At 34.7% G+C, this 139,424-nt stretch overlaps 18 protein-coding genes across 29 annotated transcripts in view; 11 read left to right on the forward strand and 7 right to left on the reverse strand.

The window, feature by feature from the left end:
* Window positions 1–6,247: 6,247 nt before the first annotated feature.
* LOC122281993 (syntaxin-61-like) lies at window positions 6,248–10,337 on the reverse strand. Of its 4 annotated transcripts, none has more exons than XM_043093897.1 (8): window positions 10,135–10,336; window positions 9,348–9,426; window positions 8,664–8,777; window positions 8,226–8,339; window positions 7,762–7,955; window positions 7,121–7,211; window positions 6,875–6,940; window positions 6,248–6,658 (listed from the first exon to the last, which is right to left on the reverse strand). In XM_043093897.1, exons 2-8 carry the CDS (start codon window positions 9,399–9,401, stop codon window positions 6,548–6,550), a joined length of 744 nt encoding a protein of 247 aa, XP_042949831.1. In that variant the 5' UTR covers window positions 9,402–9,426; window positions 10,135–10,336; the 3' UTR covers window positions 6,248–6,547. The 4 variants fall into 4 exon arrangements, with proteins under 4 accessions (XP_042949831.1, XP_042949829.1, XP_042949828.1 ...); XM_043093895.1 differs by having other exon boundaries at window positions 8,226–8,343; XM_043093894.1 differs by lacking the exon at window positions 10,135–10,336 and adding an exon at window positions 9,566–10,096.
* A 1,305-nt stretch (window positions 10,338–11,642) lies between these two features.
* LOC122280523 (putative pentatricopeptide repeat-containing protein At1g53330) lies at window positions 11,643–13,788 on the reverse strand. Its single transcript, XM_043091465.1, has one exon. The coding sequence runs from the start codon at window positions 13,518–13,520 to the stop codon at window positions 12,138–12,140; it is 1,383 nt and encodes a 460-aa protein (XP_042947399.1). The 5' UTR covers window positions 13,521–13,788; the 3' UTR covers window positions 11,643–12,137.
* A 4,732-nt stretch (window positions 13,789–18,520) lies between these two features.
* On the forward strand, window positions 18,521–21,360 carry LOC122282798 (ras-related protein RABA1d-like). Its single transcript, XM_043094830.1, has 2 exons — window positions 18,521–18,931; window positions 20,603–21,360. Exons 1-2 carry the CDS (start codon window positions 18,711–18,713, stop codon window positions 21,036–21,038), a joined length of 657 nt encoding a protein of 218 aa, XP_042950764.1. The 5' UTR covers window positions 18,521–18,710; the 3' UTR covers window positions 21,039–21,360.
* A 1,160-nt stretch (window positions 21,361–22,520) lies between these two features.
* LOC122281434 (anaphase-promoting complex subunit 6) lies at window positions 22,521–29,324 on the forward strand. Its single transcript, XM_043092903.1, has 16 exons — window positions 22,521–22,909; window positions 23,007–23,141; window positions 23,382–23,455; window positions 23,661–23,700; window positions 23,985–24,030; window positions 24,305–24,384; window positions 24,521–24,702; window positions 24,833–24,958; window positions 25,353–25,427; window positions 26,059–26,184; window positions 26,861–26,930; window positions 27,535–27,617; window positions 27,999–28,112; window positions 28,189–28,288; window positions 28,637–28,672; window positions 29,061–29,324. Exons 1-16 carry the CDS (start codon window positions 22,664–22,666, stop codon window positions 29,163–29,165), a joined length of 1,638 nt encoding a protein of 545 aa, XP_042948837.1. The 5' UTR covers window positions 22,521–22,663; the 3' UTR covers window positions 29,166–29,324.
* A 136-nt stretch (window positions 29,325–29,460) lies between these two features.
* On the reverse strand, window positions 29,461–33,930 carry LOC122281435 (alpha-1,3/1,6-mannosyltransferase ALG2). The gene is made up of 8 exons (XM_043092904.1): window positions 33,774–33,930; window positions 32,647–32,763; window positions 31,527–31,720; window positions 31,339–31,444; window positions 31,076–31,223; window positions 30,793–30,932; window positions 30,054–30,220; window positions 29,461–29,938 (listed from the first exon to the last, which is right to left on the reverse strand). Exons 1-8 carry the CDS (start codon window positions 33,835–33,837, stop codon window positions 29,648–29,650), a joined length of 1,227 nt encoding a protein of 408 aa, XP_042948838.1. The 5' UTR covers window positions 33,838–33,930; the 3' UTR covers window positions 29,461–29,647.
* Window positions 33,931–34,061: 131 nt separating this feature from the next.
* On the forward strand, window positions 34,062–34,653 carry LOC122281436. Its single transcript, XM_043092905.1, has 2 exons — window positions 34,062–34,240; window positions 34,341–34,653. Exons 1-2 carry the CDS (start codon window positions 34,168–34,170, stop codon window positions 34,460–34,462), a joined length of 195 nt encoding a protein of 64 aa, XP_042948839.1. The 5' UTR covers window positions 34,062–34,167; the 3' UTR covers window positions 34,463–34,653.
* Window positions 34,654–38,492: 3,839 nt separating this feature from the next.
* Window positions 38,493–40,069, forward strand: LOC122280872 (protein DOG1-like 4). The gene is made up of 2 exons (XM_043091942.1): window positions 38,493–39,073; window positions 39,658–40,069. The coding sequence occupies exons 1-2, from the start codon at window positions 38,663–38,665 to the stop codon at window positions 39,931–39,933; spliced, it is 687 nt and encodes a 228-aa protein (XP_042947876.1). The 5' UTR covers window positions 38,493–38,662; the 3' UTR covers window positions 39,934–40,069.
* Window positions 40,070–48,144: 8,075 nt separating this feature from the next.
* Window positions 48,145–52,395, reverse strand: LOC122282490 (tetraspanin-18-like). The gene is made up of 4 exons (XM_043094439.1): window positions 52,361–52,395; window positions 48,736–48,835; window positions 48,435–48,513; window positions 48,145–48,323 (listed from the first exon to the last, which is right to left on the reverse strand). Exons 1-4 carry the CDS (start codon window positions 52,393–52,395, stop codon window positions 48,211–48,213), a joined length of 327 nt encoding a protein of 108 aa, XP_042950373.1. The 3' UTR covers window positions 48,145–48,210.
* Window positions 52,347–55,996, forward strand: LOC122281855 (tubby-like F-box protein 7). The gene is made up of 4 exons (XM_043093670.1): window positions 52,347–52,875; window positions 53,817–53,904; window positions 54,763–54,892; window positions 55,159–55,996. The coding sequence occupies exons 1-4, from the start codon at window positions 52,531–52,533 to the stop codon at window positions 55,733–55,735; spliced, it is 1,140 nt and encodes a 379-aa protein (XP_042949604.1). The 5' UTR covers window positions 52,347–52,530; the 3' UTR covers window positions 55,736–55,996.
* A 1,974-nt stretch (window positions 55,997–57,970) lies between these two features.
* LOC122282540 (polynucleotide 3'-phosphatase ZDP) lies at window positions 57,971–63,638 on the forward strand. 2 transcript variants are annotated; one of them, XM_043094473.1, is made up of 11 exons: window positions 57,971–58,459; window positions 58,574–58,639; window positions 59,191–59,259; window positions 59,746–59,817; window positions 60,075–60,131; window positions 60,600–60,676; window positions 60,874–60,955; window positions 61,275–61,391; window positions 62,382–62,509; window positions 62,660–62,729; window positions 63,242–63,638. In XM_043094473.1, the coding sequence occupies exons 1-11, from the start codon at window positions 58,070–58,072 to the stop codon at window positions 63,287–63,289; spliced, it is 1,176 nt and encodes a 391-aa protein (XP_042950407.1). In that variant the 5' UTR covers window positions 57,971–58,069; the 3' UTR covers window positions 63,290–63,638. The 2 variants fall into 2 exon arrangements, with proteins under 2 accessions (XP_042950407.1, XP_042950408.1); XM_043094474.1 differs by lacking the exon at window positions 59,746–59,817.
* Window positions 63,639–64,834: 1,196 nt separating this feature from the next.
* Window positions 64,835–66,892, reverse strand: LOC122281319. The gene has a single exon (XM_043092706.1). It carries the CDS (start codon window positions 66,845–66,847, stop codon window positions 65,009–65,011), a length of 1,839 nt encoding a protein of 612 aa, XP_042948640.1. The 5' UTR covers window positions 66,848–66,892; the 3' UTR covers window positions 64,835–65,008.
* A 69-nt stretch (window positions 66,893–66,961) lies between these two features.
* Window positions 66,962–71,246, forward strand: LOC122281320 (rab3 GTPase-activating protein non-catalytic subunit). Its single transcript, XM_043092708.1, has 8 exons — window positions 66,962–67,404; window positions 67,826–67,960; window positions 68,259–68,450; window positions 68,668–68,729; window positions 68,822–68,979; window positions 70,124–70,272; window positions 70,356–70,499; window positions 70,987–71,246. The coding sequence occupies exons 1-8, from the start codon at window positions 67,060–67,062 to the stop codon at window positions 71,182–71,184; spliced, it is 1,383 nt and encodes a 460-aa protein (XP_042948642.1). The 5' UTR covers window positions 66,962–67,059; the 3' UTR covers window positions 71,185–71,246.
* A 1,706-nt stretch (window positions 71,247–72,952) lies between these two features.
* Window positions 72,953–78,208, forward strand: LOC122281318 (peptide-N4-(N-acetyl-beta-glucosaminyl)asparagine amidase A). 6 transcript variants are annotated; one of them, XM_043092705.1, is made up of 3 exons: window positions 72,953–74,901; window positions 75,817–75,910; window positions 78,194–78,208. In XM_043092705.1, the coding sequence occupies exons 1-2, from the start codon at window positions 73,198–73,200 to the stop codon at window positions 75,871–75,873; spliced, it is 1,761 nt and encodes a 586-aa protein (XP_042948639.1). In that variant the 5' UTR covers window positions 72,953–73,197; the 3' UTR covers window positions 75,874–75,910; window positions 78,194–78,208. The 6 variants fall into 6 exon arrangements, with proteins under 6 accessions (XP_042948639.1, XP_042948636.1, XP_042948638.1 ...); XM_043092702.1 differs by lacking the exon at window positions 78,194–78,208 and adding an exon at window positions 76,249–77,290; XM_043092704.1 differs by lacking the exon at window positions 78,194–78,208 and adding an exon at window positions 76,437–77,290.
* Window positions 78,084–83,903, forward strand: LOC122281321 (uroporphyrinogen decarboxylase 1, chloroplastic). Of its 2 annotated transcripts, none has more exons than XM_043092710.1 (6): window positions 78,084–78,283; window positions 78,382–78,527; window positions 81,412–81,794; window positions 81,930–82,214; window positions 82,622–82,943; window positions 83,496–83,726. In XM_043092710.1, the coding sequence occupies exons 1-6, from the start codon at window positions 78,261–78,263 to the stop codon at window positions 83,501–83,503; spliced, it is 1,167 nt and encodes a 388-aa protein (XP_042948644.1). In that variant the 5' UTR covers window positions 78,084–78,260; the 3' UTR covers window positions 83,504–83,726. The 2 variants fall into 2 exon arrangements, with proteins under 2 accessions (XP_042948644.1, XP_042948643.1); XM_043092709.1 differs by having other exon boundaries at window positions 78,124–78,283; window positions 82,622–82,857; window positions 83,496–83,903.
* A 92-nt stretch (window positions 83,904–83,995) lies between these two features.
* On the reverse strand, window positions 83,996–87,396 carry LOC122281322 (GEM-like protein 2). The gene is made up of 5 exons (XM_043092711.1): window positions 87,271–87,396; window positions 86,945–87,192; window positions 86,680–86,781; window positions 84,438–84,709; window positions 83,996–84,341 (listed from the first exon to the last, which is right to left on the reverse strand). The coding sequence occupies exons 1-5, from the start codon at window positions 87,357–87,359 to the stop codon at window positions 84,168–84,170; spliced, it is 885 nt and encodes a 294-aa protein (XP_042948645.1). The 5' UTR covers window positions 87,360–87,396; the 3' UTR covers window positions 83,996–84,167.
* Window positions 87,397–101,155: 13,759 nt separating this feature from the next.
* On the reverse strand, window positions 101,156–103,688 carry LOC122280742 (protein LIGHT-DEPENDENT SHORT HYPOCOTYLS 10-like). Its single transcript, XM_043091751.1, has 2 exons — window positions 102,886–103,688; window positions 101,156–101,567 (listed from the first exon to the last, which is right to left on the reverse strand). Exon 1 carries the CDS (start codon window positions 103,475–103,477, stop codon window positions 102,923–102,925), a length of 555 nt encoding a protein of 184 aa, XP_042947685.1. The 5' UTR covers window positions 103,478–103,688; the 3' UTR covers window positions 101,156–101,567; window positions 102,886–102,922.
* Window positions 103,689–119,221: 15,533 nt separating this feature from the next.
* On the forward strand, window positions 119,222–126,604 carry LOC122281705 (phosphoenolpyruvate carboxylase, housekeeping isozyme). 2 transcript variants are annotated; one of them, XM_043093442.1, is made up of 11 exons: window positions 119,222–119,383; window positions 119,711–119,898; window positions 120,504–120,895; window positions 121,118–121,202; window positions 122,063–122,285; window positions 122,769–122,872; window positions 122,987–123,074; window positions 123,656–123,810; window positions 124,209–125,207; window positions 125,297–125,683; window positions 125,994–126,604. In XM_043093442.1, the coding sequence occupies exons 2-11, from the start codon at window positions 119,731–119,733 to the stop codon at window positions 126,288–126,290; spliced, it is 2,898 nt and encodes a 965-aa protein (XP_042949376.1). In that variant the 5' UTR covers window positions 119,222–119,383; window positions 119,711–119,730; the 3' UTR covers window positions 126,291–126,604. The 2 variants fall into 2 exon arrangements, with proteins under 2 accessions (XP_042949376.1, XP_042949377.1); XM_043093443.1 differs by lacking the exon at window positions 119,222–119,383 and adding an exon at window positions 119,425–119,575.
* A 6,599-nt stretch (window positions 126,605–133,203) lies between these two features.
* LOC122281706 (dol-P-Man:Man(6)GlcNAc(2)-PP-Dol alpha-1,2-mannosyltransferase) overlaps window positions 133,204–139,424 on the forward strand; it is a 7,094-nt gene continuing 873 nt past the window's right edge. Inside the window, exons 1-7 of the mRNA XM_043093444.1 lie at window positions 133,204–133,582; window positions 136,582–136,669; window positions 136,802–136,961; window positions 137,146–137,363; window positions 137,517–137,812; window positions 138,685–138,799; window positions 138,889–139,027. Coding sequence (XP_042949378.1) covers window positions 133,293–133,582; window positions 136,582–136,669; window positions 136,802–136,961; window positions 137,146–137,363; window positions 137,517–137,812; window positions 138,685–138,799; window positions 138,889–139,027 — 1,306 coding nt within the window. The 5' untranslated portion in view covers window positions 133,204–133,292. The remainder of the gene's footprint in view (window positions 133,583–136,581; window positions 136,670–136,801; window positions 136,962–137,145; window positions 137,364–137,516; window positions 137,813–138,684; window positions 138,800–138,888; window positions 139,028–139,424) is intronic.

A 139,424-nucleotide genomic window follows, 5' to 3' on the forward strand; every position in this document is an offset into this window, starting at 1 on the left:
AAGTGAATTTTGAATTTTTTATATTATAATTTATAAAATTTGATTTTTTTTTTTTTTATCAAAAAAGACATAATGATGACGCCCACGTGCTACCCTTTATTGCTTTCATAAATTTGACTTTGAAAAGCTATCAATTTAGCCTATGCTTTGTTATCATTTATGAGCTTAGACTAGCGATGATTTTTTTTTTTTTTTTAATGTTTTATAATAAACTTGAGGATTGAGATGTTGACAATCCAACCGAGCCGATGAAGGAATCACATGGAAACAATGGAAAGTATCATTTTCTTTGAAAATTGGAAGTCTCTGTTTACTGTTTTGTGTAGCATTTATCATGGTCTGCACAAATTGCTCTCTCTTTTTCCACTGTACACATTGTTTTTTTTTTTTAAATTGATGCACGTTGTTATCTTAGTAGTTACAAGTCAGTAATATTATATATAATTATTTTTACGTATTTTTTATGTAATTCATTGATATGATTATTTAAAATATTTATTTTATATTAAAAAAATGACACAACCAATCATATTGATAAAATATGTAAAGAATACATGAAAGTGATCATATAAAATTTTATGTCTAAATATATGATTCATTTCAAAATAGTTTGTTCTTATTTTTTTTTAGGAGAGCACGTGCATGAATACTTGGTAGAGGTTGATTGTTTTGATTGGTAGAGGTTGATTGGTAGAGGTTCATTTCAAAAGAGTATATATGCGAAAGTACATTATGGTTGATTGTTTTGATGTTTTCAAAAGAGTTAATTTCCACTGTTAATTATTGTTTATAATTCTTAATTTGAGAAAGGCAAGAATATAAATGAATGGGTAGGATAGTCGATAGATTAGACAAATATTTCGTTGTATTCAAACGGCGCACTTGATTATACCAATACGTGAGGCTCACGATGAAGATCAAGAATACATATAACGAGTTGAGATGATGAGAAAGGAAAGTGTCGGAAATATACATGTAGATCGAAAGTATATATATGTCTGCCCCCCATGATGTTGTGCTTAATTTCTCTAATAAATTGGGGCAGTGAAGGAGCTAGGGACATGTATGTGATCATTACAAATTTATGCACATTTTTGGTTCATGATATGGCAAATGCATACACACACACACACACATATATATATATATATATATATATCTATATATATGTATGTATGTATGTATGTATGTATTTATGGGCAGTTGCAGCATTAATAAATGGAATGGAGTGGTCCAAAATATGTGTTTGGAACGCATGGTTTTGGTTCCCAGTCATGAATTGGAGATGACTGATATTCTAGCTACTATAGCATGATGCGTGCAGCTACATATATATAATTAGGGAGTGGTGATAATTGCCGCCTTTTTTTTTTTTTTTTTACGTGTCTGACATCTTCCTTTAGTACTTTCTGTTTTCTTTTTTGCCTTTCCGTGTTCACTTTCCCCTCTTATTAGAGGTACCATCTTTTTACTTATCCATTCTTGTCTCCCATTCATCTCTCTTCCTTTATCCTTTAGTAGTGAGACCTCTCCCCTTGGACTTGGTTTAGTGGGCTTCCTTTAAGCCATGCATATTTTATCCCCTCCAAATCCGTATGCTGATCGTTGCACCATTTTTTTTTTCTTTTTAATCAAAGATGAAACTCTCTAGTAAACGTGCTATAAAATAAATTTGAAAAATGATTGTGAACGTTGATAGTGTGAGAGATCCACGATCTTAGCCAATTCCTAATTAAGAGGAAATTGGATTTTATTTGCCTTTGGGCGAGCAAAACAAACAAGTTGGCGCAGTTTGCATGCATGGGTGAGCAGTGAGCAATTTGTGCCCAGGCCGACGGGGTATATATGTATGTATATAGGGATCAAGAATTGCGCATGCACCACATATAGTGTCATGGAAAAGGAGCACACATCTGATAATATTCCAACTACTACTTTGGGAACTAGACAAGTCGTTCCTTAGTGCATGCATGGTTATGATGTTTTGTACAAGTTTGTTTGAGGCTGCAATGCTGATCTCTTGAATAAAGTCAGCCTTCCTTCCCCACTAAAAAGAAAGAGCAATATATGATGCCGAAAGGCAAAAAAGACGGATGTACAAGTAAGCATATTTATTGATTTTATATATAGAGATTGATATTTAGATACGATATATCATCTTCTAATTAAGATCACCTCTTTCAGTCAATTCTATATATTACTTTGATAAAAATATTGCATCTCATGATCCTCCTACTAAATTTAGGTACTACTTAGTACTGCATGTAAAATTACGAACTCATCATTCTTAAAAGCCGATTATTGAGCTGCTTCCATGTTCCAAATGTAGCTTTACATGAAAGCATATAGTTGGGCTCATATGAGTTGAATTTAAATTTAAGCGTAGCTCAACATCTAAATGCACAACTTTTAAATTACTAAATATCACTCAATTCAAGACTTTTTTACACGTGAGACTTACAATATTTTTTAACTAAACACTCATTTACACGTAGAACTCACAATTTTTTATAAATACATTTAAAATCATCTTAGAGCATTCACATCCGACGCCCCAAAGCACCAAATTTCCTATAATTTGAAGTTTATTATACAGTTTTGATCAAAATATCCCCTACATCCAGATCCCTATTTTAGGGAAAAGGTTTAAGGAATGAACAGTTATTTTTTATAAGAAAAATCTAGTTGCAAGCACAACTGCGTACTAATATATATACTAATATAATATGATTGGTCAAAAAGTAGATTTTATTGAAAACAATGCTTAATTAAATTTTGAATATGAAGGAATGAGTATTGGTACGTAGATTAGTACGCGACTTTGTTTGTACGTAGCAAAACTCTTTTCTATATTTGGGAAACTACTATTTATTCCCTAAACCATTTTTATCAATATTTTATTCTAATACATAAAATAAATTATTTTTTTAATCATCTACATTTTCTATCATACTTATATTTGTTATAGTTTTAAATAATAATTTTAAAAATTATTTTAATAATTACAAAAATATAAAAAATAATTTTAAAAATATTATCATATCCACAAAAAAAATAATTTAAATTTTTGTTTAAAATATTTACTAGATTAATAGTTCAAAACATTAAAAAAAGTAGTTAAGTTTGTAAATAAAAGCGAGAAAAAAGTAATAAAAAAATAATAGAAAAATATTATTTTAATAAAGATGTAAGAAGTTTTTAAAAGATGAGTAAAATTTAAGAAAAACTTCTAAATAATGTCATTTTTAGCTAAATTATAGGAAATTTTGTGAGGAACCCAATGTGAATGCTCTTAGATGGGTCCCACAAAATTCACTTTAATTATCATCTCAATGAATCTCAATTCAACTCAACATCCAAAAGCAATCTCTCTCTCTCTCAATATATATATATATATATATATATATATATATACGTACATGGCATGTCTTCTTGTACAGACGCACACATCTTTAATTCTTCGTCATATTCTTTTATAATAAATAAAAAGAAAAGGTTTAAGCAACATTATAGTTGACCTTTCCATCTCTGTTTTAAATTTATTTTACTCAATCTGAGATAATAAAAATCAAATGGGTGATATCAGATGTGTTCAACATGGTAATCGAACTGTCATGGTCATGATCGTGTTTTTAATTTGTGGAAGTTGATTTCCGTTTTTAATTTTGCATACCGTTTGAGTAAATGCATGGAGAGTTTCAAGCGGAAGTAAACATCATTTTTCTTTCTGAGCAAATAATATTTCTAAGAGCAGGGAAAGTTATACGTACATATGGCTAGCTATAGTATATATTATTCTTCAAGATAAGCGCCTACAGATGGAGAAGATCAAGCAAAAGTCTCTGATTAATTGCCAACTGTAGGACTCGGAACTGAACGCGTTAAGATACGATGATCCATCGCATGATCATGATGAGCAAATAGCTTTTCAATGATAGGCAGTGCATCATGATCAGCACCCTTTTCACCTGATGAAGAATGTGGGCCAAGTCCCTTGGGAAGAGCTCCTGAAACGATGCCATCATCCAAAGAAGGCACCTGATGATCCGGTATCGATACACGCAAAATGTTCCGACCATCCATGGATGGCAAATGGATAGCAAAAGCAAAGAGGCTGATGAAGAAAATAGAGCTCAAACGAGCCATGTTGAGAGCAAGTAAGTGGGAGGTAAGGTTGATGAAATAATGCAAAGAAGGTAGGGAAAGGTGTTGGATGGCAAATTGGTGGGATATGGCCTATTTATAAACGTGCAAACTTGAGAGAGAGAGAGAAAGAGAGAGGGTAAAGTTAGTCGGCCAATGCAAACATGTTTGAAACTGATATAAAGGAGTATTTTAGTAGAATTTTGCAGGAAACCTTTACTTTACAAATTATGACTAGTGGAAAGGTGTGTTAGGTACGTATGAACTAAGCTGCCGGCCTTCGTTTCATAGCATTTCCCCCACCTTACACCGTCATCACTCCATAACTCTGCCTACATGGAAGAAAGCTTACTCAACCAAGTCCTTTACATTCTTTCTGCATGTACGTACATTCCTAGACATTCAAGCACTCAACTAGGTGGAAGACCATGATTTTGGTCTTTAAAGGTAACGATGCATACACATGTTGTTTTCACTTATTGGAGGAAGGTTTACTGATTCAATGGATAGCAATGTAAGCAAACGAAAGCCTTGAAAATGACAATAAACAGTGCTACATTTTAGTGGTGCCATTTTGTTGGTTGCTTCTGAGGTTTTTCACAAGTCAAGAACCCTACTCATGTTAAGTGTGACAGAAAGCATCTCAATGTTGTTCTTTTGACAGCCCTCTAGGCATCTACCCTTGATGTGACTGCAAACATCTCAATGTCCTAAAATTGCATTGATTTATTAAAATTGCATGCTGTTTAGAGTTTACCAGAAAGATAACAAACTCTCCCCATCCAAACTTGTTGCATCATGTTTAGAATCTCTCGTATCAAATGTGCAGTTCAGAAAATAAAGTCAATGACCCTCCTAATTTACGTATGATCCATATGATCGAATAAATAAATCACTACCCAACAAAAGAAAATAAATTTTATAAATTTGTCTGTTCAACTTATAACTAGATATTTAGGTCCCGTTTAGTTACAAAGATGAGATGATATGAGATATTTTAAATAGTAATAAATAAAATATTGTTATAATATAATTTTTTTAATATTAACTTTGTATTGAAATTTGAAAATTTTAAATTATTTATTATATTTTGTAGGTAGATTTGAAAAGGTTGTAATGATGAGTTGAGATGAGATAAGATGAGATTTTGCCTGGATTGGTTACACAACCAAAAATCTCTAATGTGTAGAACTATGACATGAGCATCCTAGCTAGTTGGTGGAAAATCGTATTAATTGTAGAGTTACCAGATTTTTAAGAAATGATAGGTAGGGCAAACAAATTAGACAAACATGGGGGCATTCGAGATGAAGTACTCAAACCATTGATCTAAAGACTTACATGAATGTCTGAATTATATGTATATAGATTCAACGCACGAAGATCAGTGGCGCTTTTGAACTGGGACACCATTGATGCTTTTGTGCCACGTGAAAGAGTACCCACCCCATGGAAAGGAAAAAGCCACCAGAACCTTTCATGTGTTGGCTGCTTCTATAATTTTAGGACAATGTGTGATGTAACCCCAAGACCCACTACTGTATCTTTTTAATTCCCAGCTAGCTAGATATATTATAACAATTTTATCTATTGCAAAAGGCAATGATCGATCATGCTAATACAGAGACTTTCTTTCCTGCATGTGTAACAAAGGACGTTAGTGGCCGGGTTCATATATAAGATGAATAATGGTGAAAGCCTAAAACAGTCTTGAGTTTATAGATCAGAGGTTGGTAAGTGCATCAATGATTTCTGGGTATTTTTTATTATTATTTCTGGGCAGGTGCCTCCGATGATTCAATTGCACTTCGACCACAAGCCACATTTGGTATCGGGATCGCAATGGAGTTATGGGTTTGCAATGCATGTTCACTTCACTTGGATTTACAGATATCACATATGCAAGAAAATTTTGAGCACAGATCACCGGGAAGATTTGTTCTTTGTTGTAAAATAATGGCGGGTTCAAACTATGGAAAAACATCATCGGCCTCGAAAAACCAACAGGCTGTAAATTATGAGGAACAATATAGATCCATTTCATCAAACGCATGCTAAGAAATCATAAATGGGAACCATTTAGTATCATCTTGGCAAAGCCGCATGGAGAAATAAACATGACTCAAAATAATAGTATTTACATTGTATTGTAATTTCAAAGTGCTACTTCAACCACAAATTCTGAGCAACTTAAGATGTTGCACCTAACAAAAAGGCAGATTCTTCATTTCGTTCCAAGTTTTTTTTTTAACTCCAAAAACCAGATTACCAATCAAATCATTTCATTCCGATCAATTTTGTATAGTCCCCTCCTTCCTCTCTCTCTCTCTACTCCCAAGGATATTCCCATTCCTCGTCCCAAGTCTCCCATGTACAAATATTGCAAACTTGTTCATTCAATTGCCTAAGTGAAGAAGACCAGAACGAATAGGATGATAAACAGAACCACCAAGAACAATATCATCATAAACTGGCCCTTTGCTCCAGCTTTTTTCATGACCATAGCCACCTTTTTCTGCAAAGAGATGATAAAAATCACATTTTCACCTCTTATTATGTATTAGTATGTTGAAATAACCAATTCATTAAAATTTAGCAAATGGGATCATATTTAATCTTTGTTTTCAATTGACATAGTAGCTGAAGTCAAATATTTTAGATCACTGGTACGAATCAATCTTGCAAAAATTGAAAATAAACAATATAGTTCAGGCTTATTACAGAGGCTCACCTGAACAAAATCAAGGCGATTTGATGTACTGTCCATTTCCGTACCCAAATCATCTATAATTTTCTCCTGGGGCACCCAAAGATTTACCATTTAGTCCAACAAATCAACATAAAAACAAATGATCCATCAATGAGGGTGACAAAACAGTTAATTGACAAGTTACCGATAGTCTGAAAAATGTCACTGTTGGATAATGTTATCTTCGACATCATTTTCTGCCAGTAGAACTGTAAAAAAATCCCTTACCTGTGCAAGAAGCTCTTCATGTATGGTAAGCCCAACACCACCAATTCTCTGCACACTTGCACTAAGTTCATCTAATTCCTCATCCTGCTGCCTGCAATCAACAATGACAAGGATACAAAGTCAAGAACAGTCAAGATACAATGTACATAGCATGTTTCTCAGAATGGCACAGATCTACCCCAAGAGGTTTCTCAGTTAAAAATATCAATATCTTTTATATAATGTAAAAAAATTATAAAAGAAATAACTATTATGAAAATAGTAACAACTAGATAGACTTTTTTTCTCCAACAACTAGCTAGTTGCGGTAGCATCATTCTCGCTGATTTAAGGGTTATAATTGTCATCAAAACTAAATGTTACGTGCTAATTAGACTTTATAATATTTTGGCAACCTGCTTATCAAAAATTAATATCTCAAAAACCCTAAGAGGAGTCAGAAATTTCTTATCTAGGTTGTTAAAATTGTAACACGACATATATGTTCCTTTTAACCAACACACAAACAAGTCAACCGACATAAAGAATGAAGTTCTGTAAATAAAACCCCTCAAGTTTGAAAGACAACACATAGATATTGAGCTTAATATGTTAGCATGAGCCTGTGTGGGGAAGGAAAAAGAAATAAACAATAATGCTACTTTATCAGAAGCAGCTGTCTGTCAGATTCTGATGATATGATATCGTCATTATCTACAGCAGTGTAGTGGTTAGATCTATCCTTCTGGTCTGAATCTGGCATCCTCATTAGTTCTCGACGCATTGCACTCGCACTAGTAGTGCCAGTCCCATTCGATACCTTCCCAGCTTCTACCGCTCTCTTCATGGTGCCCACCTAATAAGTAGTCCAATCATTTAGCCACACACACATAAAGCCAAAAGCTTGTAATGCAATACAGTATATTATCTAAACTATTCCTTTGCATCTAATAAATCAACCTGGCAACTGTTTACCTTGTAATTTGTGTGGAAAAAGCATAGCCATTTTAGCTAAAGCCCAGTTTATTGGGTAATATTATAAAGAGTGGACTTGTCAATCTACAATAATTCTTATTACTAAACACACCATCTCCACTCCCCAAAAATATAGTTCAATGGTTGATACCTGCGTACGAGCAGTGCTGGTCCATCTTCTTCGTTTTTCAAGTTCCACTTCATCAATGCCATACCAGGATGGATCCCTAGCTGCCACAGCAATTGCTTTGTCCAATTCATCCACCTTCCTATCAAGAAAACAGGCTCTCAATAGTTGCATACTGAGGCTAGTTAGCCCAATTTGATGAACAAATGCCAAAACTCAACTAAAAAGATTAGCCGGAGTGGACTCAGTAACAGACCCTTGATTGCAAATGAAATAGCAAGGGTTTAATGCAAGTTAAGATCACATCAGAATAATAAGGAAATTTGGTAAATTTATACACCAAGCAATCTTCTCAATGACTCATTGCAGGGTAAATCACATAATGGAAACATCTTGTTGATCTTTCATAGAATAATCGAAGAGGTAAAATCAGTATGTTAAATGTGGTAGTTCTAAAATTACCTGCCACTCAATGCTCTCACAACCAGTAAGCAGTTCCTTTGTGAGATGTACTTGGTCTCCAGCATAAGAAGGAATACGCTCCCATTGGTGAAAAGTAGACTGCAACTTATCAATCTAACCAGGAAGGTAATCAAATAGTCAGACAACTAATATATCTTAAGAAGCTCCTAATGCCACCATCTAAAAAGTCCAAAAAAATAAAAACCAGATCTAAAAGTGATGATAAGCAACTATCTATCATTCTCACAGCACTGATCAGAGGAATGAACAGAAATGCTACGAAAAATGCAATTCAAACCAACCCATGTATAAACCATAACAGTAACAACAAAAATAGAGCACCCTATTTCAACTCATATCTTTGCTCCAGCGTCCCATTGTATTTACACACTTCTAGTAACGCTTCTAGTAATCCACAATATGTTGTAAATACATCAAAAGTGGAGTTGAATTGGAGGACAAGGAATATATCAGAACCACCAAAATGTGAAGTAATAGGCGGCAGATGATGTCAAATACTATATATCATGGAAATATCAAGAAGTAGTAGTAAAAACAAAAAATTCACCAAGGGCCTACATTTATATGATCACGTATACCAAATAAGACATGCTATTGACTGAAAATAAAAGTTTCTTTGCTAAATGCTCCTTCAAATCATAATCAATTCACCAACAAACTTACAGATTCTTGAATCTCCTCTTTCACTACATAGAATGGATCTTGAGCAGAAGGCATCTTGTAAGATATAACAGTAATTAACCTATATGTGTCCATAAACAACTTCCATTAGCAAGAATACACACAGACTTATGTATACATTGGAATTGACCATCCACAAAGATCTTACAACAAATAACTAGATATAGAATAACGGAAAATTTTGTGGAAGAGGAGTGTACTGATTCTTAATCGAAGAAGTGGTGGGTTTTTCCTAAAACCAAAAATTTGAGATCCCCAGCATTAAAATCCCCAGTAATTTCAAAGATAGACAAGGAACTAATGAAATCGTTAGCAAGCCTATCTCGCCAAATCAGCTAAGCACTGCAAGATACTGAGATTGACTGGCACAATTAGAAGCAGCCGGTCCACTTTTCAGTTATGGTTTTCAGGGCCGGATTCTTTGGAAATTCCCAAATACACACGAATAATTCCTAATCTATGGATACCTTTAAGCCATATTAGGCTAACATATGATTTTTTAGGCCGACAGAGAAGCAAAATTTTGAATCAGAGACCCCAATATTGAATCTTTCGAGATCAACTACTGAGAAAAAAAAAAATCGAGATCTATTATTCTAACAGTAATTAAGACAAACATTGAAAACTGATAAAATAAAATTCAGTAATAATAATTAGGATAAAATATCAGCGAAAATGACGACCAAAAGAACCGAGATCCTGTATTTTTATGACCAAAAAAAAAAAAAAAATTGTAAAAGGAAAATTAACAGTAAAATAGTAAAACGACCTGAGAGAAATGGGTTGTCCGGACTGGCCTGAAAAGTGGAGGGCTGAGGCCTCAGGCGTTCGGGAAGAAAAGGAAAGTTCTTCTCTCTTTTTAATTTCCCAACAAAATAATAAAAAACTTCGGAGATGGGAATAATACCGTCGGAGGGAGAGTGACTGACTGGTTTTCGTTAGGAAAAAGAAATATATTATTGATAAAAAGTAATGGAACGTAAAAGTTTTATAAAATATATATATATGAATATGAACGCTGCTACGGCCACAGCTGGGCTGCTGCTAGGTCAAAAAAAAATTTTTTTTTATTTTTTTTTCACATCATTTTTTAATATTTTTAAATATTTAAAAAAATATAAAAAATTCACAATAATATTAAATAAATTTTTCTTAATCACTAAAAAAAGAAAAAGAAAATAAAAAAATAAAAAGCTGGGAGCGGCAGCTCCCAACAGGGGATCTAGTATTATTATTCATGTGTATATATATATTTCGATTTTATAATTTGTAGTTGGTCAATTCCTTTTCCAATATCTTTTATATTCTAAAAGGCAATACCAATATGAATTTTGTTACATGTGTAATCGTATTATTTATTACAAGACTAGGTGGAAATATTAGGCTTACCATTTTTTTACCATTATTTTATAATTTATTTTTAACTAACTAATATAATCATATCATTTCATTAAAAATAAACCTCCTATTAAATTTATAAATATATTTTATAAAAATAATTTTATATATTGATATTGTTAAATGTATTAGTTTAAATTTATTTTATAATAAAAATAATTTTATAACTTGACACACCACAATAGATCACGTTAATTTGTAAATTTTATTTTGTGATATTTTGTTGTGAACTAAACTTTTCTCTAAAAATAAGTTTAATTTTACATAAATAACTTTTATTTTATTAAAAAAATGATTTAACTTACGCCTCTCTTATAATTTTTTCACAATTATCTATTAAATCAAAATTTTGATGAAGCGACATATTTATATTGGTTGATTATAAAATGAATTGTAAAAAAGTAATAGTAAATTCATTTCCATTTTTTTATCATTATTCCTAACGCATAACCCCTGGTCTAAAAAAAAAGGGTTTTGCTACATACAGTCGGCAAATGCAGTTGGCATGCAGTCGACTGTACGGAATGAATAAAAAAAAATTATAAAAATTTTTTTTTATATTCAGGAGGACTTACATGAATAAAAAAAAGTTATAAAAATAATTTTTTTTTTCATATAAGTCCCGTATTAATTCACTTTTTTACAACCGACTGCACACCGACTGCATCTGCCGACTGCAAAAAGTATTTCTAAAAAAAAAAAGGAGGAGACTGATTCCTTGCATTAGCACGCACAGGTGAGCCAAGAGGCATTAAAAAAAAAAAAAAGCATCCCAACATTGCAAGGCCTTTGGAACCCTGAAAACCAGATAAAAAAGAGTCATTGTGGGAGAAAACTATCTAAAAACGATATCACTGTTTATCAGAGAAAAGTCAGTAATGGGAGATAAGTTGGTATAACTTTCCAATTAATTCTACTTGGATAATGGTTCCACAGACAAACTAGCATAGCCTTGAAATTTCAAAAGACTGCTAAAACCGCCGTAACTATTAATACAATGGGTCAAACGGAGATTTCCACCGCTAAAAGCCTAAAACACTTCAAAAATGGAGATTTGGGGCTGCTTGCAATGAGAGTTGAAATGAAAATGGAAAAGGAATTCCCAACTCAGCCATCTAAAGCAAACTGAGTAATCCAAGCAATGCCATTTCTCCGCTGGCCAAACTTGGGATTTTGATGTCGAGATGTAGCCTTGGAAAGCTTTAATACAGCATTCGAGTACGCATGATGACAGAGTCACTTTGCTTCAGTGCAGCCAACTATTGAGTGGCACAAAGACATGGACTGCCAGTCACAACGAAACTAGTCTTTAGAGGATTGGGAAGCACACCTTCAATTGAACAAAATTCACTCTCAACTGTTCACAGTCTAAAATTACGTTATCACCAAAGTGTCAACAACCTTGGAGGAATTTGACAGCTTTTCTTTCTTACACGCCATCAAAACCATTATCCTCCAGGTATCAACATCAACAAGATTTCCTTTTCCTAGACTATCCAAAACAGTTAATGGCAATTCCAAATTACATTCCTGAAATAATCCATCTACGAGTTTAGTAATACTTGCACTGCGAGGTGCAAAGCCCTTGAAGATCATCTCCTCTAAAATAAACGCTGCTTCCTTAAACTGCTTCCAATGACATAGCCCATCAAAAAGTGTCCGGTATGACACCACATCAGGGGCACACCCACGTCTCGGCAAATCTTCGAGCAAATCTTTTGCTTCAATCCATTTACCCTCCTTGCATAACCCACCAATTATTACATTATAACTAATTACATCCGGCTTACACCCCTTCTCCACCATCTCATCCAAGATTCTAAATGCTGCTTCAAAATCCTTCTCCTTACAAAACCCATTAATCATAGTATTGTAAGTCACAGTATCAGGCTTACACCCAAGCTCTTTCATTTCGTCCAAGATCCCAAAAGCCTCTTCCTTCCTGCCAGCCTTAAAAAGCGCACTAATTAAACTAGAATAAACCACCGAATCCAATTTCAACTCATTTCTCACCATCTCCTCCTTCAGCCTAAATGCCGAACTCAATTCGTCAATCCCACAAAGCCCTCTAATCAATGATGTATACACATACGCATTAGGCTTAACACCATAAACGCCCAACATATCCTCTTTCAACTTAAAAGCTTCTTTCAACCTAAGATTCATACAGAGCTGATACATCAAAGTCCCAAACGTCACCGCATTTGGAAGAACACCCCTTCTTTTCATTTCATCAAACACATTCCACGCATCATCCAAACTGCCAATCCGACAACAAGCATGGATCAATATATTATATGTACAAGCGTCCGGGGTCCCGTCTTTATAAATACCTAGAAAAGTTTCTCTCACTTTCTCAAACTCTCCACACCTCAACAGTGCGTTCAACAGCGAATTCGCCGATTTCACGGTCCGCTTGCAACGGTAACCAGTAATTGATTCAAATGTCTGTATAGCACGGTCGGGGAGTTTGGCGCGGCCGTAGAAGGAGATGACATTGCAGAAGATGATTTCGCCGGGAGAGAAGCGGGTCTCCTGTTTAAGTTGGTGGAGTATTTGCTCCATTTCGTCGAACATCTTGGCGCGGCCGAGCTTGGAGATGATGAGGTCGTAGGAAAGGAGGGAGTAGCGCAAGGGCTTCTTGGGATTAAAGTTAGGGTTGGGGCTTCGGAAGAGTTGGAGAGCGAGGGTGGGGTCCTTTTGGAGACGGAGGAGGGAGGAGAGCCTAAAGGGAGAGATGGGTTTTGGAGGCTTCATCTTCTTTGGGGGTCCAGGGTTGGGGGAGAGTGTTATATCGATATCAGTATGCTTTCGCTATCGGGCGCTCACAGAGGCAAGCAGCAATCTTTACTCTCAATAGTTTCGGGTTTCGACGCTTTTCTCTTCAATTAGATTGTTCTATCCATGGCAAGCAATGCAACTTAATTTGAGATCAGCCTGCCGCGAGAGGAAGAGGAGGAAGAAGAGAGCGTTCCAAGTAGATTAGTGGTTACCACTTCAGACGTAGACCATACCCAGTGTGCATTGTAGTTTGGTCAAATACATTTGACTGAGTTGAACTGAGGCCAACTATTTTCATTTTTTAGTATTCGAACGCATTACAACAAAATAAATTCACAAAATCGAACAATTCCATTAAATTTATTTTATAATAAAAATAATTTTATAAATTAATATATTATATTAAATCATGTTATTTTTTAAAGTTATTTTTATATAATTTATTTATAGTTAAAGAATTTATTTTTTAATTTTTGTGTGTTCCTTCAATTTGGAGGATCTAAAATTGGTCATAGATGCGGTAGAGATTATTTGACGTGTAGTAATGCTATTTATAAATTTTAAATAAATAAATTATGAATAGACCATTTATAAAAAAGTAGATCTTATTAAAAAATATATATATTTCTTACATTTTTTCAAGAGAGTTTATTTTTTTACAAAAAGACTTATCTATTTAAAACATATACAAATAATATATCTGACGAGTGCTCTCTTTGAGTGCCTCGAAATCGGACTTGTACAACAATTTAAAGGAATAATTTTCCCTCATTTACCGTCCGTCGGCCAGCCATATCTGCCAAGCTCACCATCTCAACTCTCAAGATTGGGCATGGGGTTGAGTCCAGCAGTGCAAGAGGAAAACCACGTAGAGAGGCAGAGTAATGCTTCGTAAACCCCTTTTTAGTTACCTTAAAATTTGAAGGGGATGGAATTTGGAGGCATTGGATTTGCAAAAATTTTATGTGTATTTATTTTTACATATTGTTTGTATACTTTATGGATATGATTGATTGCATTATTTTTTCACCATAAAATAACTACTTTAGTCAATCACATCAGTGAAGTGGATAAAGAATATACAAAAGTGACTGTATGTGGCATAATTTATTAGACTAGTCGAGTTAATTAATCAAGTTCTGCTAGATACAATCATTGTTGTGTATTCTTTGTGCATTCTATTAATGTAATTAGCCTAATCGATTATTTTATATTAAAAAATAAAAATACTTTAGCTATAAAGAAATTACACAAAAATGAATCTATAAATTGATGTGACTTGATGTAGTATGTTAGATTTTAATGTTACTTTTAATGTGAAGTAAATCTAACAGATTATATAAAACTACGTCGGTTTATAGATTTACTTTTGTGTAATTTTTTTGTGTCTATAATAGTTTTCATTAAAAAATATGACATAGTCAATTACATTGATAGAGTGTATAAAGAATACACAAAAATGACTATACATGAAATTTTTGTAATTATAAAGAGTTTTGCTATATAAGTTGGTTTGTTAAGAAAATACTTATAATGAGACATTATAATTTAAAAAAAAAAAAAAAACTCCAATCAATATTTTTTTTAGGTATAATTAATAGGAAAAGCTTCCAAATTCTTTTGTAACTTTTTTTCAATGTAAAAAAATTAAAACTATGTTTAATAAGATAACACAATTATATCGTTTAAATTTAAATGAATTAGGTGAAAAATAGTTTGGGATTCGGTCTCTATTGGAAATCTCAACATCGGAGATTGCACATTCAGTGTTTGACTAGTGTCTCACTAAGTGTATAAATCAAGGTTATAACGATCGGAAGAAGAATTCATCTACAAAAAGAAAGGCGGTTTTGCCTTTGGATCTTAAATGACCCCTTTTGCGGTGAGGAGTCTGCAGTCTGGACACTGAAAAAGCGCCTACGACTCTCCGGCCTGGAATTGGCAGAAAGACCCAGTCTGGATTCCCTTTTTCTAGCATGCACGCCGACCATGTCTGCTGATGGGTCGTTTTACCATTCAAACATATCGAACGACTTTCGTGTATATATATATATATATATATATTCTGTAGGGAACATCATGCACATGAAACACTGGAAAAGAGAGGCGAATTAATATCGAGAAAAAGCAAGCTTAAAATAAAGAAGAACGACAGCATATACAGTACGTGGATCCGCATATATGTACGGATAGATATTGTTCTTCATCCACACGAGTCCTCTAAGTACTACGTGCTTCGCAAATCGTATAACCTCTGAAATTGGAGATCTAGTAAACGAACGAGCTGAACCAGAACATTTTATGCAACTTGTACCCCCTTCAATTCATTGCTTGGATGTTTTATCTTTTAGTCGTAAGTTCAGAAATATTAGAATTAAGGGAATAACACGAATCTATCAGATTCCTATAAAACAATCTGTCCAACTTTGAATTACCCAAAAGTTGGGGAGGGAATTTAATTCAAGTTTAGGTCAGACAAAAGAAGAGTGTGATCAGTTAGAACCGTTGTTTTCAGAGACCTGCAGTATCCAGATCTTATGACGCAAAATCAGATTCATAGCAGCAAAGTCAGACTGAAATTCGCTTTGCAGGCTAACATATATATTGCAGAGCATGTCTGGCAGACATGTCACTCTATCCATTCATGGCTACGGGATATTTAAAATCTCAAGACCAAGAACACAAGATTCAAATACGTATATTGATTATATTAAGCCACTAAAAAAACTACATGCATGCATGCACGTAGTTGCAGAAATGAGAGACCCAATATATCAGAGGTTCTATTTTGATTTGAAACGTACAATTGGGATTTGCTTTTTTTTGTTTTCTGCCTTTGTTTTGCTTTTTTTCCTTGGACAATTATATCAACTTGTAGATTGCTGGATCGACTGCGTATCTCTAGCTCTTTACGTACGGCCTACGCTATGTGGGGATTACATATATATATATATAGAGACAAAACATGGCTTTGTCGATGTAATCGTTGATTCTGAATTTGTGAGTGTGGCACCAAGATTGTATTCAAGAGCACCAAAAGACCTGAAAACGAAAGAAAAGCATCCCAACATACATTATCTTTAGAGTTTAGAGCACTTGATGAGTTCAAAATATATGCAAAGCGTTATCCCCATATGTAAGGAAAAAAAAATAAAGGAATAAAGAAAACGAGAGAGAGGGAGGGGGCCGGGGAGGGGGGGGAACGACAGTGTTAACCAAAATATGCAATATTCATTAGATAAGAACGAAGAAAAAAAAGGAGAAGATAATTAGCAACACACTCGTACAAAGGCTTTATTGCTGATCTATAGTGGAGAAAGTACTTACGAAATTGAAACAAAATATTCGTGTCCTCCACGCCTTCTTTGCATTCTTCAGTTTTGAGAATATCACATCTTTGGAACATATTTTAGCTGGTGCTTCGACCAAAAACACCCTACGCTCTATTGGAGGAGACCACAAACTACTCTTCTCATAATCGAAGTCATATTGCGATGCATCAAAGAATTTCCCTAGCAGCCTCTCGGATACTGATTTCGAAACCATTTGAACATTCGGACTTCTTGTGGAGGAAGTTTCCTTCAGAGACGAAGCTGGAGAAGAACCTTCAAAGATGGTCATTGATAGACCTCGAGGAACACGATGGAGATCAGGGTCAGAGAGAGAGAGAGAGAGAGAGAGTAGACACAAAAGTTCAGAAGTTTCCGATAAAGATAAGCATATATAAGAGGGGAGGAAACACGGAGTAATATGGTGGGGACGAGGGTCCATGCATCTCATATATATTATTATAGATGGGACCATAGTTCATTATACGTCTTTTTTCCCTCTGAAGCTAGCTGAATATGGTACCGTTATTAGGAAAATATACCTTTTGATGAACTGAAGGGATTTGAAGAACCACCTTTTAACTGTTGCTAGGAAAGCATATCCATTCGAATTTTGAATTGATTAAGGTATCATTTGGTGGACATGAAGTCATGCATGGAGCGGTCTTCATGCACGGAACCCCACATCCCCAGTCATACATACATACATGAACACAGACGCAAATGCCTGTTGGTTTAATTAGTCTATTTTTAGCAAAGGTAGTTTCCATTAAAACTTTACGCCACTTTATACGTACCGTAAAAGGACATATGCGATAGACAGACAGTGTCATAACGCATTTGGAAAATCTTTATACACTAATAGTAGCCAGCACACTCGACAGGGACCATGTCTCGTGAAACGGACAACATTAATTTGAATCTCTTCATTCCCTTCTGTTGGAGTTAAACAACCACTCGGGAGAGAAAAATAAAATAAAATAAAATAAAATAAATTGCATGACAAAGGAAAAAATCATGGGACTAACACTATCGTTTAATGAACTTTCGTAAGAATTCATTCTTGGAGGCAGTCCTAAGAAATTTGGCAACGACCAAAGAGCAGGACTAACATCTATATCTACATTGAATCAAGGTGTTTTGTTATGTATCTACTCCTTAATTTCAACGAAAGATAACGTATTTTTGTTTGTCATTGCTTCACACCTAAAAAGAAAATGAGTTTTATATTTTCTCAAGTTGCGAGAAATGGCAAGGTAGATGGGATCCATTTGCTTAGGATCTAGCTGCTCAAGAATCTATTTTTTACATGGAAGGGGGAAAGTTGTAGCAGGCCAGGGATTGTTATTTAACTTGTTTCTTAAATTATGCTTTACAAAGATACCAATTTTTTTTTTTTCAATTACATTGAACTTGAATGTGATTTTTAATTTTTTAATTTTTTCTTTCATTTTAAAGATTAGATTTATCTCATTCAAAATAATAAGAACATTTTTTAAGTTAAAAGTTTTCAGCAGCTTTGAATTTCAAATTTTTTGCATAGTATTATCAATTATGTCCGGATACCAGAAAAACTTCCAATCATGTGAAAGCAAATTCGAGATGTCAAACTTTTGGTTTGACCTCTTTCCCATCGAACATTGAAATTTGGATGTTTCCCACTTCGTGCAACCCTTTTTTACTCTCGCATGATAACCGTCGGTTCTTTTCGAAAACATTTTCTAGCTTCCCACTTCCCAGTACTGACTACATCCCACCGAAAGCCTCGCTTGACTGCAAATCTCTCTCTCGCGCCAGCCCATTTTTTCGAGGAATAAAGCTTTGGAGCTAGCCAACAATGGCGGGGTACAGAGCCGACGACGACTACGACTACCTCTTCAAGGTGGTCTTGATTGGGGACTCGGGCGTGGGCAAGTCGAATCTGCTGTCCAGGTTCACCAAGAACGAGTTCAACCTCGAATCTAAGTCCACCATTGGCGTCGAGTTTGCCACTCGCACCTTGAACGTCGATGGCAAGGTCATCAAGGCTCAGATTTGGGACACTGCTGGCCAGGAAAGGTACTTGTTTCTTCTCCAACCCTGTCTTTTCTCATTTGGGTTTCTCCTATTTTAGCTCCTTGATTGATGGGTATGTTGGATTTGTATAGCTATGGGTGGCTATGGGTGTCATATTTATGAAACAAAGCTTAGGATGCCATCTTAATTGCTTGCTCAGTTACTTGCTGGTTCTTTTGCTTGGCTGGGATGCAGATGACGTATGGTGTTTTTACTAAATTTTAGGCATAGATTTAAATCTTTAGTTCCTATCATGGATTTGTTTCAATGAAGGTATTCTTTCTCTTTAAAATCTAATTTTCCGTTTGTAAATAATTGACCTAGGAGTTGTTTACTTCTGAAGTTTTGGGCGTTTTCTTCGGATTGGGCATATTTATTTATCCTTTAATATGTTAAATGAAGATCATATATGGGTCTGAAACCGAGACGGGTTTTTAACGTACTGTATGATAGTGTTCAACTTCATCAACCGAGACGAGTTTTTAACGTACTGTATGATAGTCTTTTCTAAGAAGGTGCTTTTTAGTTCCGAGTTGCTTCCCAAGAGGTTAAAACCTCGATTCATGGAATCCCCTTTTCCCTGGTCTAGATCTGTAAAGAGGTGCTGTTAACTAACTTTGGTACATGTATTATAATTGGGCTGTTTCAAAGGAAATTTGTTCACTCACATTACCCCCGACTGGAAAGGGGAGTTGCACATTGTCCTCTTCAGGTGCACTGAGTTCAGATATGTTGTTTGAAATATTGCATCAGTGGTTGTGTTTGTTTTACAGCTTAAGGAGTTAAAAGCGTCTGACTAAACTACATGCATGAATTAACAATGTTAAGCTAGTGGGTGAAAGCCAATTTTTAGTATTTGAGTCATAAGCTTTTCTACTTTCCTTTGTTGCTTTAGAGCCCTCGGATTTGATTTATTTGTTTGTTTGGAAGATGGACTGATGGATTGATCGACAGGAGGATAACAAGTTGGTTGTCGGTTAATTTTGAAATTATGAAAGGGAAGCAAATTAGCAAGAGTCAACCTTTGCTACTTGTCAAGGCCAATTGGTCAGCTGTTGGAATCTCACTATATGAAACTCTTTTTGCAAGTATAAGCTTAACGATATTACTAGTTTACAAGTGGAAACAAAGTTTAAAGGATTACCCTAACTATTTTTGCAAGATGTGGATTGTAGCCCGAATTTGTAGTTGCCATGGAATTCCTGATTGTGTAGACTCTGGATTTAGATTGTGAAGGCATTAAGCAGTGGGTGTTCTGTAAAGATAGATTGATGGAAGAATATTGTGTTTTCTTGATGAGCTTGAGACAAAGGGAGTAAAGTACTGGCAGGGAAGGTGGGCTTGGGAAGTAGAGGTTGAATTTGCCTTAGGTGCATGAAGACGTACACTTTTCTGTATTTTTTTCATTCATATCTTCTGCAAGTGCAATTTTTAGTCTTGGTTTTTATATATTAACCCTATCTCGATAAGGATTTTATTCTGTTAACATTTAGTGAACCATCGTGCCTTGTTAAGACACTTCAAAGATCTTTTAATCAGATACAAGTAACTCCAGTTTATTTTGTTTAGTGTGCCATTTGCTGATTATTGTTGACACCACCTGAATCATAATCTTGATACCTTTACCCTCACAGACTAGATGTTATATTTCCATTTGCCTTCTTGACTTTATAGGTACCGTGCCATCACCAGTGCGTACTATCGTGGAGCAGTAGGTGCACTCCTTGTGTATGACATCACTCGTCATGCAACATTTGAGAATGTTGACAGATGGCTGAAGGAGTTGAGAGGCCACACAGATTCAAGCATCGTCGTGATGCTTGTTGGGAACAAATCTGATCTTCGCCACCTAGTAGCTGTTTCAACAGAGGAAGCGAAATCCTATGCTGAAAAGGAATCACTTTATTTCATGGAGACTTCAGCACTGGAGGCAGTAAATGTAGAAAATGCTTTCGCTGAAGTTCTGACTCAAATCTACCACACAGCAAGCAAGAAGCAAATGGAAGGAGGGGAAAATGGGGATTCTTCATCTGTTCCAGCCCAAGGAGAGAAAATAAATATCAAAGATGACAAATATGGTTTGAAAAAACTTGGCTGCTGTTCAAGTTAGAAATTATGGGTTGGATTGGGCTTCTTGTACTGTGTATTATTTTTAGAAAGATACAAACTAGTAACAACCAGGAAAAGGAAATTCTGTCGGGATATTAAACTTTGTTTGTTAAACCACGGTGCATTTGGATGTAGGTGCAGAATAGGCGCATCACATGGCTTGGCTTTCTTTAGATCTATTACAATGTTTTTGTTGTTTGAAGTTTCCTGAGCAGAATTTGTGAAAAGCTGTGCTGCTAGCATGCTATGTTTGCTCTGTTTACTACTGGACTCCGGTATGTATAAGCTAAATATGTTTCTGAAAAGATTTTACATTTCCTGCATTTTTTAGTTGGGGGTCGAAAATGATTCTTTTTGCCCCTTTTGTGGGAGAGAGAGAGAGAACAAACAACATAATATCAATAGAGGAGTGCTATCACTCAAAAAATAATAATAATAGAGGAGTGCTACGCTCAGAAAGGGATTGCACAAAAGAATCTTATAAATTGACTTTATGTGATTTGTTAGATATATTTTATAATAAAAATATTTTTACAATTTGATGAATTACATTAAGCAATATCAATTTGTAAGATTATTTTTATGTAGTCTATTGCTCTTTATTTCATACATACACATCCATGCTAGTTGTACTTCCTAGAACTCTCCACGCGGCATGTATACATAAATGCCATAATGCAACAAGTTTCAAATTTCCAACCGGTTGGAGAGAGTTGTTTGCCTATCAGGTTCAATTCTTGGCAAATATGCTATAAGAAAAAATCTAGTTGTAAGTAATTTTGCACACTAATACATGTACTCATTCAATATAACTAGTCAGAAAGTAGATTTTATTGAAAATAATATCAATTTAAATTTTAAATATGAAGCCATCAGTATTGATATGTAGATTGATACGCAAATTCGCTTATACGTAGTAAAACTCATGCAATAAATATGACAAAAGCCAAGAGGAGTGAACCAATCTAATTAAAGAGTTATGTTATTTATAAATCAATAAGTAAGCATATTAAATATTAAATTTTTTTGACAAAATTTTTAGTTGATATATTAAACTTTCGCAATACTAACATATTTAATTTATCAATAATTTTTTTGATTTTTAAATAAATATTTTTATATAATCCATCAAAATTGAGGATGAGTATTTAAAAGAAAATGATATATACATTTTAAATGAGAAATATTTTTATAAATACATTTATTATAAATATATGATTACATAAAGAATTATAAACAAAAATAATGCATGTATTAATACTTAAAAAATATAAAAAGATAAATAATATTTACAGTTATGCAGTGTGTAAACACTATAGAGTTATTTTTTTTTAAATGAATAAATAAAAAATTTATATAAAAAAAAGATAATAAACTTATTTTTTAAAACGAATATGCGGTAATTGTATATAATATTATTTTATTAAAAAAAATAAAAGAAAAGGTGGAAGACATTACCAAATCCGAACCTCCCGCTCATTTGAGTGTCCCCGCCCTCTAATAAACCCTTAAATCGATCTTCTTCCTCTTCTTCTGTACAGTCTCGCTGACTCACACTCGCACTCCCCTTCTCCGTATTCAATTTTCTCAGTCAGAGAGAACAAAAAGAAAAAATTATTTAAAAAAATGAGAGAGGAAGAGATAGAGAAGCTCAGGGGAGTGGTGCGGGACTGCGTGAGCAAGCACCTCTACTCCTCGGCCATTTTCTTCGCCGACAAAGTGGCGGCCTTCACCAAAGACCCCGCCGACATCTACATGCAGGCCCAGGCTCTCTTCCTTGGCCGCCACTTCCGCAGTGCCTTCCACCTCCTCAACGCCTCTCAGATCGTCCTCCGCGACCTCCGCTTCCGCTATCTTGCCGCCAAATGCCTCGTATCCTTCTTTCCCCCTATTTATCTCGCCGCCAAATACCTCGTACCTCTTGGTTATGCTTTGTTTCGTTTGGTTTATTCGTATATGTGGTCATTAGGAGGAACTGAAGGAGTGGGACCAATGCCTCTTGATGCTCGGCGATGCCAAAGTGGATGAACATGGAAACGTGTTTGACACAAAGGACTCTAATGTCATGTACCTCGACAAAGATGGGGAGGACCGTGAGATAAATGTAAACACTTCTTCCGTTCCTTTATTTATTTTTCCGTGTCTAATTTAATTTGATCAGATTTATGTACATACAAAGTATCCGTCCACTCGACACCAATGTGCTTGAGCAAGAAGCAATTATACTGTGAAATGCAGCTCAAATAAAAAAAATTCTGCTTTCTGTGATTTATATACTGTTTTGGAGTGCTCATCATTACGAGGTTTGAAAGTATAGTAAGCTGATCTTTCAATCTTCTGACAGATATCTTCGGCTATATGCTTTCTAAGAGGTAAGGCATATGAAGCCTCGGACAACCGTGCCCTATCTCGACTGTGGTTAGTGTCTCGTGGAATTTTGCTCAATCATATAATGATTTGAGGTCTTTTATTATAAATATAAAATGAAACTTTTTTTTATTGCCGTTTACTTTTACTAGCTTTAGAATTGTTATTGAATCTTGGTAAGTGTGACTTTGAATGGAAAGAACTATTATGTTGGTTGAAGATTTCCTTAATTTTTTTCTATTTGTTATGTTTTCAGGTACAAAGCCGCTGTCAAAGCCGATCCTTTATGTTATGAGGTACCTGTCAACCATTATAAATTGTAGTTTCTCTGTTGATGTACAAGATCTACTCCCAAGAGAATATAGCTTCTTCTTTGACTCATGTAATTTTATTTGAAGAAGGTGTACACTTCAAAGTTCAAACGTGTTCAGGATTTCCAAGCAACTCGATAATTGCTTCTGCCTTAGTGATCGTTAACAGCTCCATATCTTTTTGCTACTCGTTTTTTCTATAGTTATGGAGCTCTTTATATTAAATTGATAGTATAATTATATTTTTCTTGTGGTTGTATCTATCCCAGGCTTTGGAGCGGCTTATTGAAAATCACATGCTGACTTCTGAGGAAGGTTAGTAGTCTTCAAGCTTCTGTTTTTTTTTTTTTTTTTTGTTATTTATGCATGCTGTTGTAGAGAAATAAATCCAGTTAGTATGAAACTGGATTTCTGCATTCTAATGCATCTGTAGTTTAGTTCTTGGTCTGATTTATTTTTGTCAATTGTTCTGGCATTGGATCGATCCGCTAAGTTTCCACTTTGTTTCATCTGGATTTCTTCAAATAGCTATCTACTATGGTTGAGATTATTCGTTTCTTTAACCTTTTGATTCGCTGCTGAATTTCAGAGGCAAGTTTACTCTCATCATTGCAAATTAGTCCTGAAGATGGATGGCTCTTGTCATTCTATTCATGTTTAATAAAGAAGGTAAGCAAAGAATTAGTCCAAATGTAAAATCATGTCAAATACCTCTGACTAGTTCACTTTTGTTTTCTTATTGTTACATTGATTAAGGGTTTTTTTGCCGTATGAAATCTTTAGTTCTGTTTCTTTGATTACCCAGTATGACAAAGAAAATGTTGTAGAAGCCAAATTCAGAGAACTTGAAAAAGAAAGTTGTATTAGTGACCCTTCTGATCCATCTGTCGTGCATACACTAAAATCCAACACCGATCTTTTGGCCTGCAAAGCTGAATACTACCATCAATGCGGGGAATATCAAAAATGTTTTGAACTAACATCTGTGTAAGTTGTTTTCACTAGTTTGGAACTAGTGCTAAGATTTATTCGCAAGGTTTCTTTATTCAACCTTTTTTTTTTTTAATTTTTTGATAAGTGGTTTCTTTATTCAACCTGTTTAGCATATGCATTACAGACTACTTGAAAAAGACCCTTTCCATCTGAAAAGTACCTTGGTGCATTTAGCAGCAGCCATGGAGCTTGGACATTCAAATGAGCTTTATCTTATGGCATGCAATTTAGTGAAGGACTATCCTCAAAAGTAAGTGTGGCTTTCATTATTGACTTCTCTATAGCTTTAATGTCTTGGAATATTTAGATATGATGATACTCTTGGGTTGAAATTTGAGGCCTTTTAGCACACTTTCCGACATTTTCATCACCCACAACTCAGCATGGGATATTTTGCACGTCACTAAGATTAAGGCATCTCAGGAAGTATGAGAATCTACAATAAAAGGCAGAAAAATATTTTTGGCTCTCTCTTCCCCCCACACGCCATTCACCCAAAAAACAAGAAAATAATAAAGAAAAAAACGTGAAATAGTGTGGCTTCAAGTTCATCAATATTGAATCATTGGTTCTCAAATTACCATGAAAGTAGATGCTTTGAGTACCAACAGTCATTACTTATTCAGGACTTTTTTCTTTTTTAGGGCTTTATCATGGTTTGCTGTTGGTTGCTACTACTATTGCATCAAGAAGTATGACCAATCACGTCGTTATTTCAGGTAGACCGCAAATGTTATAACAGGGAGCCAATCTATATCATCTTACTCAATTGCTGCCTTATCTCTGTTATTTGTATAAACTGAAGTTTGTTAGTTTTCTAGTATATGATTGGATCACAAGTATAAAACCATTTATGTTTGAAAGTATGGTATTCTGAGTTTATTACATTGTCATTCCTCTATTTGTTGTCCACCCCGCCAGAGAAAATAGGCTAGAAACATTCTTGAACAGCAATATTGGTTTCATTTACTGTCCTTATAATGCTTAAATTCCCCACTATTTTTTTAATTATTTCGGGTCAATGGCCTGCACATTTTGGTTGGCTTTTGACTGCAATGGTCTCCTAAGTGTATTTGATCTTTTTAATTTTCTCCAAATATGTGGGAATTTGTTTTTTGTATGCACTTGATTGCTTGGAAATGTTAGATGCATCCATTAATGATGTTATTTTATAGCTAATTATTAGTTTCTTCTATCATATCAGGTAATATAATATTACAAGAGGATTGGTAAATCCTTTGTGATATGCTTATTACAACAATATTCTTTAACAACTGCCATCTGGTAATTCATTTTATGAAGTTTGCATGATTGTATTACTGAATTACTAGTCCTTGTTATACTCTACAGCAAGGCTACAAGTCTAGATGGAACATTTCCACCTGCTTGGATAGGTTATGGAAATGCATATGCCGCTAAAGATGAGGGTGATCAAGCAATGTCAGCATATCGAACTGCTGCTCGTTTATTTCCAGGGTATTGTGTTGTTCAATCTGACTCTTTATTATTGAACTATATTCTGCCACTTGACAGTATATTGAAGAGTATCTTTTGACTGCAATTTCAGCTATACAGGCGTAACTTTTACTTTGTGTTTGATATGCTTTTAAGATTTTTCTCGTTTTCTACTTTTCTCTAAAATTTCTTTAACAATTTGTATATAAATGTAACTGCAGCTTCATATCATTCTTTATTCAGAAGATGTCTTGCATTTTCACTTTTTACAGTCCAAAATCTTATGGACCGTTCTCTGTAATCAGTCTTGGCATTATCTTAGGGTGCAGTTGTTTTGTAATACATCAGAATGAGTATAAGAGGATGGCGGATGTGCCGGCATTGCATGAAGGGGACGTCTTGCAATTTATAGAGATCTCAAAGGGCTCCAATTGTTTTATTTTTTCTTCGATAAGTAGACGTAAAACTTTATTAGTAGTAAAAGGTATAGCCAAGGTATTCAGGAAGTATACACAGACTAGTTGTTTTTTAGTCTTTCCTTGGGTCGTTACATGTTTTCTCTTTAATTTGAGGATGTATAACAGATTGTCATGGTCACAGATTTTGCCTATTGTCATTCACTTTTTATTTTATAAAATTTTATTTTATTTATAAATTGTTCCTTTACAGGTTAAGTGTTGATATTCGCTTATTCCAGGTGTCATTTACCAACTTTGTACATTGGAATGGAGTATATGCGAACACACAGCTTTAAGCTTGCTGAACAGGTTATCAAGCCTCTTGTAACCATTGGAGATTGTCCTCGTGGTTTTGATTTTCTTGCAAGAAATATGACATCTTACCATGTTGTTGCTAAAATACCTTTTTTGTGAACTTGTCTTTTGGAAGTTGCGGTTTAAGTTTGAATAAGCTGCATACCATTTTCCCGGAAGTGATTTTGATAAACTTATCCACCAAGTACTGTCATAGAATTGGAAGTGTCGTATTATTGACTTTGAGTTATTTATTGCATCCTCATCTCCATGTTGAAGTAAGATTTATAGAATTCTATGAAATGTGTCCAAAAGAAAAAATAAATAAATAAAAAGAGGAAAAACCATGAAGTATGCCATGCTTATACTTCAGAAGCTAAATCAAGTTCATATGCTTGTAATTTTACTTTTGTCTTGGTTTTTGGTTGAAAAGAAGACATGGATTATGAAATAATAGATGTTACAACTCACTTGTTAGTTACTTCGTATTACTATTTCAATCATCGTATTCCATTGCTTTTCTTAATTTTTAATTAGCATTGGTGGCTTCTCTATCCATATCCTCTTGATTATTGTTTTATTAAACTTTCAAATTTTTAATAGAGATATTTGCCTTCAGTTTTTTATGCAGGCCAAGACAATATGCCCGTCTGATCCACTTGTTTATAATGAACTAGGTGTTGTTGCTTATCATATGAAAGAGTAAGTGTATTTTCCCTTCATGAAGAATGTCCCTCTTAAATTTCTCGCATTATGTTCTCATGAAATGTATTTGCATATAGCCTGTGTTACACATGTTTAAAGCTTTTAGTACGTGTAACCCAATACCCTGTTTGATTGATATCAACGCAAAATAAAGCCCTTACAATATAGTTGGCTTCTTGATGAAATAAAAGTAGATAAAAGTTTTCTGATTTTTCCAATCCTCAAAAATAACAATGGTTGATGTTTAATTTGTAAAATTGACTCGTTTCAATGCTCAGAGAAATGCTTCTTGGGAATGGATCAATTAAAACCCTCGTAATTTGTATATGTTGTTACGGATACATTTTTTCTGAATTTGACCTGGAAAATTTTGTACAGGTATAACAAAGCTGTGTGGTGGTTTGAGAAGACTTTGGCACACATTCCATCTCCTTTAAGTGAATTATGGGAACCAACTGTAGTTAATCTTGCCCATGCGTACCGGAAATTACAGTATGTGATTAAAATTGGTGGTTAGGACCGGTTGATATGATTTTGCTTGTACTAATAATGAAAACCCATGTATCAGGATGTACAATGAAGCAATTTCACACTATGAGAAAGCACTCACATTAACTACAAGGAGTGTGAGCACTTATGCAGGCCTTGCATACACATATCATTTACAGGTATCTCAGATTTTCCTATCCTCATATGTTTCTCTCATTACTTTTTATCTTCCTTTTTCCTCATTGATTGAATAACTTCGGTGAAAAGAACAAGTAAAAAAAACTTCAGTGAGAAAAAATGTACCGCTTTTGTTGCCTTCTTTAAGGCCTTTGAATGCCCACCTCTAGAAATAAGTGATCAGTAGATCAATCATTAGGAACCGAGCTGATGTTTTCATGCAACTTGGAAGAGCAACTGTTTCTAGTTGAAATCCTAGGATTAGTGTATCTACATGTTTTTGCATGTGTTAGGTGTTTTGTCAAGGTACGACGATGTTGATATTTCTGCTCCGTTTGACCTACCTGCAGGATAACTTTTCTGCAGCGATTACATATTATCACAAGGTGCGCAATCAGTGACTGATTATATTCACTTACTAGCTTTCATTTTAGGCACGACAAACACACCATTGTTAACACTTTGGCATCCCTGAAAAATGGTTCTGCATTGTTTTGATTTAGTTGGTGTCTATTTAAACGAATATGTTTTTTAATGCCCTATTAAAAATACTTTAAAAATACCTTGAAAGTAATTAAATGAAAGTTTTTAAATATTCACTAACATTGTTTTTTGTTTCACATCTCTGGATATGAATATGTTGGGTTGGGTTACATGATATGATAATTGTGTTTGCATGAAAGAAAAGATTGTATCAAGAAGTAGTATGGCATTATAAACTTTGGGTTTTGTTTTACTGATTTGAATTTGTTTCCATTTATGTAATGAAATCAGGCTCTATGGCTGAAATCCGATGATCAGTTCTGCACTGAAATGTTAAGTTTAGCTCTTGTAGATGAAAGCAGCCGTGGCGTAGACACCAAAATTGAATTTCGATGAAGTGAAGTTTTGGTTTGATGCTAATATTATTATTCTTTCTACTCTTTTGCTTGAAGCTAATATAAGCAGTTAAAATGGATCCTATCCTGGTTTTATCAATTGATGCCTGTAACTCTGCTACATGTTGAACAAAGCTTCATCGCATGGCTTTACCCATTATATTCTTTCTTTCTTTCTTCTTCTTCTTCTTTTTTTTTTTTTTTTCATGCATTACGTGGTATGACATAAGCACAATCAAAGTTCTCACAATTGAAAAAAGAAAAAATTAAAAGAGGTGTGTGTGATATGTGAGATGTTAAGTAGAATTATTCATTTCTATTAGATTGAGATCTGCAAAAAGACAGTTGTCATCAAATCCGCCAAGACCTATTAGTTCAATTTTGAAGTTACGTGAGTTCATCACGGGGAAACATTGTTTTCTATTACCAAAAATGTCCTGTACATGGTATAGCTTTCAACTGACTGAATGTCATTCACCATTCTTAGTCTGTCTTAGGCCTAGCAACGTCAGAAAGATATTGATTCAGACGCAGACCGAATGTCTTTGTCGAGAATGATTCAACATGACGCCGGGCCTCTTTCCCCATTATCTTTGCCATCGGAGGGTCCTGAACAAGTTTGGCCATGGCCGAAGAGAACTGCTGTGGGGTAGGATCACAGAGATATCCTGTCTCCCCATCCTTAATTGTCTCTACGGGTCCCCCACTGTTGCATGCAATGACAGGTTTATGAGCTGCCATTGCCTCCAGAGGAACAATCCCAAAATGCTCATCCTGCATTAAATGAATATTCAGATGTTAACCCTCCTTTTCTTTTCCAAATCTGATAAGTTTGGGGGACAAATGCCAATGATTGAACATAGATGCAATATACCAAATGCCATCGTACCTTTGGTGTATAGATTACACATAGGCATTGGGAGAGAAGTTCATTTCTTTCAGCTGTTGAGCATGATGTAATGAAGTTAATCCGATGAGAAACTCCTTCCCTTTCTGCTAAACTTTTAAGCTCCTCCAAGTATTCAACATTCTCTTTCAGGCGTTTATCATACCCACCTACAATAATATATGGATGATTTATATCGCCCATAATTGCAAAAGACAATCAAGCTTCTGCCTTGTAAATGAGCAACTATGTGGGCTTCACATATCTGTGCATACTATGAATTGTCAAGCCTCATGATTCATCGAACATAATTATTTGGTTTTACATAACCGGTAACAAACATGGCTCCATTACTCCATTTTATAGAAAACTCCTAATTTACCAGTGATTAAGTATCTACAGCAAGTTGACTTCACCATGCACAAAAACGCCTAACATAAAATCCCAACCCCGAATAGTGTATGTCTAAACAGGACGATCCACAAACAAAGACAGCAACATGCCTCTTGTGATAAACTACGGAGAGTCCAACTGCTATACCGAGGATGACACCAGCTATATGGAAACCCAGTGCTGAAAATTTGATTGCAAGACAACCATACTTCTGATTGCTCACTACCACACAATTAGTCTTAGTTCAAGAACAAAATGTGGCCTCAGCATAAATAAGCTGGTGGTGAACAGAAGGTATTCAAAGGCATTAAACAAATAGTTTGAACTCACAAAATCACTCGTGACTTGCCTGCAATGGTCAACGAAGCATCATCCAGGTTATGATTTTGGAAGACATCTCCCTCAGGTGTGTGCAGCATAGCAAAAGCTGAAATTGCCAATTCTATATTCTTTTTTCTTTCAAATCGGTTGATTGAAAGAAAATTCAACCTAGAAAAAAAATGACAATGCAAATAAGAATCGGATTATTAAGCTTATGCTTGGGGGGAAAAACAAGGTAATAGAAAGGTCTACACGTAGCACTCTTTGCCCAAAACTAGAAAATACCACGAGATATACAAATATGTGGTTACTTAGTTGAATGGGGTTCATCAAACTGATCGACATTAACTGCTGGATACAGAACAGCTGGCCGAATTCCTCGAGTATGAAGATGCTTGAATGTATTTGCAAAGGTAGATGCAGTAAATCTGCTATTAACAAGTATCATATCTGCCATTCCTGGACTCCCCCACAAGCAAAAGATAAGAAATGGTATGATTATAATGCACAAGGATAAATTGAGATCATGGGAATAATTTACAAGAGCAGCAAAAGTCAAGACATGGAATCAAACCGGTGGTTATTTCTTCTATTAAATCAATTGGTTTCCTATAAATCCTCCTGAGAACAGTAGAGTGTTGAGCCAGCAGAAGATCTGGAAAATGACAATAGAACACGACCTGGCAAAAAGAGTGTAGTGCATGAGACAGCTGTGATTCCAGGACATCCAGGTAGCAGTTTATATGAAAGAAGTATAAGTACCTTTATTGACCTTTTAAGTTTCAGTATTGGAATAACAACAGAAACCTGATCTGCTAGTACAACATCGAAGGATGGCCACATGAACAGCACACAAAGAGCAACAAAAATGCACCGCAGATATGCACATAGAGCATGAAAACGGTAGAAAATATGCCGGGGCAGGAAGGCGCCATACACAGTAACCATAAAGGAGCCTGGACAACCAGTAAAAATTTGGTATATATAAGAACACTAGATGCAGATAATCATGATAAAATACCGAGCATCAATTTCCATCTATAGAAGTTGTAACTATGCTTAATGTTGTTCCCAAAAATTATTATTGTTATTCTAGTATGTTTTTGTTGGATCTTCAAAACAAGGCACCTCACAACATACATACATACATGTACATAAACACATTCGTATGCACATATCGATATATATACATAAATCTCATTTGGCACACTGCATATTGAGTACCGTGTAGAATAAATTATCCACATTTAATGTTTGGCACAACCATAGGATCAGAGATATTAATTCCTTTGGATTATTAATCCTCCACATGGAGGTAGTTGGTATTCTTATTTATGACTAAAGGAGATAAGAACATGTATATCTTGTTTTTTTTTTTTTATAAGCAATAACATTGATATCTTGTTGGTTGCCTAAAAATTGAAATGATCCCCTTGATGTCACCATCAACAATCTCAAGATTGCAGCTGGCCACTCAATCTTGTCACCATCCTCAACTGCCAGCCCCTCAAGCTTACAATCAACTGCTAACTGCAGCCTGCTCAAGCTTGCACGTCAAACCAATTTCCAGTAATGCTTCTTTCATAATTATCATTCCACAGCTGATAAATTAAGCTTATAAGTCTGCAGCCTTCCAGTCTTGATGGATGCTTAGAATATCTATTTAAATACACTACATGCACCTTTTTTATTATTAATAAGTAAAAAAAATTAATTAAAAGGTGCAATCCAAGTACACGAGATGTACAAGAAAGACACCCATCTAAAAGAAGAGAAAATATAAGCAAGAATAAGACAGAAAAATAACAAACTGAAAAAAAAAAAAAAAATTGTTACTCAATTAGTTCCTACCTCAACAGAGAAGCCTGAAAAGGTAACTCACCAGCAAGAGTTTCCTCAAAACATCGAGTTCTGTCATGGTGTGCTGTGAAAATATGGACATTGTGCCCATGAGATGCCAGTTCGACAGCCGCATCAACGATTAATCTTTCAGCTCCACCTACAGATTATGGCAAGGTACGCACATGACAAACTAAATATTAAAAGGTTTCATCAAGAACTGAAATAGGCAAGAACATCTCTGTTGTGCACAGGCAGGTTTGCAACAAATTCACAAATGATAAACTACACCAAAATTAACGTTTATTAGATAAATTAATAGCCCATCTGGTTGTACATCTGCTTGGTTTGATTTTTAATTATCTTTGCATTTTTAGACAACCACAGTTTCAAGGGTTGATGTTGTTTTCTAATAACAACTCTGAAACACGCGATTTCTGATCGTTGTAAAACCATGGGAGTTCAATCTATGCTTTCAAAGACAATCTACAAACGCAAGTGAATGTATTTCACATCGACAATTTCCAATACCACCACCACCACCTCCTCCTTTCTCATTACTAACTCCACAACCTCCACCAACCCCATTAATTCCATGGCATGGGCAATGTCAACTGCCTTCCAAATCCTCCACAGATGATTTCATTCCAAGAATCATGCAAAACTGTTTCCTAATTTTAGAACTAAGAAAAGGGTTATTGTCTATTCCCACATTGAAGCTTGCTTCAATATCAAAATTCGCAAAATGCTTCGTAGACTCAAAACACGACCCCCGTACATTGTTTTGGTCGAAAAATCTACACACCAAAGTCTTGACATTTCAATTCCAATAATTCAAATAACCTGGTGAAAATGAGAAGCTAGCAAAAATCAAATTTCCTTTGCTACGATATGAATAGTAACACTCGAAGTTTTTGCAGGAGGAAAAAATTTTAAAAACAAAAGCCACGACGACCAGTCCGATTGCCGTGAAATGGAATAAGTCAATTTACTCGGCAGCCATACAGAAAAACATCCTGATTGCCTAGTGGGTTCTTCACCAGTTCGGATTTTTGTGTACATGAAGAGCCAATTAATCGAGCAACCAAACCAATTACCCCGATTTATCTTAAAGAAGAAAAAAGAAAAAAAGAGAGAAGGAGATATGAGAGCAGAAACGAGGGCATTTACCTATACCAAGATCTGGATGAATAATGGCTACGTTCAGTTTGGAGCTCCCCTCCTTTTTCTCCATGCTGCTTGCTTATTATTGATTTGATCGATTCGAGTTGAGCCTCTGGTAGCTCCTATAAAAATTGAAAAACTAGGTATTTCGAATGAAAAATGATATACGCGTCACTTTTCATAATATTTTATATAATTATATTTTAAAACTAAGACATTTTATAAAACATCACTTTATAAAAATATTTTTATTTTAAAATATATTATAAATATATTGTAAATTATATTATGTGAGAAATATCATTACTCATTTCTCCGGGCAATCAAGAAGCAGACCTCAAGAGTGAACTCCCGATTTTCGAGCGAGCGCGAACGCGGGATATTACGGAAAGGAATCGCCATGACGGGAGAAGAGGTCGCGGGTCCTGCCGCCCCCAAGGTCCTCCGTCTGCTATATTTTGTCGGTGCTGGATGTAATATCTCATTTCCCTTTGTTTTCATTTGTTTATAATTTGACCTTACATGTTTTTCAATCTTTGATTGGAATTTGCTTTTGATCAACGTGTGATTCAGTCATATGCACGGCTGCAATTAACAAATGGCGGCAGCTGGAGCGTAAAGCAATGCTACAGAAGCAGCAGGGGAACCGATTGCCTGAAGATTCAACAAACGCGGTGCAAAAGGCCGTCGATTAATCGTAAGCTCCTTTGCTTTCTTTTCACCGTTAAGAGTTTGATTAGGAGAAGAAGAAGAAGATGTTAAACTGAGATTTTGTTATCGATTGGAGATTGTGTAATCTTCAAAACATGTAGCCTTTTCCGTTTCCTGATCCTTTTAATCGCCTCTTTTTCAATGAATAAGAAGAGGAAAATTGTTGTTGGGAGCATGTGAATATTTCAATGCTTTCCATTGCTAGACTTCCTTCCCGAGCACATTCGAGTGTGGGTGCATATGCCATTCTAAATGGTTATATATATATGAGGAGAAGAGGAGAACGAATTTAGTACTTAAATTCACAACCATCATCGATGGTTGTGAATTTGTCACAACCTCGAAATAAAGTATGTGATACAACCATGGAAGTAGAAACAAGTTGCCCTAATTTTTAGCTTGTCCAACTTAAAAGCCTCTATTGTGTTTACTTATTAAAAAAAGAGCTTTAATTGTGTGGAGCTCACATACAACATCAAAGAGTCTTATATGGTCTTGAAGATCTATTTATTAGGAACCTAGGGGTAAAACTATTTTTTATCTTGGCCATTATTTCGTAAGTTCTGGCTAGTTTTGTAATGGGGGTATATTTGTAATTTTATGAAACTCCCAGTGAGCAATGGTATACTTGTAACTAGTCGATTCTATAACTTTTGGAGAATTTCCTCTGGCCACTATCCTTGATCTGTCATTGAAGTTTAATGTTTTCTCCAGAGATTTGGAATTTGGAAGTCACGAGGAACCTAGTTGCTTGGATTCATGTGGTTAACAATAAAATTATTATAAAAAAATAAAAAAAAATAAAAAAGAAGAAGAAGAAAAGAAAAATGGGAAGAAGAAAAAAGTTGCTTGGATTCATGAAAAAGAAATGGTTTTAAAACCATGATAGAAGTTTAATGGAGATAAAAACCCATTGTAAGCACCATTGGAGTTGTGCTTACCGATGGTGATTTCATTCAAGAAAGTTGTAAAGAAAACTTGGGTCTGATTGTTCAACCAAGAGAAGCAATCTTGGAAACTCTTGTGGAAGCTTTGCAAGAGCTAGGGTCTGATGCTGAAGTTAAGGATGTCAGAGGACGAGCAAGAAAATACTGATGCCGTAGGAAAGGTTGATGAGACTGAGGATTCATGACTTGATACAGTGGACTACAAAAGGGGAAGATATGGAAAATCTTGAATGCTAACAAGTTGAGAGCAAGGATGAAAATGAGATTGGTTTTCCTGCTACAGATATTGTGACTTTGAAAACTCATTTGGCCATAGATTTTTGTTATGTATAAGTTATGGTTAATTTTTTGTGGCAGGTAGATCTGTAACTTTTTGCAACTTCCATGAATTAAGGGTTTTGGGGTAATTGAGTAGAGTCTAGAACCTTTGTTTTCTTGTCAAATTAAGAGTCCTGGTCCCAATAGGTTAACAGTCAATGAGTTTATGTAAGTATACTTCAATTCACCTATATAGAGTCCAGACTTTATTTATTTACATCCTTGGGTTTAGGGTATGAAATATACGCAATTCAGGTCTTGGATTGAATTTCATGAACACCATTTTAGTTGCCCGTACAAGTCAGAAGTGCACTAAAGAATTATGAATTTGGTGTTTTTCAGTTGGATTGAAACACCTTCCCCCAAAACTCTCTTCAAGTGTTAACTAAAAGTAAGAGGTTGGTCACTGAAAAGTTTTGTATTCAATGACTCCCAGTATTTTCTCTTACATTCAGCAAATTAGTTGGATCCATAAAAATGAATAATGGGAGGTCTGGATGGTGAGTTGAGATGAGATGAGATAAGATGAAAATTAAATAAAATATTATTAGAATATTATTTTTTAATATTATTATTATTTTGAGATTTGAAAAAGTTAAATTATTTATTATATTTTGTATGAGAATTTGGAAAAGTTGTAACAATTAGATGAGATGAGTTAAAAGGCTTTCGTATCCAAACCTCCCTCCCCTAAATGATATGATGTGTTTCTCAAGTCATGATCTTTGTTCAGAAAGTTAGGTGTTTCACAAATGATATTGCCTGTGATAATGACGATGGTAATTCGGGATAACATTCAGAAGGGTGGCACCACAGCCACCGGTTTTGGGACCCAATTATAAGTTTATTTCATCTTTCTTTTTCTTTCCTTTTCTTTTTCTTTTTTTTTTTTTTTTTTTGCTTTTTTTTTTCTCATGCATTTTTTTAATACCCTTAAATATATATTTTTAATATCATTAAAACATACTTTCTTAATCATTAGATTAAAAAAAAACCATGTTTGTTGAGAATATAGTAGGCATTATTCCCCCCCCCCCTCCTCCTCCTCCTTCTCTCTCTCTACTGTGTGTTTTCTAAGTTCGGAACTACCTACTTAATGTGTCATTAATGATTGAGTTTTGTTATATACAAGTAAAATCGTGTATTAATCTGCGTACTTGTACTGATTCCTTCATATTTAAAATTTAAATTAGCGCTGTTTTCAATAAAATCTACTTTTTGACCAATCACAATAAATTAATACACATAATAGTATACAATTGTACTTATAACTAAATTTTTTCTTAATGATTTGTTCTGATTGGGTCCTCCCCATCACGATGCTGCCTACAACATATATGTTCACCCTCAAAAATAAAAGTTCGTTGCCTGCAATGCAGTGCAAGCATGTCCCCTTACACAAGTACCATTGCGTACGCTAAACGTTGAGAAAATGTATTAATGCTTTAGGCTTAATTCTTGCACGCGTCGGGCAGAGTGCCCATCCACTTTGTTTCCCACAATCGGGCCAGCAATAGCTTGCTTTTCATACTTTGCTCTTATTTCTTCTTCTGCATGCTGATGATAGCTCGAACTGCAAAGTACGCCAGATTATCCATCCATTTTCGGTAAATATATCTTCTATACACGTCATTAATTATCTACTTTTTATTTAAAAAAATACATGTGAAGTTAAAAAAAAGGTTTCTTGTTGCTCAGTTGCCATTTCTCTTAAAAAAAAAAATTATCTATTATTTAAGATTAAGATAGACTTTAATGGATCAGACATTATTTAAAGTTGAAAGAAATGCACATTAATTACAAATATATCACATTCGTTAGAAGGAGAATTGTGAGGTAAAACTTCCGCTTAAAATTTCCCATCAGAAATTATACTCCAACAGAGGCAGCACAATGGAAAATTTCAACCAAGTAAAAGGCATGTTTCCTGGCATGGGTAATAGACTTACAACTCTTTTACCATAACTTTACAATTTGTAATGTATTTATTTTTTTTCTATTTTTTAAAGTATTTTTTAATATCTTTAATCATTAAACAAAAATTTTAAAAATATATAATTTTATTAATAATTACTTTTTTAATCATTAAGTAAATTTTAAAAAAATAAAAATAAAAAAATAGTAGAATAGTGGTAAAACTATCATTATTCTTTCTGGCATAACACCTAGGAAAAATTTTAAACATAAACCTATACAGTACATGCTATTCATTTTTTTTATTTTTTTTCTTTTACCAAATGTTTAGTATAAGCCTATACAATACATACCATTCATTTTTTTTTCTTTTTCTTTTACCAAATGTTTAGTATATGAATAACGAATAAAAAATTAAATTAGTTTAAAAAGAATAAATTTAAAAAAAATTAAAAATAAAATGTATGGTATATAAGGCTTATAATTAGCAAAGCGCTCCAATCCAAATCTCTAAAATGGAAGTTTTGGATTCAACTCCCTCTCCTCTCCCAGTGTAAAATTTAAAATTCAAAAAAAAAGGGAAAAATTTCGGCCAAACTGGAGAGTTGTTGCTCTTAAAAATTAAAAAAAAAAAAATTATTAATAAGTCTCATATATTATACATTTTTTTATTATTTTTTATTATTTTTTTTCTCTTATTAAATATATAATATATGAATAATTAGTAAAAGAATTTAATTATTTTTAAAAAATTAAATAAAATTAAAAATAATAAATAATAAAAAATTATGTAGTGCCTGATATAGCCGTGTAGGAATTATGAATAGCAAAACTCAAAAAATAAAAATACAGAATATCTCATCGTCTCCATCCACGTTGTCGGCACCGCGGCTCTCAATAAAAGGAAGGCCACCCTTCCCATTCCCCTACCTCCGCCCGCCCCCACACCGTCTTCGTCTCTTTTCAAACGGTAGGAGTTAGCTAGCCACCTTCAACCCCATCCGGATGAGTAGCTTTACCAACTTCTACGAAACCTGGTTCGACCACCTGCGCCAGCTGTTGAACCAGCTCTCCGCATCCCCAAGACCCCCCTCCAACCCCGACCAGCAACGCGATCTCGTCCACCTCGTCCGCAAGGTTATGTCCCATTACTCTGATTACTACCGGGCCAAATCCCTCGCAGCACATCGCGACGCCGTCTCGGTCCTCGCTGCCCCCTGGGCCACCTCGCTCGAGCGGTCACTCCACTGGATCGGAGGGTGGCGCCCCACCACCGCCTTCCACCTCGTCTACACCGAATCCTCCATTCGCTTTGAGTCCCACATCGTCGATATCCTCCGCGGACAGAGAACCGGCGATCTCGGCGATCTGTCCCCCTCTCAGTTCCGCCTAGTCAGCGACTTACAGTGTGAAACAGTAAACTAATTCATTTTCCACACGTGTCTTTCACGTCTGTCCTTAATTTCTTTTCTTTTTGTTGAAATGGCCAGTGTGAATATTTGAGGATGCTTCTCATCTTTATATATTTTAATATTATTTTTATTAAATTAATTAAAATTTTCTAATTATCATCCAGCACTACATATTTATTCATTTTACAAATAAACAACATTTTACTTTTTTTTTTTTCTCTGGCTATTAAGATTATGTTCTAATATATATATTCGGTAATATTTTCTTTTATATATCGCCGTTTATTATTTATTAAATGATTTTAAATATTTATATTATGCAATGATATGTATACGAATGATTAATTTTTCCAAATATTCATCCACCTAAAATTAATTTACGTACGTGAAATTCAAACAAGAAAAACTATAAACAGTACGATTTGCACTAATTAAGGATTAAATAAGAAATATGATAACTAAATTACTAAAAAAAATGACCCATTTTTAGCCAAAATATATTAAATGCTACAATTTATCCTTATTTTACTATTTTATTTAATGAATAGAAAAATATAATGTAATATAATTTTGTGACAATAATAATAGGTAACGGAAGAAAATGCAATAACGGATGAGCTATCGGAGTGGCAGGATGGCGCGAGTGACTTCCTTGTCGAGATTCCAAACATGGAGGAGAAGATCGGACGGCTGATTAGCGTTATAGAAAAGGCTGATGATCTACGGCTGAGAACGGTGCAGAGGGTGGTGGAGTTGCTGACGCCACATCAGGCTGTGGAGTTCTTGATTGCAGCCGCTGAGTTGCAGTTTGGGATCCGTGGTTTGGGAGTAGATCAGGACCGTCTGCGCACCAACGGTGATTAAGGCATGATAATTGTACTTTGGCTTTCACCCTAGACTCTAGAGACACATCACATGCAATACCAACTCCTTAATTTCTATGTTTGGTTTTCAAATTTTAATCAATAATATTAAACGTAATGGTTTATTGTGAGACTCATTATATTAGTTAGAGTAATAATATTTTTATATAAAATGATATGACTGACGTTTACATCAACAACATATTTGATGTGTCGATTAAAAAATATTATAAATAAATTTATACAAATAGATATAATTTTTATTAATCATCTTAGCTAGACATAATAATTAGAGAAATGTTGTTATTGTTTATTTAAAAGTTTTGTTTTCTATTAATTTAAATTAAATAATTAAATTTTATTTAAAATGCACCGACTAACGTATATACTAAAATATAAGATATATATGTATGTGTGTATACCCACGAACACGATAGTCTAGTTGATATAAGTTGATATTTTATAATTTTAAAATTAAGAATTTGAGTCAAAATATAAATTAAAATTATTTATAATAATAAAGTTTGATTTTTAGGTTATAAGATAGAATTTAGACTAGTTAAATATTTTAGAAATTATGTGGTAATATATTTATTTTTAAACAGTAATTATGATTCAAATTGAATATTTTAGTATAAAAAAAAAAAAAAAAGGAAAAGAAGAAGAAAAAGACTCATAATCACACTCGGAAAAGATTGTTAAGTTGGTCTCCCTGGTACCCTAATAAGGAATTAAAAAAAAAAAAAAAGCACGTAGCCGGGTCCATAATCATGGGGACATTGGAAGTAGGTAGGTAGGCTTTGCTCCGGCAGGATGTGGAGCTTGTTTTTATCTTTTTCTTTTACGTGTCCTCGCACGCTCTGCGGGAGCATGCATGGTGACACCTGGTTTTCTCAAAAAGCACGCGTCGCCAATCGCCATGAACACGAGCCAAGACAGATTGAATAACAAGCATGCAGATGAAGTTGACCAATCGATTGAAATCTTCGTCGAAATCGGCAAAACTGAAAGGGAAATGCTTGGCCACCGCTGCCTTTTTTTTTTTTTTTTTCCTTAACGATTAAGTAAATATTTTTTTAGTAATATTATGATTTAAAAAATATATATTTAAAAATGTTAAAAAATACGTATAAAAAAAACTTAAAATAAAAACACACTATAACTAGCTGGTGCTACCCAAACTGAATTGCAAGCGAAAAATGAAAGAAAATTATATAAAATAATGGCGGAATTAGTAATTTTTTTTTTTAGAGGCCAACTTTTATAGGACTAGATATTTATGTAAAATAAAAAAATATTACAAAATCATAAAGTATAGTTGTATATAAATTTAAATTTCAATAATTTGTCAAATAACATATAAATAAAACTTTAAAAATACAACTTAATGTCTGTTCTATATTTTTTACGATGATATTTTATAAAATAATATTCACCTATTATTATTTTTTTAAATATAAAATATTTAGAAATTATTTTCAAACTATCAAGTGATCTTTTAGAATGTCATCGTTCATTCTAATATTTAAACTAGTTTATTAAATTTCATGTAAAATCTATCTATTTTAATGTCATATTAATCATAAAATACTACAATTGAGACTTTAAATAAAATTTTCTTTGCTCAATGAAGTTTAGAGTATAAATCATCTCTACTATTTTTTATATAAATCATTAATTTTAAATAATTTTTCTTGTATTTTCACTTTGAATTCTATACTAAGAAACTTAATATTGCATAATAAAAAACTTTATGGCCAGTGTTAATAGTTTCTTACTTCTCATAATCTTAGTTTTAATTTAATTTTAGTGGGGCAACATCTTTGAAAATAGATAATATATAGAAATTATACAAAATCTATATGTTATAGGGAAAACTTAGAGAGAGACATTTCTATGTATATTGAAATTTTACAAAATTTTAGAAAGCATATGGAAATTATAAGAAAATTATAAATTTTTTTGAGGGGGCCAAATTCTATATACATGGAATTATGAATAAAATTTAGGGACTATTTTATTTTATTTTTTTTTAGGGGGCTCCGAAGTTCTATTTAGATTTGTTTCTAAAAATAGTTGTAAGATTATTATTTTCTTTAGCTGAATTCCCTAGTTAGCTAAGGGAAAAAAAACGAGAAATACTTACAATATAAAAACAAATTATATAAAATCTAAATTAATTGTGGTTTGATATGATATGTTATATTGTAATAGTTTGTTTTATCATAATATAATACGTTAAATTATAAAATTATTTTTATTAAAGAGTAAATTTAAGGGATAGATAAAAATATATCAATTTATAAATTTATTTTTATATTATCCTTTGTATTTATAACACTTATCAAATAAAATTAAAGATAAAAAGCTACTACGAATATTTAATTATTGAGTCCCATTGAATGACCTTTCCCTCTTTAGACTCTGACTGCGGGTCGGGAATGCATCATTGCATTGGTCATCTATTTTATTTTGTTGACTTTGGTTGGTGGACGAAAGGCACGAGTAGTACTCAACAAGCATATGTAATGAGTAATTGATGGGGCAACAAGATAGTGGAACGGGAAGGAGAAGTGGTGTGATCTCTCTTGACTTTCAAGTTCCAATGTCTTCAATTGTGTTCATATTTGCTTATATTTTTCTATGATTTCCCTAGTCTCCTCACGTGTTTTGAGAATTTATATTCAAAATAAAGGAAACAAAGAAGAGTTCCTGATCGTGTACCGAACATGATGTTCAAAGTTAGAAGTTTAAGCTTCATGGCAGAGTCATAACAAGAAGCTCTCCTTTATTTGTTGAATGAGACTCGTCAATTGAAGTACTCAATTTTCTCAATACGGTATGTGACATATTTAATAAAGTGTTTCTATGACATAATTTGATTTATAAGATAAATTTTAAATTTTAAATCTTATAAATCAAAATCTTAATATTTAAGTGAAATGAATCACATGATCTACCAACTAATTTGGTAATAGAATAGCTATTTTTTAATAATAATAGGTGAGAGTAACGTGCAAAGCACGTTTGTCTAATTTTATGAAATGATTATTTGTAAAAAATAATATATATTTTATAAAAATTATTGATGTCACTTAATAATTTAAGGCATATTGGAGAAAATAAAAAAATTAATTCAAAGTATCATATAATCCAATACATGTTTATAACATCTATAATTTTAGCAACGATGTATACAAAAAATTTAATAAAAGTCTAACACAAATGGTAGTTCAAAATATCTGTCGTTTGATGTTTGTATTATAATTCATCAATTTATGTCATCCTGTAGACAATCAATAGAGACAATATTGAAATTCTTATTTTGAAATTGGTTGAGTCGATCAGGGACAATATAAAGTTAAAATATAATTTTTTTATAAAATTTGTAGTATAATATTTTCTATATATAACATATATATAAATCATAAAATATATTTTGAAATTGTTGGCCGAATTTACTCTTTCTTGATTAGCTCAAGGATCACGGCCTTTGTCAAGTGCCTATCATAGCAAGTCCACGTATGGAATATGACTTAGCGGAAGCTACGTCCTACTACCATGGGGAAAAAAAAACACTTTGATTAAACACACTTGTATTATATATTATATGAGATTTTTAAATTTAGAATACTCAATAATCTGAGTTAATGAAATGTATAATACACGTATATTATACTTAGGGATTCACGTCTTATGCACCTAATACACGTGTATATGTTAAGGAGAAAGAGAAAAATATAATAACTAATATTTAATTACTTATTATATAAACTATTAAGTATTATAATTTTTGAGATTAATAAATCATATAACAACATTGAATGCTATCTCTCTCAACATTTATGTCTTCATTTTATGTGCCAAACCATTAAAACAAACAGTGTTAACTTTAACGGAAAAATAAGAAAAACCGTTAAAACAAGATTTTCCGTTTCATACACACTTTTTATATATAGAAGATACTAATACGGTAGGTAGTCAAATCCCATCATTTTAAGTGATTTATCGTATTAATGATGTTACACAGGCGTTACATTTAAGATGTTACTGAAAATTTTTTCATAAGCCTAATTCATTTTATAAAACAGGTTACACAAGAGCAAATTGTCCATTGCTTATAAATATATCCAATACTTTGTCGACAAACAATGTAAGATTTATTCCTCAACATATTCCTTCATGTGCAGACCAATATTTTTCTGGTCCTTAGCATTGGGTAAGTAGTGTGGGCATCCCTTCATCTTGTGGTTGATTTTGATAATATGAATAAATATATGAACCTAACTCATCTCATGAAACCAGTTCACTAAGAGAGGTTTGCTCGAATTTTATAAACATGCCTAAAATCTTATTTATAGGCAATGTGAGATCTATTTCTCAACATCATTCCTCGCATGCAGACTTTTTTGGTCCTTGTCACAAAGTAAGTATGAGCCCCTATTCATCCTGTGGCAAGTTCTGATATCGTGAAAAAATTTATGGGTCTAATTCATCTTCTAAAGTTAGTTCCACAAAACATAGTTGCTCATTGCTTATAAATATATCTAAAACCTTATCTACAGACAATATAAAATTTAGAATTTTGCTATATATAAATAAAGTCATGTATTAATCTGCATATCAATATTGATTTTTTTATATTCAAAATTTATATTGACACTATTTTTAATAAAATTTATTTCTTGACCAATTACATTAAATTGATATACATATTAGTACACAATTATTTTTATAACTAGATTTTTCTTAAAATTTATTTCTCAACAATTGCAAGTAACATAACCTTTAAACGTATGTTACATGGGAAGCAAATTGCATATACTTACAATGCCATAAAACATTTGGATCCTTCTACAGTCACTGCTAGGGACTTTTGTTTAGTTTAGAGAAACGTTTTTTTTTTTTTTTTGTTTTTACATCATTTTTTAATTTTTTTAAACATTTAAAAAAAATAAAAAAAATTTATAATAATATTAAACAAAATTTTCTTAATCATTAAGAAAGAGAAAAAAAAAATTAAATAAAACGCTGGTACCGCTCCCAGCGGGATCCCACAGGGGATCTAGTATTTTCCAAAACATTTTAGTATATAAAAGGAGTTGTTTTCGGCGCTGTCTATTTAAACAGGATGGAACTATCAAATCCCATCGACCCTCTAGTTCCTTCTTTCGTTCTTGATTTATAGAGACATGTAACCATTATTTGGCTCTAGAAAATAGCAGCCTTGGGTTCACTTTCTTGCAAGGATGTGACAAGTTATGTGGAGAACTCTGAAGCCTGCCTCACACACCATAAAGGCGGCCCCCAATACAGCTAAAACATCAAACTACAAACCACACGTTAAGCCCAAAAAATAAAAATAAAAAAGGATTTTTGGCTCTAGAAAATAGAAGAGAAATACTTCGCATCAGCCACTATTTGGCTTCAGCCGAAGCACACCTTGCGTGGTAAAGGTGAATTTCCCCTTTTCTCCCTGTTACGCGTTCCGGTTCCCTCTCTCTGATTTTCACTTCATTTGAAATTCCCCCAATCCTCTCCCCCACCCCCACCCTCGCCTTCGCCCATCTTCTAAGCCACCCCCGCATCGCCCATTCTCTCCCTCATCCCCTGCCCTATTTTTCCCGTCGCCGTTGAACCTCCCTCTACCCATCACCCCTGTTACCTAGATCTGAAGCTCTGCCCCCTCTGCCCATCCTCCAATTGCACTGTTTGAAAATGCTTGTTTCTGCTGAAGAGATTTGTGGCCCTAAGGTTTTTATTCATCTTCATCTTCATGAAATTGCTTTAAGCTGACCAGCTTTGCTTCACTCTATGCTAATCCCTTGTGCATGCCTGAAAATGCAGCTCTAAATTCAAACACTCAATGCCTTGATCCATGCGGTGTCCTTTCGCTGCTTGTTATTCTTTGTTCTTTGACCTCTACCTCTCACTGGTTTTTCCTTTCCTTGCATTTCTGTCTCTTAACAATGATTTGATTCGATTCAAAAATGTTTTTTATCTATTTAAAGCTGGGTTTGGCTGTTGTGAAAATGTTTTTTATTTATTTACAGCTGGGTTTGCTTGTTATCCTGCATGATTATTCAGAATAATAAAAAATATGTTTATTAGCTCTACAGGATTTTCCAATTGATCCGACCGGTGAACTTGAGACTTGAGAGCCTTCTGAAGACATTATTGACATCTGTAAATGGGTTGGTATTGCTGTGGTTGTCATTCAGATATGGTATTATTCTCATTATAAGGATGGAATTCATCAACATGTCTTTAATTGCTTGAAACAGATTGAAAAGTCCCAGATGAACTAGGAAGTTGTTAACTTATCAACATAATTTGATGGCCATAAGGAGAATCTTGTATAGTTTTTATTTTTTATTTTTTTAATAAGTATCTTGTATAGTTTGATGGTATACGTATCAGAATGCTGGAGTTCTTCCTCAACATGTTTATGTTTTGTGAAACTTTCCATTGAACTATGAAATTATTACTTGTCAATAAAATTTGATGGTCCAATGGACGTAGAGCCCTCGTATAAAATTTAAGGAGTTCCATGGCCATCATTTTACTCTTCATGTAGATATTTTAATGGATCAAATTTATAGTTGAAGTTTCAAATGAATTCGCACTTCATACATGAATTTAGAGGAATGAGAGAGTTTTCTATTTCTTAAAGAGCATGAGAATCATAGGGTGTGTTTGGTTAAGAGAAATATTGAGATGCTTGGCCATTTGTTAGAATGTTTTTATCTGTATTAGTATTGTACCCACCAGCCCTATAGATATGGCAGTTGCTCTGGAATGCATTGTTGGGGAGCACCACCTTTTTCTTTCCATCATCATTGTTCTCTAAAGCAATCCATTAATCCAACAAAACATTGAGCACTTGATTTTCAAGACAGAAAAAAAAATGCAATAAAATGTCTGTGTAATAGGTGAAAATGCAGAGGATGTTGGGGAAGATCATAGCACATTTTTTCTTACATTTAATGGGGATTTGAACTACTTCAAAAACTCTTTGATTTCTAGCTTTGTACGTTTCTTATAGAATAGTCAACATGTATCTTTCTTTTCTTTTTCTTTTTTCATCTTTCCCTTTTATCCCACATTGTCTGTGCAGGATCTTATCATTTACCTCTTGGGCATGTAAGTAATCTGTCGTTCACATTTGGTTGACTAATGTCATCAAACTTTTTGGTTCATTGAAAATAAATAAATAAACAAAGAACTGAGAAATCTCAATTTGATGACTTTATATATGCAGGAGTACGAATATATTTAATCAAAGAGAATCGCTTACTTATTCGTCTGACTCTCAGCCTCATCAATTTACAATACTAGTATGCAGTATCCCATTCCCATCTGGAGGCACCTGCAGTGAAACTGTCGAGTTATTCAAATTAATGTATTTCCTTCCATTCATTTATGTAGAGTTATTTAGACTAATGTCTTTGTGAAGTAAGAAGTCTGTTATGTGCTCCTACCATTGTATTTTGGAATTTAATGAAATGAGGTGCTGCTTGGAACAGTACATCTCCTTTTTATCATTATATGCAGCTTCTTTTGTTTTCAGTTGTGGAAATGTACTTGGTATTACTTATGTAGATTGTAGACTCGGAATTTTGTGTGCAAACACTTGTGCTGTGGAGATGCTGTAGTGGGGTTGTGTTGTGTTGCAAACACTTGTGGGATTTTGTGTGCAAACAATGGTTTATGCACAGCTCTAAAACTTGTGTTTCTACAAGAATGTTGATTTAACTCAATTCAATTCAAGTCTTAATTCAATAAGTAAATTGCAATCTCAAGACCAACATTTCGTATACAGGTTAATCTCCAAATCATGCTAACAGCATAATTTCACAAACCAACATTTTCATATACAGGTTTATGGATACTCCCTTTTGTACATCATAACTAGAACATCATAACTACATCACAACCCAATACAAATACAATAATATTTTCTTTTCCTTGTGAACATCTCTCTCTCTCTCTCTCTCTCTCTCTCTCTCTCTCTCTCTCTCTCTCTCTCTCTCTCTCTCTCTCTCTCTCTCTCTCTCTCAGTTTATCTTCCTTTTCCGAACTTTATACTCGTGCAGCAATACATGTCATCCCACGTCTTTCGAATTGCGTTCTCTCTTCTACAAATAATTTCTTCTATCAAATGAAATGTATCCGCCCATATGAAAAATTCACATCTCGCTCCTCCCTGCACATAGTACGAATATTTAATTAAAACAGTGATCCATATATAAAGCGAATGATGAATTCTCTAATTTAACTAGGTCCTAATAACAACCACAGCAATACCAACGCATTTACAAATGTCGCTATTATCTTCAATGAAAGATAGAAGGCTCTCAAGTTCACCGGTCGGATCAATTGGAAGATCTTGTAGAGGTAGTAAACATATTTTTTATTATTTAGAATAATCATGCAGGATGAAGCCAATGCACCCATCTATTACTGAAAGGCATATATCATTATCATATTTTATAATTACCTTTTCCCAATTACGATCAATTGCAATGAATGCCACCAAAGTCGCCTCTTTTAGTATGAGTATTTTTATGAGGAAAGTATACTAAGATTTTCTCGAGTTAAAGAAAAAGTCGAAAGAAATAGAATTAGAAGCAAAAACCAAAAAAGTTATAGAGTTTAAATGCATTCCATGGGACCAACACAAGTTCAAAACTTAGAAAGAGTTAAGTTCAGAACATGGAGACAAGGAGATTGATTCCTTAATCAACATATGCTGGAAAACATAATAAAGATAGAACTTCATATGTGATTCTGCAAACGATACAAAAAATAGGCAGCAACCGTGAATTACTTCGGCAAAAATGCAACCTATGAGAGTAATGCAACACAAGATAATGCCCACTCCCATGAAAGAGTAGATGAACCTACAATCGAAAAGAAGCACCAAATTAATAGTCTTGGGAGTTCCAAACTCTCAATGCAAGAGAAGCATGGGTACACCATCGATCTCAAGTAGATTGCAAGCTCTGATTCCAATTGAAAGAAAAACAAAGAGAGAAAAACGAGAGGGAGGGAGGGAGAGAAAAGTGGGGGGGGGGGGGGGGGGGGGGGGGACACCATTGAATCGGGGGGGGGGGGGGGGGGGGGGGGGGGGGGGGGGGGACACCATTGAATCACAAACTCGTAGTCGATACTAATTGGGTTGCATTTGCAATAATTCAAGTCCACTCATTATATGCAAATTTCTAATCATTAGATTGCACTTTTAGTACCTCAAATAATAAATAATCGTAGATCATCATAGAGAAGAAATGACAAAGTCGACGGAAGGAATTACTTGTGGAAAAGCTTCAGTGCGAAATCGAAGTGTGTGCACGTCGATGGTGAGAATCTGAGTGTGTTGGTGAAACCATAACAGAGAAGAAGAATGAGGGCTTACTGGCGTCGAAATAGCAGAGAAGTGAAAATGTACGGTGTAACTCTAGAATCACAGAGAAAAAATGAGGTATCCAAAGAAAAATTTGAAGAACATTAATGGGTTTGTCGATACATTACCTATTTCACCGCAGATTATTGGTTTTTTTTTTTTTTTTTTTTTAAATCATGGCGTGGACTCCAGTCGTCGCAGGTCTGGGAACAAAGGATCGGGGGGGTGATTCGAAATGAGGGAAATCATGGGGATGAGCCAATGAGGATGAAGGGAGGGGGGAGATGAAGCATGGTGCGTTCGATTTCTGGAGATGAAGCACGGGTCTGAGGGCCCTGGGAGGTAACGAGCGAGGGCTTTCAAAATCTTCGAGGTGCAAACTTCATGAGGATGAAGGGAGTGAATGAACGAGAAACAATGGAAATGCTATATAACAAATCTCCAACAACTCAAGTATATAAACATACAAAGGCATATTGAAGCCCAGAAAAATCAAATCAAATAAAAAAAAAAAACCATTGACGATAAGGGGGAGGGGGGGAGAATCTCACATCTACAAAGGCATTAATTTGAAATCAACCCAAGCATACAAAAATAAGTATTACAGAGAGTGAATGAACGAGAAAATGCAAGAAAAACTGACGGTGGGAGAGAGAGAGAGGGAGAGAGAGAGAGCGAGAGTTATTACAGAGGGAAGGAGGAGCTGCGAGGAGGGAGGAGCGACTCTGGGCAGAGGAAGTCGCGGCGCTGGGCAGAGGGAGGAGCGACGAGGCACGGTGCTGGGCAGAGGAAGGGGCTACGGCAACGCGGGGTGCTGGGCAGAGAAGTGGCTACGCGGGCTTCAAATCGGTGGAAATTTGAAATCATAAAGGTCGGTCTTCAAAACGTGCGAAAAAAGAAAAAAGGAATATCCACGTAAGTTGTGCAACGGCTGTTGCGCTACAGGGGCTGATCTGTAGCAACTCTCAAAATAGAAACCACACGTTGATTTGGCACATCACTCTGTTCATGAAAACCAGTACGATCATTGTCCTGATCTCAAGGTTTTTGCCGAAATGAAAAGGATGGCACATGCCACTTTTTTTTTTTTTTTTACAACAAAAAATCTTTAATTTAAACTACAAAATTTTTTATATATAATTATTTTTATATATTTATTATACACTCTATTAATATAATTATATATATATATCAGAATTTCTTAAAATATAATTTTTATATAAAAAATTGTAAAAAATGTTATACACGTATTGATATTTAAACAAGAATATATAAACAAAATATCTTAGTCATAAAAAAATTATATAAAAATAATTTTATAAATTGATATTGGAATCTTCAAATTATAAAATTATTTTTATTATAAAATAAATTTAATATATTAAATAAAATTATATTAATTTATAAAATTATTTTTATGTAATTTATTTACAGACATATTAATACTCAAATATTTGAAGAGTTGACGCGCGCGTGGATTTACGTTGAATGTTTATTCTACTCTTTTTATTTTGTATTTTTGGATTCGAAGAATGGAAATTTCTTCTACACCCACGTTTGACCTCATGTAAAACCATTTTTGGGGTTGTATTGACATTTGACATCAATATTTACGACCTCAATATACTGAGAAACTACGACATATTTTCCATAAAAAATGAAGTTTTAAATAGGTAAATTTCATTCAAATTATTTGTAAAAAATTGAATTTTATTAATAAAGAATAATTTTTTTAAACTTTTTTAAGATGTGACCTTTTTTTAGAAGGGCTTGCATGAAACTTATATATTTAAGACTTGTATAAATCATTTCGTTTAGTAATAGAATAATTTTGATTTTACCATTTTTTAAAAAGAATTATTTTTTTAATAATATTTGGAGATTTTTAGTACTTTATGATGTAAATTGAAAAACAATATGTTAATATGGGGTATGAAATAAAAAAATGTCTTTTTGCCTACCAAAAAATGTATCCTTATGATTAAGAAATTGGGTCTATACTTTTTAGTATTTAATAACACAAAAATAAAATTCAAACTTTATATAATAAAATTATTTATATAACGCTAAAAGAGAAAGGTTGAGACAGATATTTTGAAACTTCGAGTATCATGAATATGAAGTTAAGAGATTCGAGAAATATTAAGTGGATAAAGAGAGATATATAATTACAAATTGATATTACTTGATATTTATATATAATAAAAATGAATTTATAACTTAATATATATATGTATATATATTGTATCAAATCACATAAATTTATAAAAAATATTTTTAATAATTTTCTTTATAGAATTCCTCAATACTCCTAAAAACCATTAAACACAAGTACTCTTCTAAAAAGGTTCTTAAAGGAATTCCAATATAGAAAATTGTCCCAAAACTCATTCCACTAATACATTTTGTTAAGAGTTCCTCTTTCTTTCTTTCTTTTTTTTTTTTTTTTTTTTTTTTTTTTTTTTTTTTTAAGGAGTGGAGATTTCAAATTTAGATGTTTTATTTGAAGAACCTAATCATAATTTATCAGGCTATCAGACTCTTAATTGTTAAGAGTTATTTTATTAATGTGAATACACGTTTTTTACATTGTTGTCAATATATGACACAGTTTTAAAATGTGTAAATTTTGAGTACAATTTAAGACTATAAATACCATTTATAAAACTTTCATACCACACTCATATCATACTTATATTCCACTATAATCATCATATTTTTTTATTGTATTTTTATTTGTTTGAAAAAAAATTAAATAGTGAAATAAAAGTAGCAGAAAATGGAAAATTATAATACTCAAAAATTTCATAATAGCATTGCTTAATGGCCAAATCTCGGGACAAAAACCCCCAAAAATATGCGAGGTAAACCATACGCAGCCAAGGTCATACGTATCGAAAGCGAGTTTTAACATAAATATCAGATTACAGTCACCGTAGATCACACGATTCTGCACGTTTGCTATTTATTAATTGAGATCGATTCCAGTCATCCAACGCTCCAGTATCACTTCGAACGAAACCTGTCCTTATTAGCGTTCTTTCGTTCGCCCGTCATCTTCATCTTCTTACGAATTCGTAACTTCATCATTTTTCTTTTCTATTCCATCTTTTCGATCTCCTCCTCTAAAGAGGGGAAACAAACTCTCTCTCTCTCTCTCTCTCTCTCTGCGCGTGAGTTTGCCTCAAAGCGATGTCACTGAGGAGGTCCATTTTCTCTCGTAGATTCTCTAAGTCGTTCAAGGAACTGAACGAGAAGAGTGGGCGCGTTCGCGACTCGGATGAGGACGCGGTTGGCTCGGGGTCTGGGCGGCGGGATGGGGGGGCGGGCCAGCCCGAAGGCTCATGGGCCGGACTGCTCCCGGAGCTCCTGGCGGAGATCATTCAGCGGGTGGAGAGGAGCGAGGGCAACTGGCCCCTCCGCCAAAACGTCGTCTCTTGTGCCTGCGTCTGCAAGCGGTGGAGACAGATCACCAAAGAAATCGTTCGGTCCCCTTCCCTGACTGGCTTAATCACTTTCCCTTCTTGCCTCAAACAGGTCCTCCTTCTCCTTAGAATTGTCATTGCTTTCCTCTGTTTCTTTATTTCCCTTTGAAATTCTTGGATACATGCTTCATTGGAACTTTTTAAAAGTGGGCATTTTGATTAATACATTGATACGAACGCATGGGTTCTTCCGATTGGAATTGGAAAAAAGACCGAGACAAGATCGGCGGGGGATGATCGCTTCCTCTTTATGCCTTTGGGCAATTGTGTTTTCCTTCATGATTTGCCATACGTATCCATACCCCACTTTTATAAGAGAGCTTGCAGCTTATTTAGGAAAGTAATTGTAAGAATCTCGCCTAATATTGAAGAGATTGCAGTATCACCGAAGTATCATATTTTTTAAGTTATTTTTTGATGTTGTTGTTTATTTGGGTGTGAGAATTGAATACCTTTTCATTTGGCTGAAATTTTTTTTTTTTTTTATTGGGTGTTTCAAACGTTGACAAGATTTGAAAACTTATGTTTTTAAATTGATTTTTCCAAAAAAATTGAACCTTAGGCACAAGGAATAAAGGAATCATACAATTTTTTGTTAATTGTTCACTTGTTATCATGTCATTACTTCTATCCACCAAATATTTCCAAGTGACGAAGCTGTCTTCGGTTTGGAACAAAGACCTGTTTTTTAAACATAGTCTCAGAAAGACTACAAATAAATAAATAAAATCAAGCCTATTTATTGACTTCTTGGGATGATTGTTTCTTCAACGTGATATAAGAAAGTACAAGGGAAGAATTTGTTCTTGCCACTGTACATGCGATGCTTGTTTCGTTCATCCTTTTGATGGGAGATGGTTTTGCAGATCGAGTTGCTCGTGGTTTGTTTATTTAGTGTCCAGAATTATATTTTGGGTCTCATGAAATTTATTTGTGGATGAAGTTTTGATGATATTTGGGGTTGGTGGTCTTATTATTAATTTATAAATGCAGCCGGGACCGCGTGACCTTCCACACCAATGTCTTATAAAACGGAACAAGAAGACTTCAACTTTTTACCTTTATCTCGCCCTCACTCCATGTAAGTATCTATTAGTGGACTAACTTTCTATAAGATGTAATAAGCATGATAATAAAGTTTCTGATCACAATTACCTTCTATGCTTCCTCTGAAGTTACGTCATTTTCTACTTGAGAACTTTGACAGGAATGTCACTGAAACCAAAATCAAAGGGCTATACCTCAATTGTCTAAATGTTAGATTTTTTTGGCTAGATGTCATACCTGCAAGTTGACTTTCAGCTCAGTAGGGACAAATGGGGGGATAACTGTATTCTGCATAACTTCCCTCTTGAGTTGCTTGGCTGCTTCCGAGTCCGACCCATACCAGATTAGTTATAAAGTTACTTTCTTCCCTTTATTTGTCTTATTAGTGGATGTGGGCTTTAAATCTGAGTTAACTCCAAATTTATTGGTCTTTTAATATTTTGAATGGAACTCCCTCTAATTCCATTTTACGGTATTATTACATAGCCAAACATAACTCTGAAAAGATTTTTACCTTATTTAAATGTGTTCAATGGATTGAACAAATTGTTTTGTGCTATCAAGTGAAGTTTTTTGGTGTGAAAGTACGTGATAAAACATTTAAACAAATGAGAATGTGAAATTGTGAAGATATTGGGAAAAAAATCTAGGATTTGTTAGTATTTGATTGTGATTTTTGGTTTTCCAAAGCTAGAGCTAAGATTTAACTCAATGCTGGCAAATTCAACCATTCTCGCACACAGCTTCAACCTCGTTGAATCCATAAACACCTTGATTTTTTTGCCTTATATTCCTATATTACTTGATTTATTGTTGGACCTTCACAATTGCACAATGAAAATAGCTGAAGTTATGTCTCAATGGAGTTTTCCTCATTTATTATTCCCGGCAGCATTCACAGATAAGGGGAAGTTTCTCCTGGCAGCACGGAGGTATAGGAATGGTGCTCACACTGAGTATATTATATCACTCGATGCTGATGACCTATCACAAGGAAGTAATGCTTACGTTGGAAAGTTAAGGTGAGATATTCTTATTTAAGAAGAGGCATTTTCTGATTTGGCATGTATATGTGTGTGCGCGTGTGTGTGTTAGTTTCCTGTACTAAAACCATCTTTACCTGCAGGATGTCTTTAAATTATTTTTGTGCCATGGAAAAAGGATTTTGATGTCTGGTTTCTGTTAGAATTCTTGTTGTTCGAAGGATCTGTCAAGTAATAAGAAAATAATTATTACCGTACCCTCAATATTTTGTTTGCATTCTCATATGATTTGAAATGTGTTGTAGCTCGGACTTTCTTGGCACGAATTTTGCAATCTATGATAGCCAGCCACCACACAGTGGTGCAAAACCCTCAAGCAGCAGAGGCAGCCGCCGTTTTGCAAGCAAGCAAATTAGCCCCCAAGTTCCAGCTGGCAACTTTGAGATAGGGCAGGTGTCTTACAAATTCAACCTTTTGAAACCTAGAGGTCCAAGGAGAATGGCTTGTTCGCTGAAGTGCTCATCACAAGGAGAAACTGCCTATGACAAGTCTCAAGACAACTCCAAGATGAAGAAACCTGAATCTGCTGCTTCCGGAAATACAATTTTGAGGAACAAAGCGCCAAGGTGGCATGAGCATTTGCAGTGCTGGTGTTTAAATTTCCATGGTCGGGTGACAGTGGCATCAGTGAAGAATTTTCAACTGGTTGCAATTGCAGATCAGAGTCAGCTGGGAGGAAAAGGTGACGAGGATGCAGTTCTCCTTCAGTTTGGGAAAGTAGGGGATGATACCTTCACCATGGATTACAGGCAGCCTTTGTCAGCTTTTCAGGCATTTGCAATTTGCCTAACAAGCTTCGGTACGAAACTGGCGTGCGAGTAGTATATTCTACTGTTAATATGTATGTTTATTCAAACACGCGGCACCGTGAATGTTTTCGAATTATCCAAGCTTTATATATCTATAGGATTGACTAGCTGGGGTTTTTGTACATCATGTTGCTAATTTGTGATTATGACATGATTTCAGCTGAAATTATTTGTAGCGCAAACAAACGTAGTGCAGGAAGAATGCTGGTTTCTCTAATATAAATTGTATATTATGAAATAATTATTTGAATGTGGGCTTAAAGATTGACAGCTATCTGTTCTCATTTTCTTATTTTGTTTTGAGTTTCCTTCTTCATTGTTGGAACAAGGAAGCTGCGCCCCATATTGAGATAGAGGATGTAGCAGGAGTCTGCAGGCAAGTTGAAGGAAAGTAAAATGTAAGTGAAGCTTGGGTGAGGTTTATGGCTATCAAGATCCTTATCTGTTCTGTTTTGTTGCCTTTGAAATCATGCACTTCCATTGTACGTGTTAGTCAACCTGGGCACATGAAAGGAAGCCTAGTGGAATTATAGAAAAGGCGTAGGCTATAAACTTGCAGCCCCACATAGTGGACCTAGACTCGAGTCCCTTCTTTGAGTCCCAAGTCAGTAATGGCAGCTGAGGTAAAAGAAGCAGATTTTCAGACAAGAAAGTGATTGTTTAAAGGCAAAGGTCACAAACTCTGACATTGAGATGGGGTGAGTGCGAGGACCTTTTCTTGGCAGCTATGCAACGAAACGGAGAAAACCCAGCGATCAAAGTTGGAAGTTTCTTGGAATGCGCGCAATATGAGTCCTAGTCGGTATATAAACTTTTCATTTATTTGTAAAATTTATTATAATATATATTTTTTTTAAAAAATTATAATAGAGATGGTTTTTTTATATCTAATTCAGCTGAACTTCCTAGAATCTTTTTTATTTTTTTAAAATGAATTTATTTATTTATTTACATTTTATCATTATTCCTCTCATGGATAATAGAGAATAAAATAATTACTTAATTAATTTGAATTTTAAGAGAATATAGAGTTATTATCATCTAATTTAGTATTTACAATGCATTTTGTTATGCAAAATAACATATGGCATGCTCGAATGTACAATAACTCATTTATTTTTTCAGCTTCGATTGTTAAAATAAAATATAAAAATTTGACACTAGGTATCGATGACCAAAATTCTACTCACCCAATTCAATTTAGTTATAGGAAGAGAACTAAAACATTTATAATATGCATAAATTATTAAAAAAAATCACTAATTATAAAATTAAACCATAAAATCCTTTGACAATTAGGATGTGCAATTGAGTTTTGTTAGGAGTGACGTAAAGTAGGAAAAAATATTGAGAAATGATTTAATCATAAAAGAATACTATAAACGTAAATTTATAAATTAGTATAACTTTATATGATACGTTAGATTGTAAAATTATTTTTTTATAAAAGAAATTTAACGTATTATTAATCTATATCAACTTGTAAATTTATTTTTAGAGAAATAATAGAGCCACCAAAAAATTGTACGCATATTTTGTATCAAATTTTTATAATTTTTTTTTAAAATTTTATTTACTTAATAATTAGGAAAATATTTTTTATAATTTTATGATTTTTTTTTTATTTTGAAAAATGTTTAAATAAGTTTAAAAAAGAAATTTACACTATTTAATAGGAAAAAAATGTAGAAAATCCATGGCTCTACATTTGTAACCAAAGTTTTGAATACTGTACCAGAAACCATACCGGTCAAGGCACTGGAACGAAATATTTCGGTACCGATACCATTTCGTGTACCGTTTCAGAATAGTCAATATATGAATAAATTATATATATAAATATATAAATTATATTATAAAATAATAATCTATATATTATAAATTATAAATAATCTGATCTGAATTGGGGGTTAAAAAATGAACTTGTAGTTTAAAAAAAATTTAAAAGTTAGAATACCGATCAGTACGGGCCAAAATAGACATGTACAAGTCGAAATATTGACCGGTACAGTTTGTACCGACTGATATTTGAGACAATACAAAATAAATATAATATCTATACCAGATCAATAGTCAGTACAAAATATACCAACAACATCAACCAGTACGGTATTTAAAATATTATTCAATCTTATTTTTATAAAATTTCTTTATAACTGTAATAATCTAAAACATTATTTATTTTCCCCTCAATTTTTTTTCCTTTAACCACTCGATGCAATGGCGGCAAAAGTAGGAAAGCCTTTGCAAAACGCTCCCCCACCCCCACCCCGTTTTGTGTGCCACTGCGTGTGCGCGCGCGCGCCTCTCTCACTCTCTCTCTCTGTCTCTCAATCTTCCTCACTTTATGCTAACAGTAAGAGTCTCCAGACTATGCTTCTTACCCCACCCGCTGAACCTCCCCGAAAACCCCGATTCTCCTCTGATCTGTCAGAAACGTTTCTCTCGCTTCCGCTTCCAAAACCCGAAACCTTTTTCTTTCTTCACCTTTAAAAAACCGCCAATGCCGCCTCGTCCTCCTCCTCCTTCCCATATTGTCGCCGAGTACGCGAAGTCGGACCGGTCCTCGTGCAAGAAGTGCGCGAAAGCGATCGTTAAGAAGGCTCTGAGGGTGGGGATAGTGAGCCGGGACGCGCGAGGATTTGACATGACCAAATGGCACCACTTGGATTGCTTTCCGGTTGGAGCGGCCACAGTCTGCTCGGCCGAGGCGATTAAGGGGTTCGAGGCTTTGCAGGTTTGGTTGGGTTTTCGGAATTAGGGTTCGGGGTTTAGAGTTTTGCTTTGTATGGTGCTTGGTTTCTATGAATTTTCTTCTATTAAATGTTTGCTTTTATGTTTGTGTTTACAGATTAGTGATCAGGAAGCGCTGAAGAAGTCGTTGGTTAGATGTGATGACTCCATGGGTAATGGAGAGGTATGAGTTGATTCTTTTGATATAGTTCGTAAATGTGCTAGGAAAACAGATTATATAGAAGACGTGAAAATTTGCTTCATCGTATGGCATGGAGCTCTTATACGCTGCTGATTTTGGCCCATGCAATAGATGTGTTCAATTTGCATACTTTCTCACTTTCCATGGACTATTAGCCTCCTTTCGCTTTCTCTTTCTTTTAGGTATTATCAAAACTAAATGAATTACTACCAGAAGCAATTGGAAATTTGGAGTATTAGTGAATTTGCATTTCATTTGTTTAAAATCCCTCTGTAACGTATGCTTCATGTTTGGTTGATTAGGAGTGACCTGGTCTTTTAGTAACATCTGCCATGGCTCTGTGTTTTTTTTGTTCCCTTTTGTTTTCCACCTGTCGCTTCATACTTCGTGTGTCTGTCACTTTCCTGGATGAGTTGTGTAAATCTGTCATTATATTAAGGGGTTAAGATTATATAGAGTAAAAGCCTTAAGTCTGCTATCATCACTGTATTTAGCTAGTGCCTTGGCATTAGTTTTTGTTGTTTCATTAACAGGTTCATAAAGGAGATGACGATGATGATGAAGAAAATGAACTAAAAGAAAGGGATGCAAAGAAAGCCAAGGTAGCAAAATTATCTTTTTAAGTGGATGATTATTAATTGGTTTCATTGATTGGGTAAATACATCTCATTGTTGACAGAACTATAAGCTTATGTTATTTACAATATATAGACAGATCAGCTGTACTAATAAGAATGTTGTTAATGGACCCTAGCGTCAGATGGTTGCAACTTGCAACTACAGTTACCAAACTCATTTTCGTGCTGAAAGCTGTGCTTCCAAGGAAGCTCTTTTTCAAAATTTGAAGGTTATATCTTTGATGTGTGATTCCTAAAGCATGGGTTGTTGTCGTTTGATATTTTACTTCTTATCTTAAGCTTTTAGCTTCTTGAGGCTTTGAGACTCGTGCCAACCTGACATTGATTGTCTATTTGAGCCTTTATTATCATATGTTGTTCCTGAACGGTGTTTTTCAATATTTTTTGATTACCTTCTCATTATCTAGCGGTTAATTTGTTAATATTAATTTTTGTCACTATTGCTTGCAGTTATCTACATTTGATGGGGAAGCTAATTTAGATATAGCCTTCTCAGTTTCCAGTGTTAAGAACATGTACAAAGTATGGTCAAATTCCATTGTTCTTTTCTCTGGTTTATAATTTAATGACTTTGGAACATCTTGGTTGTCAGAGAAGGTATTGATTGAGGTAGTAAGATATTTATAAATACGAATGCATGTATATGCATTAATATACACACATATATGTTGTATCATCACAACAACCCTTTTTCTTGCATACTTATACCACCTACTAAGCTTTGTAATGTTTAGTTGATGTTATTGTTTATTCATTTATTTATTATTATTTCTATTTAGGATGCTAAACTTCCACCAAAATGGAAGGCATTCAACACAATCATATATCTTGAACAGGTGAGTTTATATTTTTAATTTGTCAATGTAAGTTGCTTTGTTGTTACCAGAAAGAGTACAGAGTTTTTGAATTTTTATTCAATATATTAATGATCAAGGATCTGCATCAGATTAAAGCAAAGTCCTATTACTACAACAAACAAATGAAGCGTGGAATTTATATTTTTTTTTCCTTTTCAAGTTCTGTTGTGAATAGTTCAGCTCAGAGATTGGTCAAAGCAAGCTGGTTCCTCTACTTTTTACTGTTTCTGACGTACATTTCTTTTACTGCTGTAATTGGCAGTTTGATTCCTTAAAAATTTACTTACCCAGAAATCATTGTGAAAAAATTCACTATGTTGCACATGCAAGTTTTAGGTCTTGCACACATGTATTTGTATGGTTTTGATCTATAGCTTATCAAATATTATGATTCAGCACAAAAGCAGCGCTTTTAGCTTCTTATATAAAGCATTTTACTTTCTGCAGGATGATGGTCTTCAGAATTCAAACAAAATAGCGGCATTTGATTTTGATGGAACTCTTGCCAAAACATCTGTGAAGAGGTATAGCAGTATATAATGTTTGAGGCTTTTTTATTGAATAGCATTTTTCCAGGTTTCATAAAAGTATTCTTTGGATGGGTTTGTTCTGAAAATTTTAGTAGAAATTTGTCACACACTTGACTCATCTCACCTAGAGTCAACTGGTACCTGAATTTTATGATTAAAAAAAAAACCCTAATATGCTCTTCTGCTTTCAGAGTAGGTGCAGATGCTTGGTCCCTTATGTATCCTTCAGTTCCTGATAAGCTACAGTGCTTGTACAATGATGGCTACAAACTGGTTTGTTTCGTTTTTTAATTAAACCTAGTTAAAATATATTGAGGGTAATTTAATATCATGATTCTAACTCCTATTAAAACCAAGAAATTTTGTTTTTCTTGGATCAAATTCCCATAAAAAGTGGCCACAAGTAATTGTCACTAATCAGATTGGTTATATGACAAGTAGTCATGGTAGCATTTCCTGAAACCTGTTGGTACAATTTACCCTTTTTATTCAAATGTAGTACGATTCTTACACTTTTTACACTAACCTTTACTTTGTTCAATTCTGTGGGTTCTTAGTCTTCCTTTGTAATCATCAAGAATATTACCATCAGGTAATCTTCACTAATGAATCAAATATTGAGCGCTGGAAGAAAAAGAGACAGGTTGCTGTGGACTCAAAAATTGGACGCCTCAACAATTTTATCAAGCAAGTGAAGGTACCAATGCAGGTATTCAGGATGACAGTTTTGCTTTTATCTTTGGGTCAGTAAACCAAGCCCATTTGTGTAACAACTGTGAAATTATCTTTCATTGAAACTCTATTGTCATTCTTGGGAGATGTTAAGTATGTTCTTATTTGATAATCGCTGCATTTGGTGCCTGGAAAAAAAGATAATTCAGTTGCTTTTTTTGTTAGCTCACAATTCAAGTGATTTTTTTATGAAAAGTTGGCAATCAAATAATCTTGCTTTGAAATCAGATTTTAACTTATTAAGGTTATCTGTTTGTCCTGTCTTGACATTTGAATTTCAATAAACTGGCACTTCATAAATGTTAGGTTTTTTCTTCTCTGCATGCCTGTTGCTGCTATTTTTTTTCTCATGCTATGCTTTATTAAATCCTAAAGTCTTTTAAGTGTGAAGCTTTCATTATGTGGCTGAAAAATACATATAGACATGTTTCCAGTCAGATGGTCTTTGCTATCTGGCTTGTGACTCTTGTATTTTTTTACGGACTAATGTTAAGAGCTTGATTAAAGAACAATATTTCAAGAACTGGTAAGCTTGAAATACAAGATCAAGTAAAGGCTATATGATTTCCACTCAAGCATGCATAGCTTTTCATGTAATTGTTCGTTCATAGGGATTGAGTTTCTGGATCATGTCATTGATGGATGTGTTTTTAAAATTTAATTGTTTTGGCAACAGGTTCTTTATTAATCTTTGGCCTTGGACTTGTTTGTTGCGGCACATGTCACGTTTGAAGATTCATCCATTAGAATCCTCTATATATATAATGTGAAAGTTCAGTGATTTATATAATATATATTTGAAGATTCTAATATATATAGATATATAATATAGATTAATATAATGGCACTTCAGTGAGGGCTCTAATCTATTGCTTGTTAAAGTTCCTAGTGGAATATTGATTTGATTAGGCTAATGTGAAAAATATCCAGAAAATAAGCAAGTTGACTTGCAATGCTTTTTGTGCAGGTCTTTATAGCTTGTGGGTTAGGTGAATCTTCTGTTCAAGCAGCTGATGCATTTCGTAAACCCAAACCAGGAATGTGGCATATTATGGAGAAGCAGTTCAACTCTGGCATTTCCATTGATATGGATCAGTTATTTGTTCCTTCCCTCTATTTATTTGCCTGGATTTGGTTTCTAGTATTCTCAACATGAACAAATTCTCCGAACTACCTTCTTCATTTTTCTGTTGAATATAGCTGGATGCCTGTTTTCGTAATGTTTAAAAGGGATCTGTGTTGTAGATCCTTTTACGTTGGTGATGCAGCTGGGAGACCAAATGATCACAGTGATGCTGATATTAAATTTGCACAGGTAAAAACATGTTTTCGATTAATCTTTGTATTGTTTTTATATTCTAATTTCTTATGGGATATTGTGTGTTTAGTGTTTTCAGATCCGAATTTTTCTTCGCACTTGCAAGTTGCGTAATGTTTGTTGCAGATTAATGAAACTTACGCGCTACCATTCTCAACAATACTAGTCCTATCACCCATGCGGTTCATTTTAAAAACAAGTTTTTCATATGGATTTCAGACTGGAGATTTGCTGTAGTTTCATGGTAGCTTCCTTAATTTCAGAGCAGGGAAATTCTATTTCCTTTGCTATGAATAATAATTAATTTACGGAACCAATGCTTTCTTTGATATACCCTATCTATATGAAAAATATTTAGTGTTTGGATATCAGCAAGGCTAGTAAACAATCGGTTTGCCAATATGCTGTGGCTTGGATCTCAGTCAGCATTAGATATAAGGTTGATAAAATGCCCATAAATACCCCAGGTTGAATAATGTTTATTCTCAAATTTTTCTTTGCTGTTGCAGGCCGTTGGTTTGAAATTTTATGTCCCTGAGGAGTACTTTGTTGCGTGAGGAAATTAGTGGCCAGTGCCTTCTGAAGGCTTATCATCAGTTTCTCGTTGGCAGTAAATATTGGACCGAGTAGCCACGATCTTGACTTTTAACTCTTTGTTTTCCCCACACATTTCCTAGACACTTATATGCTGATGCTTGTATAATTAAGTAGAATAACAGTTCCCCCCCCCCCCCCCCCCCCCCCCCCACATCGATCCTCTTTATCTCTCTCTCTGTGTGAAATCTAGGGCTGACCCATTTTGTATTCTGATTTTTCGATCAGTAAATGGTTTGTCCAGGAGAATCTAGACCGAACTGGATAGTTTGATAACTGGCCTAATGCATTAAAGCAATTTTATTTTTCCCAGGTCGAACCCCATACAAGAGATGCATTTTGTGGTTTCATCATATATGCTTTTTAACTGCAGGTTAAATAAAGAAGAAAGCATCGAGGACTTAGTTATTCACTGACCCTTGGAGCCCACTTCAGATATATAATATATTAGTGGAGCAGTATATTCTGGGCTCAACAATTGGAAGGAAATAACCATGTTTTGTTTGCTTTCATACACCAAAATAAGCTTCTATTTATTTTGGTCTCTGCGCCTGTGTATGTATATCCTTTCTTGATGGCATCACTATTAGAGCATCCTTATTTTTTTTTTTTTTGAAGAAAACCATCTGGTTTCATTAATGATCACGAAGGATGAGTACATGAAGGATAATTCTCCATACAAATGCTCTCCTCAGAGAGTTTTAAAGCATCCTTAGCTAGATTATGAGCTGCAAAATTACAGGTTCTAGGGGTAAAGTTAAAAGACCAGCTTTGCTGCTTTGTCAGTAACTGCTTGATGTCTCTAATAACTACTCCTGCGCTGTTCCCAGTGTCATTACAGTCTTGAATTGCTTTCACCACATGTTGTGCATCCCCTTCCAGTATTACTCTTGCCAAATAGTACCAATCTTGCAATTTCCCTGTGAATCTCTTATAGAGCATCCTTATTGGAGGTTGGCCAAAATTTGAATGGTATGTGTCAAATAAACCCCACATTGGGTTGAGCATTTCTAAACTAATTTAGACTTCAGTTACAATGTTTAGTTAAAGATAGATAATTACTATTCATTTATTAAATATTAAAATAATAATTTCTCATTCTAAACAAATAAATTAAATTAATTAGAATATAATTAAAATTTAGAATATAATTATTATTAATATTTAACAAATTTCTTTGTAATATTAATTTAATTAGAATATAATTATTATGAACATTGAATAAAACTTTTTTAATATTAATTTAATTAGAATATAGTTATTATTAACATTTAATTGGTAAAACTGCAAAATGTAATAAAATAAATTCAATAAAAAATTATTAATTTAATAATATTTTATTATTATATAGAGAATGAATGGTTAATCCAATGTTGAGATTGAATTTTGATAGAATATGCAAAGGCAAAGAAGTGTTAATATTATTTAAATTTGAAGATGAATTTGACTAAACCAATGAGAATGCCCTTGAATCTCGCCGTAATACTCTTTCTCTCTCTAAAAAGAACTTACAGTGGAAAATGTCTTAACATTGCACAAATCCTTTTACAGGCACCAAGACAATATACCTTTTCAATGATTCATGTATGACATGGTTTGTTCAAGTACTCAAAAGTTGCTACTCAATTCAGTCTTTAAACCATTTTGAAAACCACTCATCAATGGCTTTTACATCAAATGCATCACACCTTGGGAACAAAATCGCCATCCACAATTCCATGCCTCACCAAAACAATCTCCTTCACAAGATTTCTGTAAGTGAAAGGTCTTACTGCTGCTCGCAAAAATAGCTCCGGAGGAATCTTAGTCTTCCTGATCCTTCTCCTCCATCGACCAACCCCCGCATACTTCCATTCTTGTGGACTCACTTTTGGCCATTTGCCCCTCAAAGCTGTTTCATCCCCGTCATCTTCTGCAACTTTCTCTTCCCCTTTCTGCCCAACAACGTTTGCACCTTCTCCCTTTTGCTGTGCTTCTTCCATTGTCCTCAACTGCTGCTTGTAGAACTCGGTAGACACTTCCACACTCCGTTTGGCCAACTTCTCCATTGCATCGGCGCTGCTCGATGCATTTCGAAATTCCTCCCAGAACTTCTTATCCTCTTCTCCCCTCAAATCATTCTTATCCTCTTCTCCCCTCAAATCATCTTCTTCGCTACCTGGTTTGTCATCTCCAAATTCTTCGTCCTCCATGTCCATGACTACATTATCTTCCTCTTCATCGTCCTCTTCGTCCTCCTCTTCCTCTTCCTCTTCCTCTTCCTCTAATTTATCATCATCATTGTCCTCATCCTCAATCCAATCCACTATCTCAGTCTCACCAGCATTACCACCACCGGAGTCCTCATCATCATCCGGGGCATCACATCCCAACTCCATCTCCTCCAATTTTGCCTTCCACTCCTTGGTATACGGATGCAACAATCGCGTTGGATGATTGTTCAACAAAAATGCCAAACACTCGGACTTCCTCTCGTCACTCAACCTTTCATAAGCCTTCACCACATCATCCACAAACGCCTTCGGATTCGACCTTACAATCTTACACAACCCACCGAAATAGGTACACAGCTCCACACTCCCATCCTCATTCCTCACCTCGAACAAAAACTCCCTCTCCGTGCTCGGATCCAGCAGTGGTACCAGCCCCTTAAAAAACTCCTCCTGGGGCTCAAACCTGCACTGATAAACCGGCCTCTTCACATATATGATATCCGGCCTCATCCACGCCGCGCATTGGGTTATCAATGCCCTCGCCTTATTCCCGAACCTACCCATCAGACTCCACTTATCCAACCTCCCTTTCCCACCTTCCACCACGACCTCAGACACCAAAGTCCATTGCTGCCAAGGCAGTTCGTTTATCCTCCACCTGGGGTGCCTCACAAACACCCAGAAATGCTTACACCCTTTACTCTCATCCATTTCGTTCAATCTTTTCCCATAATCCGAAGCCATCTCGAATAGCTCTATCTTCTCCCACTCTTCCTGGTCCCTCACTTCGCTGATTAAGGTCACTCGCTCGTCCGAGAAGCGCCCGCGAATTGGGTCCCCGACGACAACACCGCGCCAGGAGTAGGGACCAAACTCACCATACTTGTACCAGTCATAGGGGTGGCGCAGTCTAGGGTCGTCTTTTTCCATGAAACGAACCATCCGGTCGTAGCCAAGGCCGATCTCCTGAAGTTCGTCCTCGGTGAAGTTATCGGCGTGGTTGCTGTTCTTGGGGTTCTTGTGGAGGCGGTAGAAGCGAGACTCTGCGAGCTTTTTGCTCTTCTGCCGCGCGCCTTCCTTCACAGCCCGCCGGAACTCCGCGTTGCCCTCAATTCGGCCGGGAGGCGACCCAGCGGGCTTCTTCTTCTTGCTCCGGCCGGCCAAGCAGCGAACGATGGGGGGATTTCGGGGGGTATTGATGCGGAGAGGGTTTGCAAAGGTGGGTCTGACAGATGGGCAACGTAGAAGGAAAAGAGGAAAAGATGGGTTCAGGGTTTTAGATAATGAGAGGTTTTGAGGAGTCTGCATTTTTTAAGAAAATGGACTTGTGAAGGAAGGGACGGTCTTCTCTTCGTCTTCTTTATATTTATAGGACCCGAAGAAACGGTGTCGTATGGTCACAGAAAGAGAGGGGTTACAACACTTCAAAACGGTGCGTTTCGATGGCTATAAAACTTCTGTTTCTTCCTTCGCTCAGTGGTTTCTTCTGCAACATGCGAACAACGGCTCCGATCTAATCAATGGCGAAGCGGAGCCAAACGACGGAGCTGGGATGCATCGCGTGCGAGGAGCTGAGCGAGGTCGGGGCTGGAAAGGAAGGGTGGCTTGTGGACGACCCGAACCTTCTCTGCGCGCTCGACACCCACGCCCTCGCGCTCGCCAACAGGTTCCTCATCCTCGTCCTCGGATGGACCGATTCCGATGGTCACCGGACGAAGATCTTACCCGATCTCTCCCCCATCGAGGCGGAGCACATCACCGCCATTGAGTGGTTAGTGTTCGACGAAATTAGGGTGGTTGTGGCCGGGACCTCTTGCGGTTATTTGCTGATTTACTCTCTGGGTGGCCATTTGATTCACAAACAGGTGAATGAATTAGCTCATCTTTGGTTTTTGATTGTTTCTTTTCTTTTTGTCCTATTTACATTAAGTTCTTTCGTTGGCGAGACGGAGCTGGACATTCATTGGGATGATAGATAATTTGTGGGTTTATTCAATTCTACTTTCTTCGCAACCTATCCGGAAAAATATCTATTTGTTCCAAATTACTCTGGCTCCAACGGCATCTCCTTCTGCACTTATCAATGATTATGGGGAAATATTGAATTTAGTGAGAATGTTTGTAAAGCAAATTTGTCAAATTTCTTATGTGAATCTTATTTTTGTGCATGTCATTGATCATCAGTGTTCTACGGACTTTTTTTCCTTTTTTGGAGTCTACGGACTCGTTGAGTTCGACATACTTGAGCTTAAACTGGAAACTCATAATTAATTTGTCTACGTGCAGCTGATATATCCTGGAAGAATTCTGAAGATAAGAGTTCGAGGAACAAAGAGAGATTTGACCCAAGACGCATCCTCAGAGGAGGTTTGTGTTGTTCTGCCTGGTGTAGTTGCTCGTTGTGATGGTTCGGATGTTCAGGTAGACTATACTATTTTTTGCCAAGCTAGAAAGATTTTCAAAGCGTTTGTATCTTTGAACATAAACTATTATGTGCTCCCTCATTAATTAGGAAACTTTTATTGTAATTAACATGAATTAAATGAGTTATTTCTTGGTTTTGGTGGATTTCTAGGAGAAAATAATAAGCTCATATTTAGTGATTACTGTGAAAGTTCTCGGTTGTCTCCTAAATATCCTTGTTATACTCTCAGAGTCATTGGATTCTTTCCTCTATGGATCCTAATTAATTATGAATCATAACTTTCTTGACATCTAGAGTATACTGCACCGATGGTTTCAAGAAACGCATACTCAGTTTTGGGATCGGAAACCAAAAAAAGGAGATTTAGAGGCCCCAGAAACTCCTTATGGGAGATTACCTTACCAGTTATGGAATGTTAGCAAGTATGGTAGTTGTGCTGATGCTGCCATCACTGGCACAATGCCCCCACCATTGATGGAACTCCAGGTACAGTTTCTTTCTTTAGAAGCTGTTTGATGGGTTAAGATACTGTTTAGCTAACCAAGATTATTTTATATGTTGGGACGTATAAAAAACAATATTATGTTTGTTGGTTTCTAAGACATATTATGATACTTTCATGTTGTGTTGCGACCTTTCTGGCGCAGCAATACTTCTGAAGTTATTCTGGTATTTGAATTCAGCTGGTTTTATTGTTGGGCAGTCAAGTCAACGCTATTACTGTGCAGTCACCATTGGAGAGGATGCTGTGATTTCAGCATTCAGGTAGTGATGGGATTTCTTGCTATACGATGTTTGCTTGTTTTATTGTTATTTCCTATGTATATTTTGTTGACTAAGTTCTCAACCTATAAAAGACTTTCTGAAGACAAAAGCAGTTCTCTAGTGGGAGCAATTTTATCAAAAGTCATGCCCGCAACATTTTCGACAATAGCTTCATTTTCTAAATTGATTTGGCGGAGTGAACAAACTTCACCAAGAAAATTAGATGTGAAGCCTCAACCATTCGCTCGAGGTAGAATTATTGATTTCATTTCTAATTTTGTTATTGTGACTATGCCTATATACTATCATCAATAAAATTATTATTTACCGATAAAAAAATGGTTATTGTTATGATAGTTGCTTTATACTAAAATAAAGTAATCGAAGGAAGCTGTTGATGAAACATATAATAATTTATTTCGCATTATTTTGCAGTTTGAAAATACATAATTGTGCATGTACACATGCATCTATGGATATATAGATGTGCTCATATCATGTATACTTCCAATGTACCTAGGCTATGCCTATCTTTATATCAATAGAATAACTTATTACTTGTAAAAAAAATATATATATATATAGACGTGCTCATATATTTGTGTGCATATAGTACACATGCTAGTACATGCAAGACATAGTGTTAAGAATGGGTAAGAAGGGAAAAATAAAACACAACAAGGTTAACAATGACTGTAAGGCAGGGAGAGAGGGTGCCAATATGCTAAATAGAGCACTGCACTAGCTACATATTTTAGTGGGCCTACTTGGAGTGGCTTGAGGGAGGGAGGGTCCCAATATGCTAATTAGAGCATTGGGTTGGCTGCATACTTTAGTGGGCGTACTTGTAGTGGTCTTTTGGGTTTTTATAAAAATGTCCCAATATGCTTGAAGATGCTCTTATGGTTAAAATAACAATAATAATGGAAAGGTTTTCTCCGTGAGGATGCTCTTATGGTGCTAACTGGACAACATGGACATGGTGCATTGCATCCATTCTTGTTCATTTATTCAAATTTTTAGGTGAAAATTTTATGATATAATCTATCACCAGTTCATTGTGAATGTAATTGTCATTGAATTGCCAGTATGTTTCCTGTAAAGTACCACTTGTTTCCTAGTGTCTACAATTTGTTTTTTGAGAAATGATATTTGCAGTCCTAGGGTGTGCAAGCCCCACGCACTTTCTTTGAAAAAAGTGGATAAATTTAGGACCCACAGGAAAAGAGTCATTTTTTTAATGGTAGACCCCACCTTTTTTCAAAGGGAGTGCGTGGGGCTTCTAGGACTGTATCTAGCGTTTACTCATTTCTTTTCTTTTTTCCTGATAAGTCACTTGTTTTTAACTGTCTACAAAATTCTCTTGCCTCATTGATTGGCAATGTGATTTGCAGCTTCTCCTTTGACGTGTTTGAAAGATCATCCTAGGAAGGGTGAGAAGCTGACCCTATCACCTAGCGGTACATTGGCCGCAATTACAGATTCACTTGGTCGCATATTACTCTTAGACACACAGGCACTTGTTGTGGTGCGGTTATGGAAGGTTCTCCCTTGGCATTCCTAACTCGTAATGTTATTTCTGGTGCAATCTGTTCTCCCAAACAGTGGATTTAAATTGATTTTCAGGGATATCGTGATGCTTGCTGCCTGTTCATGGAGATGCTAGTCAATAGAGATACTACAGCACCAAGTTCCAGTTATTATGAACCTGTGAAGAGCGATTACTGTCTGTGCTTGGCGATTCATGCACCTCGAAAAGGAATTATTGAGGTACATTCCTTTTCCTCTTTCCTCTCATGGAAGTATGCGTTTGCTATATTTCAGCTATTCAATGTTGCTTATTGATGGAGGTATCTTGCAATTCTAGCTGTAAGAACTTGCCTATTGGTCAAGATAAGTCAGTATGTCTTGAGGGAAGAGATAAAGATAAAATTCCATGAAGCATATTCACACAGTTACAAATGGACAATTCCTTTATTTGCTATTTAAAAACCATGGCTGTGGTGGTCTTGGAGATTACAAGTCAATGATGGTTGGAAATTTTGTGACATTTAAGCTGTCTGGGAATGGTTTTTCCAAATTATCTTAATCCTAAATTGAGAAACAAGATGCCTCTATTGAGCCCTTCCAACTCAAGCAGTTCACCATCAATACAGTGTTTTATGAGAATTTTCACAGTTCACCATCAATACAGTGTTTTATGAGAATTTTCAGATCAGTTCCTGAGTATATTTTCTCTCGTGTGAACTTGCTGCAGATCTGGCAGATGAGAACTGGACCTCGGCTTCGAATTATTCAATGTGTTAAAGGTGCTAAAATACTGCAACCAACTTACAGATTTGGATCATCTAGGATCTCTCCTGGATCATCTAGGACCCCTCCTTATGTCCCCTTGGAGGTTTTCCTGTTGAATGGGGATTCTGGTCAAATATCAGTTCTGAATCGAAACCCTTAATTAATTGATTTGTAAATAGTATAAGCAATTTTTTTTTCAATTCATGATATTTATTTGCTCTAGGAAAGTGAGAATTTTTCTTACTTCTATTCAATTCTGCCCTTCCTCCCCTCATTTGAGTTGTAAAAATTAAAAGCATTTAAAAAAAAAAAAAATTCATCCTTTGCCGATGATTTAATTACGCCGGAATGAATATCATAGGTTTTGATTTCAAAATATGGAGAGGGGTGATAGACTTGAAATATGGTTGTGAAATTGGAGGGGTTGGTGTTCAAAAGAGGGAAGGGGGTCATATGGAGTGGGGTTGTGGAAGTTCATTTGGAAAAGATGGGATTATTTTGCTAGTAATACTCGGTTGTGCCTGGGGAATGGAAGAATGTTTCGCTTTTGGAAGGATACCTGGGTGAGTGACACAGTGTTGATGGATATCTATCCTGCTATTTTCAGTATTGCAAGGGATCCAGACGCAATGGTGGCTGATTTGAGGGTAATTATCCAAGGTTCACAAGAGTGGAATATTAGCCTTAATCGGGATGCACATAATTGGGAAGTGAATATTCTGGTGGATTTTTTTAACTTGCTGTATAACATTCCTGTTGCTGCCACAACTGAAGATGTGATGATTTGGAGACCCTCCAGGGAAGAAAAATTTACAGTATGCTCATTTTATGACTTATCTACCGGGCAACAAGGACATTCTTTCCCTTAGAAGAACATTTGGAGGACTAAAGCACCCACAAAGGTTGTATTTTTTGTCTGGACAGCAGTTTCAGGTAATATATTGAATAATGATATTTTTGAGAAGACGATGCCTTGTAATAACGGATTGGTGTTGTTTGTGTCAAAAGAGTGGGGAAACGGCGGATCATCTACTTTTACATTGTGAGTTTGCTAAAGATATATGGAATTATTTTTTCAGCAAGATGGGAATAGCATGGGTGATGCCAGGCCGGGTGGTTGATCTTCTGACATGTTGGAGATGTATTACTGGGACACCACAGGTTGCAGTTGTTTGGAAAATGGCCCATATTTGTATTCTTTGGTGTATATGGAGTGAATGTAACGAGAGACTTTTTGAGAATCATGAACGTTTTTTAGAAGAATTTAAGAGTTTTTTTTTTAAAGACTTTGTTTTTATGGGCTATTGCGTTAGATCTAAATGGTTTTAACTTCCATAATTTCCTTGTAACGATTTTTAGTTCTTAAAAAGGTATATGCTTATGTATATCTCTAGTGTATTTGAGCTATACCTATCTTTATATCAATGAAATATCTTATTATTTATAAAAATGAAAAGTTTTGATTTCGAGAACAACATGGGCTGACGGTAGTTCGATTTTTATTGTTGCATAGATTCTTATATTGTTGTGAGGTTATTCAGGGAGTGATGAAAATAATTTTATGACATATGGTGTGATTAAATAGGATTGCTGCCAAGCTCACACATAACCATCATATCATAAGAAAAATCTTGATATGGAAGTATTTTGGGTGACGCCATTTACAAGGAAAAGTAACGTCGAAAACATTATTCAGACAACTTATACACGCATGTATATATATAGGATGCCTATAATTGTACCTCGAAATACACCAGTTATTCAACATCTATCTGTCTGTCTTTTGTGTTTTCTATTTCTATATTATTTTATTTATTTTATTTATTTACCTTTTTTCCCTTCCATACCACGCCAGACTTTTGACAATACCCATTGGCTATATAAGGATATACCAAAGATTCACTTCCAAGTCAAGCTTGTTTGGTACCGTAAGAGATTCTATCCAATTCGAAAAGAGAGGAAGGGAAAGTTGTTACCCCTCTGGCCTAAATAATCTGTCGATTTGTTCCCCAAATCAGAGCATTGTTTCTTCCTCCTCAAAAGGCATTGTTTTTTAACTCCATATACAGAAGAGGAGACTGAAGACACCCCAGGTAAAAGATTAGAAAAAGCCACATTTATTTACCCACGGAAAATATAAAGCAAAACCGACAGTCCGACACAACTACCACCCATGGCTTTCTCCTCTCTTTCCCCTCTTCCTCTCATCCTCTTTCTCCTCCTCCTCCTCCACCAACCTTTCTTCTCCACTGCCAATCTTCACAAAGCCAGTCTCCTCAGAGCAGGGTTTCTCTCCCACAGCACACCCATCAAGGATACCCCTCCGACTCGCTTCTTTGAAGTAACCAAGCCCATCGAACTCCCCAAATCCAAGCCTTGCTCTTACCTCCTCCTCCAACATGATTTTGGTTACACTTACGGCAAACCCCCGGTTCTTGCAAACTATGCCCCTCCCTCAGAGTGCCCATCTGAAAAATTCTCCAAGATTGTACTTGAATGGAATGCAACCTGTAAAGGCCGGCAATTCGACCGCATCTTCGGCGTTTGGCTCGGTGGGGTCGAGCTTCTTCGTAGCTGCACGGCAGAGCCGAGGGCTACCGGGATTGTTTGGAGTGTTGAGAAGGACATTACCCGGTATTATTCGTTGCTTATGAAGAATCAAACACTTGCTGTTTATCTTGGTAATCTGGTTGATAATACTTATACTGGGGTGTACCATGTGAATATAACCATTCGTTTTTATCCTGCTGAAAAGAAGTTCAGTAGTCACGGGTCGAACTCAGATAGCTCTGGGTCCAAGTATCATTCCCCGGCCGATTTGATCTTGCCCTTTTCGCGAGACCTGCTGTTGAATGATGGGCTGTGGTTTGAAATTGAGAATTCCACGGATATTGCGTTGAAGAAATTCAACATTCCTCGAAATTCTTATAGGGCTGTGTTGGAGGTCTATGTTTCATTTCATGAAAATGATGAATTTTGGTATTCCAATCCTCCGAATGAGTACATTGAGGCCAATAATCTTACTGGTACGCCCGGAAATGGACCTTTTAGGGAGGTTGTGGTTAGTCTTGATGGTGAGGTTGTTGGTGCAATTTGGCCTTTTACTGTGATTTATACCGGAGGGGTCAATCCTCTCTTGTGGAGACCCATTACTGGCATTGGATCGTTCAATCTCCCATCTTATAATATTGAAATCACGCCATTTTTAGGGAAGATATTGGATGGAGAGGTCCATGAGTTCGGATTTAGTGTATCAAATGCCTTGAATGTTTGGTACATTGATGCAAATTTTCATCTTTGGTTGGACAGCAAGAGCACAAAAGTAACGGGGGAGCTTTTAAAGCACAATAGCTTGCCTCTTGCTTTTTCCTTGGAATCTGATTTTAAGGGTTTAAATGGAACGTTTGTTACTAGTGTAAGCAGGTCCATATCATCAAGTGGATGGGTCAAGTCTTCCCATGGGACTTTCACAACCAACTGGATTCAAAACCTACGTTACAGTAATTCAATGGTGATGGGGAACGATGGGAATTTGCAGCTTGTGAATCAAACCACCCATTTCAACGACAGTGTCAATGCAAAGACGCCATCTTCTTCTGTTTACTCATCGGAGTCGCACAAAAAATTTACCCTCTATATGTACTCCAACTACTTAGATCAAGGAAATGGAACTTCTTTTTCTCTTGCAAATATCACATTGGGATTTAATGAGAAGAAGTCTGAGGCTGTTGGCTTTGAGTTATCAAATAGCTCTCTCGAAAATGTGCAGAATGGGCAGGGCTATATTGCTGTAAAGAACAAATTGGTTGTCGGAGGATTGGGCAGTACACAACAAGTGTACAAATATGATGGCAGCAATTTCTGTTACTTCAGAAATGTAAGCAGCTCGAACTATACCATTCTGTACGATAAAGTGGGAAACACATGCAAAGAAAGAACAAAGTCTCATTTAAATTTTGGTTTAAGCAGCCGGCGGCCTTTCCGCGCACGAAGGCCTTTTCTAGCATTCAGTTTTCTTGACAACAGTAAAGGAACTTAGATTGTTCATCTTAGTTGATTCTGCAATTTGCTTCATAAAATAACTCCTTTTATATGATATTCCTGAGAATTCCTGCTACCAGTACCACAAATGAAATATAAGTGTATTGTAAGTTGTAATCATAATACAACTTGAGTTGAGTTCTCTAGTATAATTCTCAAGTTATCTGCGTTAAATCCTGATTTTGTTTTCCAAGAGATGGTGAACACCTTCTTACTAATCGGAATTCAAATATTCAGGTAAATTTCCATGCTGTGTATGATGAGGTAGACTATTTTGATCTTTTTTTTCCCTTCTAAATTTGTTAATTAATGTCTAATTTTAAGCTGTCTATTCATTAATTGAGCTCAAACCTAATAATTTTTTGTTTTTTACTTGAACTATGTCATTATTTCCATTGATGCATCATATTATTGTTGCGACACGATTTTGCTTAATTATTTAAATGCTGTACTTATGATCTCATTTCTTATATGAATTTTACTTATCAGAAAGATGCTCACATTTTATTGCTTGAGACTAGATAACTTGATAAAATTAAATAAACACTATCATTTTTTAGATAAATTTGCGAGAGAAATTTGCTAAACTACAAAACTCTGTCATGACATAAATAATATAGAAAAAACGGTTCTAAGCTTCGGTTTGTCAAGTATATTGAGTAGTATACATGTAGTTCAAACTGTTTTTGTTTTCACCATATGAACCACTGAACCAATGGAAAGGTTCCTGAATATGACTATACTTATGTAGGGTGCTCAAGGGGATTCGGACGAATACTTATTTCATATTGAGATTTACCATATATAGCCAGTATGCTTTCAGAACTTCTATGTTCTTGTAATAGGTGAGTTGTTCAGGTAACAAAACCTTCTTATTCTGTTGATTTGTGCTTTGTGTTCATCAAATCTTAAACTCTCGCAGATGGATGCTCACTTTTGTTGCACATTTTATTGAAAGGTGCAAAGATTGCTTAATTTCTATTTACTAATTGCGATGAAACTAATTAAATCTTGTTAGAAGTGTATAGTTGTGCTATGCAAATTAGTCAAATGACTAATTTAGAAAATAGAAAGAATGTTTTCTGAATGCTTAGTTTACTCCTAGTGTCTGAATGGCTTTATATTCCTACCGTTGTTATGAGTACAACCAACGAGAAGTTTGCTTTACATGCTCATACGTCAGCTTGAAGCACCTAACTTGAGGAAACTAGAGTGACAAGAATAGTCATACGTGACTTGAAGAATGCGGTTCATTTTCATCCTTTAACTGATTCCTGGTCTCGTTTAGATCCTTTGATTCTGTGTTGAAAGAGTCTAGAGACTGGATTGTTGTCAACATCACTCCATGATGGTTATATCTTACCATGCCAGTACACCCTGCAGTCGCAAAAGATGGAGCTAATTCTGAAAAGCCAACTGAATGAGCTACATCCTCTTGTGGGTACTTGGCGGTTGAAGATTATTGTTCTGATCTGAAACAAACTGTACTGTCATCTGATGGGAGAAAACTGGTAATTGAGTTGTGAGCAGTTTCCAGACGACGTCTTACCTTTAGTACAACTATTAATGCTAACCAAGTGACACACTGGAGCCATGGGTCATCAAAGAGGTAGAAACCGGAGAATCCCCCTCCTCCCCTCCCCTTCACTATGCACGGCCAATGAACTCCTTGCTTCAATCCATTCTCTCACTTGTGGGCAAGGGCTGATAGTAGGTGTGGTAGTAATGTCACGGAGCTCGGCAACCAACCCGAGGTGTCTTTCTAGAAAGTCATCTAGGGACATTAAACGTATTTCTAGAATAGCGTTGCCAAAAAAAAAAAAAAAAAAAAGGAGACAGAAAAATCCTGAGTCTTGGCAGTTCAAGTGAGAGTTTATTAGGCTAGTTGTTTATTTATATGAATGGGATAAAGTAATTCCCCATTTCTTTCAGTATATTCTTGAGCCATATTTACCATTGTTCCAGTAGAATTCGCATCTCAATCCTATGCAGGTTTGGATGAGAATGTGAGTGCATGATGGTCAATACCTGAAACTGATACCGATGCAGTCTGGTATATAATATTTTGGTTCTGGACTCGGTTTCATTTGCACAACAGATAATCAGGATGGCAATGCAGAGAAATTAGAGAATGGACTTTATTAACTGTACAAGAATATGTATCGTATTCTACTATATTATGGACTGCAAGTTTGCATTATTATTATTATTATTTTTTTTTTTTTGGGAATTGTTCAAAGTTTTAAGGTTCCGACATTTGCCTAAAGTCCAAGAATGAAGAATGGTTGAAACTCTCTCTGCGTAGATCCAATTCTATTCAACTTCATCAACCCATTTCACAAAAAATATACTTTCGTTTGTTGGACTCAAAATTAGCATAAAGTATAGGGTCCAAATTATCAGTATAAATGATCCAAGTTTATTTTTTATTTTTTCCTAAGAAACATCCTCCAAATTTCCAATTTAGTTCAAAAGTTTGTCCCAACTTCATTAAATATGTAAGAAGCATATGTTATTATTTCATAGCTTCAATAAACATATCTGCAAATAAATTAATTCAAGGAATATACAACAATTTATAATCTAAATTATTAAAAAACATGTAATTCTCACATCCTTTAAGAGATATTTAAATATGAGAAATACTTTAGTTTTGAAAAGATTTTAAAAAAATAAACTAGTAAATTGATGTAAATTGATGCGATAATTATAAAATTAATTTAATTATAAAATAGATCTAACATATTATATGAAATTATAGATTTATTTTTACAAAATTTAATTATAGTTATAGTATAGCATTTATCTATATTTTACGAAGTGAGATTGGGAAAGCTTTTAAAGCCTACAGTCGAAAGAAAATCCCGTTCGATTAATGTTAAAAAAGCTGAGATCAAAATGTGGTAACGCATAGAGAACATCAACCTGATTTTCTTTTATTTATTAATAAATATCAAAATGATCAAATCTACCATAATTACGATCTTAATTTGTTTCAATGTTTTATTCGTTTTTGGGGATAAATGATTTCCAAATGGGTTTCACTCGTTTGATGGGGGTGTGTGTCTGTTCTTGATTGATTTCTTCCCATCTATCCTCCATATTCTGATCACTATAAATACACGCAGTTGACGACACAGTGCTGACAGAGAGATAAGAAAACCTCTCGCACTCTCGTCCGAAGGTTTCTCAGAAATGGGCTTCTCTTCCCCAACCAGGTAATCTCTCTCTCTCTCTCTCTCTCTCTCTCTCTCTCTCTCTGTTGCTAATTATTTCTCGTTTGGAATTCTGAAGTTTCTTTTCGGTGTACTTGCAGTATGGTCTGCTGTTCTCTGGGATGGAAATCTTCAAGCTTGTTAGTTCACTTGGGGTTAGCCTCTAGCTCTCCCAGTGGAGCTCTCTTTTCTACCAGAAGAAAATGCCCAACTAAAAAGTTCCGTGTAGCATGCTCTTCTTCTCCTGGTTTGTTCGCTTTTCCATATACGTATATGTTCTTAAAACCATGGGTCTCTGTCTGAGAACGGGGGTTTTTTTTTTTTTTTTTTTTGGTGAAATCGGTTCATGCATTATAGTTGCCAATGGGTATTATTTAACGCATAGAAATTCAATCGGTAACAATTCTCAAAAACAATATCAATCTATGCTTTTCACTACTTGTTTGGAAGTTAAAATTGTGTTATCCTTTCCCCCGCCCCCTTTTATTTACTATAGTATATAGAAAGAACTATGTATATTATGTGTGAGGACTTTTGTGCTTGGGAATTTCAAAATTCTGCCATATAGAAATTTAAAAATTGAAAAGGACAGGCAAAAGTTAGAATAATTTAAGAAATGATTTTCGACAAATGGAATTATCCTTAGCCATTTTTGTATTTGGTATAGGCAAGAGAAACCAATTTGATAATTTCCTGGATTAAAGAGCACTAGAAATGTATGTCTTTGAAAATTAACATGAAAGAGAAATGGGAGATGGAAAATAGGAGAGGGCATTTAAAAATGGCTTCTATTTCCTTTTTTTTTTTTTTTTATAAGTAAGAAAGAATTTATTAATCCACATAATTAGGCAAAGCCTAAGTACACATGAAGTATTCCAGAGAAAAACCTAATTACAAGCTAATTGCTCTGAAAAGCAGCATAAAAATCATTAAAGCTAGTCCCATTCAATACATGGCAGAAGCCTGAGATAACAAAGTATGGAAGAAAAAGTCTCTAAACCCTCCCATTGAACGTTCCCTATTATCAAAGCAGCAACCATTCCTCTCATTCCAAGTACACCACGTTAGGCATAATGACACCGTCTTCCAAACAGCCATGATTTGATGATTTCCCCTGATTCCTCTCCAACATTAAAATAAATCTACCACCCTCCTAGGCATTACCCAAGAAATATCAAGCCTAGTAAAGATTTCATCCCATAAAGCATTAGCCACATCACAATGAAGAAAAAGGTGGTCCACTGATTCTCCATTTCTTTTACACATAAAACACCAATCCATTATGATGATGCTGCGCTTTCTCAGCTGTCAATAGTCAGAATTTTCCCATAGGAGGCCAGCCAACAAAAGAAAGCAACCTTGAGAGGTACTTTGCTTCTCCAAATGCTCTTCCAAGTGAAATCAATAGAAGAATGGGAACATTACCTTATAAAAGGATCTGACTGAAAAGTTCTTATTTCCTGAGTGAATCCAGAGCAACCTATCCTCCCCTCAATCCTTTAAATTCAGTGCATATAACACTATAAAATTCAGTAATATCCCCCACTTCCCAATCCTGAAGTGCTATTTAATAATGTTACCGAGTGCTGGTGTGGAAATTAAATCTGTGCTTTTTACATATTGAAGTGTTAGAAAAAGTTGTAGTGGAAATTGAATTGTATTATTGTTTTGAGTGAGGCTAGGAGCCGGATGTCGTGAATTGAGGAGATTTACACACTCCAATAGCACTTTGAGACGTCTGTATTTCAAGAGGAGAAAAATATAACTGCCCCATAAGTAAAGCCCATACAATCGCTCACCCCCCCCCCCCTTCTCTCTCTCTCTCTCTACCCGATGCCGAACGTCTGCTCTGCTCTACTCTCTCTCTCTCTCTCTCCTGAAGCCAGCCAAAGCTCACTTTCTCTCACCCCTCAATCTCTCTCCCCACAAGCCATCCCCCATATCATCCCGAGATTCACAACCAGATTCACAAAGCTTGTATACAATCAGATTCAACACTAAATATTGACTCACCAATTTGTCAGATGTTAGAGGAAAAAGCATTATACAGATGAGGATATTGACATTCAGTAATGCTATTCAGCAGAGACCTAGCCAAATTCAGTTCTGGCACTCAGCTGCATAGCTAGAGTTTAGTCATGTGGCTTCAAATTTCTCTGCTGCAATTCTTTTAGCAGCAAAAGCATGGCAAAAGCAAGGAAAAAATATCTCATATATAAGTGAATGCCTGACAGTACACAAGATTTTAGCATATTTCTAGCAAATGAGTTCTTAACATCAGTGTATAAATCAAACATCAGCGTATAGACCAAATGCAAGTTTTCTATTTCTGCAAACATCAGCGTATGGATAAAGTGAGCTTTGGCATATCAACTAAGGGGTGAGAGAGTTTCAGATGTGATGATGAGAGTCTCGGTTGCGATGGGCGATGGCTTGCAGGGAGAGAGACTGAGGGGTGAGAGAAAGCGAGCTTCAGCCGGCTTGAGAGAGAGAGAGAGAGAGAGAGAGAGAGAGAGAGAGAGAGAGAGAGAGAGAGAGAGAGAGAGAGAGAGAGAGTCTCAGAATTGTATGGGCTCTACTTGCACGAGGGTGGTTCTATTTTCCTCTTGAAATATAGACGTGTCAATATATTATTGGAGTGTGTAAATCTCCTATTTTCACCCAAGTCCAGTTTGAAAAACTCCATTGTTTTATAGCTGCTACATGTCTTAATTACACATTATGTTGTGTTTGGAGTTTTATGAATCTCTGAAACTTTGTGAGGGGTTAATAAATATTCGTTGCATCAGTGTAGATTTCTTAAGTTTTATTGGCATAGGATGTGGCTGGAATGGAACTTGGAAATTATTTCATGCTCAGAACCTTGGCTTCTCTTCGCGTCCAGACCCCATTATCTGTTATGCTATCAAGGAGCCCCAAACAAATGCTTTATTTCCCCTTGGGTTAGTTTGGACTTTTGTTCTTGGACACCCGGTGCCAATGAAAAAAAAAAAAAAAGCCTTTATCGTAAAACAACGAGCCCAGTTCTTACAATGTCTGACTGAGGATTCATGATTACTTTACCTGTTGCGTTCATGCTTAGGCTGACTATACATGTGGGGAAAACCATCACATCTTACTTATATTTCCAGATCCACTCTTGGTTAAGGCTGCAAGAGGAGATCCTGTAAGTCGGCCTCCAGCATGGATGATGCGCCAGGCTGGAAGGTATATGGCTGTTTATAGAAAGCTTGCAGAGAGGTATCCATCCTTCAGAGAGAGATCAGAGACAACTGATCTCATTGTTAAAATATCTTTGCAGCCTTGGGAAGCGTTCCGTCCTGATGGAGTTATTATTTTCTCTGACATACTGACCCCTCTACCTGCCTTTGGTGTCCCATTTGACATAGAAGAAATAAGGGGTCCTGTTATCCAGTCACCGATTCGTTCTGAAGAGGGACTGAAGGCTCTGCATCCTATTGACTTGGAGAAACTTGATTTTGTTGGAGAATCCCTTAGGATATTACGACAGGAGGTAACTTCTAGATTCATAACATGTCTCTAAAGAACTCCAATTTTTCTGTTTAAAGGTGGTTTTAAATGATCCAAATTTGTACTATTTCTTACTAGTCTTGCTTCTCTTTAATTATTTATTTATTCATTTATGTAGGTTGGTGGACATGCTGCTGTTTTAGGTTTTGTAGGAGCACCTTGGACGATAGCTACTTATATAGTGGAAGGGGGTACAACGCGCACATATACAACCATAAAAACCATGTGCCACACTGCCCCACATGTATTGAGGTCTCTTCTTTCCCATCTGACACGGGCAATATCAGACTACATTATTTTCCAAGTAGAGTCTGGGGCTCATTGCATACAAATTTTTGACTCATGGGGTGGACAACTACCGCCTTATATGTGGGAACGCTGGTCAAGGCCTTATATTGAAGAGGTGAGTTGGAATGGCTTTAGTTTCACTGTTGTAGTTATGGATGGAAGTAATTGTGTTAATCTGGGCGCTGCAAGATTTTTTTACACGACTCTATAATACCCTTTTTTTAGATAGCAATAACTTTAATCCACTAATTAACTAGAAACAGAGCTTTTCTGCCACCCCCCTCCCCTGTTTATGAATATTTTAGAGCCCAATGCATAACATATGAAAAGTGAATCATTGACCAAGAACATCATTTTCCCCTATCTATATTGCTTTTCATATTGTTGAAATAGTGTTGTATATATTACATTCGACACTTTTATCCGTCTTTATACTTGACAAAATTGCAGTATTCCTAATGCTTTATACTTCTCACAATTGCTTCTTTGTCCTTTCCATTCATTGGTTTTCTAAAATTGCAGATTGTAAGTGAAGTAAAGAATAAATGTCCTCAAACACCACTTGTTCTTTACATTAACGGAAACGGTGGACTTCTTGAGCGCCTTAAAGGGACTGGCGTTGATGTAATTGGGCTTGACTGGACAGTGGATATGGAAGATGGAAGGAAACGATTGGGTAGGGAGATCAGTGTACAGGGCAATGTCGACCCTGCTTGCTTATTTTCTCCTCTTCCTGCTCTGACAGAAGAAATTCAAAGGTTTGCGGGAGAACTTTCTTGTCAAATTTATGTAATCTGTAACTCCTTGTGGACTGCTCTTGACTTTGACCCAGCTTTGACCTTTAGTATGTTCTCATCCCAGGCTTTTTCATGTTGTCGTTTATTGCATAGTGTTATATAGATTTGACCTCTCCACTCATTCAAGAAATAAGAGGCGGATAGCCAATATATAGTCATGTCAATTGGTGGGGGATGGAGTTGTCATCCCACAGGGTAGATAAATATTTTCTGAAAAAAATTTTGCATAAACAAAAAATTCTGAATGCCACTTACCTGACTCTGCTAGCATGGATTGGTGGACTATTTTATTGTTGCCGTCAAGATGACTAGTGTAACAGGGACAACATGATTGGTGGACTCTTTTTTTTTTAATCATAATTACGATTTGTGTGGCTTCGCAACTTTAAAAAAATGGAGCATGCTTGCATTACTTGTATGATGAGATTTTCAAGATGTTTGGCCTGGCTGTGATAAACTGATGGCCGAGATAGTAGTGTGAATTCATGTAGATAATTCTGGGTTGTCTGATTAATGGTGCACTTTTTGTTATTGTTGAAATTAAATTTAGAAGTGATTTTCAAACTTTTATAGTTCAACTGGTGGAATTTGTTTTTCAGGGTTGTGAGTCGTGCAGGTCAAAGGGGACACATTCTTAATTTAGGACATGGTGTTCTTGTGGGGACACCTGAGGAAGCCGTTGCGCATTTTTTTGAGGTTGCAAGAAGCTTGAACTTCGATACTCTCTCGAGAGATCAGGAAGTGGAGGATGCCAAATTGGTAGTCTGAGGATAGTAGTCATTAAGAACAGGCCAACTATTTTGTTTTATCAATTGGATTTTTGTTGATCACAACTTGTTCTTGCCAAATTCATGCTTACAGATTAATCTCAGTTTAGCTTGGTAGTTGAGAGCTTGCTTTAAGAGGTTCTGTACATTCTTGCGGAGCGAATTAGTTAGAGTTTGTTGTTGTCTCTGTTATGTATGATTCTTGGGTTGATTTAATAAATCGCTATTTCCTTTTTCACCTGTTACCTTTGCATTTACTTCTTTTTCTATTTTTATTTTTGGTTTCTAATCAAACTGTCAACCCAATGTTGTTTGAAACAAAACCACGGAAGTGTCTAGGCAAACATCAACCAATATTGGTTGAAACGTTACAGTCCACCATTCTTCTCGTCTAAATCTTACAAGCAATTTTGTAAAATGTCATACTTTTAATACATCAATACACAGTTCAGACCAGAAATTGTTCATGCTAGTTTTTATATCCATTTTCTGGTCAGAATATTCTCAAGACTGCTGTAATGCTTTCGTTAGATTCTTGAGTGCCTTGTCGAATGAGATAAACCCCATGAACCAGAATTCATGGCCATCCCTTGTGATTATCTGGATGTATTTCTCTGAAGGATTCAAGGTGTTACTAGAAGGATTGACTGCTGCCAACTGATCAAGCTGCACAACAATCTAGATGTAGACCCAAAACATTAAAAGTTGAAGTTAATATATTTGCTCGAGGACTCAATGAGACTGCATCATCATTGAGTGAAAAAAAAAAACTACCTTGTAGTACATCCTTTCCGACTGCCCTGTGGATGAAAAACAAGACATGGCCAAATCACTGCAAAAGGCAACTCTTTTGTTGGATAAGTAGAGTGTCCCAATCACAGGTCCAGTGGAAGTTGATAAATAGCAGGCATATGACTTTAAGAGCTTCTCTCCTGCCAATACATTAAATGCTTTCTGGAACATATGGTCATGGCCATCGGCAAGTAACCTTGTCCCCTGAGCAAGCCTTGCTATTGCTGCATCCGCGAGACTAGGACTAGTTCGGACTGTGCATGGCAAAAGTACTAAATTACTTGTCTGACTTCAAATGTATTGACAAATGCTAGGCCTGTAAAGAAAATTATATATATATATATATAAAAGTTTACAAGATGTGATTATCGTGTCACGTCAAACTACGTTAGTTTCTAAACTAATTGGTTTTATATCTCTACACATGTAGACCAAACATTTCTCAATGCTTATATAATTGGAAAATATGTAGAAGTGAAGGATAAAAGTGAAGGATGTTGTTTGTTGTCCAGATGACTAACACAAGAGGGAGGTGAATTGAGTTGTATTTAAAAAAAATAATAATTATAAATCAAATATACAATATAAAATATAAATAAAATACGAAACAGTAATAAATATAAAGAGTAAGGGTAAGAGAGAAGCAAACTCAGTATGTTAACGAGGTTCGGCCCCACTGCCTACGTCCTCACCTCAAGCTACCCCTTGAGGATCTCCAAATTCACTATTCAACCTCATTCAGGTGGAAATAGAAACCTATTACACATTTGAACAATACTGCTACAAAGGATCCATATAGAACACCCTCTACACTTATAATCACCTTACACGTGGTGATTTAACTATTCCCTGTGTAGAACACTTTCTACACGTACAAGGGTTATACACACCCTTTTACTGATACAAGAGCTGATAGTGAGTAGGTTATCAGAAAACACTCATCAATGAGTGAAATAAGAACAATACAGTACAAACTATATCTCTCAAAATGAACAAAGATTAAGGCTCAATGCTTAGAGAAGAGAGAATGAAAGCTTTGAATGAATGTTGTATGCTCTTGTTGTTGTGAATGTGAAGCTCTCAAATGATCTATTTATAGGCATATGAGACTTCATATTCAAATTTAAAAAGATTCACATGTCAAAGATAACATCATTCACTTTTTTAAAAAATTCAAATAAAAGGTTATTCTTTTTCAATTGTTAAAGACAACATCATTTATTTTTTTCAAAAACTTCAAACCTAATCTTTTACTTTTGGTATATGACAAAAGGAGCACACTTTACTTTTCAAATATTTCAAACCTAATCTTTTAGGTTTTGCATATGACAAAAGGAGCACAATTTACTTTTCAAATTTTTCAAACCTAATCTTTTTACATTTTGCATATGACAAAAGAAACATAGTTTACTTTTCAAATATTTCAAACAAAAACATCTATTTTTTGCATAAGTCAAAAAAAGTATCAATCACTTTTAAAAATATTCAAATAAAACATGCACATGTGAAAGATGACAATTAATCATCTTTAATATTTTCAAAATTCAACCCTTTAATCAAGGTATGCACATGTGAAATATGAAAATCAATCATCTTTCAAAATTTTTAATTTTAATTTTCAAAAAATTCATGCACATGTGGAAAATATATTTTAATGTTTTATGATAAAATATTAATTTTGAGCCTTAATCCTAATTTCGAATTTTTAAGAGATTTACAACATTACTCTATAATTTTAATGTGAACTTGTTCCATTCTTACTCATGCTTGTTTCCTTGATGTGCTTGACTCCATTGTGTAAACAACTTGAGTTTGAAACTTTTTTATTCTTTGAATTAATTTGTTATCATCAAAATTCATGTATAAATATATAATTACACAAAACTTAAAATTTTGAATTCAACACTATTTATCAACCATAAGAAGGGTTCTAATGCTTCATTGAAATTTATTTATTTATCCATCAAGACGGCACGAGCTGCTCTCAAAAACACCAAAAAGGCTTTAAAACAGACAAATACAGAGGCAATTACCCAGTTTATACATATATCACGCATGTATAACTTGATAGACGGATAGACAGAGAAAGATGACAAATAGGCAACTGCATGAGCTAGAAGACGAACTTTCTTCACTATGATTTCTCGGAATAGGCAAAAAAAAAAACACACACACACAAAAATAAATAATAAAAACGAAATTAAATTTATAGATGACAACTCACGGTGCTGCCAGAAGTTGCCGGCCACGGTCTCTGCTCTTTTAGTGACACCGTCGACCCTCTTTCCATACCTATTCAACGTGTCAAGTATCGTATCCGTCGGACCTGCAGCAGCCCCAGGGACCCATATATATATATATATAGCTTAATTATTAGTTACGAATATTGAATAATAAACCAAGAAAGTCTAAAATCATGATCTATATAGATATGCAAAAATATGAGTACAGCTATAATAAAACCATCTATTCAGTTCTGCAGTACTCACGCCTGACGCCAGATGCAGACGATGTTGTCGGCACAGGGGAGATGTTGAAATAAGGGTTAGGTTGGTGGTGGCTGTTGATAGGGTTGAAGTACTCTGTTCTTGTAACGGGGACTCGTGTATTGTCATTCATCTTGCCGTTGTTCTTCTTTCTTCCTTCATCTCCTCCCCCTTTCTGATTGTTTGGGTTAATATGGCGTTTTTGGGGGGTCCATAGAGAAGAATCTGCGTCTAGTGTACGTACGTGAAAACTGATCACAAGAGAATCCAAGTAAAGGGTTTATCTATGTGTAAATAGAATATTGATGCTGATGATCAGGGAATCTGACCCGAAGAACAGAACCACAAAAGCCAGTGCGATCTTTCGGCAAACGCCGAAAAGCAGACTCGATCGGTGGTGGAAGATAAAAATGAACATGTTCTCTAAGGAGAACTTTTTAACTAGGATAGCGTTATCCATTGTTTTAATAATAAAAATTTTATATGTAATCAATTTTACATATTTTATATATATATATATATCAATAATATGATTGGATGATAAATAATACATAAAAGTTAATTTTATCAATGAAGTACACCAAAATACATAAAAGTCACTATTATTCCATCATCATTTTATTTGACATCTAATGATTGGATGATAAATAATGAATGATGAATAGTTTTGCAATAATTTAATGCCACGTTAGATAATGATTACGAAAAAAAAAAATTAGTGTACAATAAAATTAAGTAGTTTCTAGTAATTGTGCTGGTATGGATCCAAAATACTAGAGCTTTTGGATAACGCGAGTTTGAGAAGTCAAGTCAGGCTCTCTAAGGGTCTGTTTGGCCTTACGTTAGGAGTTATAAAAAATTTAGTTTTAAAATTTTTTTAATATAAAAATTAGATTGCACGGATGTTACATATTAAAATATTTTTCAATCTCAAATAAATTAAAATGTATGTTTGATGAAAAACAAGATTTTGATACTTTTTCTTAAACGTACTTTTTCGGATAATGTGAAGTATAATTTGAATTTTAAAAAAATTGTCAATGGACAAAAATATCTATACAATTTTCAAATAATTAAAATTTTTAAATTTTCAATGATATGGTCATAATTTTTAAAAAATCAAATAGTCGTCATTTCTATCTCAAAAAACATATTTTTTAAATTTGTTTCTAAACAAATATAAAATATTTGAAAGTGCTTTAAACATATGGTTACCAGACAATAAATAACTTTTTAATACTAGAATTTATTACTTAAACTATAATTTATAAGCTCTAAATTAAGCTATTAGCTCTATTTTCCACCTCAATTCCAAACATGCACTAAATATGTTTTTCTTAAGAGGGAGATTCGGCCGGTTTGAACCTGCCGAACTGACTAGACTTGCCATTTTTGGACCGGACCGGACCCAATTCGGTCAGGTCCGATCCGGTCCAATTTTGGAAGGATCGAACTCATTCGGTCTGGTCCCGGTCCAAGGATTTTTCACCCCAATCCAATGAAAATAAAAATAAAATATAACTTTTATATTAATTATTTATATAAATAATTTTATAAATTATTTATATAATTTTTAACTAACACTAATATTTATAATTATATACTAATACTAATAGTCTAATATTATAATATACTATAGTTATACTAATATAGACTATATAGTTATATTAAATACTATAAGTAATACTAATACTTATACTAATATAGTTATAACTAAATTACTATAACTATATATGTTAGTGAATATATTTGTATCTTAGAATATCTCTAGAATATTATGTCATATCCTTAATTTCCTGAAATTATGCTAGGTTAGAATCTTTTCTATTAGTTGGATTTCTTTATTTATTTTGGTCATATTCAACTATATATAGGCCACCTTTGTATAGTTTAAGATATATAGAAATATACAATTCTCCATAACTCTCTCTGTTTCAACATGGTATCATAGCCATTTGTTTGAGTTTTTTTTTTTTTTTTGTTTTATTCCTTTTGTCCATGCACGGCCTCTTTCTGGTATTTTCCCAGTAGTTTTTCCTTTGCACTTGACAGAAGTCCTACCACGAATTTCTGTTGGTTTCTCACTCAGTTTTTCATCAAATCCGGTCCTAAGAAAAGTCTTGAGAATTTTATCGACGTTTCTGTGTAAACCGCATCTTGATCCACTGCGGCACGCGCAGCTTACACTCTCTGCGCATCGCCCCACGTGCCTAATGTCTCCATCAGCTTCCAAACCTCATTCAGCCCAGCCCATTTCGAACAGCCTAGTCCAAGTAAGCCTTACTAGCCTTTTTTTCTTTTACTTTATTTTTCATTTGATCTCAGACCCATCAACCCAGTCTAGCTCGCCACCCGTTGCCCCTTTGACCCATTGATTGTCCGACCTATTGACCAAAAAAAAAACTAGCAGTATGTCTTACCCTTCTCCCAACCTTGACGACATTGTTCGTCTTATTGATAATATTTTAGACGGCTCTAATTATAATATGTGGGCCCAAAATATGAAAATTTTTCTTAAAGGCCGTAAATTGTGGCGTTATGTTTCTGGTGATATTCTTGCACCCAAGCAAAAAGCTGATAAGAGTGTTGATGTGTTTGTCGGCCGGCTTGAAGGTTGGCATAGTATTCATTATAAGATATTATCTTGGTTTATCAATACTTCTATTTCATCCATTCATAGCCTGCTTTCCAAGCTTGGTAATGCTAAAGTTGCTTAGAATTTTCTTGCTAAATGCTACAACTGTACTCATGATGCTTCATTGCAGTTTCAGCTTGAGACTAAACTTTGTCAAATATGTCAGGAATCAGGTCAGTCCATTGCTGATTTCTATTCTCAAGTTAATAATCTTTAGGAATAGTTGTATGCTGCAGATCCCAACTCAAATGTTCTACTGACATTGAGTTGTTTGCCACCTACCGTGATCATCATAAGTTTATGCATTTTATGATGGCACTTCGTGAGGATTTTGAATCTACTCGGACCTCTCTTTTGCATCGCACAAATCTTCCCACTCTTGAAATTGTAGTTGCTGAACTTATTTTCGAAGAGAATTGTCGTTCCACCATGCAGATACAAACTCAGGATTCCATTGTTGCTGCCATTCCAAAGACTACATTTGGGTCTTCTCCAACCTCGGGTTGTTTTCCTTCTCAATCCTCAAAGACTGTCTTCTACAAATACTGCAAACGGAATGTCGCAAATTGAAGAATAAAAATTAGTCTCGGGCCCCATTGTTACAAGCTGCTGTAGTGGGTCTAACTACTCATTCTGCTCTTGAGTCTACTATTGAGCCTTCTTTAGTATCCACTACTCTCACTGTTGTTGAATTGAATTCATCAGATTTTATCCCGATCTTCTAGTGCTTTGTCTATCACCTTAGGTACATCTCCTTGATTTTTTGATTTTGCCTGTTGCAATCACATGACTTCTAATTCCACTATTTTTTCACAAAAATCTACTTTGTCCCCAATCTTATCATATATACTGCTGATGGTTTTCATTTAGTTGTTAGTCAAATTGGGTTCATTTCCTCCCCCACCTTATCTGTTGACAACATTTACCTTGTTCCCAAATTGTCCTTAAATCTTCTTTCAGTTGGTCAACTTTGTGAATTAGGTCTTACACTTACCTTTTTTAATGCTGGTGTTGATGTGCAAGATCCACAGACAGGTCAACTCATTGGGACAGGCCGTAAGATTGGATGTCTGTTCAAGCTCACTTTTTTGCAACTTCCATCCCATATGTCTTGCTCCATTGTTGCTCCTGCCATCTCTTCCCATTTATGGCATTCTCGGCTGGGTCATGCCTCTCTACCTTGTATTCTTCTTTTGGTCTCCCAATGTCACTTAAGTTTTATAGGGTTTGAGTCTTTTGATTGTCTCTTGTTAACTTGGAAAACAAACTCATTTATCTTTTAATATAAGTGAATCTTTTTCGACTACACCTTTTCATTTGATTCACTCTGATATTTGGGGTCCTACACCCATTCCTACTGAGGGGGGATCTTGTTATTTTGTTATCTTCATTGATGATTATTCTCATTATATATGGCTATACTTGTTACAACATCGATCTGACCTTGTTCGTGTTTACCAGACTGTTCACAAAATATTCCAAACTCAATTTTCTCGTACCATCAAAGTTTTTCATTCAGATAATGCCATGGAATACAACGACAAAACTCTCATTGAGTTCCTAAATCAACAAGGCACACTGTCGCTTCGTTCTTGTCCCTATACTTCTAAACAAAATAGTCGTGCAGAATGAAAACATCGTCATATCCTTGATATTGTAAGAGCCCTTTTACTTTCTGCTTCTTTACCTAAAAAATTTTGGGTGAAGCTGCTCTTACTACTGTGTACACAATCAATTGGCTACCCTCCCCTATATGTCATAAATAATCTGCTTATGAGCTTTTCTATGGTATGGTTCCTAACTATTCCTTACTTTGAGTCTTTGGTTGTGTTTGTTTTGTTACTTTTCCTCCTCATGAACAGACCAAACTTGAACCCCGTTCTCGGTTATGTTGTTTTCTTGGTTATGACCTAACTCAAAAAGGTTATCGTTGTTATGATCCTATCTTCAAACTTCTTCGAGTCTCTCGTCATGTGGAGTTTTGGGAACATAAACTATTTACTAGTCTATCCACGTTCTCCCCTTCCTCCTCTAATCACTCACTCATCTTCACTGATCCCTTTGTTACTCTATTTTCTGACTCTTCTGCAAAGATTCCGAGCTCTTCAGACTGTTCTTATCCTGCTGCACCCAATCCAATTGATGCGTCTGATGGACCACCTGCCACACCACCCATTCCTCAGTCTTCACCACTCCCTGAACCTCGTTGTTCCAGTCGAGTAATTGTTCTTCCTACTCATCTTCGTGATTATCATTGTTTCTCTGTCCTTGCCACACTCCACGAACCTCACAATTATCATGAGGCTCGTACTGACCCTCTCTAACAGCAAGTTATGTCTAATGAATTTGAATGCTCTTATCAAAACCCATACTTGGGATCTGGTGGACTTGTCTCATGGTAAAGCTGCAGTGATATATAAGTGGATTTATAAAATTAAGACTCAAGCAGATGGATTAGTTGAATGCTACAAGGCTCGACTTGTTGCGAAAGGGTTCACCCAAGAGTACGGGATTGACTATGAGGAGACTTTTGCTCTTGTCGCTAGACTTACCTCTGTCAGATCTTTACTTGCAGTTGCTACTGTCTGGCATTGGGAACTTTTTCAAATGGATATTAAAAATGTCTTCCTTAATGGTGATCTTACTGAAGAAGTTTACATGCAGCCTCCACCTAGCTATGAGCATCCTCCACATAAAGTTTGTCATCTTCATCGCGCAATTTATGGGTTCAAACAAACTCCTCGAGCTTGGTTTGAGAAATTTCAGTCAGTAGTTTCTCAACAAGGCCTTCTTTCTAGCCCATATGATTCTGCACACTTTCTTCGCACTTATTGGGTAGGTACTATCCTTCTTCTTTTCTATGTAGACGATATGATTATTATTGGTAATGATATTGCTGGTATTCGAGATCTTCAAACTTTTCTTAGTCAGAATTTTGAGATGAAGGATTTGGATATCTTAATTACTTCCTCGGCCTTGAAGTTACTTCAAATCAGGATGGTTATTATCTCACTCAAGCCAAATATGCCTCTGATTACTTTCCAAAGCTGGGTTGACAGATAGCAAGTTAGCCACGAGTCCCCTTGAGTATAATACTAAACTCCTGGCCATTGATGGTTCCCCACTTGCAGATGCAACACTTTATTAACAGTTATTTAGCAGTCTCATTTATCTTACTGTCACTAGGCCTGACATTTCATATGCTGTTCATTTGGTCAGTCAATTTATGAGCGCACATCGATCTACCCATTTTGTTACGGTTCTTCGAATTTTACGCTACATCAAGGGTACTCTATTTCATGGTCTACACTTTTCCTCTCACTCCTCTCTGGAGCTACAGGCCTATTCTGATGCAGATTAGGTTGGCGATCTTATTGATTGTCGCTCCACCACTGGTTATTGTTTCTTATTTGGTACTTCTTTGATTCCATGGTGTAGTAAGAAACAATCTGTTGTTACCCGTTCTAGCACTGAGGTTGAGTATCGTGCCCTCGCTGATACGTCGTTTGAACTTTTGTGGTTATGCTGGCTTCTGACAGATATGGGTGTTCCTCAATCACTAAGTTCTCCTCTTCACTGTGATAATCATAGTGCCATCTAGATTGCGTATAATGATGTGTGTCACGAGTGTACCAAACATATTAAAATTGATTGTCACTTCATCCACCACCATCTTCACCAAGGTGTCCTCCAATTACATTCAGTTTCTTCTGAATATAATCTTGCTGACATTTTTACGAAATCACATCCACCTAGTCGGCTTGGTGATCTTGTTTCCAAATTCCAGTTGACTTCGCCTCCAAGAGTTTGAGGGGGGATGTTAGTGAATATATTTGTATCTTAGAATATCTCTAGAATATTATGTCATATCCTTAATTTCTTGTAATTATGTTACTTTGACCATATTCAACTATATATAGACCACCTTTGTATAGTTTGAGATATATAGAAATATATAATTCTCCTGAGCTCTCTTTGTTTTAACAATATATATTTAGTATGAATGTATTATTATATTCTTTAATGTATAACTATAATATATAGTACTAGTATATATTAATATATTAATATATTATAAGAGTTATAGTATAAATTATAATATAGAAATTATAATATACTAAATCACTATAACAATATAACTAATACTAATATATAGCTATACTATTAGTCTACTATTAATATTATTAGTCTGTTATATAGTCTAAGACTCAATTCTAATATAAGCTATATAGCTATAACTAATACTAATATTATTAGTACTAATAAAGTATAAAATAGTTATACTAACTGATTGATTCAACATAACTAATATTACTAATATAATATAGATATACTAAATTATTAATAGCCTAATACTAATACTATTATATAGTTATACTGATTATAAATTCATAATAACTAAATCATTATAAGTCTATAACTATATATATTTAGTATCAATGTATTATTATATTCTTTAATGTATAACTATTAACTATAATATATAATACTAGTATATATTAATATATTAACATATTATAAGAGTTATGGTATAAATTATAATATATTATATATGTATAAATTCATAATAGTATTAGTATAGTTAACTTAATATGTAATATGTTAGTATTAAATCACTATAACTGTATAGAGTATTAGTAATATAGTATTAATATAACTATATAGAATATTAGTAATAAGAGTATTACTATTATTTAATATAGTATGGTATTAATAAATATGTGGGGTTTGAAGCGATATAGTAAAACTAGTATATTACATATAGTATTACTATAAATACATATAGTTAGTAGTTATAGTATTAGTACTAGTGTATTATTAGTTATAGTAAATAAGTTAATAACTATTACTAATTTAGTATATACTAATAGACTAATAGTATTAGCGTATTACTAATATATATATAATAGTATACTATATGTATCTATATTAAATATATCATAATATAATTACATAAATATTAAACAAAATGTTATTGGATTAAAAAAAAAAAGGTCACGGGTGGACCGAACGGACCCTTAGGAAGCTCAGTCCGGTCCAATGTGGGAAAACTCTAGACCAAATAGGTCCATTTTGGTCCACAAAACCTCCTCGGATAGGACTAGACCGGATCAAACTCCCCTATAATTTTTCTATTATAGCTAGGGTGAGGATTATAAAGGGTAGAGTCTTTGACACCTTAATTTGTAGCATACTTCATGACCTCGCTCGATCGTCAAGATGATGATTAATAATATATAATTGTACGTGTAAATTAATAAGCTCAATCGATCGTAAATCAATTAGCATTACTTACGATCCAAATTATCAGTACTTGAGGCAATTATATAATTATTTTTGTTGTGCTCATGTCATGTTTATAATGGCCTTCCAACATCAATTAAAGAATTATAATTAATTAAGAGCTTAATTAGATATATCATCTAATATGTATATATGGACCTAAATGATATATGGTTGGAAATTAAAGCTTTGAGAGATTTTACAAACCCATTAATTCATTTGCATTTGATTTGGAGTTGATCATCGATCATAGTTTGGATTAATATATATTTATATATTCTTATTTCAAACAAAAAAGTACTAATTAATTTGCTAGCTAGTAGCTTAATTTCCACTAATCTTAATTCCTTTTTGTGGAATTCAATCAATACTCTCAATTATGGAAGGAATTGTACAAAGATATATATATATATATATATGTATCAGTTCTGCTAGGTACAACTGGCATGCGGAATCGAGAAGTAACCAACAGTATGTAAAGCTTACGTGGAATAAATCATAAAAATAAAAAGCAAAAACGCAAAATGTAAATGTCAAAAGCAAAGAAATTTCTTCCCAAAGTCAATTGTTGCAAGGAGGCAAATTCCATTCTATAGTTGGAGCTATTCACCTTTTGAGTTGGAGCTTTTCATGGGTCCTTCCACATAATCTTGATTACTATTTCTATAAAACTCAAAGTCGCCCTTAGCTCACCAGTAAAGCCACAAACAATGAACAAGAAGACCGAACCTTACTTTTTTTTCTTGGTAAAAAAAAACCAACAACAGATTATATATCTAGCGTTGTCAAAAGGTGTTGGAGAGAAATCTCTAAATGAAATCCACCATTTTCAAAGTGAAATATGAGAAATAGTTTAAATTGTCGAAATGGGTATGAAATCTACCGTTATTAAACAGAACTTCAGCTTGCGGCAAGGAAAACAAATCTTCACCAAAATCTTTACCCTTTTTTGTTCCTGTCCAAAAAAATCTTCACTCTTATCTTCACTGTTATGTTCTCCTTCCTTTTGCAAACTCCTCTTCCTTTGCAGAGTGTGTTTTTCTCTGGTTTCTATTTCCTCTACTTACCATTTATTCTCTTTTTTCTTTTTACTTGTTTGCAGGTATCACTTAAAGGAGTCGCCATTACACCTAATCTAGCAAAGGCTTTAATCGAAGTAACATTAATGTTCCATTTTTGTAGGGGAAGGTTAGGGTCGCTGAGAGAGAAGATCAAGAATTGGGGGAAAAAGAAACATAGAGAAGAGAGAGAGAGAGGGTTGTGGGCAACGGATCTGGAAAGATGGGAAGGCAAAGGCAAAGTTCCTAAATAAAACACGAGTCGTTTCATTTAACTGACGTGCATAGCTCACCATGTCAACCGATTGCCCAAGGGTTGCATAGGGCGGTCGCATAAAGCATTTTTGTATATGTATATATGTCTCTGTGTAAGTTGGAAAGAGTTTGGAAACTAATTGATTGATTCTATGGATCTAATAATAAACGAAATGAGTCACAATTAAGGGCGGTTCAGGCCGATTAATATTAACTTTTCTCTAAAGATGAGATTTTCCGCATAAATATAGGCTAATATTTAATTAATTACATGGATTAGTACTTCATGTACATTGTGATCCAACATCAATCGTCTCAATATTTCTTATCATGATCAATTGGCCGGCTGGCCGTATGGTTCATAATTTCCGTTCCCATGATTTTTCTCAAATGGTTTTGTTTTGTTTTTTTAATTTGCAGGCATCGATCGACTAGTCTGTGCCATGTTAATATATATATAAATATATATATATATAGCACTTGTTGATGGAGCGAGGGATCATCAGGAAATCAACATGTCGACCAATCTCACGTTTTGTACAAAAATGTTAATTTCCTGATGATCCCTCGCTCCATCAACAAGTGCTATATATATATATATATATATATTGATTATTTACTAAAAACAATATGCAATAAATTATAACTAGCTAGGGTTTAGGAAAAGATGATGAAGCATATATCAGATTTTCCAACGTCCCGCCCCAAAAAGCCAGCGCCGTGCTGATGCCAATATTAGGGTTAGGCAATTCTTAGGCGCAGCTACGGTACTACGATAATGGGAGTACTGTTCACTGCTTTAAATTAAACGTAGACTAATTTATTCTCAAAAACCCTAGGGAAAGTATTATACAGAGATACAGATCAATGGAAGAAGATGCATATATATACACCGTAGTTATATATACGTAGTACTACTAATAGCTAGCTATATAGCCCTATATATAATACCGCACATTTCAATTAATTAACCCGTCCTTAATTTCTCAAGATGATTATGTAACCTTCGCTATCTAAATTGCTCTGGTCTCCAGCAATATTACTTGCAGACCTAATTCCCATTTCTTGAATGGATCGAGTCATGTGTCATGTGTGTGTATATAAGTTGCCTACACGGTCGATCCCATGATATGCCGAACGTTCTACATATATTCTTTCCATTTGCATGCAGCTTTAGTTGTAGTTTGTTCACGATCCTTAGGATTATTAATGATTTAATAAAATAAAAAAACCTTTTACATATATATTTTGTTTCAAAGAAAAAAATAACCCAGTCCTTTATATTCTGACGATCTGTTTTGCAGTAAACAAGCCGATTTCAGACTTATAAATAATATACCACTGCATGGAGAATATTAAATAATACTATCGAGTTGGACGATCCTGCATGTAAACTACTCGTCGCCTACCTAGCTGGCCTGGCTATACATACGTACGTACGTACATATATGTATAGCCTTGATCAGATGATCAAAAGAAACAATATAATATCTAAATCAGTGACCTCTATTCACTTAAATATGAGTAGTCAAGACTCTGGTCATGATCTCTCTCTTCTCATCACATGTTTCTCCATTTGCCTCCATTCACCCGTTCGATCTAATTAAGGCGCTAGCTTTACCTGATCTATTGATCACTCGTTTCAAACTCGATCGGCGTGGATCATGTACATGTACATGGTGACCCTCTGGAGTTAGCTAGAGCTCCACCAAACAACTTATTTTTTATCAGTACTTCTCTCCCTATATAGCTAGCTCTCTCTAGATCTCTCTCCTACCTAATTATATATTATTTCCAGTGTTCATGAGTCAATCATGACGACAAGCTAAATTAACTGCATGCAGTGATCATTAAATACTTAACTCGATTGACTTGATTATTATAACCCATCATGTAGTACTGAGTATATATATTAGTAATGGAAAACTATACATGCACAAAGGCACGTATAGGAATACACAGCTAACCAGACAGAAGTACTACTAGTACTACACAACAAATACAAAACCAAGTAATTGGGGATCGAAAGACACCATATTATTTAGATAAGTCCTCCTACCAGATGCAAAGAAACGAAGCAATTGGTCTAATCCTGTCTGAAAACCTTCAAGATTGATGATAATCCTATGTTAGAAAAGATATATACGAATAGTTCCAATCAATTTCAATGGGAGGAAAGCCCCGGAAAAATATGGAACAGATCAATAGTATTTATTCAATTGCTCGCCCTTGTAAAGTGGGAGCTGTACTACTACGTACGAGGAGATCAAGAATTAGAAACTCATAGGAACAATTAAAAGGAGGAGCTATATTGTCGTACGTGTAATTTGAGAGATTGCAATATTTATATTTTGAAGGACAATAAATAGAACTCATTACTTATAAATTACCTGCAATTTTTTATTTGAAGTTTTGTTAAAGATTGTGTTGGCCGCCATGATATACGCCGCTGGCCGAGCATCACTATTTTCCGGGTATTATAAGGATTCTTTAGAATATAAAGGATTATCATGATGATCATACCACTAGATTTTTGTTGGAATGCTAAGTATTTACATATGTACGCATATGCATGTACATGATGATGAGGGGGCAGTGTTATTTCAATCATCATAATGGTAATTAGATCTTAATTAATCCATGGTGTACATTAAAAGATACACTGCAGTTTAGGGCGTATATATATTGAATTTTTGACAATCTGGGGTATAAAAAACATGCATAATTTGCATGTGGAAAGTGTGTGTGTATATACTCCCAATCTATCTGTTATGTATAATATTATTCCCTAACCTTGAGCACCCAGTTTTTTTTCTCTCTAATTGTACCCCTTTTTGTATTTCGAATTTCCCCTGCTTATCGATCTTATAGCCTTGAGTTTAATTTCTATATATCATCGGTCATGATGATTACTGATCTACATTATTTTTCTTCTTCTCTTGATCAGCTAGCTAGCTAACCATGATAGAGCTAATTTGCAAGTTTCAACAAGATCCTCTAGCTAGCTAGTTGGACATTAGATGCACGTAAGTGTATCTAAATCTTATGAATGACTTCATCTAGTTTTGCATCTAATTGCAAGAACTACTAGTAGTACTACTCATGCTTCTATTTAATTTGTATCTCCATATCTAGTTAAAAGTCATGTTTCAGAGTTAACTAGTTATCTTTTATGCGCTGTAATATAAATATTGCTTAGTTTGTCATTTGAAAATTTCATTTTTATTGGGTGCATGGTGATTAAGGGGGCTGGAGAGGATGGTGGAAAAGGAGGCATACCTATTCTTTATTTGGTTTTGGACAAAGATGATCAAACCAAGGGTGTCTCAAGGGGGTCGTTGCCCAAGGGCACCCCTGATTGGCTTGAGCTAGGTGGGTGGCTGCCTAGTTTGGCCCCCAAAGGGACATGGCCTGGGAAGGTGTAGGAGGCCAGGGCCATGGCCTTCCTGGTCTCCTAATTAAATAGGTCTTTCCCTGATTCTAGATCTATTATGGAGATGTGTTGATTCTCAAGGCTAACTAAGTAAACTATTTACCCATCCCACTTATATAATAGGTTTTCATGGAGATCAACATTCACTCATATTCTACAAGATTTGTATGCTTAATCATAAGATTAGTTAGGTATCTTAGGACAAATTAGCAAAGTTCATTTAGATGAAGGGAGGGGCCTGATGTTGAGTACTCTAAAGATAATCTTTGACTAGATTGATCACATGATGACTATTAGTACTAAGATCTCAAGAGATTTAGGGATTGTTTGGGAAGTTAGATGAGTTCTAATCTCATCTCATCTCAAAACTTTTCATAATTTTCTTTCCAAAGATAATTTCAATACAAAATACTTTTTGAATTCAAATCTTCAATTTTTTCATCTAATTAATCAATATCTAACTATTACAATCTGTCCAAACTTCCAAACAAAACAGGACAAAATCCAACTTTTTTGAATTTCAAAACAAAAAATTATATTCAAATAATTTGTTAACTTTATAATATTTTATTCAATTTTTTATCTCATATTTTTCAAAATCCAATAAAATATCTTTATTCAAACAATTTCATTACTATTTACAAACCATTTCATTACTATTCACAAAATTCTCATATCATATCATCATATCATTCTCCAAACATGCCATTAATTTTCATCATGAAGTAGTAGTACTAGTACTGATGCCAACACAAAAATCCCTATCAATATTTGAAGGGAGGATATGATATAGATATATATATATACTGATCAGGAATTAATCGTGCTTTTTATACTATATATATATATATATATATGATCTCTCACATGATTGATTTCACTAAGAGCGAGGGAATACTCTTGCTCGTGTGGAAGTAACAGCAGTACGCAGTACCCCATGGTCTGAAAAGATGGATTATATTTTATTGAGGAAATCGAGGAAATCTCTAGTTGGGTCAAAGATATTATGTAATTATTGAAAAGGTCGAAGAGGAATCCAATGATATATATAAAATATATATATATATTAAGGTAACCAGATAACATTATATATATATATATATATTTGTATATATATGAAGATGTGGGACATCACATTACATTATTAGTGGACAATACCACTGGAATCAGCTTCGTGGCCAAATAAATTATATATCTCAACCAGTCTTGTTGCTCATTGCCATTAATATTCGATTGACATACAATCATAGTCCTCAAATATTAATCACAGAAATATTATATACACATATATATATATATATTAATTTGCCAAAAAATCATCCTTTGTATTCAATTTAGGTCCATACGTACTAAAACAATCAAAAGTTCTTGGATGAAAACGGCCTAGCTATTATTCATGATCTACATCATGACATCATGCATGCATGCAAGCTAAATAGCTAGCGCAGTACTGCGTTATATAATACCAGCAATGTTAATGCAATTAAAGCTAGCTAGCTAGCTATATATATATATGATCATGATGAATATATACTTGCAAAAGGATATAATTTATGCATTGAAAAACACAAGCATATATATAATATATATTGGGAGATAATTCGTCACGTACGGTATATTTACTTACATTTGAGCAAGATTTGATGATGTGCTGAGCATTAAAGTACAAAAAAAAGTGGATAAAGTAGATGATCAGGAACTTACCAGAATCATGTCATGCATTACGTACGTACGTACGTTTTTCTCCTGATCATAAGTTCCAGCTATATTATATAATTCTGATCATTCAAACAATTAACACAGTGCTTGAGCTATAAAATACATCGATCGAAGGAGGACTTGATCCATGCATGGAAGAGTTGATGATGATCATTATTATATATTGCAATCCGGTATATTAATAGAGCTTCAAATCATATAGCAGTACTGCTTCAGGAATTGAAGATTGATTATTTTAGGAACCTGAAATGATCAGTAAGAATTATTTAATTGGAAATATACATAAGCTAGACATTAACATATAAGCTAGGCGGATGAGATCAGTAAAACAATTAGCAATGCACTGAAAATTTGAGCAATTTGTGTTGCTATTTCGGAGATGATGATGATCTTGTACGTACTAATCTATATTATATTATATACAAACAAACATAAACATATATATCATATAATATTTATATTATAATAATAAAAACAATAGGAACCTAGGGCCATGCATTTGCTAGCATGTACGTACTAATCTAATATTGTAGACAAGACAACCCATAATATATAAGATCGATCATGTACAGAACTCAATCACATATATATAGCAATATTATTCCACAGAAAAGGACATGCATATAGAAGTAGTACTAGAGATCAAGATAAAACTAGAAACAAAAGAAAATTATTATAATTAGAGCCAGGACAAGAAGGTGAACGTACAGGCAGTACCACTTTGGTTTATGATCTTAAGCATACTGTGCTAAGATGATCTTCGAGTACGAAAATTTTGTTGAGAATATTATGCCAAGGAATTATAAGTAGCTTTTTGATCAAGAGTACTGATCTGAGTGTGTGCGCTTGTTGCTTTCATTTTTACTCGAACTAGGTAAACATTTATATACGGCAATGATCAGATGTTAATATATATATATAAACACACACGCGCGTACAGTACACATACATGATATGTCAAACATCTGCATGATGTGTCGTCCATTCATGGTGGGCATAAGATCGAACAGATCAGTTCTAAATTAAGGACTTAGAACCGTTAAAAAGGCAAACTTGTTAATGGGAATTGTTAAATTTGGAAAACACGAAAAAAGAAAACTGTAATTTTGCATGAGATCAGAGAGATGGAGAGAGATCAGATCGATCGGATCATAACTTCCCGTTAGCATCATTGCAATATCTAATATTGGCACCGATGTTAAGGTAAATTAGTTTCTGGGTACTGTTATAATGCCATTAATTAGGACTATAAGTAATAAAGAACAACACAAATTAGGGTTTAAAACCCTTGGCCTAGGGTTTGTTATGGAAGGAACGAGATGCTCTTAGGATGAATACACTGTAGCCAATAAAATATTTATCTAATCTTTTGTATTTTATGAACTTTTCCTCCACGAACGACGATTCTGAGCTAGCTGGAAAGGTCAGCGAATTAATTAAACTAATTGGGATAAAAACTTATAATCTATTATATCCTGTATCATCATCATGTATTTTGTCCTATTTTCAGATCCAGTTTTCTAAACAGTTGCATATCATTAAGCTTAAGAGGAAAAATTACCATTTTCTTGGGACAAGCAACGGAACCCAGCTGATGATTACTGTGTAGGAAAGTTGGAGTTGTCATCGTTGGCTTTCATCAGATTTCTTTTCTTCTTTTTCTTCTTATAAGGGATTCCCCGAGCCTTGGCTTGGGAGTCTCTCACCTCACGCAAGTAAACTCGGATGGCACCGCTTGCAAAGGGGTTTGTCTCAGGCAAGCCACCATTTTCTTCATAAGCAGCTCTAAGCCGGCCGATGAGAGCGTCTAGGCTGCCCCATGCTTGTCTAAGCGGGCAAATGCAAGGGCCAGGGGGCTCAGGCTGCCCAAAGAAGACACAGCCCTGTAAGTGCACCTTAGTCTTTCCAAACTGATCCAGGTATCGCAGGAACTCAAGAACATGACTGGAGTTGCACTGTGAAAGTGCAACTGGGGGCCTTTGGTTCCTTAGATACTGACCAAAAGTGTTCCAATCCCGCCTCTTCTGTGATTCATAGCGGCTCAGGGGATGTGGCTGTTGCAATTGATCACCGCCACCACTGCCACCAGCAGCTGAAGTAGAAGATCTTGATGATGAGCCTTCTGCTGCATCTTTTCCTTTGCTGCTGGACATCAGGGCTAGCTGCAGCAACAATAGAGTTCCAAACAGTCTCTTTTACAGTAAGAAAGCTGGGGGGGGTAATGTAAGGAAGAAGAGAGAAAAAAAAAAAAAAATTAGTGGGGCGAAAAAAAATAGAAAATCACATCATGGGGCTAGTGATGAGGAGACATATTAAAGTGCTTTAGCTCCTCTTTTTCTTCCCTCACACATTATTTCTTGCTTTAATGGTGCTATTACCCTTACGTATACTTCTTTATTCTTATATTTATTATTATGCTTCATCACCCAGCCAATCACCGTCGAGTACATTAGCGTAATTAATACTGTGGTTTGAAATATATGCAAGGTGAGTGGTGAGTTTATCATAATTAAACTAGTGCTATATAACCTGAGTTAGGGCAGGTTGGGAAGGACCGGAGTTACCAATTTTGGGAAGCAAAAATGGACGGTATAGATTCCTTTCTTACCTACATTAGAAAAAACGATTTCAGTATATTATATATTGATGATCAATAGGAAATCATGATCAATATCTAATTCGATCATCGTCTCATGGTAGTATTGCGATTAGCCTCTAAATTAAGATCAGCTCGAGAAAAATAATAATAATCTTTTGGCCAGAGATTGATCCTGGAACTTGATTCTAAAGGAAGAAGGATCAATGGTTCTGATCGTTAGTTTAATTAGAAATCTCATGTTCTGGTAACTTTAATTTGAAAATAAAGATAGACCCTAGCTTTTATTTGTTAATTTGGAAATGAAGAACGACTTCAAAAAGTCATGATGATAGGAGTAGTACCGATCTTCATTGAACTATATGCATGCAGGGAGTTTCTATATAGTTCTTGATCTTTGATCTTTTGCTTTTCGAATGAGTTTTTTTTATTATCAATATTTCGTATAATTTGATCTTGTTATGCGATCTTGGATGGTTATTAGTTATGCTAATTTTTTCTTGTAATGATAAGTAGGAGCAGAAAAGTCAGGAGAAAATAAGAAAAGAAAAGAAAAAGAGTAGCAAAAGGACAGAGCTGTTTTCCTCTTCAGACATCTTTCTTAGTCACATGCAATTAGGCTTCACATATAAGATTAGAAGCATATATATATATATATATATCAGATGTGATCAAATTAACAGATGATGATCTAGTGGGTTTTTACCTGATGATTACGTAGCAATTCACTAAAATTGGCATTAATTTAATTTCTCGAAAAGGTCTCTCAAGATGAGTCTTTTAATTTGGGCAATGTCTCATTCCAAGTGCAAGTCCAAACTTATAATTAACTCTTAATTAATAAAGGGAATATATATTTCAAATATTAGAAAATCGCAATGATTCAAAACACAATCCTAAACTCCTAGGTTTAGCAATTTGATATTGACTGATCGATCATGATATATAGGTAGGGAAAGTTAGCTAGCTAGCTAGGCACATACGTACGTACTTACATTATTATCCATTAGTTCTAGATAACCTGGTTGACCCTAGAAAATTTTTAAACCATTTGAGTGCTGTCCAGTAGCAAAGCTCCACACAAGCTGCAGTCCTAAACAAGATCGCCCCCGCGCGTGGCTCACTACGACTGGGTTGTCATAGTCTGTCGTGGATTTGTCCCCCATCTGTAACATTTTTTTCTCATTGTGAAAGCTAGCCACCAGCACCATCACTAGCACAGTGAATCTCACTGCTAATAATGCTTAGTGATACTAATTAATATTCCTGAAGAAAAGTACTAGTGCTTGCTAGTGATGTTTTTGTTGTTGCATGCCCTTCTGGTTTCCTTTATCCTTCCTGGCTTTTGGACCTTTTACCAAAACTTACATACATTTCATATGATTTCAGATGCATACTCCTGCAGTATGTTTCAAAAATTACAGTGACATTTCAATTTCTTTTCGGTTGCATGCATGCGTACATGCAGTTTTGGGGTTTCGTATGTTCTTCAAAAGCTACCACATCTAGTGACAATGGTCCAACATGTCAATGTTTTTCTGCTAGCTTTGAAATTAACATGATCAGAAAGAGATTGCAGACGGGAAGTTCATAATTTGGCGTGTTCATATATATATATATATATATAGAGAGAGAGAGAGAGAGAGAGAGAGAGAGAGAGAGAGATTAGAAGCAAACAGATCAGATGTCGTGTGCATCAAACGACAGACAACTATGAATCAGAATTTGGCTAAGCATGATCGAGTTGTAAGATGTAGATGATTGTGTATGGAGGGAATTGCGGCCTTTTACCTGTTCCGCCACTGTCGTTAATGTTGTCATCATTAGTATTTGATTTGGTGAAAAGAAAATTATTTTATATATTCCCTGCAGCTTTTATTTAAAAGTAATATGCTTTTCACAACAACGTTGTCACAATCAGTGAATCGGAACAATGTTTTATCAATCGAAATTTCTCTAATGATTTTAATAATATGAAAGTTAATCTTTATTTATTTTTTATTCTTTAAGCTCTTTTTAACTTTTTGTACAGTACCATATACAAGTTTTCTGCAGTACCATGAGAAGAATAGTGGGGCTTATGGGGCTTTCAAAATGGGACGTACACGTACCAAATTTATAATATTTAGAAAGGAAAAAAAAAAATCTTTTATTGAAACTGAAATCCGACTGATAATATATATAGCTATTTTTTTCTAATTGAAAAATGGCAAGGAGAGGGCCGGACCGGATATTAGAGGTTAAAATTAACCCTCCAACTTGCTACTAGCTAGGCATGATCATGATAGCATCTCCACCCACTAGAGAAACTCTTAAGGGTATAAATGATTAAATGGGTGGAGATGGACAAAAGATCAGGAACCCTCCGGAATTTTCTCTAAACAAACTTAGTCAGAGCCTGCAATGTCTCAATAGAAAATTCAAGCCACATGACCTATATTCTAAAAGAATTAGTCAATAATATAATTGAAATTTCATTAAAATATATATTAGGGTTGTCCCACATCAGTTGTAGAAGAGACTAGTAGTAAATTTATAAGTACAAGGAAAAATCTCATCTCTTGAACTAACTTTTAGAGTTGAGAGAAACCGGCCAAAACCACCCAAAAAAATATTATAAAAAGTAAGAATTTATTATTCTCAAGCAATGTGAGATCTAATATACTAGTATCTACCCTTATCACTTATCAAAATAGCTATTTTGATGTTGGGTCCATCAACTATAAACGTATATGATCTACTTTAATTATATATTCCACTATAGAAGTCACTTTTTTTTTCATGTTCATTTTGTAATTTTTTGAGGGGTAGGAAAATTGAATTAAAAGCCATGATATCTTTGGCCAAAAAAAAAAAAAAAAAGCTTTATATCTTGTCCACAGTGCATGGTGGCTATTTAAAATCTGTCCAATAATTTTGTTCGTGTGTACTAGGAGATACGATCGAGCTGTAATCCTCTTCTAACAAGATTAAAAACTCTTCTGATCTCTTCACATGTGTCAAATCTCAAACTTACTCATCTTTAGGGGAAGATTGTGTTTGGTTTTTGAGCGAATATGTCGGACAAATCAGGCCTTATGTTTCAAAAATATTGGACCAATTAGACACATCGCCGGATCTTTGTTTACTTCTAGTACCTGCATATATGCCAATTTATCATTATTTTATAGAAAGAAAAATGATGGTTGTAGTCATAATTATGTAAGTATCGCGCAATCATTTTAAAAAAAGTGAATAATTAGGAGATTCATATAAAAATAATAATTTTTTAATAATAAATTCTCATTATTTTTTAAAGTGATTGCACGTACAGTATTTACACATTCTACAACTGTATATATATAGCGTGGAGCTTAAAAAAATTAATCTTATAAAAAACTAAAAAGGTATATCACTTACCAATCACGGTAATTAAGCTGGGGCTTTTAAAAAAAAAAAAAGGAGGAGGAGGAATATTTTGCACCTTCAAGGTACTACTTCTGATTTTTCAGTATATATAACCTTATTAAACTACGAAAAATTGTATAGAATATCTAAATATCAACGGCATTAATGGCCGTGTCAGTAGGCCGGCAATGAAAGTATTTTTCGTAGTTTAAGGTGCAAATTGCAAAAAAGAAAAATCATAATTAATTAGGAAAACGCTAGGGGAACTGAGAGATTAGACCATGCCAAATGTCATTTTTTGGATGGTTAATACAAAATATTTATTTATTAAAGAAGAAGAAGAAGAAGAAGAAGAAGAAGAAGCTACACAGATCTAGTTTTTTATGGGTCTGAATTAAGTGTCTATATGTGAATATGGTTTTCCTTCCTCCCTCCCTCACTTCTCTATTTTTTAGATTTTCTTTTAAGATTAGTCTGAAGTGTTGTGAATCTTGTCTAGCTCCTTGAACATGCAGGGTGAATCCATGATCACCACTTGTTTCGATCATGAATCTGTCTGGACTTAATTTTTTCTAATTTTATTTCGTTCATGACCACTTGTTTGTTCGCTCATTAAATAGTGATTTAGAATGAAAAATCATATAAAAATCTATTCTTCATCATTTCATTATCTTATATTATGACATAAAATAATAGATTCGTTTACAAGTAAAATATAATAAATAATATCTAATTATCTAATATCAGATGAGATGATGATCGATGATAATTCAAATGATCAGTAAGATTACTCGTCAAAAACTGTTGAATCGGAACACAAGCACGCTCAAAGCCTTGATTGTCTTTCATTATTATAATTTATAATAAATAGTGATTGCAGACGTGCATTATTTTTTCTGGTTGAAAAGCTTTTAGTCATCTAACTTGATTTGATTAGACCACTAATAATGGAATCGATAATATATTCATGACCATTACTTAATTAATAACAACATCGTTTTGTCAAAACCTACCTGTGATATTCATGGAAATGATCGAAGTTTCAATCAAGTGATAGAAATCAATTTGTAGTCATGAGCAAACTAAATAAAGATTAACAATAAATTAAGTTGGTCCATATATAGTAAAATTTCATTCAAATTCTTATCTAAATTTGAAATTTCGAATAAGATCAAAAATATATATATTAAGTGGATTCTACAACATTATTACTATGGTACGAATTTTTTGAGCAACATCATAAATAGCCTAAAACTTATTCAATGCATAGAACATGTAAAAAGATTTAACAATAGCACGTAAGCAATGTATAGAACACTTGCTAGCAATTAGAACTCAACTTGTAAATGGATCCCCAAAGCAATATCGCATGCATATTATATATTACTCCATGCATGCCCGGTGCGTGCATGAGGCCATAAAATGTACGTCTTTGATTCCTACGCAATTTTGCATGGAAATTAAAATGAAATATGCAAGAGAGATGAGGTGGCCCACTACAAGAAAATTGAACAGTTATTACCACTTATTTTCTGTAAAGATGATTATATCCTATTAAAACATATTCATTATCTGTTTTAGTAAAATATTGTTATTTTTACAGAAAATAAATGATAATAACTGTTTAGTTTTCTTACAGTGACCAGAGAGTCTAAGCCCAACCTTTTAGCTTAAGGTTGAATTCAATCATAGCTACGGTTGAAGTATTTATATTCAGATAAAATTAAGGCTATAATCCTTCTTTATTATCATCTACTTTTTAATTTATAATAACTTAAAATCAAAAAAAAAAAAATTATAAAATACCTTGGTGACTGGTGAGGAAGGCCAGGCCAGGCCCCCTGGCCCCCCTTGGATTTGTCGATCATTCTAGGCAATGGCTGCAGTGACAGCAGTGTCACAGTGATCGAGACCAATAAAACCATTTTTTTGCGTCAACTTGGCCAACAATTTCGCACGTCGTTTGGTTCTTGACTCCTGAGACTTGAGAGGCCCATTGCAATAATTCAAAACAAATAATGAGTACTCCTGACTTAGCCAATATAATATATATATATTACCCCTTTAATAAATTAACAAGATTTTTGTGCCCGATTTTTTTCTTTTTAGTCAATAAAATAATCTCAACATCATTATTTTAAATTATTAATATATTTTTTTAATGGAATTATTAATCTTTTGGGCAGTGAAAACTTATTTTATTGCAGTAGAGGTAGGGGGGAAGGAAAGGTAATAATCCAACTTTATCGGTCCATATCTAGGATAGATTTGAGATTCCGCAGAATTGTATCATTAATTAATCGAAAAGGCTTATGCAGCAAATGATTGGGGTTTGCCAATTGCACAACAGTCATTGTTGGTGAGGAACAATCTCGCATAGTGCTTCCAACTCGTATATATTTTTAATATTTTATCTTTATATTTAATATCCTGCCGACTTACCTTTAAGGTGGTAGCACACTTGTTTCAAGCTGGTATTTCATAACTTCAACATCAAGAATTTGAGTTAGGACATAAATTGAAACTATTTATAATAGTAAAATTTGACTTTTAAATTATGAGATGGATTTTAGACCAACTAAATACTTTATGAATATTGTGGTGACGGGCTTATCCTTAAAACAGTAATTATGGTTCAAATCGAATATTTTGTAATGAAAAATGACTCATATAATCACTTAGGATGGTTGCTATTCTAGTCTCTTCCACCTCTCCTATATGCTTAAGAAAAAAAAATATCCTACCGACTTTTTTTAACCGACTTTTTTTAATTATTATTCCGTGCAATGCATGATAAAGAGTCTTGATTCCTATTTGCACGAAAAGAAATGTTTTAGTCATTGTATAAACTAAACTTATAAATTAATGTAAATTGATGTAACACGTCAAATTAGAAATTTGTTTTTTTCATAAAGTAAATCTAATATATCATATAAATCTACGTCAATATATGTTTACTTTTATATATATATATATATTATTATTCACATATCACTTCTCTTACATGAATAGAGAGAGATTCTCTCCTCTTGAAGGTTTTTTTTTTTTTTTTGATACTGTACTTTTGCCCTTTGTGGTAAATGGAGTTATGTTCATGGCCGGTCATGATCACTTTTATTTGAAGACTTTTTTCCTTTTTGAGTCAGCATGATCATCTTATAGAAAGTGTTGATTTTGGGGCACTGAGCGCCAAACCGAGTAACCTCGATTGGTTTATTGAAAGTATATTGTCACCCACAAATTATATAATGACTTCTTCTACTTTGAAGTTGGTGTGCCGCCCTTTATTTTATTAATATAGAAAGATTTGATTTGTAAGATAATTTAATTTTAAAATTTTCTAATAAATCAAGTAATAAAATGAAGGGTGTGCTTTATACACCCACTTTTAAATAGAATTTTTCTTATATAATTAGTATATTATTAGGATGGTAAAATAATTCTCTATAATATAAAGAGGTTTAATTTACAAAAAATATATATATCAAGAATAAAAAACTAGAGGTGGGAATTATCTATATCGAATATAACAAAAACTCTATGTGTAATCACTTTTGCATATTCTTTACCCACTTCAGTCATATGATTGGTTGCGTTATTTTTTTTAATATAAAATAATTACTTTGATCAATCACATCAATAAAGTGTATAAAAATACGTAAAAATGACTATATATAACAAAACTCTAACATAATTAATAACGAGAAATATATTTTTTCTTCATAAATTTTTTCATCCCTATTTTCATAAACTGATTTGTTGCATTGTAAATAAATCTTTCTTTAAACGTTTGACTTATAGAATAGCTATATTGTAAATATAAACAAATCCACGAGGAGGCTCCGTTATGGGATGGATCCAGTATAGAGTGTCCATGCTGCATTCTGCAAATTGGGCTTGTCCTTTGAAATTGGGCTTTGTTCCAAGGTTTTCCCACTTTACCAGAAGAGTGAGCCTATGAGACTGGAATTACAATGTATGTGTGGATCATGATAAAGTATACAAGTCCGATGGGCCTTAATGCTGATGATGGAACAACAATGATAGAAGATCTTATATGTACTGTGATAGCAAATAATAAATTTATTTATGACGTGGAAGAATCTCACATTATCTTAAATAAAAAATTGTGGTAGCTCAACTCTTTTTATAAATGCAGTGGGTCTAATAATTACACACCAAGCGTTAAAAAAAAAACATAATTCAATAATAAAAGGTCATTAAGGCTGTGCTTAGACGGTAAGATGATCTCAGATAATCTATGAATAATAATAAAAATAATAATAATAAAATATTAAATAGTAATAAAAAATATGTAAAAAATAATGATGAAATATTAAATAATAGTACTACACAAACACAATAGCAACGACATTCATGTCCAATATTGTAGCTAGATCCAAAAAATAATGGTGTACATCCAATATTGCCAACTCTAGACTAGATGTTGTAGATTTGAGACACAACATGACAAACTCAATTGAGGCGCATGGAAGGAAGCCGCATGCATGCATGCATTCATCTCCAAGGATATTCAATTACTAGATAGCCTATGGCACGTTAAGAGTTACCACTCACCGGCAAAAGCAGCACAATAACTAACATATAAAAGACAGCAGTGACATTGCAGCAAATCATAGGTTACCAATTACATGCTGTGTAAGAACTCCTTGCAATTTTGCAATCTGGTAGAGAAACCAACGCCCAAAATTCAAAAGCCAAGCATGCAGCTTCTGAATTTCATAAATAAGCATGTTATATGTTGAACTCAAAGTTTCAAATTTTGTATAATTATATATCTACTTACAAATTTTGATGATAACAAATGAATTCAAAAAATAAAGAAGTCTCAAATTCAAGTTATCTACACAGTAGAGTCAAGCACATCAATGAAACAAGCATGAGCAAGAAGGGAATAAGTTCACGTTAAAATTATAGAGTAATATTGTAAATCTCTTCAAAATTCGAAATTAGGATTAATGCTCAAAATTAATATTTTATCATAAAGCATTAAAATACATTTTCTATATGTGCATGAATATTTTTGAAAATTAAATTTAAAAATTTTGAAAGATGATTGATTGTCATCTTTTACATGTGCATGCCTTGATTAAAGGGTTAAACTTTGAAAATATTAAAGATGATTGATTGTCATCTTTCACATGTGCATGTTTTATTTGAATATTTTTAAAAGTGATTGATACTTTTTTAGACTTATACAAAAGGTAGATGATTTTGTTTGAAAATTTTAAAAAGTAAAGTGTGCTCCTTTTGTTATATACAAAAAGTAAAATATTAGGTTTGAATTTTTTGAAAAGGAAAGTGTGCTCCTTTTGTCATATGCAAAAAGTAAAAGATTAGGTTTGAATTTTTGAAAATGAATGTGTGCTCCTTTTGTCATATGCCAAAAGTAAAAGATTAGGTTTGATTTTTTTGAAAAATTGAATGATGTTGTATTTGATATATGAATCTTTTTAAATTTGAATATAAAATCTCATATGCCTATAAATAGATCATTTGAGAGTTTCACATTCACAATATCCAGAACATACAACATTCATTCAAAGTTTTCATTCTCTCTTTTCTAAGCATTGAGTTTTAATCCTTATTCATTTTGAGAGATATAGTTTGCACTGTATTGTTCTTATTTCACTCATTGAGGAGTGTTTTATGATAACCTACCCACTATCAACTCTTGTATCAGAAAAATGGTGTGTATAACCCTTGTACGTGTAGAAAGTGTTCTACACAGAGAATAGTTGAATCACCATGTGTAAGGTGATTGTAAGTGTAGAGGGTGTTCTACACGGATCCTTTGTAGCGATGTTGTTCAAAGGTGTAATAAGTTTATATTTCCACCTGAAGGAAGTTGAATAGTGAATTTGGAGATCCTCAAGGGGTAGCTTGAGGCGAGGACGTAGGCAGCGGGGTCGAACCTCGTTAACATACTGAGTTTATTTCTCTCTTACCCTTACTCTTTATATTTATTATTGTTTCACATTTTGTTTATATTTTATATTGTATATTTGATTTATAATTGTTATTTTTTCAAATATAACTCAATTCACCCCTCCTCTTGTATTAGTCATCTGGGCAACAATTGGTATCAGAGCTAAGAGCTCTATTATAAGATTAACTATCTTTTGAGTTAAGATCGTATGGCTAACATTGCAGTTTCATTTGGTGAAGGTCAATCTAGCAGTCGGCCTCCACTATTTTGTAGAGATAATTACTCATTCTGGAAAGTTAGAATGAGAATATTTCTTTAGGTTCAAGATAGAGAAATCTGAAAATGTATTGTAAATGGACCTTATATTCCAACAAAAGTGGTTGATAGAGTAAAAGGTCAAAAAAGAAGAAGAAGAGTTTGATAATGAAGACGATAGACTTTGTTTTCAACGAAGCATGCATAACCCAGCTCTTTTTCTTTCACATAGGCCACTAGCTTTTATCACCTTATATGATAAATCTCATGAAATTAACGGATGAAATGCTAAGGTGGTCCTCGTCTATTAGAGAGTGTGGTCCTAGTCTATCAGAGAGTGTTAAAGTACCAAAAACGAAATGTCTATTTCAAAGAGGAACCGTAAATTTGTCATGTGATAGTAAATGCTTGACTTCATACGTTTGTTTTTCTATATAGACAGGTGAAATTTGGAAAGATAGAGCATTGCTCAAGTTCGGTGTTTTTGAGAATAGGCAGCGGAATGTGTAAAGATGCAAACTCGTGGTATTGGGCCTCATTGCTTGGACGTATAATTAAGCATGCTTTATATAAGTTTCAAGTGAAATGAATGAGGCCATTACGATGCTTGGCTTAAAAAAAACGTAAGACTCTATATTAAAAATAAGAAAAATTTTATGTGCAGTCATTTTTACAGACTCTTTTGTGCACTCCAGTGATATGATTGGTTGTGTATTAAAAAAAATTAATCCAGCTAATCATATCAGTAGAGTGCACAAAAAATACGTAAAAATAACTGTATATAACATTACTCAAGAAATAAGATATTGGTATCCTTTAAATAAAAATAAATTAAAATTAAAGGGAGATGATATCGCTTTTCCCATTGAATGGGCCCAATGGCCGATAAGCAATGAAGCTGATCTCCCCCGCATTTGATGGAGTAACAGTGCCGAGAAAGCTGTAGAGAAAAGTAGAAAATATTGATATGACGTGGAATTTAATAAAGGATTCGAATCAGTTTTAGCATATGCTAAGGAAATGAAAGGTCTTTATTTTCTTGCCCCAAAAAGGAGCCGACAACGCACATCACGCATTGTTTTTTCCGAGATAAGTGGATCTGCTATTCATTTCAGTCAAACACGCCTTCTTCCCTGATCATTCCCCAATAAAAAAGGGTAAAATCTGAATTACTTTCCTAGACTTTTTTTATTTTAATTTTTTTGTCATATTCAGTTGAATAAATTATCAACAATTATTCAAATTTAAGATAAATTAGAATGAGAAAAGAGTTACTTAAATTGAGAGTCATAATAATAAAATTACTACTTATTTTAAAATTTTAAACAGGTGATAAAAGATAAATTTTATTATTTAATTTATATTTTAATAATAACTTGGACTCATTAAATCTTGTAGAGCTATTTCAAGCTACCAATCAACTCCAAGTATTTTTCTTATTTACGTCATATTAAAATCAATTCTTCTAAAATCAGTCGCATAGCAACACATTTAATTATTAAAGAAATCCTTAATTCTGCTAATTTTGGCTCAAATGCATGGAAATTTGCGTCGTGGTGGGTGTCAGCTTCGTATCATATAATATTAAATTAGGGAGACAAAGGCGTCAGTTGTAAGATTTGAGAGCTTTATTTTTATGTATTTTTTTAATTTCCAAAGAACCTATCTAATTAGTGATAAGTTATTCAACATAAATTAATTAGGTGTAGCACCCACCTACAATAACTCAAATAGCTTATCACCTGGCCTTATCAATATACGTCTCTAACGATGACATTAAGGAGGACGAAAAGAGGGTAGATCGAATCGAAGGGCTTGCAACTCATAAACAGCCTTGAAAATTCCAAAAAAAAAAAAAAAAAAAAAAAACAATTAAGTCTACTTTTGTAATCCTTTATACCTCGTTTTTAAGATTTAAAAAGTGCATTATTTCATATTATTTTATTATTTTAATTTTTTTTTAAATTTTTATATAAAAATATAATAAATAATTTTATTTTATTTTTAATTTTTATTTAAAATCATCTCACATCGTGAACTAATCAAACAACTCTTTCAGTACTGCTTTTCCTCTATACTTTTCAAAAGAAGCGGCTATGGAAGCAGCTTACTTCTCGACAGTCGACAGATCACTTTGGTAACAATTTCAAAAGCAATTAATTTTTTCATGTTATTAATTCAAAGAGATGACATGTTAAGCTAGTGATGATGTGAGTGTTTTAGCCCAAAAAATAGAGGGTCGGTGTATGAAATCGTCACAATAAACAAAGATTGATAAAAGAAAAGGTTCAATGAATGTAACCATATATGCCACTTCTTTAATTGTTTGAGCAATAATGTATATTTTTTTTAAATGTGAAGTCTTATAATTATTTGCATAAGTCAATAAGTATATTTAAAAGTGATTTTTAATACTGTCTGCCCCATGAAAGTGTGAGGTGCTGCTAATTTGTGGGTATTATTCCAAGGCCACCGGCATGCACGTTTTGGATGCTTGTCTCTGTCTCCCGTGCCTTTGTCGATCCCAAATCATCACTTACTATTTCAAGAAAACTATTTTTTTATTGTCAATTTTTTTCTATTAAAATTAGTTTATTTCTATTATAAATAATTATTTTTATTGTAAATAATTTGTATTAAATATTTCTTTTTAGGCTTTGCATGATGAAGAAGGCAGCAGGCAGCAATTTGAGTACGCAAGACATGACGAGTTCGTAGACCAAACCACATGTATGACATCTAACTAGATGTTAGCTAGACATGCTATCAAAATGGACCCCAAAACCACATGCATGCGTGGGTTATGTACTCCAATATTATGAAATCAGCTTCTGACTTGTTGCATATACGTATACATCCAAAGCATGCCCCCATGTGTTGACTCACTCAATTCAGAAGTCTGCTGCATGAATTTCCCGCCCTAGAAAATTCTTGTACTAAAAAAACAAAATTATTTAGGGCTTGTGATCGATAGTTTGGTTTTATGTCGTTCTCACCATAAACTTCCATAGGTATTAGGGAGAGTTGACTCTTAAACCTTCTTGATGTAAAACAATAAATAAAAATATCAAAGAGAGAGAAATCGAGACGATATTGCAGCCATCATTACTGTTCTTTGACAGCATGCATATATATATATTTATTAGAAAAATATTAAGTGTATTTAATAAAAAAATTATTTTTTAATGTATCAGTTATTGAAAATCATGAAATTTGAATTTAAAAAAAAAAGACTAACAAAATTAATCTTATAAATAAAACTATAAATATATGTAACATTACCCATATATGTTTAATCATGATTACCTGTAGGAAAATTATGGGGTTTTAAGATCGAGAACAATGAAGTGAAGTAAACGAAAGAAAGAAATTTCCTTAATTTAAAATGAAAATGATAGACATACAACAATTTTTTTTTATTTAATTATATTTTAAAGAATTTTTTTTTTATTTTGTTCTTATCAAATATGTTATACATAGATGATGAGTAAAAAAAAAAATAAACAAGCTTAGGAAGAATAACACAATAAATAAATAAATAAAATAAATGTGGTACAATGTGGACGAGTAGCAAAACTCTATTTTAAATAAAGAGTATTTATATGAAGTAATTTATAAAAATAATATCACGTTAAGCAAGAAAAATTATATTTATCATTTTATATATTACACATTACATTTTTTTTTAATTTTTTTAATTTTTTTTACTAAATGTGTGATATATAAATAATGAGTAGAATAATTTAAATAGTTTAAAAAAATAAAAGAATAAAATAAATGAAAATAAAATAAATATAATATATAATAGATAGGGATGGTGATTGGTGAATACCAAAACTAATTAGACAAATAATTTTAAAAAAAGAGATTTTATAACAACTTGTAAAAAAGTATCATTATCCAATTAAAAATGTTTATCAATTTACACGTAATGTCGCCACAATTGATGCCGACAGTGTAGTGATCTCTAATTGTATTATATATTGTTACTTTAATTCAACCACTGAGTGATCAGAAAGAAGAATGGATCATCCCGATTCCCATCCATCCTTTGGAAGGCGGTAACTTTCTCGACCCGAGATCATGAGTCACGGGGAACGCGATGTATTTCACCCATTCTGTTTGACTTAAGTACCTCGAAAAATTCTCCTGCTTTAATAAATAAATCCTTATTTTATGTGGTATGTTTTAAGCCATTATTTATTTTAATCATTTAAAAGATATCACATTAACAAAAATTTGCAATTAAAGAAAAATATAATTATCTATTTATCAAGAGAGACTTATATTTATGATTGGATATATTCGAAGATATCTTCATATCAATTATTTGGAATTTCATCAGTATATTATTGGATTAGTCTGGATTTTACTACTGCTGATATTCAAAACGGACAAACATTAAAGAGACGGCATTCTACCTAAATAAAGATTTAATTTTATCCTGTATAGAAAATAATAACTCAATCTTTATAGACAAACCGTCTAAGAGACAAACTTTATTTTTTATTTTGACTATACAATAAAGAAAACAAAACAAAAGAAGAATGAAAAAATACAGATAATAATTTGGAGATAAACTTTAAAATCTATGACGGTCGTGAAGATTGAGTATTTATAATTAAACAATTAATAATTGATAGATTTAATATCATTTAGATCGATTGTAAGGATAATAAAATATATGAGACGAAACCTAAACAAAAGGGAGAACCTTATCATACAATTATTTCATTTTAAAAATTGAAAAATATGATTTTAATTGATGATTGTCAAAAATAAATCTCAAGTGGGCACTAATTATCATTTTCCTAATAAAACATATTCTATAAAAAGTGCATAGGCCTTTTATTTGGTTCATTTTTTTCCATAAAAAATGTTCAAAGTCATCACAAAAAATGAAATATTTATATGTATAAATAACGTAATATTTTGCGTATTCTGTTAGCTTTTGTCTCTCTTGTCTTCTTTTTTTTTTTTTTTTTTTTCCGAGTAGTTTTATCATATTTGATTATTCTATATTAAATATTAATGAAAAAATATAGTTACAAGTACAAGTATGTATTAATCTGTACACCAATGTGATGTGATTGATTAAAAAATACATTTGATTAAAAATAATGTTAATTTAAATTTTAAATATAAATGAATCAGTATTAGTACACAGATTAATACGTGATTGTATTTGTATATAGCAAAACTCAATATTAATTAGTAATCAAATTTTAATTAAATTATGTAGATGTTTGTAGATTAATAGATGAAGAAAAAAGAGAGTGTTTTAAAAAATAATACAATATCAATATGCATATGCTCCTAAACATCAAATGACTTTTCGTTTACATATATTATAACTCAAAATCAGATTATTTGAATTTACCTCATTTATTGTCAGTCACTTTTCATCTCTAATAGTTAAAAATATTTTATTTTTATTTTTAGATAATCTGTCAACAATGCTTAACCTAATAATTATTATGAAAAAAAAAACCTAATAATTATTTATTTTCCTGTTTTCTCGGAAAATTCAATTTTTTTCTTTGATTTTTTTGGGTTTTACTTTTCCGGTCAAGCAACTTGTTGGACGGTACAGTTAGCGAACTCAATCACGCAGCTTTGGTGGGCACATTCTATTGCAATTCAATCAGAGAGAAAAAGGAAGACGGAAGAGACAAAAACGAAGCGTGCGGTGCAGGGAGGGAAGGGAAAAATAAAGCACTGACATTGACAACGACAGGCTTTTATTTTCTCTATAAAGTCCCATCTTTTGCACTACTTTTGATCTCGTAACACACACACACACTCTCTGTCTCTCTCGCCTTTCACTCGTATCCGATCCAAATTTTCTGTTTCAATTTCGCCCAGATTCAGGTACGATCCATTATCCACAACTCTGCTGGAAAATTGACATATGGGTCGTACAAAACTAGCACCTTCCCGAGACCCCCTGTTTTTTAACGCGTTTTCAACTTGAGAAATGCTTTGAACTTTTTCAATCTCATTTTACTGCATACACTCTTTCCAGACGTGGCCCTTATCTCCGCCACGTACACGATTACATAGGCAATATTTTAATGTTTCATTATCGAAATCTGTGGCTCTTGGCACTTCATTGAAAAGGAGATTCCCGGATCTCTTTTTTGGGTGTTTGCTGTCTGATTTCTTTGCACAATTCTTCGTTTGGTTTTGTGATCGCAGTGGGAGACTGAGAGCGAGCAATGGCTAATCGGAATATCGAGAAGTTGGCGTCAATTGATGCCCAGCTTCGACTTTTGGTTCCGGGGAAAGTGAGTGAGGATGACAAACTGATCGAGTATGATGCTCTGCTTTTGGATCGGTTTCTGGATATTCTCCAAGATTTACATGGGGAGGATCTCAAGGAAACGGTAAGCGATTGATTTCTTCCTTTTCCACTGTTAATTTGATTAATGCCCCCGATGCCCAATTCTTCACTTTGGGTTGAGAAGTTTTGGAACTTGAGTTTTATGTGAAAAATGTTGATTTTTGTGTGGGAATGGAATACCCTTTTTTTATATGCATACTAATTCTTGATATGGCAATTTTGGGGACTGAGGTTGCTGTTTTGTTTGGGTTTAACGGAGCATTTAAATAACTATATTCCGGTGATTCTGTAGTCATGAAGACCCTCAAACTGTGTCTGATATCTGTTCTATCTGTGCAACATTCTGTGGTAGTTTCTTCGAGTCTTAAATCATTATGATAATTTTTATGTAATGTGGGTACAAGTTCGAGAGCTCTTCCAATCATGATTTGGTGTGGGATCGGGGATTTACTGTTTGTGTTGTCTGTGCTATTCTATTTGATTCATCAATCACATTAGTGGGTAGACCAAGGGCCATGCGTACTCCTTTTCTTTTGGCCTGAAATATTAAATAAAATAATGTTTTGGATTTACAGTTTGTTTAATGAATTACAGTTATTAATCATTAGTTATGATTTTATTTTTATTTTTCCATTGATATCTGTAAAGGTTCAAGAGTGTTATGAGCTTTCTGCTGAGTATGAGGGTAAGCATGATCCTAAGAAGCTAGAAGAGCTTGGAAGTGTGTTGACAAGCTTGGATCCAGGGGACTCTATTGTTATTGCAAAGTCTTTCTCCCACATGCTTAACTTGGCCAACTTGGCTGAGGAGGTCCAGATTGCTTACCGCAGACGGAACAAGTTGAAAAAGGGAGATTTTGCAGATGAGAACTCTGCAGCAACCGAATCAGACATAGAAGAAACTCTCAAGAGACTGGTTGCACAACTGAACAAGTCTCCGCAAGAAGTTTTTGATGCTCTGAAGAACCAGACTGTGGATCTAGTCTTCACTGCCCATCCCACACAATCAATTCGTCGGTCTTTGCTTCAGAAGCATGGAAGGTTTGTTCTCTCGTTACTGTAGTTTTGTGTCCTTGTATTTTATATTCTGATTTTGGGCTGAATATTCCTAAAATCCAAGCTACCTTATGTAACTTTACTTGTACAATTCTTTATGGAAGGCCCTATGGTTTACGTGAGGGGAAGAGTGATGAAGTTGCATGCTTGCAGTGCTTTTCTTTCTTTCGTTTTACTTTAATGTTTTTCTTTATCTCATTTATTCAGGATAAGGGATTGTTTGGCCCAATTGTATGCCAAAGACATTACTCCTGATGATAAGCAGGAGCTTGATGAGGCTCTTCAGAGGGAGGTGAATATCAACATCCTTTGAAATCGTTAACTTGTTATCAAATTGTTCTAGAACCGCATATTACTGAATTCATCTTACATTTTGATGAGAAGGGTGGGCCAACATTAACATGCTTTTACAACAACTCATATTTCTTGCATATGAGGTCCAGCCTGTTCTTTCCCTTTTGTGTTTTTCAATAAAATATTTGTTTCTTATCAGAAAGTTTCTAAAGAGCATTGGATATAGTTACCGTTCCTCCCCTTAGTTGCGCTTCAATTTCAAGGAATATACAGTAAAATATTGGATATTACATATGCCACTGTACTCCATATTTATTATGTATGCCTTTTGGATCTTCATGGCCATAATTATTGCTGCTCTGTGATCTTTTCAAGTTTTAGGTTTTCTTCAGAATTATTTGTCACAAGCCAACTTTTCTCAGTAGCGTGTTGGTCATATGAATTATGCTCGAACCTGCATTTCATGTGGAAGACAAAAAGCAGAAGTTGACCTGTTGATCTGGGTTATATGATAACTGCTTGATTAACTTATTAAAAAAATATGCTAACTGCTCAAATGCTGCCAGTTTGCAATATAATCTTCTTATAGTAATCTGCCATGCAAGACACTTACGCTACTTCCATGCATTATATGTTTAAACTTGGTTACTCGCAAGTTTTGGGAGATGATTTTGATAATTTAGTGAAGTGTCTTACAAAAGAAAGTTATTACTGACAACATGTTAACTCTCCTAAAACTTCAGTCATGAATCTGAGCTTTAGAGGATTTATATGGGGAAGTTCAACAGAAAGAAAACATTGCCTTAGTTGATGGCATTTTTAGTTTTTCACCTTTCCCTGGTACTTTATTTCATGTAGATCCAAGCTGCATTTCGCACAGATGAGATTCGGAGAACCCCTCCAACTCCACAAGATGAGATGAGGGCTGGAATGAGCTACTTCCATGAAACAATCTGGAAGGGTGTTCCAAAGTTCCTACGCCGTGTTGACACAGCTTTGAAGAACCTAGGAATTAATGAACGTGTTCCTTACAATGCCCCACTCATTCAATTTTCTTCTTGGATGGGTGGTGATCGTGATGGTAAGATTCTTCCCCACAGGGCAAACTTGTAGTCCCAACAATTTGGAACTAGAGGAAAAGAAGCCTAACCATCAATGTATCTTCGTAGTAGCGAACTTTCCTGAACGTTTTGCTTGTTTTAGTTGGAATGTTTCTTATAATGTCAGTGTGATTTTTGGTATGATTTATTTGTTAATGGCATGGTGGAATGAGAATATTCTACAGAAATCGAAATCTGTCATTTAGTTATAAATATAGTTCTTTTGGATGGAGAAAAATAGCAGAAAGAACAGCTTTCAAGTGTTGAATTTTGGAATGGGATTTCAAATTCATGATTCCTGTCTTGATTTTTCGGTATTTATTGGAATGACCTTTTTTTTTGGGTTTGCTTTTGGCTGGTCTAATTAGTTTATTTCAGTTGTAGAAGCTTGGGGATTCTCTCTCTCTCTCTCTCTCTCTCTCTCTCTCTCTCTAAGCTTGGCATTTATTTTGCATTGGATGCAGGTAATCCTAGGGTGACTCCTGAGGTCACAAGGGATGTTTGCTTATTGGCTAGAATGATGGCTGCCAACTTGCACTATTCCCAAATAGAGGATCTCATGTTTGAGGTACTTAATAGCTTCTAGGTCTTGCAATCTTCCATGGTTGGGGGATTTTTGCTTGTTTATTAATTTGTCGTATGTGTCCACTAATTTCTGCTTTTTTCCTTTGTTGGGGGACAGTTGTCTATGTGGCGCTGCAATGATGAGCTTCGTGTTCGTGCAGATGAACTCCACAGATCCTCCAAGAAAGATGCAAAACACTACATAGGTAAGTAATCTATGATGTAATGCATTTCTTCTTGTATGTTTTATTCACACGATGCATCATTTCAAGAAAGATATGGTATTTCCATATTTTGCCTTTCAACTAGTGTATTAGATATCATAAACACTGATTAATCGTTTCGAACTATTCGTCCATAGAAATGTTGAGTAGATTTTAATGCACAACACTTTCTTGTTTGCCTTTCCTATAAATCGTTCCCATTTGTAGATGCATAGTTCCCTTAACCGTGTCAATGTTCATTGGCATTCTGAAATGTCTTGCCAATTTCCTCACCTTTAGCCCAAAAATGTTTCAGCTTTGGAAAAAGAAAAGAACAAACGCAAATAGTGTTTTTCCACAATAATCTGCTTTTTAACCATGCCCCTATTTTGTGTTATTGTCTTTTGATGTTTAACCACATCGCTACGATTGGACTTGTTCTTTAGTTTCTTTGTAGCCCTTAGAGACACAATTTCTCTAAGATGAGTGTACATCAGCCTTATTTTTAGGAGAATATAGTGAATTTTCAATTGAAGGGACTGAAAACTTCTAATAAGACTTTGTTGATTGTTTGTGTGACACAGAATTTTGGAAACAAATTCCTTCCAATGAACCCTATCGTGTCATTCTCGGTGAAGTGAGGGATAGGCTTTATCAGACACGTGAACGCTCTCGCCATCTGCTGGCCAATGGGTACTCTGACATCCCAGAGGATGCAACTTTCACCAGTGTTGAGGAGGTATTTTCCTATAATTTTGTGGCCATCTCCACCTATATTTCACACCTGTTCATATCACTTTCTCCTCACCCCAACAAGGCCATATCCAACTATGCGGGCTTGGCTAGTGTATCCTTATCCCATTTTCTGCTATACCTGTGATTTATCCATTTACAAGTCACAGCCAAAGGACCATCTTTCACAGCCCCGCTCTTAGTTGTTTAAGCTATCATACTGTGCTTAATTCTTCATTAGACAAGTGAAGAAAGAAATGGAGATATATTAGGTGGATTTGGTGCCGAAGTTCATTGCTAATAAACCAGTACTTCTTGTTCCATGAAGTTTCAAACTGCATCTTTTACTTAATTACTTATTGTTTGACTGGTCTAGTTACTGATCAAGTTTGAAATTGTATGCAGTTTTTGGAACCTCTCGAACTATGTTACAGATCACTCTGTGCATCTGGTGACCAAGCAATTGCTGATGGAAGCCTTCTTGATTTCTTGAGACAAGTGTCAACTTTTGGACTTTCACTCGTGAGACTTGATATTAGGCAAGAGTCGGACCGTCATACTGATGTCATGGATGCCATTACCAAGCACCTGGAAATTGGGTCCTACCGAGATTGGTCAGAAGAACGTCGACAGGAATGGCTTTTATCTGAACTCAGTGGCAAGCGCCCACTGTTTGGACCTGATCTTCCTAAAACTGAAGAAATTCGTGATGTTCTGGACACCTTTCATGTCATAGCGGAACTTCCATCAGACAACTTCGGAGCATATATAATTTCAATGGCAACTGCACCATCTGATGTGCTTGCAGTTGAGCTCCTGCAACGTGAATGCCATGTGAAGCAACCATTAAGAGTTGTTCCGCTGTTTGAGAAACTTGCAGACTTGGAAGCTGCCCCTGCTGCTCTAGTTCGGCTTTTCTCAATAGATTGGTATAGAAATCGAATTAATGGAAAGCAAGAAGTTATGATTGGCTATTCAGATTCTGGTAAAGATGCAGGACGGTTTTCTGCAGCCTGGCAGTTATACAAGGCTCAAGAGGAGCTCATAAAGGTTGCCAAGCAATTTGGTGTGAAGCTAACTATGTTCCATGGTCGTGGTGGTACTGTTGGAAGAGGAGGTGGACCCACTCATCTTGCCATATTATCTCAACCTCCGGATACTGTTCACGGATCACTCCGCGTTACTGTTCAAGGTGAAGTTATTGAGCAATCATTTGGGGAGGAGCATTTGTGCTTTAGAACGCTTCAGCGTTTCACGGCTGCTACTTTAGAGCATGGCATGCACCCACCCGTTTCTCCCAAACCAGAATGGCGTGCATTGATGGATGAAATGGCCATCATTGCCACGGAAGAATATCGTTCTATTGTTTTCAAAGAACCACGATTTGTTGAATATTTCCGCCTTGTAAGAATTCTGCAAATAGCATCACTATTGTCTCTCTTCCTGGCTCACTAATCTTTTACTTAATAACCACTCTCTATTGTTATATGTAGGCTACACCGGAGTTGGAATATGGTCGGATGAACATAGGAAGCCGTCCATCGAAGCGTAAGCCGAGTGGAGGTATTGAATCACTTCGTGCAATCCCATGGATCTTTGCCTGGACACAAACAAGGTTTCATCTTCCAGTGTGGCTAGGCTTTGGATCGGCATTCAAACGTGTTATTCATCAGGACATTAGGAATCTCCATATGCTCCAAGAGATGTACAATGCATGGCCTTTCTTTAGAGTCACCATTGATCTGGTCGAAATGGTGTTTGCCAAGGGAGATCCTGGAATTGCTGCTTTGTATGACAAGCTCCTTGTGTCAGAAGATCTGTGGCAATTTGGAGAGCGGTTGAGGGTCAATTATGAAGAAACTAAGAGGCTTCTCCTGCAGGTAAAAACAATTGGATAGAATATATTTAGATCTTGAGTTTGTTGCAGATTATTGATTAGCCTGCCCTTATTGCTTCTTGGATTTGCCAGTATTGAATGCTTTCTTTCACCAAGTTTCCAGTGAGTGCTTTTTGAAATTTCTAAACTGTTGTTCTAAGCATCGGGTAGCATAGACCTTGAAATTTCCCCAATAACAGGGTATAAAATTCTGCCAAACTTTTGTATGATTTCCATGTCTTCTATTGGTGATTGAACATAATATATGACATAACATTAAGAGAAACGATTTTCCTGTTTACCTCTGCTTGTAGATTGCTGGACACAAGGATCTTCTTGAAGGGGACCCATACTTGAAGCAAAGACTCCGCCTCCGTGATTCCTACATCACTACCCTTAATGTTTGCCAAGCCTACACATTGAAGAGAATCAGGGATCCAAACTACCATGTGAATGTTAGGCCACACATCTCGAGAGAGTTTATGGAAATAAGCAAAGCCGCTGATGAACTTGTGAAGCTGAACCCAACAAGTGACTATGCCCCTGGTCTTGAGGATACCCTCATCTTGACCATGAAGGGTATTGCTGCAGGCTTGCAGAACACTGGTTAGACCTTGCAGAACACTGGTTAGACTTATGCAATTCAGTGTTTTCTTTTTGCTGATTTTCTGCAGAAAATTTGCCTCGAGAAACCAAAAATTATATGCACCAGAGGTGGATGCTCTTTTGTAATCCCCGGCAGCATCGAAATTTGGTTGAGCAAATCTGGGTGACTTTTTATAGCTGTAATATCATATATAGCTGTGCTCGAATACTACTACTAAAGCCAGCAGTTTGATTATATAGCTATACAAGAGTTGAACTTGATGGGACTTTATTTTTATGTTTTACTATAAGATGCCCTATGAATTTTATGTTTGAATAATTGTTTGTGTTTTTGGTTGCTGGAAATTTGGAAAATTCCCATGCTTGTTGCTATCCATTTTATTTCTATCCGAGAGACTGATTTTCTGGATAAAAAATCATCCGGACTTGTAGATAATGCCATGCCAAATTAATGTGTAATAAATAAATAATTGGACATAAAGATCTCAAAGATGAACAGAAATATATGTCATCTACCGACTGCCTTCCGACTTGTAGGCCACATGAAAATCATCAGGTGCCATGCAAAAAATCCTCCAAAACCGCAACAAACTAGCTTTGCGGGAGAGTTTTACCATTTTATACTATTATTTAATATTTTATTATTATCTTTTTAATATTATTTATAGAATATCAAATATCACCTTACTATTTAAACGCTCAATCTCAAGGTTGTTGTACATGGGATGCTGTTGGATATTGTGTTTAGAGAGATTTTATTATAATTCTGTTCGAATCTGAAAGTCTTATGATTGAGAGTGATGTCTGTCATAATTTCGTTGAGCAATAATATCATAGTAAATATGCACAATACCAGCATAGTACTGCATAGTAACTTGCATAGTTCCCTTTGAACGCCTATATATATCGTTGAATTCTTTAAGAAATTCATAAGTTTCATAACTTCTTGAGTTCTATCTCTCTCTCTCTCTCTCTCTCTCTCTCTCTCTCTCTCTCCTTACGATAGTTTTATAACACGTTATCAGCACGAGAGTTCTGACGATCTTGAAGCTAATAGTCCTCTACTTCAAGTAAGTCTTTCAATATATTTTTTTATAGTTTTCAAAATGAATATGAAATATTAAACATACTTATGTTCTTGATTTATATATGTAGAAAATGTCAAATCTTACAAAATTGGAATTCGTTGCTCTTGACATTTCTGGAAAAAATTATTTATCTTGGATCCTTGATGCTGAGATCCATCTGGATGCAATGAACCTGGGAGATACAATTAAAGAAGGAAATCAAGGGTCCCTGCAGGACCGTGCTAAGGCAATGATTTTCCTTCGGCACCATCTTCATGAAGAATTAAAAACTGAGTATCTAACGGTGAAAAATCCACTTATTTTGTGGAATGATTTAAGGGAGAGATATGAACACCAGAAAACTGTAATCCTCCCAAAAGCTCGTCATGATTGGATGCACCTGAGGTTGCAAGACTTCAAGAGTATTAGTGAGTATAACTCTGCACTCTTTAAAATTAGCTCGCTATTGAAATTATGTGGTGAAAAAGTCACTGATGATGACTTGTTAGAGAAGACATATACTACTTTTCATGCCTCGAATGTGCTCCTGCAGCAGCAGTATCGAGAGCGAAAGTTCAAGAAATATTCTGAACTTATATCTTGTCTTCTATTAGCTGAGCAAAATAATGAGCTTTTATTAAGAAATCACCAGTCACGTCCTACTGGTTCTATATCATTCCCTGAAGTGAATGGTACTAGATTTACATCATTCCCAGAAGCGAATGGTGCATCTTTTCAAAGAAAAAGAGGGCGTGGACGTGGTAAGAAAAACTATAGAAGTGGAGGTCCTAGAAGTGACCACACTAAAAGGGAAAATAATAGATATACACCGTACCACCAGAAGTGGTTCAACTCAGAAAAGGGCAAAGGTCCTCAAAATAAATTTAGAAATATGAAGATGAATGCCATAGATGTGGTATGACTGGACATTGGTCTCGTACCTGTCGTACAGCTAAACACTTGGTTGACTTATACCAATCTTCCATAAAAGAAAAAACAAAGAAATTTGAAACAAATTTTGCTGAACCATCATATGCTTTAAATTCTATAGATGGAGAAGATATTACAAGTCTTGATGTTTCTGATTTCTTTGAGGATTCTAGTGGTAGAGTTGATCATGGAAGTGTTCCTTTTTAATTAATGTATTTCCTTTATATTATTGTAAAATATTTTTATTCTGTAATGTTTTTTTTAGTAATGAAAGTTTTATATATTTTGTAGAATCATGAGTCTTATTGATGAACTTTCTATCTCCGAGATGAATAATAAAGATGTATGTCTGGCTGACAGTGCTACAACTCACACAATTCTTAAGGATAAAAAATATTTTCAAAATCTAACATTGAGTAAAGCCTATGTTCATACCATCTCCGGTTCATCGAATCTAATTGAAGGCTCCGGAAGAGCTTATATTGTTTTGCCTAATGGCACCAAATTTTGCATTGATGATGCTCTATTTTCTTCACAATTCAGAAGAAATTTATTAAGTTTTAAAGATATACGTCGTAATGGTTGTCATATTGAAACCATTAACAAAGACGATAAAGAGCATCTTCTCATTACTAAAATAATTTCGAGCCAGAAGCTCGTATTAGAAAAACTGTCTGCCCTCTCATCTGGATTGTATTATACAAAAATGAGAACAATTGAATCACATGTTGTAATGCACCAGAAGTGCATTGATTCTAAAATATTTATGACTTGGCATGATCGCCTTGGACATCCGGGATCAATAATGATGAGACGAATAATTGATAATTCGTATGGGCATCCCCTAAAGAATCAGAAGATTATCTTACCCAATGAATATCCATGCTCTGCATGTTCTCAAGGTAAATTGATTATCAAACCATCTATCTCAAAGGTTGGTTTTGAATCTCCATCGTTTTTACAAAGGATTCATGGAGATATATGTGGGCCTATTCAACCATCAAGTGGACCGTTCAGATATTTTATGGTTTTAATTGATGCATCAAGTCGATGGTCACATGTTTGTTTACTTTCCACTAGAAATGCTGCATTTGCTAAACTTCTTGCACAAATAATTAAGTTACGAGCACAATTCCCTGACTATCCAATTAAAACTATTCGATTGGATAATGCAGGAGAATTTACATCTCAAGCTTTTGATAATTATTGCATGTCAATAGGAATAGATGTTGAACATCCAGTTGCCCACACACATACTCAAAATGGTTTAGCTGAATCATTGATTAAAAGGCTTCAGCTAATCGCTAGGCCTTTACTCATGAAATCAAATCTTCCTATTTCTGCTTGGGGACATGCTATAATTCATGCAGCATCATTAATTCGAGTTAGACCATCAACATATCACAAATATTCACCATTACAGCTTGCATTTGGTCAGCAACCAAATATTTCTCATCTTCGTACTTTTGGATGTACTGTATATGTTCCAATTGCACCTCCACAACGTACAAAGATGGGCCCTCAACGTAGACTTGGGATATATGTTGGGTTTGATTCTCCATCTATTATCAGATACCTTGAGCCTCTTACAGGGGATATGTTTAAGGCACGTTTTGAGGATTGTCATTTTGACGAATCCATTTTTCCAACAATGGGTAATGAGAAGTCGGTGCCTGAAGCACGACAAGAAATTACTTGGGAAAATAAAGCTCTTTCCCAATTTGATCCTCGTACAAAAGAATGTAATCTAGAGGTTCAAAATATTATTCATTTGCAAAGTGTTGCAAACCAATTACCGGATGCATTTACTGACACTAAAGGTGTGGTAAAATCATATATTCCTGCTGTTAATGTTCCATCAAGGATTGCAGTCCCTGAAGGACAAGTTGCCAAAATAGCAATAGGCGAGTCTAAGATACGCCTGAAGCGTGGACGGCCTATTGGTGCTAAGGACAAAATTCCTCGAAAGAAGAAAATACAAAATGAATTTGGTACTCCTGAAGAGTCCATACCAACATAGGCCATAAGAGTAATTGATGCTCATGAAGAGAGTAAATCTCCTGAGAAAGAACCTCCTGAAGGGGTATTTCATGAAATGTCTTCCCTTGAAGAGGGACAGGTACCTGAAAATAACGAGATCTCGATACATTTCATGAATACAGGAGAAATTTTGAATAGAAATAAAACTGTTGTCGACAACATATTCTCATATAAAATGGCTCTTGACATTACCAGAAGTAATGAAGAAATTGAGCCAAGAACTGTCGAAGAATGTCGACATAGAGATGACTGGCCAAAATGGAAATCAGCTATTGAAGCTGAATTAAACTCGCTAGCAAAGCGAGAGGTCTTTGGACCAATTATACAAACACCAAAGGGTGTAATACCCGTTGGATATAAATGGGTATTTATACGTAAACGTAATGAAAGTAATGAAATTGTGCGATATAAAGCACGACTTGTTGCACAAGGTTTCCTGCAGAAACCGGGGATTGATTATGAGGAAACACTTTTACATGGACAAAGCTCATCCCCTGAGTACTCCAATGGTTGTTCGATCACTTGATGTGCAGAAGGATCCATTTCGTCCTTGTGAAGACAATGAAGAAATTCTTGGTTCTGAAATACCTTATCTCAGTGCAATTGGAGCCCTGATGTATCTTGCAAATTGCACTCGGCCTGATATTGCATTTTCAGTTAATTTACTTGCAAGATATAGTTCCGCACCAACTCGAAGACATTGGAATGGCATTAAACATATCCTTCGATACCTTCGAGGTACGGTTGATATGGGATTATTTTATCAATATGGTTCAAGTCCACAATTAGTTGGATATGCAGATGCAGGTTATCTTTCAGATCCACACAGAGGTAGATCTCAGACTGGATATGTATTTACTTATGGAAATTCTGCTATATCATGGAGATCTGTCAAACAAACACTATCTGCTACATCTTCAAATCACTCAGAGATCATTGCAATTCATGAAACAAGTCGAGAATGCATTTGGCTAAGATCAATGATCCAACATATTCAAGAAAAGTGTGGTCTTCCAGTGATTAATGATAGTCCAACAACTTTATACGAAGATAATGCTGCTTGTATTGCTCAAATTAGAGGAGGATATATCAAAGGTGATAGAACCAAACATATTTCACCTAAATTCTTTTATACTCATGAACTTCAAGAAAAAGGTGAAATTAAAGTCAAGCAGATACGATCAAGTGATAATCTGGCAGATTTATTCACAAAAGCATTACCAACTGCAACATTTAAGAAGATTGTGCAGAACATTGGAATGCGGAGACTTGAAGACCTTTTATCATGCACTTTTCAGGGGGAGTAACGTCTTGAAGACTTATGCTGATTGTACTCTTTTTCCTTCGCTAAGGTTTTATCCCACTGGGTTTTCCTTCGCAAGGTTTTAATGAGGCAATCTTAAAGCATTTTACGGTACACATGAATATTGTACTCTTTTTCCTTCGCCATTGGTTTTTTCCCACAGGGTTTTTCCTTGGCAAGGTTTTAACGAGGCATATTCATTATAAGTGGTCATCCAAAGGGGGAGTGTTGTAAAATAACATTGTAAAATTGTATGACCACCTTGAGCTAGCCGTCAAATGCACAGTGCATAGTGTCAGCATAGTACTGCATAGTAACTGGCATAGTAAATGGCCGACATCGCACAGTGTGCATAGTGCCAGCATAGTACTGCATAGTAACTAGCATAGTAAATGGCCGACATCGCACAGTGCGCATAGTGCCAGCATAGTACTGCATAGTAACTGGCATAGTAAATGGCCGACATCGCACAGTGCATAGTACCAGCATAGTACTGCATAGTAAATATGCATAGTACCAGCATAGTACTGCATAGTAACTTGTATAGTTCCCTTTGAACGCCTATATATATCGTTGAATTCTTTAAGAAATTCATAAGTTTCATAACTTCTTGAGTTCTATCTCTCTCTCTCTCTCTCTCTCTCTCTCTCTCTCTCTCTCTCTCTCCTTACGATAGTTTTATAACACTCTCAACTTTTGATTTTAACAAACATTTTTTAAAGTCAAATAATGGACCTACCGGAAGTGAATAACCTAAACTAATTCAAAGTTTAATAACAGAGTTATTATATCCTTAAGTTGATGTGTAGAGCACACAACTTACGTAACTTAAATAGTAAGATTTGATTTTTAAGATTTAAATTTTAAGATTTTTTTTTAAATTAAATTATATCATATAAATACTTTACTAGGTATGTATTGTGTAAGTGCCTTTGCCACACATATTTTGAAAAATAATGAAGTTTATTATTAAAAAATTAATTTTTTATATGAATTTTATATTTACTCAATTTTTTTTTTTTTAAAAAGAGAACATTTATGCACTTTATAATTATAAATATAATTCCTCCTCTTACGTTCACGTTACCAAAATAGAACTCCATACAAAGAGAGAATCTAATGGGTAAAAACAGTTTTATAGGATTATCAAATTACAATAATTTTTTATTAAATTATTTAAAGTGTATTTACGAAAAGCCACTCATATAAATTAGTCAACATTTTTTTTTTTTTTTTGGGAATATCAGTGTAAAAAATTTTTAAAAAAAGAGAATAATAAGAATACTTATTTGCAACTTTATTGGAGATGGTTTATTGGGAAAAAAAGGAGGAGAGAGAGAGAGAGAGAGAGAGAGAGAGAGAGAGAGAGAGAGAGAGAGAGAGAGAGAGAGAGAGAGAGAGAGAGAGAGAGGTTCTTATTTTAATGTAATTCTTTTTTATATGTATTTTTAAAAATATTTTAAAATGTTTTTTTATAAATAAAAAATTTATAATATTATTAAAAAATAATTACTTAATTGTTAAGTTAAAAAAATAATAAAAAAGAAAAGCGGCTTAAAGAGAGAAAGAAAAAAGTTTCTATATTACGTTCCATGGAAGGAAGTATCATCTCTCTCTGACCGCGTCTCATAGGTCCAGTGACCGAGCTGATTGAGAGAGACAGAGAGATGGAGCTATCGACGAGGCAGAGACGTCCGCTACAGCCCGATCCTTCGTCGTCATCGTCTTCGCAATCAGAGTCGTATGGGAAGCACGATAAGCCGGGGAGATCGGGCGGTGGAAAAGGAGAGGGGGGAGACGAGGGATTAGGGTGGATGTTTCCTTTGTTCGTACTAGGAACCCTACGCTACATGAGCGCCACATCAAACATCGTTCACGACTGCGATGAAGTCTTCAATTACTGGGAGCCACTCCATTTCCTTCTCTACAAATCTGGCTTTCAGACCTGGGAGTACAGGTATATTTATCACTCATATGCGGGCATGTTTATTTCTTTTTGTTTTAGAAAAGTGGCATTATACTTGGTTACACATTTGTACTTAACTGCACTTGTAGACGCTAATAGAACCGATATCAGATAGATGAAGCGACATTGTCTGATAGTTAATTTATCTCAGATATCAGATAGATGAAGCGACATTGTCTGATAGTTAATTTATCTCAAAACCCCAAGGGTTGGCCTGAGTGGTGAAGGCCTTGGTCTTGGAGTCTCATTCCCTTCAAGGTCTAAGGTTCAACACCTCATGGGTGCAAACAATCCTTTGGGCCACCTCTGGTGTAAATCCAGCGATTTAACCAGTTTCGTGTAGGGAAACTTTCGAGGGTGCAGTGCACGGGACTGAAATTTATTCTGCAGGGGTGGGTCCAAAGGGCCCTGCCTTGGAGAGGCTCCCGACATCAAAAAAAATTTATCTCAAACTTAAAAAAAAAGAAAGTTAATTTATCTCAAACGTACTTATCAAGAAAAATCTGAAATTGTTCCTGTGGGTGTTGTTCAGAATTTATCAGATTTGGCAAATTTATTGGGGTGTAAGATCGCTTCTTTGCCTTTGAGATATCTTGGGCTTCCTTTGGGGGCTTCTTTTAAAGCTGTGGACATTTGGAATGGGGTGATTGAAAAAATTGAAAGAAGGTTAGCGGGTTGGAAGAGGATTTATTTGTCTAAGGGGGGAAGATTATCTCTTATTAAAAGTACTTTGTCTAACTTGCCTACGTATTTCCTTTCTCTTTTTCCTCTTCCTGCAAGGGTTGAAAAGAGAATTGGGAGTTTATTTCGGAATTTTTTATGGGGTGGTGTTGGTGAGGAAAAGAAGTTTCATTTGGTTAGCTGGAAGAAAGTTTGTCAACCTTTGGATGGTGGTGGCTTGGGGATTAAAGATTTGAAGGTCTTCAATAAAGCTTTACTAGGCAAATGGCTTTGGAGATATCATTTGGAGAGTGAAGCCCTATGGAAAAATGTGATAGATGTAAAGTATGGAAGTTTGAGGGGAGGTTGGTGTTCAAAAGCCTCTAGTGGAGCATATGGGGTGAGTTTGTGGAAATTTATTAGAAAAGGATGGGATTTTTTCTCTAGTAATTTTAGATTGAAGGTTGGAAATGGTAAAAGAGTCCTCTTTTGGCATGATTTGTGGTGTGGGGATGCTGCTCTCAAGATGGAATTTCCTGCCCTGTTCAGAATTGCAAGGGATCAAAATGCTGCTGTTTTTTATTCCTACTGTGTAAGCAATAATAAGGTTGTTTGAAATGTTATTTTCAAAAGGGATATTAATGATTGGGAAGCGGATGAAGTTCAGGCTTTGTTGGTTAAACTTTACAGTATAAAGCTGGTAACTGAAAGGGAGGATAGTATGGCATGGTCTTCTGCTGGAAATGCTAAGTTTTCAGTTTCTTCTTACTATAGAGTTATGTCAAGTCATGGTAGTTGCGTTTTCCCATGGAAAAGTATTTGGAAAGTGAAAGTTCCTCCCAAGGTTGCTTTTTTCTGTTGGGTGGCTTCTTTGGGCAAAGTTTTGACAACTGATAATCTTAGAAGGAGAGGACTGTTTATTGCTGATTGGTGTGTTATGTGCAAAAAGGATGGAGAATCTGTAAATCATCTTTTCCTTCACTGTGAAGTGTCTAGACTCTTGTGGGATGAGGTTCTGAGTTGGACAGGTTTGCATTGGGTGATCCCCAAAGATGTGGTGGATTTAATGGTAGGTTGGAAGGGTTTGAAGGGCGGTAAGAAGGCAGCGTCTGTTTGGAAGATGATTCCTCCTTGTCTCATGTGGTGCTTGTGGATAGAAAGAAATGGGAGATGTTTTGATGATAAAGAACGTACTTTGGAAGATCTTAGGGTTTTTTTCATGGGTACTTTGGGTTATTGGGCGAAAGTTTATGTAATGGTGGATAATTTCCTGAATCTGTTTTAGTTTTTGGGTTTTTTTTTTTTTTTTTTTTCTTTTTGTTTTCAGGAAGTTGTAGGTTTATCCTTTGTATACTTCCTGTGTACTTGGGCTTATGCCTATTTCTTCAATAAAATTATTACTTATCAAAAAAACTTATCAAGAAAAAAAAGTTAATTTATCTGAAACTATTTAGTAGGAGACGCGACTAATTTAGGCACGGATTTTACCATTTACTGCGTCTAGTTTGCATTTATTATGTGTCCAATGCCTTAGATTACAAACATTATTTTCAAAGTGCCATGACTATCTGATGCCCCGTGGAGACTTTTTTGAAGGGCAAAACATGGGCTACGATTGGTATAGCCCTAAATTAGTGATGAGATAACTATCATATAAAATCTAGTGCTCATAATATGTAATCTCATTTAAGCTTTTGAAAAGCCCGGGGATCATGTCTTTATGATTGTTATTTAGGTGTATTTTTTTTGGATAAGTAAGAAGATATTTTGTTGATATAGAAATAGTGTTATTTAGGTGTATATAATGAATGTATTGAATGGGGAGGAGCTCTTGAATAGCACAAGAGGGTATTTTATGGGATCCTCACAACATATTACAAAGGAAGCAGTGCCCCAAAATGGGAATTGCGTTACAGAATGAGACGCTGCCTATATCTATTGTGTTGAAAGACAGTTAACGAAAATGAGTTTGAACTGAAAAATGCAAAGTTGGGGTTCTGTTTAAATCGCACAACCAAACATATGAATAAGAATAATCTTTCTATTACAAAAGTTAATGGTGATACTGACTGCAATTCACTGCAGAATTGTCTTTCAGCTTGACATTTTTTGCTATTATTAAATAGTTACCACAAGGGGCTTCTCATGTTGTTTTGTGGTTGCAAAGGTGGGGTGGAGTTTGAATTGATCTTAGAAATCAATTCCTCGAATCAAAAGAAGAAGATTTATTATTTCTCAAGCTTTCTTGAATTGCTTTGAAAGATTTAATGGTTTAGTATGATTTTCCACTGAGATATTGATTGTTCTTGCAACTTCTGTGCCTCCTACAGTTCCCAGTTTGCACTGCGTTCATACTTATACATTGTTTTCCATGAATTAGTCAGTCGACCAGCTTCCTGGTTGTTTGGTGAGGAAAAGGTGAGATTTCTCTGTACGTTAGGATTATTGTTTTTCTGATGGGTTAGTAATAAGTCATACTTCTATAAGTCCACCTTTTTTAATAGAAAATATCAAAGGATTATGCTTAAACTAATAACTCTGCCATTGCAGGTGAGAGTATTCTATGCTGTAAGACTCTTTCTAGGTCTCCTCTCTGTTATCACAGAAACTGTTCTGGTGGTAGCCCTTTCGAGGAAGTATGGAAAGCGTCTTGCTTGTTACACACTCGCAATGCTATGCTTAACCAGCGGTTGTTTCTTTGCTAGTACAAGTGGGTGGGCCTTTTCTATTCATCTCTTTTGTTGCCAAAATGCCATTTGGTTTCTTTAGTTGTTTTTTGTAGCAATGCACTTAATTTTTTCTATTCGTCTAAATAGTAATAATCTAGAGTTTAAGATGTTCCCATATGCTTGGATTTTTCTAACATCCCCCCCTGTCTTGACATTGCTTTCTAGGTTTCTTGCCAAGTTCATTCTCTATGTATGCCATCTCCCTTTCATCAGGATTGTTTCTTCTTGAGAAGCCTGCAATGGCAGTTGCAGTCGCAGCTGTTGGTGTAATCCTTGGCTGGCCATTCTCAATCTTGGCTTTTCTGCCAGTCACGTTCTACTCTTTATATAGAAGATTTAAGCGAGCATTTTTAACTGGGGCTGTCACCTCTCTTTCTCTTCTTGTAAGTTAATCATTAAGTTTGATCATGACATATTACCTTGTTGGATCTTTCAATCCCAGTTCCTAGTATCAGCACTAGGTAGAGTTATAATATTCTTATAATTAATCATTTTTTCATGCCCATTACAATGTGAAAGTTTTGTAATTCTTCCAGGCAGTCTCACTCCTTGTTGACTACTACTACTACAGAAGATGGACATCATCTGTGCTGAATCTGCTGGTATATAACATTGTAGGAGGTGGTGAAAGCCACTTGTATGGGACTGAAGGACCATTATACTATCTTAGGAATGGATTTAACAATTTCAACTTCTGTTTCATTCTTGCTTTACTTTTCCTGGGATTTTTTCCGATAGCAAGGAAGAAGTACGCCCCAGACCTGCTGGTTGTGGTCTCTCCCGTATATATTTGGCTGGTATTTATGTCTTTGCAGCCACACAAAGAAGAAAGGTTTGTCTAATTTTGCTGTCCTCTTCAATGTCCTTGCACACTTCTTGTCTTTGTTTTTTCCCTGTTCGTGTTACCACACATGAAAACACAAGTCAGTGTGGTTCTGGAGGTGGTGTCAGTGGTTGTTTTGAAATCACGCGATATATCATATTCATTAGCATTGCAAAAGATTTGGGATGAAAAAAGTTCCTCTTAAGGGTTTTGCGTTCTTGTTGCTTTCAATGGGGCTAGTTTCATGATTTTCTTGTATCCATTATTAATTCTTAGCCTGTAGCTAGGTGTTCTCTTTGTATACCTCCCATGTACTTAGGCTACACCTACTTTCTTCTATCAATAGAACTTTTATTTTACCTGTCAAAAAAAATATTTACCAATTAAAATTGAGTGATGACCCATTTTTGATATACAAATCCATGCCAATAGAATTTTTTTTGAATGAAATGTATATGATGATTTTCTGTGAACTATTTGAAGCATCACCTCCTATCAATGACACTTGAAAATAAATATTATATTGACCCTTTTTCATTTATCAGAATCATTTGTGCCTTTGGGACAAATGTCACCTCCACACACACCCTCTCTCTCTCCCCCCCCCAAAAAAAAAAAAAAATGGCATAGATGCATAAATCCATTGTGTGACATATTATAGTGACCAGAAAGACTGGTTTCCATTATCTTTTGCCTGTGTATTTGTGGGAAGCCATTTTTGGTTATCTACTCATCTTCTGGCTTTCATATATGATTTTATTTTGAAATTTCAAACCTCTTTCTCTGGTATCTAGAGTCCTGTAGTTAACATATAATCCAATTCCATTTAGCCTCCAGTGTAATATAAATTGATGGCAATTGTTTCCTAACTATATTTGCAGGTTCCTTTATCCAATATATCCACTAGTTTGTGTTGCTGCTTCGGCTGTCATTGAGAGCTTTCCTGATCTTTTCCGGGATAAATATAATCCGAATGATAAACCCCTGATGTTTACAGTATGTGTATACTATATTGCTATGCAATTCTCAATCTATATTAATGAGCTTTCACTCACAGTCAAGTGTTTTGTTGTGTGCATATGCAGATGGCAAAACTTCTTAGACCTGTGGTTCTTAGCCTCATATTGTGTACCTCCCATGCTCGAACTTTTTCACTGATTAATGGTTATTCTGCTCCGTTGGAGATTTACAAGCTTTTAGAACACCATGATGATGCAGGAACAGGTGAGAGCCAGTATATAGCCTTTAGATATATGAAGCAGTGCTTTCTTTGTCATGAGATGAAAAGACCATGGTGACACAGTTTCAATCTTCCTTCTGAAATTCTCAAACTTTTAGAATCTCTTAATACTCTTTATTCCCTGAATTATTGGCTAGGTTTTTGCAATTTACTGGCAACCAAAGTTTTGATAGTAAGGCCATGAAAATAGGAAAAGAAAGTCAATTTCAGTACCTCTTGAATTCTAGAGACCTTATTATTTAGACATACAGTCACTTTTGCATATTCTTTGCGCACTCTACTGATATGATTGGTCAAAACAATTATTTTATATTACAAAAATGTGACGCAGCCAATCACATTGGTAGAGCGCGTAAAAAGTACGCAAAAGTGACTGCATAT

This window comes from Carya illinoinensis, chromosome 11, assembly GCF_018687715.1.
Source record: "Carya illinoinensis cultivar Pawnee chromosome 11, C.illinoinensisPawnee_v1, whole genome shotgun sequence".
NCBI lineage: Eukaryota > Viridiplantae > Streptophyta > Magnoliopsida > Fagales > Juglandaceae > Carya > Carya illinoinensis.

What these genes read in the sequence shown, in the direction of transcription:
- LOC122281993 (XM_043093897.1), bottom strand. Translation starts at nt 9,401, where the DNA reads ATGCCTTCTGCTCAAGATCCATTCTATGTAGTGAAAGAGGAGATTCAA. An exon ending in AGACAGCTGCTTCTGATAAA is followed by an intron (nt 7,212 to 7,761) that starts GTAGCATTATTG and finishes TGTTGATTGCAG; the next exon opens with GCAGCAGGATGAGGAATTAG. An exon ending in ATCGCCTTGATTTTGTTCAG is followed by an intron (nt 6,659 to 6,874) that starts GTGAGCCTCTGT and finishes ATCTCTTTGCAG; the next exon opens with AAAAAGGTGGCTATGGTCAT.
- LOC122280523 (XM_043091465.1), bottom strand. Translation starts at nt 13,520, where the DNA reads ATGAAGCCTCCAAAACCCATCTCTCCCTTTAGGCTCTCCTCCCTCCTC.
- LOC122282798 (XM_043094830.1), top strand. Translation starts at nt 18,711, where the DNA reads ATGGCGGGGTACAGAGCCGACGACGACTACGACTACCTCTTCAAGGTG. An exon ending in GACACTGCTGGCCAGGAAAG is followed by an intron (nt 18,932 to 20,602) that starts GTACTTGTTTCT and finishes TTGACTTTATAG; the next exon opens with GTACCGTGCCATCACCAGTG.
- LOC122281434 (XM_043092903.1), top strand. Translation starts at nt 22,664, where the DNA reads ATGAGAGAGGAAGAGATAGAGAAGCTCAGGGGAGTGGTGCGGGACTGC. An exon ending in CCGATCCTTTATGTTATGAG is followed by an intron (nt 23,701 to 23,984) that starts GTACCTGTCAAC and finishes TATCTATCCCAG; the next exon opens with GCTTTGGAGCGGCTTATTGA. An exon ending in TGTTTTGAACTAACATCTGT is followed by an intron (nt 24,703 to 24,832) that starts GTAAGTTGTTTT and finishes TATGCATTACAG; the next exon opens with ACTACTTGAAAAAGACCCTT.
- LOC122281435 (XM_043092904.1), bottom strand. Translation starts at nt 33,837, where the DNA reads ATGGAGAAAAAGGAGGGGAGCTCCAAACTGAACGTAGCCATTATTCAT. An exon ending in TCATCCAGATCTTGGTATAG is followed by an intron (nt 32,764 to 33,773) that starts GTAAATGCCCTC and finishes CATAATCTGTAG; the next exon opens with GTGGAGCTGAAAGATTAATC. An exon ending in AACTTAAAAGGTCAATAAAG is followed by an intron (nt 31,445 to 31,526) that starts GTACTTATACTT and finishes TCTTTTTGCCAG; the next exon opens with GTCGTGTTCTATTGTCATTT.
- LOC122281436 (XM_043092905.1), top strand. Translation starts at nt 34,168, where the DNA reads ATGACGGGAGAAGAGGTCGCGGGTCCTGCCGCCCCCAAGGTCCTCCGT. An exon ending in ATATTTTGTCGGTGCTGGAT is followed by an intron (nt 34,241 to 34,340) that starts GTAATATCTCAT and finishes CGTGTGATTCAG; the next exon opens with TCATATGCACGGCTGCAATT.
- LOC122280872 (XM_043091942.1), top strand. Translation starts at nt 38,663, where the DNA reads ATGAGTAGCTTTACCAACTTCTACGAAACCTGGTTCGACCACCTGCGC. An exon ending in GCGACTTACAGTGTGAAACA is followed by an intron (nt 39,074 to 39,657) that starts GTAAACTAATTC and finishes CAATAATAATAG; the next exon opens with GTAACGGAAGAAAATGCAAT.
- LOC122282490 (XM_043094439.1), bottom strand. Translation starts at nt 52,395, where the DNA reads ATGACGGGCGAACGAAAGAACGCTAATAAGGACAG. An exon ending in AAGAACGCTAATAAGGACAG is followed by an intron (nt 48,836 to 52,360) that starts GTTTCGTTCGAA and finishes TTTCGATTGTAG; the next exon opens with GTTCATCTACTCTTTCATGG. An exon ending in AATTGATCGTAATTGGGAAA is followed by an intron (nt 48,324 to 48,434) that starts AGGTAATTATAA and finishes TACTACCTCTAC; the next exon opens with AAGATCTTCCAATTGATCCG.
- LOC122281855 (XM_043093670.1), top strand. Translation starts at nt 52,531, where the DNA reads ATGTCACTGAGGAGGTCCATTTTCTCTCGTAGATTCTCTAAGTCGTTC. An exon ending in TCCCTTCTTGCCTCAAACAG is followed by an intron (nt 52,876 to 53,816) that starts GTCCTCCTTCTC and finishes TTATAAATGCAG; the next exon opens with CCGGGACCGCGTGACCTTCC. An exon ending in GCTTACGTTGGAAAGTTAAG is followed by an intron (nt 54,893 to 55,158) that starts GTGAGATATTCT and finishes AATGTGTTGTAG; the next exon opens with CTCGGACTTTCTTGGCACGA.
- LOC122282540 (XM_043094473.1), top strand. Translation starts at nt 58,070, where the DNA reads ATGCTAACAGTAAGAGTCTCCAGACTATGCTTCTTACCCCACCCGCTG. An exon ending in GCCAAAACATCTGTGAAGAG is followed by an intron (nt 60,677 to 60,873) that starts GTATAGCAGTAT and finishes TTCTGCTTTCAG; the next exon opens with AGTAGGTGCAGATGCTTGGT. An exon ending in AAGTGAAGGTACCAATGCAG is followed by an intron (nt 61,392 to 62,381) that starts GTATTCAGGATG and finishes CTTTTTGTGCAG; the next exon opens with GTCTTTATAGCTTGTGGGTT.
- LOC122281319 (XM_043092706.1), bottom strand. Translation starts at nt 66,847, where the DNA reads ATGCAGACTCCTCAAAACCTCTCATTATCTAAAACCCTGAACCCATCT.
- LOC122281320 (XM_043092708.1), top strand. Translation starts at nt 67,060, where the DNA reads ATGGCGAAGCGGAGCCAAACGACGGAGCTGGGATGCATCGCGTGCGAG. An exon ending in GCCATTTGATTCACAAACAG is followed by an intron (nt 67,405 to 67,825) that starts GTGAATGAATTA and finishes GTCTACGTGCAG; the next exon opens with CTGATATATCCTGGAAGAAT. An exon ending in GCCTCAACCATTCGCTCGAG is followed by an intron (nt 68,980 to 70,123) that starts GTAGAATTATTG and finishes TGTGATTTGCAG; the next exon opens with CTTCTCCTTTGACGTGTTTG.
- LOC122281318 (XM_043092699.1), top strand. Translation starts at nt 73,198, where the DNA reads ATGGCTTTCTCCTCTCTTTCCCCTCTTCCTCTCATCCTCTTTCTCCTC.
- LOC122281321 (XM_043092709.1), top strand. Translation starts at nt 78,261, where the DNA reads ATGGGCTTCTCTTCCCCAACCAG. An exon ending in GGCTTCTCTTCCCCAACCAG is followed by an intron (nt 78,284 to 78,381) that starts GTAATCTCTCTC and finishes GTGTACTTGCAG; the next exon opens with TATGGTCTGCTGTTCTCTGG. An exon ending in TTAGGATATTACGACAGGAG is followed by an intron (nt 81,795 to 81,929) that starts GTAACTTCTAGA and finishes TCATTTATGTAG; the next exon opens with GTTGGTGGACATGCTGCTGT.
- LOC122281322 (XM_043092711.1), bottom strand. Translation starts at nt 87,359, where the DNA reads ATGTTCATTTTTATCTTCCACCACCGATCGAGTCTGCTTTTCGGCGTT. An exon ending in GTCTGCATCTGGCGTCAGGC is followed by an intron (nt 86,782 to 86,944) that starts GTGAGTACTGCA and finishes GGGCTGCTGCAG; the next exon opens with GTCCGACGGATACGATACTT. An exon ending in CGGCAACTTCTGGCAGCACC is followed by an intron (nt 84,710 to 86,679) that starts GTGAGTTGTCAT and finishes TGCCATGCACAG; the next exon opens with TCCGAACTAGTCCTAGTCTC.
- LOC122280742 (XM_043091751.1), bottom strand. Translation starts at nt 103,477, where the DNA reads ATGTCCAGCAGCAAAGGAAAAGATGCAGCAGAAGGCTCATCATCAAGA.
- LOC122281705 (XM_043093442.1), top strand. Translation starts at nt 119,731, where the DNA reads ATGGCTAATCGGAATATCGAGAAGTTGGCGTCAATTGATGCCCAGCTT. An exon ending in ATGAGGCTCTTCAGAGGGAG is followed by an intron (nt 121,203 to 122,062) that starts GTGAATATCAAC and finishes TATTTCATGTAG; the next exon opens with ATCCAAGCTGCATTTCGCAC. An exon ending in AGATGCAAAACACTACATAG is followed by an intron (nt 123,075 to 123,655) that starts GTAAGTAATCTA and finishes TGTGTGACACAG; the next exon opens with AATTTTGGAAACAAATTCCT.